Below are 144,179 nucleotides of genomic sequence, written 5' to 3' on the forward strand. Positions count from 1 at the left end.
GATGGAGCTAAGTGAAATGTAGCTACCCCTTATTAAGGATTCCCTGAATAAAAGTGGGACCCAAGGTGAGCACAATTGGCCATACTTCAGAGTGCGTTTTAGCACTGTATGTCAGCAAATGGCTCCATTTGCATATTTTTTACAAAGTTTTGGGCCAATGCCTAAAAATTGTGCCATTTAGGATTAAGAAACAAAACAAAACAACAACAAAAAACCTCTCAACAACTCTGGGAATCTCTTGCCCCACAGATTTATGGAAACATAAATCAAGACCACACATCTCTACGTATTGTAGGGCCACAATATAAGGTCTCATAGGACACTCCTTATCCCCTTGGAGTTTCAGACATTGCTAATAGTAACCAAGGCACACATGTCACTTCTCTGAATATATAATGCTGTGCTCTTTAAAAGGCATCCGATGGAATGTTCATCTCCCTAGTAGGTCCCAGGCAGCCAGTTAAATTGGGACACGTAAAGATTTCCTCAAGCAATTCCTATTTAAACTGCAGTCTGACAAAGGGATTCCTAAATGGCTCTCTTTCTTGCCCAAGGCCTTAATTTCTATTAATTCAAGACCCTTTGGCTGATTTACACCTCACACCAACTATAAAAATACATTCTCTTAGCCTTTTCCTCTATTTAAAAGGGGGATATGTCTCACTGCCATGTGTATAGAGACTAATTATTTATGAGGTTCTTTAATAACATCTGTCACTGTATTTATGGATTTTTCTTCCTGCTTACATTCCACATGGGGCTGGAGGTTAAATCAAAGGTGCATTCTCTCCTGGGACCTGTTACCCATTAGACTGTCCATCTAGTATGAAACCCATGTGAACCTAAGCTTCAACCACCTAAAAAACCTCCTCAGTACTCAGATTATAAGGAGTGGCTAATTAATCCATACCCTCCCTCAAATCCCCTATAGGAAATTAAAGTGAGTTCTCTAGACCCATTCCCACAGACAGTGTAATCTATCAAAAGGGAAGATTAAAAAACCCTGGTTCATAAATAAAAATCACATTCAGAAATAATAAAGTCAATGCCATATCCCATAATTATAAAACCAGAAAACCCTTCCCTGGTAATAATATGTGCTAAAGAAAGATCAACATCAGACAACAAAAGCCTATCAAGTGCATACACACCATTCTGTTTAGTGTTGGTCTTGTTACTTCTGGTATGGGTGCTTTCATTGGTTTGGGATCCAGAGGTCCAAACCCTTCAAGTAAGCCATTATTTCAACCAAAATGGCAAATGCTAAGGCCCACATGCCATGAAGTTTTGTTAATACAAGTTCTGTGGACCCAAGGCTTTGCTAACTTGCCTATCAGTCACCAAACTGACAAATGAGGCTTAGAGACCACAGTAATTGGTTCAGGTGGAGGGTCTACCTACAGAAAGGATCAGAGATCTACTAATGCTTTCTTTGACTGTAGCCTTGTGGGACCCTAAGCAGAGTACCTAGATGAACCACTTCCTACTTAGAGCTATAAACTGTAAGATAATACATTTGTGATGTTTTTGGATGCTAGGTTCAGGGTGAATTGTTATGAGAGCAGTAGGTAATTGAAATTATACATATAAATATGTATAGGTACACACATATATGTGTATGTATATGTGTTTATATATAGTTTATATATATTGAAGAGATGAAATGGAGAGAGAAGAATGATATTCAGAGATGGACACCATATTTTAAAAATATTTATAGACACATATTTTATTTAATAAACACTCCCATTAGTTAAGGTTCTCAGTTACCTACAACAGGATTCACTCTGGCTAGATAAAGCAGGATAGAAACTTTTTAAATACTTAAAAATAATGAAAAAGATATTGGGAATTTCAGAGTCTCCAAGAAGTCTAGATAGAAAGCAGTAGTCATTATATGGGAAACAGTCCAAATACACATAGGGCTTTGTAACAAAAACAACAATTAAACAACAAAAAAAAGGATACTCAAACTAATACTTCCTATATTCTTAGACCAGGAGTTACTGTTAAATGTCACAAATACATTTTTGGTGAAATGCTTTTTATAAAATTAAGCTTAATTACATTAAATAAGTCTTTTTCCCTTATTTCCAGCATCAAAGAACTCCACCGTCTTTATAATAAGACATTTCAGAATATTCTAACCTAAATAGAATTAGTGGAAATATACAAGATAACATTTGTGTAAAAATACTTTGCAACCAGTAAAATCTAGATGATATATATTATGGGATTTTCAGAATGGTCCTAAATTACAGATGCAGAAATTAGCTTTATATACATTATAGTAACTAATAATTATAATATTAAACAACACTATAAATTTATGGAATTCAGACTCTCAGTTTACATGTTTGGAGAGCTAAATACAACTAGCTGTATGTTTTGGATCTCAGTACAGGAAAAAAAAATCAATTCCAAACCTGTAAGACATTAGTTTGAAATGATTTTTCTTTCTTTAAGATTCTTAGTGCATCTCCTTTTTGTAACAAGAATTGAGTTACGATCTTTTTCACATTTTGCATCATAGCACAATTCAGTGCATGGTTTTCAGAACCATAATTCCTAACCATGTATTTTGCCTACAGATTCACTTGAGAAATCCCATTCTTTTCATATATCCTGCATTGAAACAGGCAGTTTGCTCATACGTACAAATAATGTATTAATAATAATAATGAAAACATCTAAAAAGGAAAGCATTCCAAAGTAATATTTCTTGGGAAATGAATTAAGTTATCAGAAGGTTGTTAATAAGGACTAAAGTTCTTCATCCTTTACCCTTTCTGGGGAATAAGGCAGTGATACCATGTCTTCTGTGGTTTAAGGATAAAGCCGTATTTTTTTTTTTTTTTAAAGAGTATCAAATGAGTCTTACTCTGAGTGATTCTTTGAACTTGCAGGATGGTTTGACTTGTAAAGAGGTGGGATAAAGTCTGTAAAAATAAAGCAGAGAAAACCTTCTTCAGGTATCTCAAGGAAAAATTTGAGTTGTCTGGATAAACTGGTAACTATCTTTGCACCTGGTGAGTAGCAAAAACAAATTTACACTGCAAATGAAATAAGGCAGCAGGGTGTGTGTGTAAACTTTTGTAGTACATAACCTCATGAAAATGACATGAGTAAGGAATGTAAGTGGTATCACAAATAACCAAATTGTCTCGATTGAGGTACTTGATAAGTGCAAAATCACCAATCTGTGTATAGTTATACCGTACAACATTCAAATGTAACATACCAAACTTCCCTTGGGCATCACCATCCTATGCTAAATATGGGCCCATGTGCAGTACAATAATGTAGCTCATGATCTTACTTAGGTTTGACAAAGCTGAGGCAGTGCCTATTATAGTTTCAAATGATTACCCTGTGAAAAAATTTTTTTAAAGATTTATTTATTTATTTTAGAGAGAGAGTGAAAGAGTGCGAGCAGGGGGGAGGGCAAAGGTAGAGGGAGAGAATCTTCAAACAGACTCCCCTTTGAGCACAGAGCCCAACACAGGTTTTGATTCCAGGACCCAGAGATCATGACCTGAGCCAAAATCAAGATTAGGGTGCTTAACCGACTGAGCTGCCTAGGTACCCGCCCCCCCCTTTTTTTAAGTAGGCTCCACTGCCAGCATGGAGGCCAATGCAGGGCTTGAACTTAGCTCCATGAGATCAAGACCTGAGCCGAGGGGTGCCTGGGTGGCTCAGTCGGTTAAGCACCCAACTCTTGGTTTTGGCTCAGGTCATGATCTCATGGGTCCTGGGATGGAGCCCAGAATCAAGCTCTGTCCTCAGCAGGGAGTCTACTTGAAGATTCTTTCCCTCTGCCCCTCCCCCACACACTCTCTCTCTCCCTGTCTCTCTAATAAATAAATAAATCTTAAAAAAAAAAAAGTCCTGAACCAAGATCAAGAGTTGGACACATAACCGACTGAGCCACCCAGGCGCCCCAAAAATATTTTTATTTAAAAAGTTTATTCAAAGAAACAGTAAGCTTAGAGCAACATTTCCTTTATAAGATTCAAGTTTATAAGTTTTATAGCTCTAGGAGCTTGTTGATAACATCCAGTCCCAGGACTTATCTTATAGTTTGAGTTAAATGTTGAGATAGACAAAATTCTAAGATAGTTTCCTATGACCCACACTTATATAATCCCTTCCCCATTAGTGGTGGGCAGAACTGTGAATATTATGGAGTATCACTTCTATGATTAGGTTAGTAATCAGCTAACTTTTTGTTAGTCAAGTAGAAGATTAATCATGTGACATCTTAAACTAAGGTGAAGTATCAAGAGAGTCTCCTGTTAAACTTGAGGTAGGAAACAAGTGGCCAGGTGATCAGCTGCACACAGAACTGCACACATAGGGCCTTTGTCCCACAGCCACAAGGAAATGATTTCTGCCAACACACTGGAAGAGCTTGGAAGAGTACTGAGCCTCAGATGAGACAGCAGCCCCAATTGGTGCCTTAATTTTCACCTAGTGAGAACCTGAACTGAGGAGTCTGCTAACTCATGCCTGGACTCCTGATCCATGGAAACTATGAGATCATTTTATTTTCTCAGTTACTAAATGTGTGGTAATTTGTCATATAGCAGTAGAAAAATAACACAGCAGTGTCTTACAAAACAATAACTGGTGTTCTAAAAATAATCGGTAATAGCAAGAACTAAATTTCTCTCTCAGAGTATGAATGAAAAATTTGAATTTCTGTAGTTCTTAGCTAAGTAACGTAACTGAGTAAAGAGAGCAGACTATAGAAGACAATAGGGAATTGTAGAATGTGTGCTGAATTGAAGGATCAACTCCACTTCAGCAAGTGGCAATGATGTTAAATGTGACCAAACATTACATTTTTTAAAACAAACCAAAGAAATCTAGGTTTTTGTTTGTTTCTTTGTTTATAATGTGAAATCAGTTTGCAACATGCCCCACCCCCAGGGGGGGATAAATCTGTGTGGACCAAACAGAAGAAGTCAACAGGACAGCATTTTGTAAACTGTGGTATAAAGTTTAAGAGTAAATATATCGGCTTAAGTTCTCCTTTTTAAAATCATCTTTGTGAATGTTTGTCCATATGTAAACCCTTCTACTTTCTGTCTCATTCAATTATTTTTTTCCCTCTACATTCATTCATTGAAATAATCATTGAGTGTCTGCTATGCGACAGAGGCTATTTAATACATAATGTAAAAGAATAAAAAAAAAATCCCAGCCTACATGAGGTTTATTTCTAGCAACATTTTACATGGAAAAAATAATTAAAATGTATACAATGTAAATGTTAATAAGACCTATAAGGGGAAAAAAAACAGTGAAGAAATTATGGAGAGATGGGTGGTGGGGTGGAGGAAGACTGTTTCATGTGCATGTACTTTATTCCAGGGAGTTTCCTATGTGCTAGACCAACAAGACTAAGGAGGATATAATGTTTACTCTCAGAGAGCTTATTTATAGTTGACATACAGGTAATCAGACTGTATTCTAGTAAGTATTTGTGATGCATAACAGCATACAGTATAGGGTATTAAGCAAACATGCAAGAATGCCAGGAGACTCTGAAAGTTCCTAAAATGTGTGCAAGCTTTCAGATATTTGCTAGGCATTTTAATTAAATAACCTGTAAGTGCCCTTTTACCCTGCTGAGCTCCTATGATTTAAATTGAAGATCCCCTGTGGTCTCAAAAGGAAAATCTTTTCAAATTCTGTATGAGAATTCAACCTATAAAACTTGAGATCTCCACAACATTCCATGAATCCTTTGGAAAGTAATTGTCCCCATGAACTTTCATATGAAGTCATGCCTAGAAAGACTTTTGATGTGTGTAAAACATGGAGACTGTTTGGTTCTGAGTTTTGCAACTTTTCTAGAAGTACAAGAGTTCTAAAAATCTCCATTTTCAGAATCACTAGCAAAGGTGACCTTAGATGCTTCAAATATGTTCTCCTGAAGTTGGAGCCGCCCATAAAGTCAGCAGCCTTCAAGCTGTGGTAGGGAATGAGGAGATAGAAAGGATCTAGTCGTGGTGGAGTCAACAGTCACCCCAGGAAGGAAAGGATCACACCCAGAAAGGAACCTGTTATATCAAGGATGACGACAATGGAACAGGGTTTAAGTACTAGTGAAATTCAATAAAGAAGGCACAGAGTTTACCAGACTGACCTAAACATGTCAGTTTTCAGAAAGCTCTACTAAAAGTTGACAAAAATAAATTCAATGTTTTTCTGCTTAGAAATCAAGGGCTGTGTCTCTTGGTGGTGATGGTGGCCCATGAAGTAGTCTGAGAAGGAAAAAAGGAAGCTCAGGAGCTGCACCAGCTCCCCTGCCCCAGGCTGGCTTCTTTGTGTCAGAGTTGCTACACCAAGATCGGAGCTGTAAAGAAACATTCTCTACTGGAGCAGTAGAAGAGGAAGCCATAGAGGGGCAAAACTTGAAAGCTTTCTTTCCTACTCCACCCCTTCCTGAGGAACCTCTTGAAATAGTTCAAGCAAATTCAATTAATTAAAATTTGAGTAAAAAAAATGGGGTGTACCTTCAATAAAGATAGAGTTATATGGACAAAAATTTGATGAGGAAAAAATACAAAATGTGAATTTGTTTTTGTCCCCTATACACTGCTTTCAAACTTTGAAGGATTTTCTTTCAAGTCTTTCAAACCGGAGGGGGTATTTTCAACCACAGTGCTTAGCAGTAAATGAATTGCAAGTTAAGTGACTGGTAATCACAAAATTCTCTTTTTTAGAGATATTTTATAGTAAATTGTGACCATGTTAAAAGTTATCATGTGTTTGTCTCTCAATTTAACAGTGTTGTTTATACTTTCTAAAACATTTTCTGTATCTTCTACAAATATCTGATGTTTTCTGACCCCAAAAGCAAAGAGGAAATTATTGGTCTGTTGAAAGAAAAAAACAGAAGGCTGAATTAAATTGCTTTTCTAAAGGACAACACAAAGTAATTACATAGTAAGGGGTTAAGATCTGGAACAAATTTAGCAGGATATAATGGTTAAATGTTGCCCTCTAAAACCTACAATATTGGGGATTAAGATAAAAGTAAGCCACTCATTATCTGTAACTGGTCATTTTTCAGAAAATAAATTAATGCTTTTTTAAAGCTATTACTTGGGTACAACTGTTAAATTTTCTTTCCCTGTTAAAAAAAAATGAATGCCAAAGATGGTGCATAGAAATAGGCTATCTCTTTCTTCTCTTTATGTAATTTTACATGGTGAAACTTTAAATACTGTTTCAACTCTCTTTTACCTGGAGTTCAGTATGCACATAATGAAATAGTACATTTGGACTGATTTCACCAGTTAACTTGGTGAAATTGCCAGTTGATCTTTGTCTTTGAATTCAGACTGATTTGTCAGCTGTGTCTTACAAGTTGAAACTTTACTGTGAAGAGATCAGAACTGTCTTTCCTTCATGTTATTTCAGTTCTTATTAGTAAAATACATTCAGTTCATATGCCATCTTCTTATCAGAGGTATGTCTCCCTTTCTCATCTTTCCTCCCAGGGACAGTATCCTCATGATGGTAGAGGTAAAAACTGTGGTCCAAAACTGTGTCTTTGTTGAATTTGCTGCACAGTGGATGGTCAGAACTGCATCCTTGTGATTTTGCAGTGAGGAGTCTCGTAGTGTGACCATTATTACCAGTTCTTTTGGATATCATGTTAATACTCACTGCAGAAGTCCAGGTGCTTGCTGTTTTCCTTCAAACGTGAGGTTTCTGTATTTTGTGGCTTCCATGACCTCATGTTATCGAGCAGCCACTAATTCTCTCTGCACAGTTGTGTCCTTTGTGTGGCACACCTGTCTCTTGCACACCAAATAGAGCCTATGGGAGATCAAACTACTAGTTGATACTTATTAATTAGTCTCCATCTTAAACTCTTGCTTTTCTGTTACTCCAACACTGCTGGATGCAGTGGGGACATGGAGTCCCAGCTTATACGTTTTCCTGTGTTTTTTCCTCACCTAACTGGGTGTCTTTGAGTACTATAGTCATCTTACTTGTTTTATTTCCAAACTCTCTCCATCCTGCTATACATTTCCTCTTTTGCTTTGCTTTTGGAAATGTCCTGTACATTAGAGTTTCCCTTTTCTGTTTAGTGCCACATTGAGATCAACTAACTCAGACGTAATGGTGAAATGACTGCAAAGAAAAGAAGAATCAACTGATTATAGTAATTTTCTAACACATCAAATTTCACTATTTCAACAAGATTCCCCAAGTAAACTTCAAATTTTCACTTGAAATTACCTCACCTCAAGATTATTAGGCTCTGATAATCCATTCTTTCTTATTGCAGTACGTTGCGGTGCCCAATTCCTGAATTGAATGGTAAGGGATTGAAATGGAGCAGAAACACACAAAATAGAAGAAAAATATGAATGTCATTATAATACATTATGTAGTCAGGGAATAATAGTTATTAGCCATGTGTTCTCTTAAATTTAATTTACTTTTCTTGAGTCATTCATCTTAATCAACCCAGTTTAAATAATTATCAGATAACATCTGAGCAGGCTCAATAACTCAGGATTTAGAAAGGCAATACAGAATTTGTTAAGAATGACAATTATGATTAGGTAATAAATGATATACAATTTACTAATGACTAACAAAGACCCAAATTAATAAATGTCAAATTAAAATTTTATACATGTGGCTCTGCTAATACCATCAAATCCTTAAGCCCTAGAGAATTGCTAAAACTCTTTGGTAAGGGTGGATATAAAAATTGGTTTAATCGGGATCCTCTCCTTTTGTTGTTCTGAGTTGCAGTATTTATTGATCTTTTGAACCACTTGTATTCACATCTCATCTGTTGATTCATATCTGCTATTTCTTTGTGTTAACACTTTGAATAACAATTATATAGCATACTAATCTGTCCTTATTTACATGAAGTGCATACTCTAAATATACTATGTTCAGTTGCTAATTTTCTAGAATGAAAAATGTTCTTTTCCTTCTAGTGAATATGCAGTTCTTTTCATTCAATGCAGAATAAAAGGAGATCAGGTTACTTTAAATCAGTCCAAAACCTGAAAACTACTAACTGCAGCTGCCTCTTACTAGGAAGTTATGCTTCCATCTTGCCCACATACAATTGTTCGAATAAACCACAGTGACTTACTGGCCTGGCCTGGATCTCTGTCTTTTTATGTCTCTCTGATCTGTTTTTTTATTTAAAAGGAATCCCATTGCAGACAGTCTTTTTGCCCTAACATGCTTGCAGTAAAAGCAGTATTTAATATTCCCTCTGGCTCCAGAAGCTGAGTTAGATTGTTCAGGTTGCTTGCCTACATTCTGACATTAAATGCCTATTGTAATTTGGCAAATATATAACATTTGGCATACTGTCATTTTTATACTTGTTTGTCTAGAGAAGTATATTTGAGCTTATATGGCAGTGATACTGTTAATAATTGAAGCTTTCAATTAGTCAAATATATATTGCATACTAGATGGAAACATACTTTAGGTTTATATATTTGCTTTTTTCATTCAACTCTTTTGATGTCATATACAGTGCATGGAATGGAATTCAAATATTTTCTGTGAATTTATATTTAAACTCACAAACAACATAGTGCATAGTTACCATTTTCAGAAAAAATTGACAAGTTTGTGTTTGAAATTATCTTTTTTCCTGTTTGAAGTTCTAAAACTTTCTTTTTATTTCAATTGTTTCAGTGTTTTCCAAATGAAAGAGGACATAGCAAATGTAAAACAAAGAAGCAGTAATAATTGAAATATATCACTCATATATCAATTCCTAAAATTAAATTTTGATAGTGTCACATCTAAAACTGTGACCTGGCAGTTTCTGGAATACTTATTTAAATTAGTAGTTGTCTGAAAAATATTCTGTGCTAGTAAGTAAGTGTTCCACAAATAAAAATAGTGCCAAATCACCTTTTAGTTAGTCATTAATTACCATTAATACATTTATTTAAGGGGACAGGATCATCTAAAAACAGCTAGGAAGTATTCTGAAGCTAGTGACAGCTAGTGATGACTCACAATTAACATCATGCCCTGAAAGTTATTCATTCAATTTATATTTGACTAGAAAAACACTTTTAAAATGTGATTTTTAGGGACACCTGGGTGGCTAAGACAGTTAAACATCTGCCTTCAGCTCGGGTCATGATCCCAGAGTCCTGGGATCGAGTCCCGAATCGGGCTCCCTGCTCAGCGGGGAGCCTGCTTCTCCCTCTGCCTGCCGCTCCCCCCCCGTTCGTGTTCTCTCCCTTTCTCTCTCTGTCTCTGACAAATAAATAAAATCTTTAAAAGAAATAAAATGTGATTTTTTACTTTCTTCATTTAAATTAATCCAAAATGTTTTGGCAGCGGAAATTCCTAAAGAGTTAAAAAATTAGTGGAAGTGCACCTGAAAGTATGAACTGCCTTGAAGACCAGTTTATGTACAAAGGCTATTTCAGAGATTCGTCAGATATCTATCTATCCAAATAAGTTTCACATAATTTCTTGTTATAGAGTTACTTTAAATCAAATCTTTAAACCAAACTGCATAGTCTGTGAGATCCACATACAGTAATTCCAAGAGATTATTTTCTAAATTTTATTATTCTCTGTTATGCAGCAGTTTATTGGTTACTTTGCAGTGACAGAAATTCTGCAGCAAAATGATTCTTGCATGAAATGGAATGCTAAAGCATATTGGGGAATAAAAGAATTCCTATAAATGTTTAAATAAAAATTTTATTGTTACAGAACATTTTGCCCATATTAACATCTGTTCCTGTTCGGGGAGATTTTCTTCTTGGCAAGGTAGGACCTTATCCGTCCAATGGTTCTCAAACAGTCCCAGAATGCGTGGAGAGCCGCTCAAAGAGCTCATTACTCTGCACCTGTTCAGGCCGCACAGCCCAGTTTTGAACTACAGAGTGAAAGCAGAATAATACACACAAGGTGCTGTAATTCTGCAAAAAGGAATCATATTATGTGTCCCTTGTTGACAAAATTCATGAATACCCCACATAACCTGATAGTAAAAAGAAAAATCATTGGACTTATCATTGCAGTCTTTAAATATTTAGGACCATATAGTGCTGTTAGAATTTTCTAAAGTCAACTTGCAAGTATAATTAATTATTAACCCAAGTTAAATCCTTCAGATACCATATTTTCTACTTACTCAGATCAGTCATCTTATGACAGACTGCCTCATCTATCTGCTAGGGAATGCTGGTTGCAGTTCCCAGCAACTTCTTATAAGTCATTTAACTGTAGGTTCCTGATTAATTTTGTTTCCCTCTTTAATACTGTGGCCTGCTGTAATCAAGGACAGAATGTGAGTCAGAATTCAGGAATCCAAAGGGACCTTATTTATTAGTATTTCTGTCCTGGGAGATGGCACATAAGAGGCTAATTGGGCTCCAAGTCTGAGGAAACAAAGTTCCACTCTTATAAAGTGCAGATTAACGCAATTCATGGATTCTCAAAGTATACCTTGGACCTACAAAAGGCTCTGTACCTAAAACATTCTCCTTTTCCCACATCACTCTGCTTATTCACATAGTATGAGAAAACCACTGTTTTATTTATTTTCTTAAAATATTTTATCTTAAAAAAGTATAAAAATTCAGGAGAAAACAAAGTTTGGTTTATTCGAGAAGGAATTTGGCTCCTACAACCCTATTTAAACTGCCAATCTTTGGGAACTACACAATGGTTAGCAAATAATACAGTGAATTCAGATATTCACAAACAGGGCCAATAAAATACAAATTTAAAAAATGAAATCACTCATTAGGTTTCCCTAGCTTCCAAAAAAATCTTAGAATTTATCTTTAATTCTATTCAAGCAGAAAAGTGAGGTAACCAGTAGGAACAGCCAGCAAGAGTTACAGAAATCTGAATATTGCTGCTGCCAAGATTTACTTTTAATAAAATTTGCTGAAGGCTGAGTTTTATAAAATTCCCATTATACAACCTTGAAACTTGGAAATCCATCTGGATGTTGGTTTTGAGCCCATGTGTCTCTCAGAAATGAAGTGATTTGTTACTTAGGATAGCTAATTTCCTGCCAATAAAAGCAGTACCTGTGTTGGTGATGGGGGTCTAGGAGGTACCACTAAAAAAATATATCACTGGGAAATCACGTATTTCAGTAGATGGAAAATATAAATCTTGTGTGGAGAGAAGCTTGATAGTTATTGTACCCAGCCCAAAGCATTGTGCCTGTGCATTTTCCTGTCTAATCGATACTTTTAGCTGTTTTGTATTGTCATTATTATTATTGGATAAATGAATTGATGCTAGAAAACACTTATATCTTAACAAACATATAGTAATAAAAAATAATGGTGTAAAAAGTATGTTTAATTATAATTGAATGTTTTTTTACAAATCAAATATTTATATTTCTTATATTACTGTTGGGTGAAGGAGTTGGTTTAATCTATAATGATAAAAGTATTTCTGGAGACCTCCATGCCCTTGGTCTCTAGCATTCACTCAAATCCTGTTGACATCACACTGTGGAGCTGACAGCAATTTTGTGCAAATATGAAACTAGAATTAATAATCATTCTTTACTGAAAAAGAAAAAAAAATAATCACTTTGCCAGCATACCCAAAATTCTTCAATAGATCATTATTGGAAAAAGACCTCCAATTTGAATTATAGTGCTATTTTAGTATCTTGAAGCAAAAATATCTACCAGTGTAGCACTCTGTGATTTAAAAAGCATTTTCAGATGAATTATTGTATTTTTTTCATAATTATATAAGAAGCAAGCAGTATAAGAATTATATAATCATTTAAATAAAAATCAATAATTGAGGACACCAAGGCTCACAATTACTAATTATATGAACCACATCAGTATTCCTTTTTTGTTTTTAGACATTTTATTTTTAAATAAATTATTTTTAAATTATTATTTTTAAATAATCTCTGCACCCAATGTGGGTCTTGAACTCACAGCCCCAAGGTCGAGAGTCACATGCTCTACTGACTGAGCCAGCCAAACACCCCGACATCAATATTCCTTAATGCAAGATTTAGGAGAGTGTTCTTACCATTCTATCAGTTCTAGACTAAATCATGTTACTTTCCAGTGATGGAAAATAGCTATAACTATGGAGATATATAAATTGTTAACAATAAAAAACATAGTTTATGTTGCATAAAACAATAAAAATTTTCATTTTTATGTGCACTAATGGCGTGATGTATTTATTCAGCATAATCTTCATTTACAGGTGAGTAGGTGAGGACAGTCTCTTTCCATATGCCTCCTTTATTTTCTGCAACATTCACTTTATGGTCTGCTACCTTTAAAAACATATGGCTGTTCTGGGCACTTTCATCACTACTTCCCTTTTGGAAAGCTATCAACTGTAATTTTTGAAGACTGTATGGTCTTCCTGTTACTCTGTATCATGTTAGTGCATATCATGATTCCCTGCTATTAGACAAATTCGTAAAATCCTAGGGTATTGCTGAGGTCAAATGGTTCTCTAGCATATATTTTTATCCAGTAATTTAGAAGCATCATTCCATTTATTGTATAGCTTGCTTTATGTAATTATAAATTACATAAATTTATACATTATGTAAATTATGTAAATTATAATTTAAATAATACTAATTAATAATTATAAAATAGAGTGAATTTTAATTTTGCTGAGGCATTTTGAAAGCATATATTGGCAACAAAATCTGCTCACATTTATTGATTTGTGTGTGTGTGTGTGTTTTGTACAATGGCTGTTTTATAGGATTATTTTTCTTAAGTTAACTTAAGGTTTTAATTTTATTAAATACATGTTGCAAGAATATTTTGTTCTTTATGTAACTGACACAAGCATCCCACATGAATCACTCATGTGTCCACATGTCTGACAAGTTTTCTAATGAGTACTTAAGGAATCAGTTTATGTGGGAATTTGTTGGAAGAAGAATAAGATAAATTTTTGGTCCATTAGGTTAAAATGGGATTGAGTAGTAAACAAGTCATCTGTCTTAGATTGTAGACATGGATGAAACTGTCCTTCTCATAATTTTAAGGGTGTTCCATTTCCCTGAGAAAATTTATAGGACACAAGATTCCAAGCAGCACTCTTTCATGCGTAAAAAGAGACACATTGCACACTGTGTCATAGAGCACCAAATGGGCTGGCAGAAGAACAAAGAAAGTCAGCAAGGATATCCAGGAAAGGTGATAACAATCACCAAACTTGCACAGTGGCAAAAGATGGAACGGGGGTGTTAAATAGCATTAGAGGAAAGATACCAAGTCAGAAAACCAGGTAGCTGAGTAGACTTTTTATAAGGTAGGACTAAATCAGGTTTTGATCCAGAATTTTACAATGCAGGTAGAATTCTGCTTCCTTTTCAGTTCTTTGTTTCTCTGAGTTTTGGGTTTAGTTTGAGGCTGGTACCCCTTATGATAGCAAAAATGGCTCTGTGAATTTTAGTCCTTAAAACACCGTATCAATCTCTCCCTAGAACAACTCCTACTTCTCAGAAAATGATTGAAACTTACTATGATTCAACTAGATAAGGTCAGATGCATACCCCATAAAAATGCAGTGTTGTCAGGTAAGGGGACAATTCTCATTAACTTAACCTAGGTAAAGGACTTCACACCTTCAACTAGGAGTGGAGTAGCTTTTCTGGAAGATGTTTAGTTCCTAAAGTAGATTGGGGAGGGCGGGCACCAAGAAGACAAAGAGGCTCATTGTTGCTAAGAGGGCAACCATCAGTTATCTACTATATAATCTCATAAGGTTGTAAAAATTAAATGAGATAATAATGCACGTAGAGTCATTTACACAATGTGTGGTCATTATTAAGCAATTCTTTTTCAGTGGTGGTGATGTGATATTCTTAGGATGTGAATTTACAATATAGAAATGCATTTGGGAAGCTAAACCAACTTCTAGGTAACTTGGGACTTAAGTATTGGTATCTAATTCTGGCTTCCTTCCTAACTTAATATAGAAAACACTGATTTTATATGAAAATAAGGGATATAACACATCTCTGTGCTGGAAGTACATGTTGGAAAATGTTAGTGCAGTCATCAACAATTTAGAAAACTATTTGCCAAGGAAGACTGTCTGAAAGAAGAGCTAATCTGATCTGCAATTATTCCCAAATACCTTCTAAGAAGTGCATAGAAGATATGAGATACTACACTAACCCTTTTCTAAAGCGAGTGAGTAGTAGTAAAAGCCATGGGACAGCTCTTCAGTGATGGGGTACACATGGGCAGTGCACTGATATCAGGGCCATACCAAGCAAGGATATTGTGTCTCATCTTTATCACACGAAGGGGATCAAAAAAAAAAAAAAAAAAAAGTACCAGTTAGCTGTTAACAGGTATGCAAAACTTTAGTTTTTCATCATAAAAATAACTGTTATGCCTTAAACATCCCTGGAAAGAGTTCTCTACTTATTCCTCTTAGCTAGTTCTCTGAATTGGCAAAATTAAATTACCCTGTATTTTAACATTTTCTTTATTCTTTACCTAGTCCTGAATGATTTGTTCAGTAATTAGATCACTAACAAACTTCATCTCAATTTTAAATACTGATCAAGCAGAGCATTTCCTTTGAAAGGATAAATAAATAAAAGAATCAGATGCATGAAAATATTGTTTCAAAATAAAAATCTCTGAGGAAGTAGATTAATAGTTGAATTAATGCAAAACTTAGGGTGTTTAGGAAAGTTTTATAATTTTTGTCATAAAAAATTTAAAGGAACTTCTCATAAAAAGAAAAAAAATAAAATCAGAGAATAATAGTATGAGAATCAGAAATATGACCAGTACATTAAATACACTTTGGACATGGTGAATAATTAGTGTAATAATGAAACAAATCAAAGTAGTGAAGTTACAAATATTGTTAATTTTTTTTTCTGAAAGGAGAGGTATTTTAAATAAAGCAAAATAAGAAGAGGAAGAATGATACAGCAAAGCTGAAATTTGTATAATAGTACTTTAGAAGGAAGTAGATTACAAGAATCAAAATAACTTTTTAAAAAGTATTTTTTTAAAAATAAAAAGCATTTATGATGTGGAAGCAAATAAAACAAACTAAACTTGTGTTTCAGATTAAAAAAAAACCTCAAAAAAAGCAGGGGAATATGAATGAAATGTGACTCCAAAATTTTGTAAATCTGGTTGTAATGTTTAAATTTCAAAGACAAAGAAAAATTCATTTGCATATAGAAGAGGAAATGGCTTATAAAAAGGAAGGGGGTGCCTGGGGCCTGGGTGGCTTAGTTGGTTAAGCCTCAGACTCTTGATGTCAGCTCAGGTACTGATCTCAGGTTGTGAGATTGAGCCCCTTGGTGGTGGGGGTGGGTGTCTGTGCTCAGCGGGGAGTCTGCTTCTCTAGCTCTCTCCCTCTCCCTTTGCCCTTACCCCTGTGTGGGCATGCATCTTTTCTCTCTTTCTCTCAAATAAATCTTAAAATAAAAAGGGAGAAAAATATAAGGATGTGAGCAAACACAGAGGATCGGATTGTCAAATCAGATTCATACAAATCAGTTATAACCCAGGATTACACTTTACCAATAACATGAAAGGCAGATAAAGAGGCTCAGATACAGCTGGGAGTTCTGGAGGCGTCCTGCATATCTCCTGCTCTTGCATTGGGCATACTTTCTTTGTCGCAGAGAGAAAGAAGTTTGAGACTTGTCTGTCCCCTCATACAAGGACCATTTATTTAGGTTATTGAACATCTTCATTTTATACCAAGATTGCTGGAGATTTTATATAATATTTTCAGGGAATCATGCATGCCTAAATCCCTGGATTTTAGCTGTGTTTGCTATAAGGAATCCTAAGCCAAGGATATTTGGCTAAGAGTTTTAATAAATAAGGACTCTCCTTCCTTCTAGACAATATTAATAATCTCCTTAGGAGGACTTTCAGTTAACATCAGGTCATCTGCCTCTTTCCCCAAAACATTCCTCCAGTATTCAGGACAGGGATGAATCACAGTCTAGCTGCTTTAAATCTTTCCTCCCATTTGTATTCCTCTCAGTTTAATATCCCCTTGCTATATATATATATTTCAGTTTTCTTTTTATATTTATCATACAAAATTTTCTCCAAAATTTTTTTACAGAATGATAAGCCAATTAACAATCAAAAGACCACTGAGATTTGACTCTTTCAATGGGAAATAATAACTTCGCCTACAAACAGGGTAATTTTGACTGTATACCTTCTACCTTCTCCCTAATTCAGACTTTCTAGCTCAGCAGATTGTACAAGTTGCTATAAAACTAATAATAACAGTACATTCACTAGAAATTGCTCTTGGCCCCTACTCCCAGGCATATAACATGGGTTTTTGACAAATAAAGAATCATAGAACTGTCTCTGCTGCTTGGTAATGGAGGTGATTCACAATTAGCCTTAATGAGGCTAGATGCGGTAAATTTATGACCCAACCTAAAATATCTCTGGAATACACACTGTCAAGAATAAAGTTATGGATATGATGTTTCAGGGCATCAGCCTACTTGGAATGCTTATTTAATCTCAGGCCTGCGAACACTAGACTAGGAAAACAAAAAAAAATTGTGTTGAGGAGGCAAAGTTACAGAGGTATGCAATTGCATCCTCCAACAACCAGATTTTAAAAACCTTCCTTTCATAATTCAGTTTTAAGGCACATTAACTAAAATAGCTAAACTTTTTACAAATTTTTATATATGTATATATGTGTGTAAATATGATATATATATATATTACTGAAGTATAGTTGACACACAATGCTACATTAGTTTCAAACGTACAACATAGTGATTCAGTAAGTCTGTACATTATGCTATGCTCACAAGTGTAGTTACCACCCATCACCATGCAACTCTATTACAATACTGTTGACTATGTTCCCTATGCTGTACCTTTCATCCCTGTGACTTAATTCATTCCATAACTAGAAAACTGTATCTCCCACTTCCCTTCACCCATTTTGCCCATCCCCTACCCCCTCCCCTCTGGCTACCATCAGTTTTTTCTTTGTATTTATGGGTTTGTTTCTACTTTTTCTTTAAGTAGCAGGCTATTTGCATTTTTTATTCTATTTTCAATGAGGTCACTGTTCTAGAGGCAGTAAGGTTTATGGATATTCCATGTAATACTATCTTTTTTGTGCATTTATATAAATTGATAGTTGTGAATTATTCACCTTGATGTATTTTGATCAAAAGAAATTCATCCGGGGCACCTGGATGTCTCAGTCAGTTGCACTCCTGACTCTTGGCTTTTCCTCAGGTCATGATCTCAGGGCTGTGAGATGGAGCCCCATGTCAGGGTCTGTGCTCAGTGGGGAGTCTGCTTGAAAATTCTCTCCCTCTGCCCCCCCCCAATAAATAAATAAATCTTGAAAAAAAATTCATCCAGGTAGGCCAAATTGATAGTTTGCTATTGAAGACCTTAAATTGCATTCTTCAAGGCTGGTTCTGTTATAGCGTAAGGCTAGGGTTGAATAAGCATCATTCTGGTTACGTGAGGCTAGAAGAGAAGTCTAATGCAATCCATTTGACATTTGTGCCTGACTCTTGTTGTTGGAGAGTTTTGTTTACAGTTGCTTTTTTTTTTCCTTTCTAGAGTTGGGGAGAGAGAGAGAGTGAGCACCGGGGGGAGGGGCAGAGGGAGAGGGAGAGAGAGAGTCTCAAGCAGACTCCAAGCCCAGCAGAGCCCATCACAGGGATTGATCTCATGACTCTGAAATCATGACCTGAGCCAAAACCAAGAGTTGGACGCTCAACTGACTGAGCCACCTAGGCTCCCCAGCTTATACTGTTTTCAAGTGACACCTTTCCTGTATACATGGGCACAGTTCTTTGGCACAGTGACCTCTTAGTCTGATTCGTGTCATCTCTTAGTCCATCAGATGCAAAGTCTTAATTACTGACACAACTAGAACCAGGTAGCTACCTTTTAGGATATGACCAAGCATTGGATTTAGCCTTACAATCCTTTCTAAGTCTGCAACTATGTTTTGTTTTTTGTTTTTTGTTTTTTTGTTTTTTTGTGGGTTTTTTGGTGGTCATCTACATTATCCACTTTACTTCTTCAAATTCCCATAAAGATTTCCATTCATCTTGGGCCTGTTTGCCTAATTATATATAAGTGCTATTGGCTATATCTTAAGATTCTGTGCATACGATAATAATGCATTCAGAGTGGGACCCTAGTGCTCTTTCTGCTGCTATCTCTATATATATTTTTTTACTTTGACCACTAAAAAAATGTGGAGTTGCCCTCCTCCCCCAAGATTGTTCCATCTTCAAGGTGTATTGTTACTGATTTCCAAACATCGAAGTGTCCCTTAATCCAGAAAGTCTCATCACTGAGTCAGGTGGCCAGCTTTGCCTTGGCTGGGATAGAATCTGGGGCTCTGATCAAACAGTGATGGGAGCAAAAGCTCTTTGAAAGTTTCTCTCCTTTACTGTTTGGGCAGTGAACCAACCTCCTCCTGAAGGCAGTAAACTCCCCTTGAATTCTGCTCCCTTTAATGTGTTCTTTAACATAATCCATTTTATGAGTGGGCTTTGCTCCATTGCTCCCTCTCTTGTTTATTACTGGAAGGCCGTTTCCCCCAAACTATTGAATGTAGTCTGTTATTCTACTTTCATTTCACTCTCAGTAGGAACCAAGATGTTAGCTTTTCATTCAGGCTTTTTCAGATTCTATGGCTTTAATTGAAGCAATAACTTTAGCACGTTATTTGAGAATTATCTGTTATAAATCATGATCCTCAGATTCATAATTGGATTTGAGTTCTTTTGGACTAGGATATAAAGAGTGAATTTGCTAAGGTGTTTGAGGAGCTTGGAGTGGGACTGGAGCTGCTCCCTTCACCAATCGCACTTTGATAATAAGCTGTCAAACTTTTAATAGAAAAATTCCATATATTTACTTTTTTTCACTCCATTTTTAAAAGCTAAATACACAAAACCAACCAGCTGATCAGGTTCTCATTTCCTCACAGGCCTTTTCAAGTCCCCTCTTCAGGCTCCCTTTCTTTTGTAAGGGTGGATTTTTTTCCCTAGTTATGCAGTTCTTGTACACAGTAACTGAGCCAATTAAAACCTACGAGGCACCCAAGATCAAGAAGCCCACCCTATCACTGCATCTATCAACAGCTTTGTCAATGGCATTAGTTAAGTTTGTCTCTATGGTCATCATAAAGACAGTATAAAGTCACTTATATTGTTAACATTTCACCCACTTAGGGAGGATTCCATTTCTGTGTTGGGAAGGGTAGGGTAGTTACCCTTCTCAGGGCAGATGTGCCCAATAGCATTTATCTACTGGTACAGATTAGTGGGCATATGCCCGGAAACTCCTATCTATAAAAGTTTGCCCTCTGTTGATTATCTGTATCAATTCAAATAGTCCATTTTATTCAGTGGAATAAAAAATTAGTGATACGCCTTCTGAATATTAATTCTAAGAATGTATGCCTGTATGACCAGGTTTCTGCTGATACTGTTTTATAAAACAATCCAGGTATTTAAAAGAATACTCTCCTTTGCCTCCAGATATCTGTATATTCTTACAGATAATGGAAGACCTTAATTGAGTAAGTTTGTAAGTGAGTATCACATCTCACCACAGCCATAAGGCTATTTAAGCCCAAGTCTTAAGAAGGCTTTCCAGAGATAGGAAAAACTAGTCTTACATACAGATTTTTCTCTCAGTTTCATTTCTTCTTCTTTTTATTTTTTAGCCTGGACCACGACTGTTAGCAACAACTAAGGAGTAGAAATTTTGCTACCTTCTTTCAGTCTCATACTGCCCAACAATTATTCAGCTGGTTCCACTGGATCTCTTTTCTCCAAATTCCACTGATAAGATTGCCCACCATTTCCCTCATACAGAGGATGGGTAGGTAGTAATTCTGTCATCAAAGTCTCATTACATTTTTCTCATCCTTACCCTTTTCTTCTAAAAAGTACCCTAGCCATTATGATTTATGAGTCTGTAAAGCAATCCTGTTCACAATGCCAGTGAAAGCTAACACAAAAATTCAGTTGTCAGATTTGACTCACACAAATCAGAGACATTACCCAGCATTAAAATTTACTAATAATATGAAACACACAATCATGCAAGAAGCAAAGGCAAACGTGGGAGAAATCTGCACATTCTGCATAGTTCCTTGGTACTTGTCTCACATTGGACATACTTCTCTGGCCCAGTGGGATAGATGAGGTCACTAAGTGTAATTTGTGGGTCACTTCACCTGAAAGGGAGAGCTTAGGTTATGAAGCATCTTTGTTTTATACCCAGATGATTGTACGGCTCCTGTGACATTTTCTGGCGAGTCATGGTTCATAAATCTATAGATTCAAGGTTGTTTACCATAAGCAATCCTAAAGCAAGATAATTCCATTAAGACTAATCCATAGACATTACTCTCCTAGTAAATATCAGAAGTTTATTTATCAGAATATCAAAATACATTTACAAGGTGATAAAACCAAGCCACTGACCAACCTTCTTTTCCCAGGACAACTTTCCCCAGTAACCTTCCCTTATAATTTGGGGAGACAGGGGCACCTGGGTGGCTCAGTCGGTTAAGTGTCTGCCTTCGGCTCAGGTTGTGATCCCAATGTCCTGGGATCGAGCCCCACCTCAGACTCTGCTCAGCGGGGAGCCTGCTTCTCCCTCTCCCCCCTGCTTGTGATCTCTCTCTCTCTCAAAGAAATAAAATCTTAAAAAAATAATTTGGGGAGATGTGGATTCCAGAGCAGCTGCTTAACTTCTCTACAACCCAGAATGGGTTTGCCCTATTCTATAACTCTAAAATCTAAAAGTTAACAGGTAACAATGTCAGAAACTTGATGGAAAATGAGTTTGATCTAAGATTCCTAAATCCAACAATATGTGTTAAACATACAAGAAAAATAATATATATGTAAGTATAGCTAATTAAAAAAATGCTTCACATAAAATTCTTATTTTTTATAAAAATATTCACAGATTTTTTTTTCACCCAGATTTTTCTAAACCAATATGCATAAACTAATATCTCCATTTTCTACTTAAACTCTTACATAATTTTTTTTTTAAACATTTGATTCCATTTGAGTTTATTCTGGTTTACGCTGGTGGTATGGATCCAATTTTAACCTTTTCCAAATGACTTCCTGCTTCCCCAGTATCTTTTACAAAGTCATCTTAACTCCATTGATTTCAGATATTCTTTTTAATATATAAAAAGTCTCCATAGTAGGTTGATTCTATTTCTGGATTTCTAGTCTGGTTCATTGGTTTTAATATTCATCATGAACCAATACAAAATATTCTTTTTATTTTGGGGTGTATTCATCTCTTGGGGCTGCAGTAACATAATATCACAAGCTGGATGGCTTAAGTAACAAATAAATTTCTCACACTTTTGAGGCTGAGAAGTTCAAGATCAAGTTGCTCCTGGCTGATTCATTTCCTGCTGAGAGCTCTCTCCATGGCTTATAGATAGCCACCTTCTTGCTATGTTCTCACGAAGTCCTTTCTCTGTGCATGTAGGTGATACAGAGACAGACAGACCTGCAGACAGATAGGGAACATACGGGAGAAAGGGAGCTTTCTGGTGTCTCTTTTTATAAGGACACTAATTCCATCAGTTAAAGGCCTTATCCTTATGATCTCATTTAAACTTAATTACTTCCATAAAGTCTATATCTAATATAGTCACATTGGAAGTTAGAGCTCCAAGGTACGATTTTGTGGGAATACAAACATTTAGTCCATCACATGGAGTTTTATCACATACATATATTTTATTATCTAGTAGCATTTCTCCCAACCCCTCAACTATAGTACATCATTTTTAGGGTTGCTCTTGCTATTTATTCTTATTTCTTTTCCTATATGAATACTATAATCGATTTCTCTCATTCACATACACAAACACAAAACTACTTAATATGAAGTAAGTTTACCATAATGAGTAAGGTATTTCACGTATATGTATATATTTACATTTTTATGTATACATGTTTGTATTCCTATAATGAAGAAAACAACTTGTTTTCCAGGAAACTTGAACATTTACAAAAACTGTATTAATCTATATTAAATCATTTGTTAAAGAGTCACAATATACCATAAAGTAAATATAATAAAATGCAGTATATGATAAAAATCCCACCCAAAAAGGAGATATTTATTTAGAAGAATAATGGAATCCCCACTTAAACACTTTGGGTCAAAGACAAAATAGAAGTAGATGGAAAATAATTTTTTAAAATGTTAATGAATATAATAAATACTAGAATTTAAGAGACATAGTAAAGTTAGAGAGTGAAAGAGGATTTCAGTTACCTCCATCTTGACCTCAGTCTTGTACTTTCCAATTGATTAAGTTCTTTTCAGCTTATCTCTTAGCTGAAGCAAAAGACACGGCCAGCAAAGCATCCCCTGGTGGGAACTGAAACTACCCTTCAGACCAATAAAGACCGCCCTGATTCAGCAAGGCCCCATGTGATTGACCCCAAGACAGTGATGGGCCTGACCTTTACTGCCCGTTTGTCCTACATTTTCCTTATATAAACCTAGGAGTATTTTCAGCACTTTGGAGACAGTCTTTGAGACTAGTCTGCTGTCTTCCTGGTGTTGGCCTCAATGAAATAAATTCCTTTCTTGTTTCACCACCATTTATTTCTCTGCCTTTGGATTCTGACAGTGGTGAGTGGCTGAATCTGGTCTGTTTGGGACCCCCAAGCCAGGTGCTCTCGACCCCCTGCACCCTGGCTACAAAAGTAGTGTTAAATATTCATATAAACAAACCATAGGCCCAAAGTGGTGTTACCTAAGGCTCTAAATCAGTAAACCAAGACTTAAACCTAACCTGTTTCAACCCCTTAAGAAATGGATCCTTTAACTGGATAATATTGGAATTTCCTGGTCAGCACTATGTAATTTATTGATAGACCCTTTCTATTTCCCCTAAGAGGTTGACCTTGACTACAACAATAGATTCTTTGCTAATAGTTTCCTTTATTTCTACTCCCTCTTTATCTTTAAAAATCTTTCATTTTCTGCAATACTTTGGAGTTCCCCTCTACTTGCTAGACAGGATGCTGCCCAATTCATAGATCAATTAATAAAGCCATTTAGATCTTTAAAATTTATTTGGTTGAATTTTTGTTAACTTATAAACACAATGAAAGAATAAAAAATAAAGAGTTAAGAAACAATTTCAAAAATATATAAAACTTCGACAAAGCAAACCAAAAGAAAGCAGAAATAGGGAATAATATAAAAATAAAAAATTAACTATCTAAAACATCCATAAAATGGAGCTGTTAAATGAAGAAAGATAACAAATATGCCCCAAAATAACATTCACAAACCATTCATTAACCTAAAGAAGAAAAAATAAGAATAAATATAAGAAATTATACCACAGTGCTATAAAACTAGGTATCAACCACAAGAAAAAAATCTGGACAGAGCAAAGTACATGGAGGTCAAATAACATGCTACTAAACAATGAATGGGTCAACCAAGAAATCAAAGAGGAAATCAAAAAAACACATGGAAACAAATGAAAATGAAAACACAATGGTTTAAAATCTTTGAGAAGCAGCAAAAGTTGTTCTGAGAGGGAAGTTTATAGCAATACGGGCCTACCTCAAGAAGCAAGACAAATCTTAAACAGCCTAACCTTACACCTAAAGGAGCTGGGAAAAGATAGATAAAACTCCAAACCAGTAGAAGGAAGGAAATAAAGATTTGCACAGAGATAAATAAGATAGAAACTAAAAAAACAATATAATGGATCTATGAAACCAGGAGCTGTTTCTTTGAAAAGATCAACAAAACTGATAAACCTTTATATAGACTCATCAAAAAAAAAAAGAGAGAGAGAGGGGACTCAACCAAACAAAATCAGAAGTGAAATAGAGGGGTGCCTGTGTGTGTGGCTCAGTCAGTTAAGCATCCGACTTCAGCTCAAGTCATGACCTTAGGGTCTTAGGATCAAGCCCCACATGTAGCACCATGCTCAGTGGGGAGTTCGCTTGTCCCTCTGTCCCTCGTCCCATCCATGCCCACTCTCTCTCTCAAAATCTTAAAAAAAAAAAGAAATGAAATAGAAAAATAACAAGCAACACGACAGATACAAAGGATTATAAGAGAATATTTTGAAAAGCTACATGCCAACAAATCAGACAATGTAGAAGAAATGGATAAATTCCAAGAACTATATAACCTCCCAAAACTGAGTTAGGAAGAAATAGAAAATTTGAACAGACTGATTACCAGCAATGAAGCTGAATCAGTAATCAAAAAACTCCCAACAAACAAAAGTCTAGGACTAGATGGCTTCACAGGTTAATTCTACCAAACGTGTAAAGAAGAATTAATACCTCTTCTCAAACTACTCCAAAAAATAGGAAAGGAAAGAAAATTTTCCAAATTCATTCTATGAGGCCAGCATCTCCCTGATACCAAAACCAAATAAAGAACTGCAAGCCAATATCCTTAATGAACATAGATGCAAAAATCTTCAGCAGAATACTAGCAAACCAAATCCAACAATACATCAAAAGAACCATTCACCATGATCAAGTGGGATTTATTCCTGGGATGCAAGGGTGGTTCAATATTTGCAAATCAACATTGGTTGATCATATGATCATTTCAGTAGATGGAGAAAAAGCATTTAACTAAGTACAACATCCATTCATGATAAAAAACCTTAACAAAGTAGGGTGAAAGGGAACATACCTCAACATAATAAAAGCCATAAAGGAAAATCCCACAGCTAACATCACATTCAATGGTGAAAAAATGAGAGCTTTTCCCTTAAGGTCAGGAACAAGACAGGATGTCCACTCTTACCACTTTTATTCAGTATAATACTAGAAGTCCTAGTAGCCACAGCAATCAAACAAGAGAAGGGAATAAAAAGCACCCAGATTGGTAAGGGAGAAGTACAACTTCCAATATTTGCTGATTACATGATTGTATAGAAAACCCTAACAACTCCACCAAAAAACTACTAGAACTGATAAATGAATTCAGTAAGGGTGCAGGATACAAAATCAATGTACAGAAATCTGTTGCATTCCTATACATTAGTAATGAAGCAGCAGAAAGAGAAATTAAGAAAGCAATCCCATTTACAATTGCACCAAAAATAATAAAATACCTAGGAATAAACTTAACCATAGAGGTGAAAGACCTGCACTCTGAAAACTATAAAACATTGATGAAATAAATTGAAGACGACACAAACAAATGGAAAGCAAAAATAAACTATTGGAACTACATAAAAATAAAAAGCTTCTGCACAACAAAAGAAATACTCAACAAAACTAAAACTATTGAATAGAAAAAGATATCCAATAAATGCATATCCAATAAAGGGTTAGTACCCAAAATATATAAAGAAATTATACAACCCAACTGCAAAAAACACAAATAATCCAATTTAAAAAATGGGGAGAAAACATGAATAGACGTTTCTCCAAAGAGGACATACAGATGGCCAACAAACACATGAAAAGTTGTTCAGCATTATTCATCATCAGGGAAGTGAAAATCAAAAAGCCTGATGAGATATCACCTCATACCTTTCAGAATGGCTAAAATCAAACACAAGGAACACATTTTGCAGGGATGTGGATAAAAAGGAACTTGTACACTGTTGGTGGAAATGTAAACTGGTGCAGCCACTGTGGAAAACAGTATGGAAGATCTTCAAAAAATTAGAACTAGAACTACCATGTGATGCAGTAATTCCATTTCCCAAAGAATATGAAAACACTAATTTGGAAAGATATATGCACCCTAAGTTTATTGCAGCATTATTTACAATAGCTAAAATATGGAAGCAGTCCAAGTATCCATGGATAGATGAATGGATAAAGTGTGTGTGTGTGTGTGTGTGTGTGTGTGTGTGTGTGTGTGTGTAGGAATATTACTCAGCCATAAAAAAAGAATGAAATCTTGCCATTTGCAAAAACATGGCTGGATCTAGACAGCATTATGCTAAGCAAAATAAATCAGTCAGAAAAAGACAAATACCATATGATTTCACTCCTATGTGGAATTTAAGAAACAAAACAAATGAACAAAGGAAAAAAAAGGAGACACACCAAAAACAAACACTTAACTATAGAGAACAAACTGATGGTTATCAGAGAGGAGGTAGGTGGGAGGGTGGGTTAAATAGGTAAAGGGGATTAAGAATACACTTATCTTGATGAGCACTGAGTAGTATATGGAATTTTTGAATCACTGTATTGTACACCTGAAATTAATACAACGCTGTATGTTAACTATACTGTATTTAGTATTTTTAAAAAATTCCAGATGGAAACAAAATAAATATAAGAAATTACAAAGGAGAAATGATTATTGGAATGAGAATAATTTAATATATTTATAAAATACATATTTCTAAAACTTCACCGTTTTTCAAAATACTTTATATGTATCGTTTCATAGAAAAAATAATTGCTAAAATTGCCCCCAAAGATAATTTTTAAAGACAAAATTTGTAGTTTTATTTTTTTAAAGATTTATTTATTTGAGAGAGCAAGCAGGGGGAGGGGCAAAGGGTGAGGGAGAGAGAGAATCTCAAGCAGACTCCCCACTGAGCACGGAGCCCGATTCAGGGCTCCATCTCAGGACCCCGAGATCATGATCTGAGCCAAAATCAAGAATCAGACGCTTAACCAACTGAGCCACCCAGGTGTCCCAAAGATAAAATTTTTAAACAGATCAATTTCCAAGGGAGGAATAGAGAAATTTTTTAAGGAACCAACCCACAAAAATGCAACTTGTCAAGCTGGCTTCACAGGAATTATACCAAACATTCAGAAGCCTCAACTGTGTGTTCTTTAGTTATCGTAAGACAATATAACTACTATGCTTAGTTTGTTCTAAGTTCCTTGTGGAAAAGAATCTAAAATGAAACAAAATTGGCAAACTATAATATGCCCAGATATGCTGTTTAGGATATGATTTGATGTTTGAAACTAATTCTTTACATTTAGAAATAGCCACATAGAGAGAAAATGGACTTTCTACCAATGCCTCTAGTTACCTCAGTGTAAATTCCCCAAGGGAGTTTTAGATGTTCTTTGCAAACTTTGGGAGAGTATTTATTTGGGAACACTTGTTTATCTGAGCACAGGGTGATTTGATGATCCCTCCTAAAGAGGACTTAGATGGTAACTAAGATTCTGTTATATAGATAGCTTTGCTTCCATAATGCAACTTCTTGGAAACAAATGAGCCTCGCTGTGCTTGCCGTTGGAGAACAGCAGGAATATGTAGGAAGCAACCTGTTTAATTGGAACCATTTGTAAGTTGTTTGACATATTTGTATTTTTTTCCTGAGAATGTGCTCATGGAAAGCTATGACCACTCTATCCAGAGAAATATATATATCACAAACAGAATGTTTGACTGCATGAATGTGATGATTAATTTTATTTGTCCGCTTGAATGGGATGTCCAGATATTTGGTCAAACATTATTTCGGTTGTGTCTGTGAGAGTGCTTTGGATGAGATTAACATTGGAATTCGTAGACTGAGTAAAGCAGTTGCCCTTCCTAATATGGATGGCCTTGAATTCTGCAAGAGGGGCTAAAGAGCTGTTTTACTACAAATGGGTGCTATTCTTCAGGGAAAGGGGGACTGACCCGAAAGGGGGAATGACCCAGAAGGTGATTCAGAGATCATTAAAGCCACTACTCCCACCACAGCCCCAGGGGCAAGGTTGTTTCTCTCCCTAGTAACAGAAGGTGGGGCTGCCTCTCTGATTTCAGGGGGCCGGGATGATGCTGCCCAGTCCCACAAAGTTGGGACTACCCTTGCAAGAGTTGGAGAGGCAGCCACCCACAGAGCCGTGGGGATGATTCTTCTACTGCATTGGGCCTGCAGGGCAGAGCACTGAACTAAAGAGGATTATCCTCAAGCCATAAACTCTCCTGGAATTTGCCTTGCTAGGAATTGGACTTGCTTGATATCCATCATCCCTTCCTCCTTGAATGGAAAGATCTATCTTATGCCTGTCCACTATTGTATTTTGGAAGGACATAACCTGTCTGGTTTTGTAACCAAACTAATGTGAGTTTGCTCCTTGGTTGGTCACAGATAAGAATTACACCAGATGGAGTTGTCATGAAAAGGAAACTTTATTTGCAGCAAGTAACTTCCAAAGCTGTGACTCCTTGAACAGGGCTGGATGGGCTTCTTTCATTTAGGGTTAGGATTAATGCTTAGATAAGGGAGCCTTGTCATCATATGTAGAGGTAGACATAAGGGCTCACCTTAAGGATACATGCCTATACATACATTATATATTATGTAAATAAGGCTTATGCTTCTCCCTTGGCTGGAGATTTTAGCATTATAATGAGGTAAAGGTACCTGTTGGTCACCCCGTGGGTCACTCCATGGTCCATCTGTGCAAGTGTGAGTCAGGGGTTAAGTTCAGACTGGCCTGGCTGGTGTGGGCCAGTGAAACTCTTTGTCAGGGCAGTTGTTACTCCTTGAGGGTAGAGGACACCAGAACCCTCTCCTGTGCATACACCTAGGAAAGGCTTTGTGAGGACACAGTGAGAAGGAGGCCATCCGCCAGTCAGGAGGAGAGCTCTCACTAGAAACCAGATTGACTGGCTCCTTGACCTTGGACTTCCTAGTCTCCAGAACTTTGAGAAGTAAGTTTTTTATTGTTCAAGCCACCTATCTGTATTACCTGTTATGGCAGCCTGAGTAGACTAAGACAATAGGTGTCATAGTCACATGAATCTTCTCCCCTGGTATCCAAGAAACCTCTGACTAGGTATATTAAAAACAGCAACGGCGAAGAGTAGAAGAGCTACTCCAAAAGAGCAGTCACCGCAAGGAAATTTGGGGCAGCCCCGAATACTGCTGGCAATTGCTCCTTATATTACTCGCTCACATTAACAGGAGCCGTCACTGTTAGTTTCATAAGCTGCCAGGAGCTTCTGTGTCTAGGAGGGTTTGACAGCTGATGGAGACACTGGTGGTAGGCCTGGCCATTGAGGGTCTGCGTCAGGAAGTGTTTCTGCCAAGAGCCTCTGCTGTCGGGTAAAGCCCTTAGGACAAAGCAGATCCTGTACTTTCACTTTTAGAGAGAGAGTGACTGGATGGTGAAGGTATTAAAAACCTTTTACATGATAAAAAGCTGAAGGACTAGAGAATGTTTAACTTAGAAAAGTTAACATTTTGGCGATGTGATAAGTCCGTTCAAATATCTGAAGCCATCCATCATGGAGTAGGTATTAACTGTGTTCTATAGTTTCTCAAGTGGTAAGATTGGAATGTATGGGTGGAAGCTTCAGGAAGACAAATACTGGCTCAGTATAAAAACTTTTTTTCCTTTACTTTTAGAACTGTCCAAAGATGTAATTGAACTACAGTGACTTTCTTTTTTAACTTGTGAGTTTCAAATAATGGTAGATTTATAGAAGAGTTGCAAAAATATACAGAGTTCCATACATTCTTCACTATTTACATTAACAACATATGAAACCATAATAATCTAAACCAAAACTAAAACTAATAACATCAACAACAATAATAATATCGATAGAATATTTTGAACTAAACTACAGACTTTATTTGGATTTCACCTGCTTTTTCCACTGAAGTCTTTTTTTTTTTCCTGTTTCAGGATCTAATTTACAATTTCACATTACATTTTGTTTTCATGACTCAGTGATTTGTAATATCTGTTGAAACCTTGCTTTATTATTACTGAAGGCATGAATTAAAACTTTATTAATGTTAGCTGCATTTTTTATTATAATTTCATATTAGTTAATTGTGACTATTTTGTAATAAGGCAAGTTCAAATTTATTTGGATAGATGAGTTTGGAATTTTGATTGATGGCATAGTAAAATTATATTGGCAAGAATGTAGAGTTCTCCAAGGTGCTCTGTCTTTGATGAGACTAGCAATTAAAATATGTAGTAATAATAAGAAAGTATTGGGGCGCCTGGGTGGCTCGGTTGGTTGGGTGACTGCCTTCAGCTTGGGTCATGATCCCAGAGTCCTGGGATCGAGCCCCGCATCGGGATCCCTGCTCAGCGGGGAGTCTGCTTCTCCCTCTCCCACTCCCCCTGCTTATGTTCCTTCTCGCGCTGTGTCTCTCTCTCTCTGTCAATTAAATAAATAAATAAAATCTTTAAAAAAATAATAAAGTACTGATGCATAAAATTTTGCAGGAGTCTAAGTACAAACCTCTGATACTGGACTTTAAATATGAATTTCATGTATCTTAATGGTTATAAAATGTGTTACTATTTCTACTTAAACAGCTGGTCAGGCTAACTCTATCTTATTTATGTAATTAAAGGTGATATAGATAAGTGGAGAAAGTTTATAATATAACAAGCTGATAATATATTTAAAAAATTCTTTATCCATTAGTGGTTATTCTGCCTGAGAACTTGCATTGTTTCATGTGTCACTGAGACTGTAGACTCAAACCTCATTGCCTTTTCATCTGTAACCTTGTTAGGTGGATGCAACTATATGGGCAGTCTAACCATATGTATTTTTCAATATTTGGTTGCTTTTTTGGTTTGGCCAAAAATAAATCAGGGCTCTAGAAAGAATATTAAGATAAATCATTATGAGATAGTATGGCAAACACCTAAGAGATATGAAATTTGTACAGTATGCCTCCAAAGTGCTAATGGCTGTTTGAATTGAGAATGTTAGGTTTGGGGTTTGTTGTTTGTTTTGTTTATCTCACTTTCTTCTACCTCAGTGTATGTTGAATGGTTAAGTGCTTTCATAACCAAGGAGCAAATTAGTTATGTAAGATGGAAAATTTGAACAATTCTGAGTAGTAATTTTTTCTTTCTCTCCCAATATTTATATACCTTTTATTCTTCTAGAGTATTTAGGAGAGTCTCATCTCTTTCTTAAATTTATTCTTGTCTTTTTTTAGTTTACATATTCTGGGTCAACATATGTCTGTAGTTATTTCATTGGTGACAATTTCATCAATCAAAGCAAAAGAACCTCAATATGATGCTGAAACTGTGGGAGAGTCATGACTCTCTGAGCCATGGACTCAGCTGTTCCTGTCCATGTAGAGAGCTTTCTTCCAGGGATTATACTTTGATGAGTCTTTGTTTTATCTATTTTTTTTTATGGCTGTTAATGCTTTTAATGGAGTGGGTACAAAATGCATCAGTGCAGAAGAATGTTTTATATACTCATTATGAGTCTTTGTTTTATCTAAATAACTTCTGTTATAAAGGCAGAATAATTGCAGTATTGAAGTAGAATTAGCTAAAAGTTGGTAAGTAAAAAGATACCTGTAATAATATAGTTTTATCTCATTTAGATATGTATAACTTTAAAACACAGTCTGACTGGAAGTATGTTGGGATTACCAAATGAATTTTATTCAAAAGGGAGATATAGTTGAACTAATAATACCACACTCTACTGACTGGGTCTTACATGAATATATTCCTGTGGGAGTTAAGCTTCCAATTTTTTATATAAGAATCTTGGGAGAATTAAAATAAAAATCCATGTTCTGAGATTTCTTTGTCATGCAATAGGACCTTATTACTAGAGAATTTACTTAATTGCTATAAAAAATTGTTCAAATAAGCCTGTTCTCCAGAGGGACATTAAGAAGTAAGATGAACTTTCTGGATCCTTTAGTACACAAACCCCCAATTTTGAGAGTTAAGGCAATTTTCAGGATGGGTAATAGAAACACTTCTTACAACAGATCCATTTACTTACTTTCTCATTACCTATTGCTTCTATGATATAATTTACTCTTTATATGGCATGCTTTACTTCTGAACATAAGATCCTATTTGCTTGTATTTTGTAGGCAGTGGAATTAGAGTTAAGTGCTTTTTCTCTAGAATTGGCCATCTTAAATCATAGCTTAAAATCTTCCACATTCTCCTTTTATATGTCTTCTGTACATATTCTGAGCCTGCTCTTGTCTTCTAATAAGATATCTGGATAATCCTGATTATATAGCTCTCTGTGATGAGTGCTGAAATATAATAAATTTCTCACTTCCTCTCCAGTTTTGATTGTTATCACAGTATTTTTTTTTAGTAAGAAACTGGGAGATGGTCTGTCATTCAGTTCCATGAATGCATCCTTCTTATCCATACCACTTCCCTCGTTCTTCTCTAAACTTCCCATAATTTTTCTCTGCTATTGCAATACTTCTTGTGTTGGAGCTCCACAAAACCACCCCCATTTTGAAGATTTGTTAGGATGACTTGTGAGACTCCATATATAATCACAGTGACATAGTAGGAGTATATAGTTAGATCATAATGGAAAAAGGCATTGTTGAATTCTGGAGGAATTTGTATCCAGGCTATCTTATGCTCTCACCCTCCTATGAGTGGTCACAGAGAAAATTCTTCTTCAAGCAGTGAAAATGCAGCAATATGTGTATGATGTTTCTGCCCAGGAAAGCCTGTTAGAGACTCAGTGTCAAGTTTTATTATTGGGAGCTAGTCACATAGGCACCTTCTACCTAAAATTTATTACAATTCCAGAGTCCCAAATGAAAGCAAGTATTGAGTATAAGTCATTTGCACAAACAGTCTAGGCATGATGAAACATTATCATCATTTAACACTCAAAATCCTGGCTCTGAGATTTTGACCCAAGGACCAACCTTGCAAGCGACCATGTTAACTCTTTTCTGTGTACTCTCTACCCTGTCTTACTCTCTATTATAATTGTTTTTTCCAATCCATTTTCTACATAGCAGAAAAATGATTTCCTAGCCATGAATTAAATTACTGTCTTAAATCCTTGAAGGCATTCCAAAAATCCCTTCCAGATGTAGGAGATCTGTTTGGTAGCATCCTTCTCAGGAAATTATTTTGATGTGTCTATCAAAAATTTACTACTTAAACCATGATCATTTTTCAACCCTCACATCCTCTACCATTATCAGAGGTATTTTACGAATGTGTACATGGCTGTGTGTGTGTGTGTGTGTGTGTTTGTGTATTTTTCCACTTAGTACAGAGTTGACAGACTTCTCTAAAGGGTCAGATAACCAGTATTTTAAGCTTGGCAGGCAATATAGTCTGTCACAACCACTCAACTTCATCATTGTAGCAGGAAATCAACCATAGACAACAGGTAAATGACTGGGAGTGTGTGTTCCAATAAAGATTTATTTGCAAAAACGGCTGATGAGGTAGATTTAGGCCACTGGGGGGGAAGTGAAAGAAAGACTGAGAATGACTACATACATGGTTCTGGAAATATTTATAGAGGAAAATGAATGGATAAATGATGATATTAAAACTGATACACAACAACTGTGTCAATGTTGTGGACTGGTAAACAGTTTACTTGCTTGTATCTAAACGACTTTACTGATAGAATCGGCCACATTAACTGTTTAGTTATTTATACATATTTAAAATAATATCTATAGTAAAGGTACAGTGAAACTAAATGATCATGAAACCAGAATTATATGTTTGCTTCCTGTATCCTAGAATTTGCAATCACTTAGCTAGCACTTAGACTTGCTCTCTTCATTTCAGGACCTCACAGTTTACACGATTGATGCTTTGAGCCCACTTAGAACAATCTCAAGAGGCTTTACCATATCTATTTAGCGTCTAGGTCAGCAATCTAGAAATGTAGGGTCTAACAAGTTTTATTAACATGATATATTCCTGCTGTGTTGATATGCAAATACTGAGAAATTTAATGTTCCTTATACTCATGAAATTGGTTATATATCTCTTCAGTTAAAGGATCTCCCATCTAATAATGCTTATAATTCTTATTACAAAGTAAAGGATAACAGTGTCAAGGTTCTTGCTAAGCTAGAACTTAAGAAGGCAGACAATGACAGGGAAGTAATAATTTAAATAAGTAGATTAAATATATGTAAATCATTCTACTCTGGCATAGACAGCAAGGGGAATAAGAGTCCAGCTGTATTTAAATCATCATTTTGGAAAGGTTTACTCCTAAAGGTATTGCACTTATTCTGCATTTGCCCAACTTGAATGTGGAAAACATTCTACTTTGGATTGCTTACACTGCAGAAAATGGAGAAGAAAATAAAGTTTTTGTCAAGAATTGAATATAGAAAAAAACCCCTGAGGTAAGTAATTGGGGTCCACGTGTCATATAGTTCCTTATAAGGAAATCTTTAAAAAAGAAGAGGGAGGAAGAGGAAGAGAAAGAGGAGACAGACAAGGAAGAGAATGGTTCAAGTTTGTAAATATTTACAGTAAGAACAGGATATCCAGTGTCAATCAGAGGAAAAGAAAGTAGAAACAAAATGGACATTATTCTGATGCTACTTTGAAGGATTCTGGATCTATAATTTAATGGACCAGAATGTCTTGTCTATCAGAAAGTATCAACTCAGCATTCTCTAGAAGGAAGGATAGTAAAGTTATTAATAAGATACTTTTTTGAAAAGAGATAAAACCAGATTATTCTGCTGGCCCTTACTAGATTTATACCTTCTGTTGAAGCTACTTATATAACCATAAAGCCGCAGTTTCCATGCTTGTGAAAGGAGAGCAGCAATTTTTAATTTATTAAATTTTTAATTTATAAACTAGTTGAGACGATTGAATCAGATCATACATATAAAATGCTTTTTAATTGTTTATATCATTTATTGCTGCTTCTCTCATCTTATCCTTCCAGTGTGACTTCTGGTAAAGTCACAGAGGTTCACCATATGGGTATTTCTCAGAACTTATAGTCTCTAAATATAAGCAAAAAGAGAGAATCTTAAGCAGGCTCCACCCCCAGTGTGGAGCCCAACTCGGGTCTTGATCTCACAACCCTGAGATCATGACTCCAGCCGAAATAGGGTTGGACGCTTCACAGACTGAGCCACCCAGGCGCCCCTAAGCAAAAAAGTTTTGAATGTATTTCATCAAAGGAAAATAACTTTCCAAAAACCACTTTAACGGTGTACATTTAAAAATTTTCTTTCTTGGTTGTACTTCCTGATGCAAGTAATTCTTGGAGCATTGCCAAATTAGTGACACTATGTGATATACCAAAATGATTCCATCTCCGTAGGGGAACCTGTTGGTGGTTGGTAAGGTCAGCAGAAGAATCTGTTTTTCACCCTGAGAACAATATGTGGGCTCAACATAATGAGGTGAGATTTTATGAGAATGTTTATTCTGGATGCATTGTGGGGGCTAGAACAAAGGGAGGCAAGTATGAGGGCCTCTTCCCGCACAGCTCCTGTCAGCCCTCCACAGCAACCTCTTCTCTCAAGAACAGATTTACTGCTGACAGGAAGAGCAGATTCCATAATTTCCCCAATTTTAATAGGAGCTAAGCTTTGGAATTATATGGAAATACGATGTTGATTTTTATGGTTACTTGTTGGGAGGGACTAGAAGTTAGGCTATTTTAGAAAAAAATGAATATAATAAATCATTCAATTTATTGTGGCCATTTTCCTTACCTCTCACATTGTGGTTCTGTGCTTTGTGAAACCTGTGTTCAGTTTTGTCTCATTCCCTTGCTTACTTTATTTTTAAACCTTATCTAGAGGATGATATTATGCTCATTGATTCTACATAACATAGAGTTGCAGAGAAGGGAAAAGGAAGTTTCAGTGTTAGGGTTGTTTTAAGTAAGATCACATCTTCACAGTCATTTTGAGTGATATTAAGGATCTCCCGTTTCTTAGAAACCCTTTTACATTGCCTTTAGGATATTAAGGAATAGAAAGGGAGTTAGATTTTCATGGGTATTATTATAGACTGAATGTATGCCCCCTAAAATTCATATGTTGAAGGACTAATTCCCCATATGATGGTGTTAGGAGATGGTGCCTTTGGGTAGTAGTTTGGTTTAGATGAAGTCATGAGGATGAACGCCTCACAATGGAATTAGTAACTTGATAAGAAAAGCTGTGACAGAGCTTTCTCTCTTTCTCTCTCATATGTGCTCACACATGGTGAGGACTACTATCTGCAAGATGAGTGCTCTCACCAGGAACTGCATTGGCTGGCACCTTGATCTTGGACTTCCCAGCCTCCAGAACTGTCAGAAATAAATGTCTGTTGTTTAAGCCAACCAGTCCCTGGTATTTTGTTAGGGTAGTCTGAGCTTACTAAGACAAGTATATAACAATTATGAATCTTTAAAAACAAAAAACAAAAAACAAAAGCCAGCCCTGAATTACAGAAACTTTCTCTATTAGCACATTGAAATATTTAATTTTTAAACAATGTGAAATCTGCTTCTTTCCCACCTCCTTATAATCTTTCTCAGCAATAAACCAAAGGAGAACAAAAGTCAAAACTTCAAATGCCTATAGAGTATTTTTTAAAAAACATTTTATTTATTTTTTATTTTTTGAGAGAGAGTGAGAGCTAGCAAGATCACAGAGGGAGAGGGGGAGGGACAAGCAGACTCAATGCAGGGCTCGATCCCAGGACCCTGAGATCATGACCTGAGCCGAAGGCAGACGCTTAACGAGTGAGCCACCCAGGTGCCCCACCTATAGAGTATTTAAGTAAAATCATCCCATTTGAAATGTTGGTAACAAAATCAAACACAGTATACCTGTGGATAATGTCAGCCCACGGGCTAATCTGACTTTTTGAGCTAGAGTATCATTTGGGTACTTACAGCTTTCATTCCTTACACGTAAAATTCAAGCTTCAAACTTTAAGCATATATAGCTTTCCAATTGAAATATATATTTAAAGAGATGCATATATATGCATATATATATACACAAATATATATTCAATAACCTGGAATATAATAAGGAATATCAAAACTTAGAACTGCTTTAGCTTGAAGTGAATATAGCAAGATATTTAAAAATATCCATACCAATATTTCTGACCCAGAGAAATAAGCAACTGGAAAGATTAAGAAATTTGAAAAAATAAGTAATTACTAAGATTCCAAAGGTAGAATTTTTTTTAGCTAGATTATAAATTAGTAAATAGGTAGAAAAATCCTCTCTTAAAGAGTAATCTTCAGTTATTTTGAGATTTGTTGGAGTGACTGTAACTAGAGAGCAAAAACTCTGGAAAGCTAAGTAGTTTCCTTCAAAGACATTAACTTGAAACGAGTATGAAAGGTTTTATTTCTATAATAATGTAAAGAGCTTTTTGTCAATGCAAAAAGAAAAAAAAGAGACTTTAAATGCAGCTTTAAGCACAGACAAAGATACACTCTAGGCTACTGAGAAAAGTCTACTTAATTTTATTGATTTTTTTCCTTCAGTTTAAATTCTCTAGTCCCCATGGTCTTTTATCATTTTTATTCAGAGGTGAATATGAGGTCAAAATTCAATTTTACTGTGTCTTTCATATTATCATTTGTAATCATATTGTGGATTATTGAATATCATTAGCTACCCATTGAAAGTTTCAACCCAAGAAGCCAGCTTAGAATATTCTCTAGAAGAAATTGAAGTTTCCATTTATTTTACACAGCTTGTATATTTTTAAGCAGATACAATCATTTTGAGAGACAAGTGCAATAGCAGAAGCAGTGTTTACTGTTAAGCTAAGAGTGGGTTTTAAAAAGCATAAATGACTTTTGATTTGCATTTCTTAATAATTACATAACTGTTATAGAATGATGGGCATAACTCTCCCTATGCATACACTGTGCCACATTCCACAAAAGGTTTTATGCTATTTCCAAAAAAATACTCAAAATGTCATGTATTTAAGAGAGGCCACTCCCTTACTACTTGAGTCAGTCCTGTTGAGAACTGGATTTAAGGATTGGCAAAAATCAGCTTTCCAATGTGCACATAAAATATGCACAAAATGAGTTTTACTTTCGTTATTCATAGGTTTCAGCCTGAGGAATATTCATGAACATACATTCCCCTGTTTCCCTACCACGTTCTCTCAGGAGCAGTCACTCTGCCAGCGTGAGGAGAGTGGAGTCCATCATCTCAGGGTAGGACTAAGCTTTTCAGATTTCTTGTAGCCTAGCCATGTTTCCAGGTCATTCCAGTATAATTTTTAAAATATAGATGTTTTCAAAAATACCTTTTTGATGAGCTATTTTACCCACATGGAGCAGCTAGGTCCTGGTTCGAGATCTCTTAGGCAATCAATGCCATATCACTATACTATCCAGTCATGTGATGGTGAACAGCCATCATACACAGCTGGTCACACCACAAGTATATAATGTAAGTTTTAACAATTAGGAAGGATGGAAAATGAGAAAATACAGGGAAAAATAATTTTTGAGTAAAAATCCATTCAGAACACAAGATAGACCAATGGATTTTATCATTGATCAGATTCTACATCACATTCAGTGTAGGATCAAAGAATATCCACAATTATCTCAGAAGTCTTTGGAAAAGATCTTGCTCTTTTCCAACTACATATCTCTGTGGATTTTTTTAAAATACCATTCCACCAAAATAACATGATATACACTGAATGCAGAAGCAGATGTGAAAATCCACCTGTCTTTAATGAAAGGAGACATTAATGTAGTCTCACTTTTTTTTTTTTTTTTTGTATTGGAAATGTGTCTTAAATGAAAATATTTATGTTAACACATACTGGGCTTATTATGGTTATTTTTAAATCAATTAATAAATATAAATATCTCCATTTTAATTTCAAATATGGTAATATTAATGCAAAAATCCCACATCATCAAAAGCTCTTTGGGTTCTCAGTTGTTTTTAGGAGTATAAAATATTTCTGAGAAGAAAAGTTTGGGAACCATTACCTTATAATTAAAACGTTTCTACCTGGAAAACAAAAGGATGGTATCTGTTTTAGTAACATAGGCTGGAATTATACACACTGTTCCTTACTGGGTTTTCTTTTGGAATCTCTTCTTCCATTTGATCTTTTGAGGCTTGTCTTCATTTTTTGGGGGACAATCTGCTTTTCTTTTTTTCTTTTCCTAATTATGCCATTGCAAGTTCCATCTCTGATATCTTATCATCTCTTCTCTGATGTAATGTAGTTTACCTATTAAAAATCTTTGTATAGGATACGGATCAGTATGGTTTTTGTGTAATGATGATGTGTTTGTTCACAATATTAATGCACCCAAATGCAGTATTATTTTTCTCGGTAAGAATACTTCATACTTCACTGTTTTTTAAAGTTTTTTTTTATTTTTAAATTTATATGGTTCATTTTTAAGTTCTTAATATTTACTGAGTTTTTTTTTTTTTTTTTCCTGAACCAACTATTTAAAGAAAGTTTGTGTTGTAGGGAACATAGAGTGATATTATTGACTAGTTAGGAAATTCCTTATTTTAAAAATATGTTTAGTCCTTATTTCTATCCAGTCAATTGACTTTATGAGCTCTTTTTAAACAATGCAGTCTCTCTTTTCTGTTAGTGCCACAATGAGAGACTGTTTTTCTGTAAGTATGAATTGTCTGTGTGATCACTTGTTTCAAAATACTTTTGATTTAAGTGAGTGTCATTTGCTTATAATTTCTGTTTCTATATTCATAAAGAAAGAGATTTAGGATTTGCCATAGGATCCAAAAAGGAAATTCACTGTAATTTTAGAAAAGTTTAATCGATTATGGTGATTTTGAAATGTATAATATTCTTACACATGCCTGTTTTATACCAAAAAAAATGCTATACTTGCACTTGAGGTATGTTTTTCAAAGGTCTTATATATTTCATTCATAGATTTATCTGGAAAAGCCAATATATGAAATACATTTATATATACTTAAAGTATGTATATATATCTCAATTTATTGTTTCATATTTTTTCTATAGAATGAAATATTGTTTTGAAATACACTTTTGATTTCGAAACTGACAAGTGGTTTTGTGTTTATTGAAAGTCTATTTGTGGCATTTGAGCTTATTTTATATGTATCTATTATTTTTTTTCAAATAAATGTATGTCAGATGTTATGAGGCACAATATTTTTCCTGAGATTTGTTTTTAGATTTGAAGTGATTGCAACCTTTTGTACTCCCCTGCTAACAGATATTCTATTTTATATCTAAGTATAGTAACTTATTTATAATAGGGATATATCATATATACAGACAAAACATGTTTTATATGCATATATCTATATATAATATTTCTTATATTTATACATATGCATGTATATATGTGTTGATTTTTACACACAACACTTAGATTTTGTGTATCTACATAAATATATCTTTTTATATATTTATCCTAACATTTCCAATATATTTATTTATATCTTAATTGACTACTGATGATATTTATGCTTTTTACTTGTGTTCAAAATTTTAGAAATCTAAAGAAAATGGAGAAGTATATAATAGAGATTTGTAGACCTAAAAGTTGCTCATTGGGGGGCGCCTGGGTGACTCTGTCAGTTATGTGTTGGACTCTTGATTTCGGCTCAGGTCATGATCTCGGGGTCCTGGGATTGAGACCCACATCGGGCTCCATGCTCAGTGGGGGGGTCTCCTTCTCTCCCTCTGCCCCTCCCCCTGCTCTCTCTCTCTCTCTCTAAAATAAATAAATCTTTAAAAAAAAGGTTGCTCATTGATTTTTATATAAATATTTGAATCATAAAAATAAATATTTCTTAGTTATTTGACATTTTCTTCTTTGTGAACTTGCCAATCATATCTGTGCTTTTGAACAAATATTCCCACTTCTTTATTTTTCTAACATAAAACAGATATCACATCTACTCCTTTTCTTTCATTGAAAATTTTTGTCTTATTTGATACTTCTGCAAAACCGCATCACTCTGCCTTTTTAATCTTTAGATGGCCTTAATGATGGTTCCTTGTGATTTCCTGTCAAATATAAAACATGTTTGGTCAATTCTTAAATAATTATGTTTCAAAGTTGTGCATGTAATGACCACGTCAGATACAAATAACAAAATCCTCCAAATAAGTGGAGTCCCTGACTGCTCAAGAAACCATTAACTTTGTTGAATAACATGTTCTGCCTCCTGCCATTTTGAAGGTCATGCTGATTTTATTGATCTGGTTTGCTATTTTTTCCCATTAACTTTTCTTTTAAAGGCAATTGTACTGAAGAAGAAGCGGTATTCACTGACAGCTTTCAGCTCCATGTCACCCATGGAGATCTTTAGTTCTCTGTGGTGTTTCCGTGGTTTAGGTTGTTAATGAGCTGTCTTCTTCAGGCTGATTGTCAGTTCATAATACTATGCTGATTCGGCAAAGCCACCCTTAATCTCCTTCTGTGTGCACTTGTAAGGAATGGTTATCAGTTTTCTAGAGCTTCTTTGTTACTAATATCTGAGAAGTTGTGATGATGCCCTTGGCTTATTGGACTAGAAAGTTTCCTTAGACAAACTAAGAAATGGGAAATCTGTCATGGCCTTCTGAATGTCTTGTTGCCTTTTTGTACATAACTATATAAAAATGATTGAAATCAATCTTATGCTGCACATTTCTAAACTTTCCTGGTGAAGAAAAACAGTTTGCTCCTGTATTCATACAAACTCAAGGGATGAGTAGCTAACATAACACACAGAAACATACTTTTAAAGGTTAACACCAGGCTCTCCAAAGATCTTTGAGGAAAGTACATACACAGATGTATTGACATTTTATTGCAAATTTGGTATCAAATTTATTGCAAATTTGATTGTATATTTGTGTGAATGTGTGAATTTTGATATACCTTTAAGTAATTTTAAAATGTATTCTGCCATGTAGAGTTAACATTAGGAAATGTATATGTATGACTTTAGCATTAACTTTCTACTATAGACATTTTTGTTTTATAGAAACCTGATTATTTCAGTGAATACATTTTAATCTGAAGTCTATAAAGATCTTCCTATGAAATATCTAATTAATTGATATATGGAAACCCCACCATTGACATAATTAACTTATTTTTTTAACGATTTTATTTATTTGAGAGAGAGAGAGCATAAGCAGGGGGAGTGGCTGAGAGAGTGGGAAAAGCAGGCTCTCTACTGAGCAGGGAGCCCAACATGAACCCTGAACCCAAATCCCAGAACCCTGAGATCATGACCTGAGCCAAAGGCAAATGCTTGAACCGACTGAGCCACTCAGATGCCCCAACAGAATTAACTTATTAAAAACAGATGCATGACTATGGGCATTTCAGGGTAGTGGGTGCTTGAATTGGGAATTGTCTTCCTTAGTCAGATTAGGAGAATGTACTCACCACCACCCCCTTTTTAAGGGTTGTTTTATTTGAGGGAGAGAGAGCACATGCGAATGGGGGTAAGAGCAGAGGGAGAAAGAGAAACTTTAGGAGACTCTGTGCTGAGTGTGGAGCCCACGTGAGGCTTGATCTCACGACCCAAGGATCAGGGCCCTGAGATCAGGACCTCAGCCGAAAACAAGAGTTGGACACTTAACCAACTGCGGCCCCTAGGCGCCCCAGCCCTAGAGAGACTTGTAAATAAGGATAATTTTGATGAACTATAAAAGGCTGCAGAGGATGTTTTCAACTATATATTTCTCCATATATTTCCATATAGCTTACTTTTACTTTCTTGCTCATTATCAGTGACTATTTCTGTCTTAATTATGTCCTGGAAGTTAGAGTTGTTATTTTGTACTTGTTCCTAATTATTAGACATTTTTGTTTTATTTTGTTTTCATCTTGATTTTTCAAAATAGATTGAACAATCTACATGTTGGGAAAACTAGTATTTTTTGGAGATGTATTATCTGTGGAATGCATTAACACAATGTATCGAACAACTAGTTTCATATCAAACAGTGCTGTAGATCACATTTCATATTATTTTGTTTGAGATTTTTGTTTAGTTGATACGTTTTGGTATTGGCTTGATGTCCAATTGTCCCTCATGTGTTGGTAGTCATTGTATATTGAATTTCCACGTGCCTAGTGCAGGTTTAAGCTGCCCAGAACACTTATCTTTGCCACAAATAAGGGAAGAGGCTTTTTCTTCTATGTTCATATCTAAGCTTTTCTTTTAAGTTAGGTTCATATCTTCATCATAGAGCCACCTTAACAATAGTAAGCCCTTTCCCTCTTGGCTGAATTAACGCAAGTTCATGCACTCCAAGAAAGAAGGTATGGCCACTCATAAGGGAATTTATTTGTTTTCTAGGATATATGCTTGTTCATGGCTATCATGAAGTTTTGTGGCTCGTGGCATTTAAAAAAATATTGGCAATCCCAATATATGGGTTGTGTGATCTCTTTGTGGGAAGGAAAATAATTCATATAAATTTACTATTAATAAATCTCAGCATAATTACAATATAAATATGATTGGTAATACTTCATTTATCTCTTGGTATGACTAAGCCAAATAATGAAATAGTATGCACTTTCTTTGTTAAAGACCATTGAATATATTCCCAATAATTCACAAATTATCCAAGATTTTACTAGTTTTATTAGAAAGGGAAGGGCAATATCATACCAGATTAAGAAGTAGGATTATGAAAAAAAAAAAGGAGTAGCATTGCGTTTTCGGTATGGTAAATTAGAAAGGAAATTAAAATCTAAATTGCATGGTATCTTGTATGTCTGTATTACATGTGGCAGAAGTGGTGATAAAATGCTACCTTGACTACACTAGTAATGAAAGGAAAAATCACTTACTGCTGGAAATATATGAATTATATGCATTTGGGAATAAAATTGAAATAACCAGGAGAATGTTTCTACTCAAAAGATTCAGTTGTGGGGGCGCCTGGGTGGCTCAGTTGGTTAAGCGACTGCCTTCGGCTCAGGTCATGATCCTGGAGTCCCTGGATCGAGTCCCGCATCGGGCTCCCTGCTCGGCAGGGAGTCTGCTTCGTCCTCTGACCCTATCCCCTCTCATGTGTTCTCTCTCTCTCATTCTCTCTCTCTCAAATAAATAAATAAAATCTTTAAAAAAAAAAAAAAGATTCAGTTGTGAAGCAAATTCATTCAAAGGAAATAATGGAATATGGATATGGAATTAGAATATCAGACCCAAATACACTGATTCATTCTTGGTTAAAAGGAAAAGAAACAATAGGTCACAAATTTCTTTTGCATTTGAAGGCAAACTTGGGGGGAAGAAATGTTTACATAATACTGTGAACATAAAAAGTGTCAGAGTAATTATTATGCTTGGCTGCACAAGTAAGGGAGAAGGTAAAAGGATGATTACATAAGGGTAACTTGCAAGTGAGACTAATTTTTTGAGTTAAATCTATATATGTTCTGTAATCATGGTCATGAAATCGCCTTTAAGCCATTTATTCCAAGAAAAAAATAATAATAAAAAAAAGCTTTCATGTGATATTCTGCAGTTAGGTACAAAAAAAAAAAAAATTGTGTGGAAAGATCCCATGGAAAGCAGCCATTATCTGTAAAATTGCTTCACTGTTTAATTCCAAATTTCCTGTAGTCACAGTGTTTGCAAGGATGCCTGCTAGAGGAAGTTTAGTTGAATCAAACATAGGGCATCTCTGCTTCTGATGGATAACTTACTAAACATAAACTTACATCTATTACCTTGATAACAATTGTACATTTTCTTATTCTAAACAGAAAACATTTAGACACTGGCTTAAGTGTCTCTTTAAAATTAAAAGAAAATAAATGGATGCTGAGTAGGTATATGCTGTCAATGTGAAGCTTTTTTTTTCCAATATACCCAGTGTCATACTGAGGAATGTCGCTTCTATAGTTAGTTTGCTAAATATAACTTATCATGAGTAGATGATGAATTTTTATCATTAGCATTTTTTGATTCAGCAAAGAGAAGCATATGTTTTATCTCCTTTAGTCTGTTAAAGTGTTCAGTTTTATATGGAATCCCTCTTCCATGGTAAGCTCTCCCTGAGAGTGATGGAAATGTATTTAATGCATTGTTTGTATCATTTGTCCTAATATTTAAAAGAAAAATGTAGAAGAGAATATGTTCATAATTGAGATTGGCTTACCCTTTTCCTTTGCAGTGGCGTTCCTGTCCAGTTTGGTAAAGACATCACATGGGCCTCATATAAGTTGGGTAGATTTTCTGCTCTAGACTCTTGGCCAGATACAAGAAAATACCTGTTTCATGGATGATTGTTAGAACTGGCCTATAAAATTGTTGGATTTAGTGCAGTTTGTGTGGATTTTTTTCCCTCAGGGCATGTAAGGTGGGTTGAATAGTGTATCCCAAAGTTCATGTCCAACCAGGACTTCAGAAGGTGTCCTTGTTTGGAAATAGGGTCTTTTGTGGTTGTAATTAATTAAGATAAGGTCATATAGTAAGTGTGGGTCCTAAATCCAATGTCCTTGATGTCCTTATAATGAATATCACTTTACAAGTATTAGTTTTATAAGACTTTTAGATAACCTACTGTATCCCAATTTGTTTTCATAAATGCTAAAATGAAATTGTATAGTATTCATAAAAATAAGGTCATAAAAATATGTCTTTGCTTTTGCTTAAAATGTTACCTTAGTATAAGAACCCTGATTCTTTATGTTGATTAACATTTGAGACACATGGTTTAGACAAATTTAAAACAAACCAAAAAACTGTATTGATAAATCTGACGTGTTTGGTGGACAAGACCGTATAATATATGGAAGCTAGGTGAGAAAATGTTAAGACTGGTTAGTAGGGAAAAGGTTGTGAAACTGGACAAAAAAGCAAGCTATTTCTAAATAGATTTTTTTCCCCAAAGGTTATCATATCAGTACTTTAAATTTTGATATCTCCTATCCAGCTTCCTGAAACTATGGACTGTACTACTAAAGACATTTTTTTTTTAAAAAAAGTAAAATGGATTAAAATTAAATTTCTCTTGTATTGAATGATGACATCTTTACTAGTGACTTAAATTATCACAATCGTAAAATGAGCCAAAAATCTTTAAACATGTTGTAGACAAACACACAGTTAATTTCATTAATAGGTTTTGATTTATAAAGTTTAATCTAGAGCTAAAACAGTGGAAGATACCAGATGAAACATAATTTTTTTCTAGTTTTTTCAAATATTTTCTAAGAAGTTTTAATAGTTGGTTCAGTGGAAAACATCATGTAAAGGCGTTATTGTGTAAAGTTTTCCTTAACTCAAATTTTAGCCTTATCTTAGATCATATAGATGATCTTCTGTTAAAAGTTAGATTGGGAAAATCAATCCATTTCATATAAACCACCAAGCAGTCATTAAATTGAAACCTGTCTATCTTTCATTTTATTTTGATGTCTTAAAGTGACATTTCTTTGAGCAATTTCTTCTCTTTTAGCAATTTTAGTTAATATTTCCCCCTTGACTACTTTTAGTTTCGGTCTTTGAAACTTTATCATTGTTAGTTTGCAGTTCTTCTTTCTGTCTTTATTTCAACTAAGTTTTAGAATCATTTTGGACTAATATTCCAAATAATGCTTGGAGAAAAAAAAATATAACACTACAACAAAACAAAAATATATCTCAATAAAGATTTCTATGTTCTAGCAATACTATTCATCTTTTCCAAAACAACATCCTATAGAGAACTCATTCTCTTGAGGGAGCAATTCTAAAGAACTTCTGCAACTCACAAGTTCCAGTATTTTATTTTATAGCAAGAAAAATAAGGTTACAAAAAGTCCAAGTCAACTTGTATCAGCAAGTAAACTACTGTGATGTGCAAATGGCAAGGCAGACTTTCTCATCTAAAACTTTTTGTGTAATAATAAAGTAAAACCAGATCTAAGTACCTGAGTATTTTTATCTAAGTACAGAACCAATTGTAGCATTTTGAGGTTGTAAGAATCTTTTGCCTCTTTATTAAGTAAATATTACTTTTTTTTTTTTTTAAGATTTTATTTATTTATTTATCAGAGAGAGAGACAGAGCACAAGCAGGAGAGCGGCAGGCAGAGAGAGAAGCAGGCTCCCCGCTGAGCAGGGAGCCCCATGTGGGACTCGATCCCAGGACCCTGGGATCATGACCTGAGCCGAAGGCAGCCGCTTAACCAACTGAGCCACCCAGGCATCCCAGTAAATATTACTTTTAAAGGAACAAGCTCAGCATTCTTTGTTTTATACTTTTTTAAATAATTTTAAACGAGATATTTGTTCCAAAGTTAGTATTTTCAACTATATATGGATATACATATAGAGGTTTATTATTATAATGGGAAGAGATCATAGAAATCATATAATTCACATCAGACATACATTACACATGAATATGAACACATACATTAATCAAGAAAAAGGCAATTGTTTAAAGTGTCACAGCTGTCTTTGGCTGTACATTCCTGTCTCATTATTGCTCTACTCATTTATCCCTCAAACTCTTGCCCTCTGTCATCCTCTGTCATATAATCCAATATATGTTATAATAAATTTGTTAGGAGTTCATAATTAAACAAGACAGTCTTCCATTCTCATGGAGCATACAACTTAGTGGAAAGGAAAACTATTACTGTTAAAAAAAATAAGTAATATATAGCACAATGATAAGTAAAATTTTAAAAAATTAAAACGTGGTGATGATTAGGGAGGGAGAGAGTTGAGGAACTTTAAAGAGCTGTTTAGGAAGGATTTTCTGAGAGCTGAGACACGAATGGGGACAGGATATGACCATGTAAAATGTGGGGTTAAAGAGAATGAGTGGAGCCAGGAAACTAAGGTGAGAACTGGTTTTCCTTGGTCAGGGGCCACAAAGGAACTAGTGTGGTGTATTCAGAATGAGGAAAGCAGATAGTGTTGAAAGGCAGATTTTGCATTGTAATAGGAGTTCTGGATGGTCTGAGGCAGAAAGGATGAGTTGGTATCAGCTTTTTTTGCCTAATGAAAAAATGGACCATATCAGATCCAGAACGGTATCAAGGTGCAGTTTAACATATTCATGATCAGGTGGCTTTTGGAGTGACAGTTGTGGATATGAAGAGAAATGATCCAATTCAGGCCAAATTTTGGAAGTGTAAAAGAAAGAACTTTTTATAAGTTTAAATACACCAAGTTAGAAAACAAAGAGCCACAAATTCAACCCACTTCATAGACACCTGGGTAGCTTCATCTCCCTCAGTTTCTATAAAGTGCTATGAAGATAGAGCTACTGATATGCAACTCTACTGGGTAGCTGGTTTATCCAGTGTTTAGCTCTTGAGCAGCCGGACCCCCAAGCCCAGAATTCCCCCAATAAATTTGGTGGGTCATTAGAATGCTAACAAAACCACCATATTCACACATCTGTTATGAAAAATGTAGAGTAGCAATGGGATAGGAAGGCTTTAATGAAGAACAATGTGCATCATGCCCATGTGGTAAGAACCTTCTTTCTGCTTCTGTCTCATTAGTCCACTGGAGATAAGATAAAGGAATGAAATAAAAATGTTTTCTGCCTTGATGACTGTTCAAATGCATGGATTACCTGAGACGGGGACACTAGGAGGATTGTGATCTTTGTAGAAAGGGTTCTATAATGAATTTTACTTTTTAAAAATCATTTTAAAGCTCAAAATAACCGTATAGATTATCTAGTCAACTCACTCATGATGAAAGTAAGAAATATGACTCAGAAACATGAAATGATAACTTGTCCAAGGTTGTGTGACAAGTTATTGCAGCAGCTGAGACTAGGATGCAGAATAGCCATCAGTTCCGTTTCTTTCCACTGACAGCACAATGCATTTTAGTTTACCACTTATCTGCCAAGAAAATATATTAGTTAATAAGTGCTTAGAAGCTAACTTCCTGGAAAACATCATGGTATGCCTTTCTTGTGTACACTTATGTTTAATTCAAATCGCAAACTGCCCTTGGAATGTAAATGAGTGTGTTCTTTGCAGGTTAAGTGGTAACATTGTGACAAAGAATAATTTAAAATGTAAGCAGTTTATTAGTTATTATGCACAGTGTAGAACAGAGATACCATCTTGTGGGTATTAACATTTTATCTTTTCTCTAAGTGGAAAAATGCTTTGGCATTCTAGGGATCATATAGCACAATGAAACATACCTAGAGTTGGGAGTCAATTAATTATACCTTGGCTCAGCCTCATCTTGGCTATGAAAATTCACACATGCATTCCACTCCACTGAGCCTCAGTTTCCTTTCTGTGAATTATGAATAGGATAAAAGAGTGTTATTATAAAAATTAAACAAGATAGCTCCTAAGAGACTATCTAGAGCATATATGCATTCATTAAATGTTAGATTTAACCAATATTAGAATATAAGGTGGCATGCATTTTAATTCAAAAACAGTTGCTCCTTGAAGGAACCTTAAAATGCTCCCTGTATCTTTCCAGACATACCTACTCCTATAGCCTCTCTTATGGATATCATTACATACCTTTTCAGAAATGTGATTATTCACATTTGAATCACTGGGAGGAACTATAAAAAATGTAAGAGATGCTAGAGAATACTTTTAATGATTGTTCAGCAGAAGTTTTCCTTGGGAAAAATTTAATCATTAAAATTCCCAGGCATTTTATTATCATCTCATGCAATTCCCTGAATAACTGTATCCCTTGTTAATCCACTAATTTATTCTGTGGCTGGTCCTTCTGACTAATGTCCCCAATGTCTTTTAACTGAGTAGAAATACTGTCAATTATGGAGTTTCTTTTGACCTCTCAACATTTCTCTCCCTGCCCAGTGTTGATTATTAATATTGGGAGGGTATTTATTATGCAGAAAGCATTTTTATCTGAGTGGACCACTAGATAAAAATTAGTGTGGAAGTAACAGTTTCCCCTATCAAACCAATACTGTGTGTGGTTCCATGAAGAAGTAGTAGTTCTGGACAAATCTAGAATAATTATTTTAGTAACTGGGAGATCTAACTACAAATACAGAGCTTTCAGTTTTATGTCCCCCAAATTCCTATAGAGTTGGCATGTGTAGTACTCAGGATTAAATATTGATAAGTAGGAACATCTGACAGATGTGTTTTATTTTCCAAAATACAAAGCCACTTCACACTGTATAATAATATAATGCGAATGCATATGGCATAATAGCATATATGTGTGAGTAATAATAAATTTAGTGAGTACATGGAGCTTACTTTATTCATCCATCTCTTCACTTATTAATTCATTTTACAAATATTTAAGGACACCTTTCACCCATCAGTTTCTTTCTAGACAGTGGGAATACAATGAAAGAAAGAAGAAAAGACATAGTTGCTGACCAAATCTATCATAGAATCTACTAAGGAACAGATATTAATCAAAGAGTCACACAAGTAAATATAAAATTAAAAGTTGTTTATAAAGTGCTAAATAGGCCCTAGATATTACGAACTGCATTATGAAGACTCTGTAGTTAGTTCAGCAAAAGATCATCTAATGAAATAGTGGAGCTAAAATTGAAGACAGAATAGAAATTAACATGGCAAATGGAGGAATGAACGGGAGAGTCCTGGGCTGAGAGAAGAGTATACGCAAAAGGCCTGTGCAAGAGCGAACATGAAGTATACAAGAGAATAAAATGAGTGTAGTGTATCTGGGGCACCAAGATCAAGATGGAAATATGTTTATATGAGGTTAGACAGGTAGGTAGGATCAGAATACCTAGTCTTGTTTTCTATTTTAATATATTTTGCTTTTCATCTAAGGGCAAAGGATACTAAGATATTTTAAGCAGAGGGCAATATAATCAGATCTGAATTTTGATGAGTGGACTCTCCTTGTCAGAGGAAATAGCTTAGTTAGGCCAAGACTTGTATATACTGGGATCGACTGAAGTATCCCACTATGTAGGTGAAGTATTTCACCAAAGATTATGATAGCTGGAAACTGCCAAATAGAAGAGGAAAAAAAAGCTAATAGTGGATATTTAAGTAATAAAATGACCAAGAAATGTTGATAGCCTGGATAAGGGTGGAAGAGACACCCTAGGTTCTCAAGTTCAAATATTTATGACGATGCCATGCATTCAGACAGGGGGCCCTTCTAGGGTACAAAATCATGGACGGCGAGTTCATGAGTTTTATTTCAGACTTGTTAGTTTTAAGGTGAATTGAGACTTCAAAGGAAGGTGTCATAGAGAAATAGAGATACATAGGCATAAAGTTCAAATAACAGAATTGGGCTAGAATTTTGTTAAAGCAAAATAAGTCAGATAAAAAATCAGATAACAGTGACAACTGAATTCACTAACATAGTGTTGTTTATTGTGAAAAAACTGACATAAGGAGAAATAAGATTTGAAAGAACACAAAAAGGTTAAGAAAAAAAAAGGGTGGGGGGCATTAGGTAGAGGTAGTCAGTGACATAGAAAAGAGGGTGAACTCGAAGAAGCCAAGAAAGGTGGTTTCAAGGAGAGAGTGAATACAAACTGCTGTAGGATTCAATGTCCCCTAAGTCACTATTGATCTTAGCAAAATATATTTTGTAGGAGTTAAGAGGAGGCAGTCCCAATTTTAGTGAGGTAATAAGCGAGTGATAAAAAATAGGTATAGCAACTTCAACTCTGAAGAAGTTGGCTACATGGGTGAGTGTAGGGATATGTGATTGCTACCTAAGATATGGGATGGTTAAAATTACATCTGCATGTTTTATTCCCTATGGAAAATGAAAAATCTCGATCATCTAGTAAAATATAATAAAGAGAAGAATAAATACATTAATTTGATTTGAGAAATAGAGGTAGAAAAAAACCAGCAAGGTGCAGCTTTGCTATAAAAATGGGAGCATTGATGTTACGTGAAAAACAAAATGTTCAACAAGAAAGAGTTTTAGTAAATGCAGGTAAACAGGGAGAGCTCTTTCAGTAAAATAGTGAATATGGACATGACTGGATTTCATTAGGAAAATGATAAGGAATAGACATGGGATTTTTTTTTTTTTTTGCTTTCATCAGGTTTACAAGTTAGTGAGTTACATTTACAGTTACAGTTACAGTTTCAACCTGAAAAAGGGGAGGGGGGAGAACTTGGAAGTCTACTCCACGTAGCCAGGTTACTTTGTATTTTTCCTAATGTCAGCAAGGGAGGCACCTCCAGGTCATTTTCCCCATAAATATTTGAAGACAATTCAATTGACTCACTCTCCTTTTTCAAGCCCAAATTATCTCCTCCTGGAGAGAAAAAGTTTTACTCAATGGGTAGTATTTTAAATTGTGATAAGTCTCACTTTTGAAAGAAACACAATTCTGACCTTTACAATTGTAAAAACTTCCAGATTCTCCGGAAGGCAAAGGTTCAGAAGTATGAGTCTATTACTTCTTACTTGATATAGTATAAAACTTTCAAAGCATCACGATGTAATTTCAGTCTATGAAGTAACTATTTTTTTCTTTAATTTTCTACTTCTTCATTTTCATATTTTTCTCATTCTAAATTTTCCTAATCTCATTTCCCCTCTGCTCTAACCTGCTTTCTAAAATCATCTTGTAATTTACACAATATTGGTAAAGTTTTAGGAACTATTTTTATTAGTTACTGATTATTATCCAAACTAATTATTGTTGTAAAAGTAACGCATGATTAAGCTGAGTTAAAAAATCAGGTACAGTACAAGATTATGAGTTGAATATTAAAAAGACTACTTCTCTTCAAATCCCCCTAAGGTGATGAGATGTAACAAGGTGCTCATTTTACTACTTATGTTCTAGGAGAGTACAATCTACACACAAAAAACCATATACATACACATACACATTCACATACATATATATATTTATACATAAATAATAAATACATTTTACATAAAGTGTTCAATTTACAGGCTTACAATTCACAAACAGTACTGTAGTGGATATTTTACTGAATGTTTTACTAAAGTATTACAGATATTCTATTATATTTTATCCTAATAACCTTCCTTGCTTTTAAGGCTTCTCTGCCTGATATTAACATAGCTACTGCTACTTTCTTTTGATTATCAAGAGCATGGTATATCTTCCTTCATGTATTTACTTTTGATCTATATGTGTCTATATTTAAAGTAGGTTTCTTGTAGACAACATAGAATTGGGTCTTATTTTTTGGTTCACTTTGACAATCACTTTTAATTGATATATTTAGACCCTTGACACCAAAAGTGATTATTGATAGTTGGATTAATAACCATTTGGTTACTGTTTTCTATTTGTTGCCATATTCTTTCTTCCTAGTTTTGTCTTTCACTTTTTTCTATATTTTGTGCTTTAAATTGAGCATTTTTATATGATTCTTTATTCTTTCCTTTTTTGCAGTATCAGTTACAAATTTTTAAAAACTTTTTTTAGTGGTTCCCATAGAGTTTCCAATATACATTTGCAGCTAATCCAATTGCACTTGAAAATAACATTATACCACTTCACAAGTAGTATGAGTACCTTATAAAACAAAAAATTATAATTCCTTCCTCCCATCCCTTGAATTACTGCTGTGATTCATTTCATTTATAAATAAGCATATTTATATATGCAAATATAAACACACATAATCAAATATTTTGTTGGTATTATTATTTTTAATAATTTAAAATACCATATACATGCTTTAAAATCTCAAATATGTATCTTCAACCCAGACTTCTCTTGAGAACTAGATGTTATTATTATTTTGAACAAACTGTGATCTGTTAGATCAGTTCAGAATAAGAATAAGAAAATTAAAAGTTTTTATTTTACCTTTACTTATTTTTTGATGCTGTTACTTTCTTTATGTAGATCTTAGTTTCTAATTATTATTTCCTTCTCTCTAAAGAACTTCTAACATTTTTTGTAAGGCAGGTTTACTGGCAAAATTTTCCTCATTTTTTGTTTGTCTAATAAAGTATTTTTCTTTCACTTTTGAAGGACAGTTTTACAAATTCCGTAATCCTAGGTTGGAGTTCTTTTTTTTTCAACACATTAAACGTTTCACTCCACTTTCTTTTTTCTTGTATGGTTTTGGGGAGAAGAAGATACAATTTCTTGTTCCTCTGTAAGGAAGGTGTTTTTTTTTCCCCTCTCTAGTTTCCTTTAGGATTTTTTTTTTTATCTTTGATTATTTTATACTTTGAAAATGATATACCTGGGTGTAGTTTGTTTGTTTTTTTCTTCGTTTGTTTTTGGATTTATCCTGTTTGGTGTTCTCTGAGCTTCGTGGGTCTGTGGTTTGGAGTCTGACATTAATTTGGAGACATTCTCAGTCACTGTTGTTTTGTTTTGTTTTTTTTTCTCAAAATATTTCTTCTATTCCTTTCTCTCTTTTTTCTGTTTCTGTTTCTGGTATTCCCATTATGCATAATTATATTTGTTGTTGTCCCACAGTCCCTGGATACTCTCTTCTGTTTTTAGTTTTCATTCTGTTCTTTTTGCTTTTTGGTTTTTAAGGATTCTATTGATGTGTTCTCCAGGCCAGATGTTCTTTCCACAGCTGTGTTCAGTCTACTTAAAAAACTATCAAAGGCATTCTTTATTTCTGTTGTAATATTTTTGATCTCTAGTATTTCTTTGTGGTTCTTTTTTGGGGGGGATTTCCATCTCTCTGCTTATATTGTCCATCTGTTCTTTCAGTGCTGTCCATTATAGCCCTTAGCACATAAATTGTAGCTGTTTTAAACAGCCAGTCTAATAATCTAACATCCTTGCTATGTTTGGTTCTGATGTTTGCTCTGTTTGTTCAAATTGTATTTTTCACCTCTTAGTGATATTTATATTTTTTTCTTGATAACCAGACATTATGTATCACATAAAATGAACTGCTGTAAAGAAGGCTTTGGGAATGTTGTGATGCATGTTGGGAGGGGAAGCATTCTATAGTCCTATGATTAGGTCTCACATTTTTAGGGAGCTTATGCCTCCGACTGTGAACCTCACAAGTGTTCTTAATTTTTCTCCCCCCTTAGGTTAGACAGGTTGGCTAGTATGGGTTGAAGTTGGGTAGTTCCCTTTTATGTGGAAGGCTAGGGGTGACTGGGTTGATCATTTCCTTTCTCCCAAGATAAATTAGGCTCTGATAATACCCCAGCAAGTTAGGCTTCTGTTTAACTAGTTTCCCTTGAGAGCAGTTTTGTGTAACAAGAACAGAGTGCTCTGGCATACTTCAGAATGGTTAGTAATCAAGAGGGGACATCTCTCTGAATTTTCTCTGGCAATCTGGTTGAGCTCAGGGAAATTAATCTCAGAAAAATATGTGGCTACCTATGACTGGATTCCCCTGGAGTTTTTAACTCTCAGACTTGTCCACCCTGAGACTTTAGCAAGTCGTCAATTACTGTTAAGGTTTTCCTACTCTGTCACTGCTAAACATGAGTTTATACCAACGTCTGCATAATTCATTACCCACCAACTGGATCACTCTAGCATCTCCCCTTGCTTATCTGTAAATTCCCACCATAACAGAGAGAAACCTAGCTCCTCATTATTCACCAGCCATTTAGTTAATTGTTCAGTTTCAGCATACATGTATAGCAGTAGCAGAAATGTTAACCCATATACTCCATGGGAAGCAATTTTATCAACTACAGTGTCATATTGATGGGCAGTTTCTTTTGTCTTTAGTCCTAAAGACTGCATTCATTTCCAAAGTTAGTTACATCAGCACCCTTTTCTTTTTTCATGTTTGTCCTACAGGTAGATTGGCTTGTCAGAGTCTGTTTTTCCTCCTATCTTTCAAGTTCCTAAATGATTTTTTAAAGAAAATTCATGTACATTAAGGTTCCCTCTTTGTGCTGTGTTTGACATATCCATAATGTCATATATGCACCATTACATAGTAGTTCACCACCATCAAAATCCTCTAAGCTTCCTCTGTTGAGACCTTCTTTTTTAACCCCCAAACCACTGCCAACCACGGAACTTTTTACTCTCACTAACTTTGCCTTTTCCAGATGACATTTAATTTCCAACATACAGCCTTTTAACATTGGCTTATTTTATTTAGAGGAAGACAGAATTTGTCCATGTCTTTCTATGGCTTGAGAGCTTATTTCCTTTTATCACTGAAAATATTCTATATATGCTCTATTTTATTTATTCATCAACATATTGAAGGACATCTTGGTTGAGTTGAATGAATCTGCTAGAAACATTTATGTGCAATGTTTTTGTGCAAATAAATTTACAGTTCACTTGGATAAATACCTAGGAGCATAACTGCTGGATTGCATTGTAAAACTGTTTTCCTAAGAAACTGCCAAATTGGGCGCCTGGGTGGCTCAGTTGTTAAGCGTCTGCCTTCAGCTCAGGTCATGATCCCAGAGTCCTGGGATCGAGCCCCGCATCGGGCTCCCTGCTCCGCGGGAAGCCTGCTTCTCCCTCTCCCACTCCGCCTGCTTGTGTTCCCTCTCTCGCTGTGTCTCTCTCTGTCAAATAAATAAAATCTTTAAAAAAAAAAAAAAAAAAAAAAGAAACTGCCAAATTGTCTTCTAAAGTGGCTAAAAATTTTGCAGTTTTGCATTCTCACAGCAGTGAAAGAGTGTTCATGCCATTCATTATCCTTGCCAGCATTTGGTAATGTCAGATTTATTGATTTTTCTTTTTAGTATTACGGATATTCTAATAGATATGCAGCAGCATCGTGTTATTTTATTTTGCAATTCCCTAATGATAAATTATTTTGAGTATGTTTTTATCTGTATATTTTCTTTGGTGAGGTGTCTGTTCAGATCTTTTGCCCATTTTTCAAAAAATTAGTGTTTTATTTTCTTACTCTGATTTAAAAAGTCCTTACATGTTTTGGATACAAGTAATTTATCAGATTTTTTTTTTTCAAAATTTCCCCTATCTGTGGTTTGCTTTTTATTCTCTTAATAGTGTTTTTCACATAGTAAAAGAGTCCAACTTTTCATTTTTTGTTTTTTAAATAAATCATGATTTTGATGTTGTATCTAAGAACTCATTGGCAAACCTAAGAGCAACTAGGTTTTCTCCTATGTTTAGTTCTAGAAGTTTGGTTAATTTTGAATTTTACATTTAGGTCTCTGAACTGTTTTGAGTTAATTTTTGTGAGGTTTGTAAATTTTTTGTCAAGATTTTGTATTTGCATGTCCAGTTTTTTCCAGCACAATTTGATGAATAGACTATTTTTTCTCCATTGAATTGTGTTTGTGACTTACCCAAAAATTGGTAGACTGTAGTTGTATGAATTTATTTCTAGGTTCTCTGTTATTTTCCATTCATCTAGCTGTCTATTTTTTTATGCCAACACTTCATTATTGTTTTGTAGTAAATCTTGAGATCAGATAGTGTCAGTCCTCCAATTTTGTTGTTCTTTTTCATTGTTATGGTGACTATATTGTGTCTTTTGCCTTCCCATATAAGCTTTCTATCATGTTTATAAATACATTTCCATCATGAACCTCAAAACACTTTGAGACTCTACTTATCACCTAGTTCCAGATTACTTCAAAATTTCCAAGTATTTGTTACAGCAGCTCCTCACTCTCATTACCGAAATCTGCATGAGTATTCTAGATCTGCCATTAACAAAACACCACGATCTGAGTGATGTTAAACAGAAACTTATTCTTTCATGGTTTAGGAAGCTCGAGGTCTAAAATAAAAGTTGCCGGAAGGGCCATTCTCTCTCTGAAGGTTGTAGAGGAGTCTTCTTCCCTACCTTTTTCTATCATCCTGTTGTTACGAGAAACCATCCTGGTGTTCCTTGACTTGCAGGTGCGTCACTCCAGTATCTGCCTCCAGTCACATGACATTATCTCCATGTGTGTCTGTGTTCACATTTTCCTCTTCTTATAAAGATACCAGTCATTGGATTGGGGCCCCCCCACTGTAATCCAGTATGACCTCATATTAACTTGATTACACCTGTAAAGACTCTGTTTACAAATGAGGTCATACTCAGGTGCCCGAGTTAGAAATCAACATATCTTTTTGGGGATACATTTCAACTTATGACATTGTGTAATAGGAACTGATGTAAACAATCCCTCATGTGAGATTTTATGTCAATATGGTTAACATTGGGCTGTTTTTAAGATTTACTGTAGCTTTAAGTAGAAGGGACTCACAATTTTCAGGTGTATCTTGTTTTCCCTAAGCCCTCTCTTTTTTCCTTCTATTTAAAGGGTATTTATTTTTTTAATTTATAATTTAAATTCAGTTAGTTAACAGACAGTATAATATTAGTTTCAGGTGTACAACATATATCTATATATCTATATCTATATCTATCTATATATATATATATAAGTCCTCTCAAATAGAGGCTGAGCCTTGTGGCTCTTTGGGCTGTAAGCCTCTGTTAGTATGTGAGCTCTGGGATGCAGTGGTAAGGAGTAGGACAGAGAAACCTGTCTATAATACTATAATTAAGTTTCAGGGTTTTAGTGAGCCTGTGTTTCTGGACTGCAACCTTTACAAATGTTTCTTCATTCTTTCCCTTCCCATAGGTGAGAAAGGAAGGCTAGAAGGAGCTGGAGTGAAGGAAATACCCTTCCACCAAGTGAAATAAGGCTCTTGAAAAGTCTTTTTTACTGCAAGTAGGAATTTGTTAAGGAGCACACTCTCGGCATATTTCAAAATGGTCACTTTCCTCTCTTCCCGCCAGAGGTATGAGGTGATTTTTCTTTTTCTTTTTTTTATATATCTTTATTTTTGAGAAACTAGTGGAATTCTTAGAAGTAAACCCCACAAAAATACGGGGTTCTCCTAAAACCGAAAACTCCATGAGGTTTACATACACTCCCACTCTGTTTCACACATCCGCTAGCAATTTGTCAAAATTACCGTTTTTGTGTTCCTGCCAGTTTATGGCTCCAGCAACTTCTGCTGCAGGTAAGCTTTTTCTGTGATTTTTCTGTATTTGCCAGGCTTTCCAGATTTCAGTGTCAGTTTGGTCTGTGATCTCTTTTCTCCGATGGGTCCAAGAAAATTTATTGAAGAATGTTTTAGAATTTTTCTTGTTGTGAGGATGGGATTGAAAACTTCCAAGCTTTTTCATGTCAGGGTTGAAGCTAGAATCCTGTTGCTTTCAATTTTTGAAAGATAGTTTCGTCATTTAGGAGATTCTTGTTTGGTTCTTTAAGCGCTGTGATTATGTCTTTGCACTGTCTTCTGAACTCCATTGTTTCCACTGAGCAGTCACACATTTGGGTTTCTTTTGTATTTTATGAGTAACTTTACTCTGGCTTTTTTCAAAATTTTGTTGTCTTTGGGTCTCAGCATTTTTACTATTAATGTATCTGGGTGATATGTTGACTTAATATTTTTCTGCTTCTCGCATTGTTACATTGATTGAGTTTTAAATATTATTCTACATAGACATTTCTGTTATGAAAATAACTTAGCTTTGGTTTATCTTTTTACGTATTGATGGATTTGATTTTCAAATCAGAATTTAAAAAAAGGTTGTTTTTTTTTTTGAGAACATCTAAAAAGTATTAATGTTATAGGCAGAGGGAAGCATATCTCTACTTTTTTTTTTTACCCTTGTGCATCTATGTTCAGGAAATAACATTCCCTTCCTGTATTGTCCTCATTAGATTTTGTACTGAGGTTGGTTAGTCTGAACTCATAAAAATATTAGGAAGTGTTTTCACTATTCCTATTAAGAATTAATGTAAATTTGTTATTCATTAAATGTTTCAAATATTTTGCCAATGAAGCTATAAGTTTGTGAAGGTTATTTTGGGGATGGGATGATTATTAATAATAGATTAATATACTTAATATGAATCAGACCAAATCTATAGCCTTATTCATTCAGTCTTATTAAATTGTGCTTTGACAATTTTTTTACTTAAATCCAATTTTTATATGTATTGGGGTAAAGCTGTTCTTAAATCAAGTTATTTTCTTTTTAATGCCTCTGTGTTCTCTAGAATATAACATTTTATCCCTCTATGTGATATGGTATTTTCTTACTTATTTCTTTATTAATCTTACTGTGGTGTTATCATTAAAAAATTTTTCCTTTGTTGATTTTCTCCATTGTAATGATACCAGTCCATTGATTTTCTGTTACCTTTAGTATTTAGTTCCTAATAGTTTCTTTTAGTTTGATTTGGTTTTCCCCTAAATTCTTGATATGAAGAATATATCACATAATTTCTGACATCACTTTTCTTGTGTAGAGATTTAACTATAAACTTCCCTCTGAGTTTTTAGGCTCAGATACATGTTTTGAAATCTTCTACTCTATTACCATTGTCTTTTTTTCTTGTTTATTTTGTGGATTTTCTTGATTCATATATTATTTAGAATTCTATGTTTTTAGTTACAAGTGTTGTGGAAGGGGTAGTTTCAGACTTGGCTCTTCCTGAAATAATGGCTAGAACTCTACAGGTCACAGAACCAGTGTGAGTGTTTTGCCTGCTGCTATTTCTATCTCAATTAGGCAGTTCAGTGCGAGAAATAACCAACAGCTATATGTATAAAATCAGGTTGTTTTGCACTTGAGCTGGAATGTCATTATTTCTCCTAGCCTAATTATAGCTAGATTCCATTCAGATGCCACTGCTTCCACATATATTCATGTTCCATGTTGTCTCTCATGAGAAAATACCAATAATTGCAATACTCCTATAGTCCGAAGGTTTTATCACCTCACATACTAGCATCAGTAGAGTCCTTATCACCACTTTAAGAGAGATAGAGGTCATATTCTAAAATCCCATTCTGAAGATCTTTCTAGGGCCACCCCTGGTACCAATTGCATTAGTTTTGGTTTCTCCAAGAAAGTAGAGCTTGACGTAAGACTTGAGTGCATATATTTTAATGTGAAAAATTATCTGAGGAAGAAGACACTTGGGGAAGAGTAAAATAGAAAAGGAAAACTAATACAGAATTATTATTGACGTCATTACTTCTTTGGTTAGCTGGGGCATGATTCTGCTGAGATCATTTGAGGAGTTTTATGAGAACACCTAAAAAGGTTGGGTTTTTTTTTTTTTTTTTTTTGAGAACATCTAAAAAGTATTAATGTTACAGGCAGAGGGAAGCATAGCTCTACTGGTTCATTGTCCTCCTTGGTCAAGGGTCTTAGCATGGAGTAGAATTTCCACATGATGTTGGGTTTTTAAATGTTCAAGGACCCAGGGTGTTGCTGTAAGATTCAGACACCACAATGTTACAGAAGGTGTGGGATAGAAATATAGAACGACATGGTGGCATTGAAGCAGGGTGCTGCCAATGCTTACCAGCAGTGCTGGTTACCAAAGTATGGTTAAGCTCAAGTATGGGCTAAGAGAATTTGAGGTGATATACAAGATGGGTCTGATAAAGTGTAGTGTATTCTAACTCTTAAAGTTGTGAATCTCGAAAGAATGTTTCAAAAATAGAAAAAAGAGGCAAGTGTGCTAAGCAGATAAACTCTCTAGTTTATATATAATATTAATACATTTTTTAGAAAGAAATACTAAAATGTAATGGTTATGATCACCTTTTGTGTCATTATCACTAGGCTATAGTGTCTCATTTTTCAAACAAACACAAATCTGTGTTTGGTTGTATAATGTGTTACGGTAGTTTGTAGATGTGATTAAACCATATTTAGCTCACTTAAAGGGGCACTTATCCTGATAATGTGGACCTGCATCTAGCAGTTGAGAGGCCTTATTAGCAGAGCTGAGACTTCTCTGAAGAAGAACAAATTCTTCCTCTTGATAGCAGCTTTAATTCATACCTGAGAATTCTAGCTAGCCTTTCCATATGCTTTGCCCTAGGGATTTCAGACTTGTGTAGCTAGACCACACAGTTGTGTTAGTCAGGCATTTATAGTATTTTTTGTAATGTATATCTCCTGCTGGTTCTCTTTCTCTGATTGAACACTTTCTGATACTGATTTTGTTACCAAAAGTGGTTCTAGAGAAAAGAATTTTAAGAGTGTGATTTCTGAATTGGTTCTGTATCTTCTAAAATTTGTTCTCTAGTCAGATTAGATATAAAGCCACTAAAGACTATTTTCAGGAGTAAAGAGAGCACTGGTATTTCATGACATGATATGGAAATGTTCATGAGAAAAATATTTTCATTGTATATTCTTTTTTATTTTTTATTTTTTTAATATATATTTTTTAAGATTTTATTTATTTATTTGAGAGAGAATGAGAGACAGAGAGCATGAGAGGGAGGAGGGTCAGAGGGAGAAGCAGACTCCCTGCCGAGCAGGGAGCCCGATGCGGGACTCGATCCCAGGACTCCAGGATCATGACCTGAGCCGAAGGCAGTCGCTTAACCAACTGAGCCACCCAGGCGCCCTTTTCATTGTATATTCTTAATAAAATATCTATAGTTGAGGTTCTGTTGACTAAGTATATCACACATAGAACATTTTAGTCAAACTAAAGACTATGATGGGGTTGGCTCATAACTGAGCTGGAAAAACTGAAGAAAGAAAGAGGCAGTCTCATGGCTTCAAATGACCAGTTTAACGTGACCTGCAGTGTTCTATGTCCGTGTCCAAATAAACCCTATGTCCTGGAGCCTCAGGGCCAAGCTTTCTGAAAGTCAAATTCTGTGAGCAGTTAAATTACAACACAAATTGAGTTTCCTACTTAGTGAAACTTCTGTTAAAATTAGGGCATTTATGGGCAGGGGGAGGAAATGGCGTTCTGAAATGGAATGGGAGCATGTGGATAGATCTTGATGAATCTAGGGACATTGACACCTAGATTCTACCGAATCTTCTTTGCCTGTAGAAATAGCTCTTCCACCCCTGGTTATGGAGTTTGGCACTTCTTTGCCCAAAGAAGTGGTCTCCACTGAGTTAGTTGCCATACATGGAACTGCTAGTCCTCATTAAGACCTACCCCCATCACCCTTCTTATTTCCAGACCTAATGCCACAAAGGGTAAGAAACAAAATGTGACCTACAGAGAGTTCTGCTATACACCAAAAAAAATTACATGTTTTTTTTTTTCCGATTTATCCTAACAGAAATCTGAGGAATATGTATAGAAAATTGTCATAAGGATGTAGGATCATGGTAGAAGGAATATAAATTTGGATCAAGACAAACTTGTTGATTTGTGCCCACTAAACTGATTCCAGATTCAATGTTTTAGATTAAAGATTTAGAAAAAGCTGTAATAGTTTGCAGGGTTTGCTGAAGTGTGAACCCAAAATAAATAAGTTGAAATATCAGAAATTTCCTAGTCTATAGAGAAAAACGTCAAAGCTCAGGGAAGTTGGAATATTAGAGTGGATTTAGCTTATAAGAATTGTTCACCCTTGGGGCGCCTGGGTGGCTCAGTTGGTTAAGCGGCTGCCTTCGGCTCAGGTCATGATCCCAGGGTCCTGGGATCGAGCCCCACATCGGCTCCCTGCTCGGCGGAGAGCCTGCTTCTCCCTCTCCCTCTGTCTGCCACTCTGCCTACTTGTGCTCTCTATCTCTGTTAAATAAATAAAAATCTTTAAAAAAAAAAAAAAAGAGAAAAAAAAAAAAAAGAATTGTTCACCCACTCTAATGAGATCCAGAGGACACACATTTCACCAGAACTGTGAGGGAAGCCCCACCATCCTTGAGGAGCTCTATGCTGTCATCTTTTCTGTATGTCAGAAGTTACAGTGGGAATTGCTGCCCCTGAAATGGAATCCCTAAATTCACTGGGGGTAATTGGATTCTGGGATGAAAAGGCAAACTGGTGGCATTTAATCACCAAAGACAAGGAGGGTGTGGTTACCGTAATGGACAGTTGGGTCAAAGCAGTTTACTAGTTGATCATAGCATCCTTAGAAAAGAAATAGGACAGTTCATTAAATATTTATTTGATCTGTATAAGCAAAAGAGTTCAGGATAGAATGAGCAGAATTCTAACTTTATCTAAACAGTCATGGCTCTTACATCAATTCTCAAACTGGAGGCAGTTAACTGGTATAGAACCCTTTGAAGGAAAGGGAATCTGGGTCCACCTGAAAAAGGACCCTGCTAAACTGTCAATTTGTATTGCTAATCTATCTCTCTTAGATTTTTCCAAAGGCACTATAGAAAGTTATTACTGTGATGTGCATTAGGGGAAGAGAAATAATCATACTTTTCTGAAATTACTAGACGCTGACTCTGAACTGGTAATAATTCCTGGAAATCTCCACATTGGTTCCCTGACCTGTGGACTGTGGACTCTTATGTTACAAAAGACCAAATAGAAGGCACTAGAACTGCCTCTCCTGACAGAAATAGTAAACCAAAGGCAGTGTCACATTCCTGGAGTGATTGCAGAGGTTAGTGCCACCACTAAGAACTTGAAAGTTGCAGGAGTTGGGACTCCCTCCTCATCTCATTTAATTTGCTAGTGAAGAAAATAGATGTGAACAATGACCATAGTCCTAAAATTAATTGGTTGGTGACTCCATTTGCAACTGCTATTTCAGATGAAGTTAATATTGCTTTATCACATCAACAGATATCCTGGTACTGGGTATGTAGCTATAATCAGTCAAATGTTTTTGTTGGTGTACCTCAGGGGAATTTCTAGTGGTCCAGTGGTATGGGGCATGCCAAGATATCATTTCTAAGGTAAAGAATAAATGGCCACATCTGGCTTCTTCTATATCTGAAAAAGTGGCACAATGTCTAGTGGACATCTTTGAATTTCAGAAGCAACGTATTTCTCATTTGGGTGTTAATGTGGTCCAAGAAGCCCCAAAGCTTCTACTTTAAAAGATTGATTGATTGATTTAAAAGAGAGAGAGCGAGCGCGAGAGAGGGAGCATGAGTAGGGAGGAGGGGTGGAGGGAGAGGGAGAAGCAGACTCTCCACTGAGCAGGCAGCCTGATGCAGGACTTGATCCCAGGACCCTGGGATCACAACCTGAGCCAAGGCAGACGCTTAACCAACAGAACCACCCAGGCACCCAGCCAAAGCTTCTACTTTTAAGTAGGACTCAAGAGAAGGCTGCACAACAGGTTTAGAGGTGCGATGCTTTTCCACTTAAGTTGCGTGATCTAGCAGATCCAATGATACTTGAACTACCAGTGGGAGAGTCATACTGTTTGCAGCCCTAGGAAAGACGCTGTAGGTGAATCACGGTTCTGACTCTTAGGATCAACCTCTACTAACCTATATGGATAACTACTCTTCTTTTGAGAAACAGCTTGGGCTTGCTGCTGGAACTTAGTAGGGACTGAAGTCTTAGCTATGGGCCAGCACTCACCAAACAACCTGAGCTGCTCATTATCAACTGGGTGTCATTTGACCCACCAAGTCATAATGCTGAGTGTTCCCAGCAGCACTCCATTATCAAATAAAAGTGGTATATGTGAGATCAACCTCATGCTTTCAGGGTCACCTTAAGAATAAGACAGGGACACAAATTTCCATGGCCCTCACTCCTATATTACTTTCTCTCTCCTTATCTGTGTGTATGAACTCATGGGGAGTCCCTTACAACTAGTTGATGGCAAAAGGGAAACCTCTGGCCTGGCTTATAAATATTTCCACACAACATACAGGCACCACCTGATATAACACAACTAGAGCACTATAAGCCCTTTCTAGGATAGCTCTGAAGGACAGTGATAAAAACCTGTCAGTTGGGGCCCTGGTGGCTCAGTCGGTTAAGCGTCTGCCTTTGGCTCAGGTCATAATCCCTGGGTTTGAGCCCTGCATCGGGCTCCCTGCTCTGCGGGAAGCCTGCTTCTTCCTCCTCCCTGCTCATGCTCTCTCTCGCTCTCTCTCTCTCTCTCTCTCTCTCTCTCAAATAAATAAAATCTAAACAAACAAACAAAAACCAAACCAAACAAACAAACAAAAAAACCTCTTAGTAGGCAAAACTTCATATGGTAAAGCTGGCTGTTCATTTATCCTGCAAGGATAAGTGCCTAGAGTAGTAGTGTATATGGGCGGTGACCAGTAGTTTGGCTGGATGGCCAGGGACTGGGAAGACCCATCAGTGGGATATTGGTATCAAGTAGATCTGGGGAAGGTGTATTTGGATAGCTCTTTCTGAATAGGAAACAATGTGAAGATAAGTGTGTACCATCTGAATCGTCACCAAAGTGTGACCTTAGCAAGGGAAAATTTTAGTGAGTGTTTAAGATGACTCATTCTGAACAAGTCCAATCATGCTCTAGCCACTGCTGAATGACTACCAGCAGCAAAGAACAACATTAAGTCTCCAATATGACCCTCATTCCCAGGGGTGGTCAGCCAGCTACCTGGTGGCTAGTTAATTACATTGGACTGTTTTTATCATAGAAGGGGTAGCTCTTTGTAGTTTTGGGAATAGTTACTCTGGATATGTGTTTTCCTTCCCTGAATGTAAAATTTCTGCCAAGACACACATTTGTAGATTTATACAATGCCTAATCTACCTTCATGGTATTCCACACAGCATTTCTCATGGTCAAATAAGTCATTTTGCAGCAAATGAAGTATGACAGTGGGCTCATGCTAATGGAATTCATTGGTCTTATCATGTTTCCCATGATTCTGAAGCACTTGTCTAGATAGAAGGGTGGAATGGCCCTTTGGTGACTCAGTCACAGCACCAACTGGTGGCACTCCCTTGTGAGATTTCCAGGAGGCTGTATATGCTCCCAGTTAGTCTCCAGATCTATCTAGTCTCCAGTATCTAGTTATTCCCATTGCCAAGAATTGCAGGTCCAGGAAGCAGTGTGTGGAATCTTATTAGTGATCCACTAGTAAAATATTTACTTCTCATTCCCACATTAGGCTCTGTTGGTGTAGAAGTGTGTCAGAAGGAGAAATGTTTCTATCATGAGAGATAGTAATGATTCCATTAAAGTTGAAGTTTATTTGTCATTTGGCCATTTTGGGTTCCTCATGCCTCTAAATCAACAGTCAAAAGAAGTTATTGTACTGAATAGGATGACTTTTTTCATGATTATCAAAGGGAAATTGTGTTATTACTATAAAACAGAGATGAGGAAAGGTATACCTGGAGTATAGAAAAGTCCTTACATCCTGGGATTAAAGTCAATGAAAAACTTCAGCAATCTAATTGATGCATGACTGCTAATGATCCATACTTTCGGGGTTAAGGTTTAGTTTACCACCACCACCATCCCTCCCTGCCACCAAGGCAATGATCCAAAACCAACTAAAATGTTTGCTGAGGGCAAAGAGAATATGAAATGGTAGTGAAAGAAGTTAGTTATAAATACCAGCTAAAACCACATGACCAGTTGCTGAAATGAGGACTGTAATAGTTATTTGTTCTTAGTTTTGTTATAATGTTTTATATTAATAAAATATTTTTATTTTCTTTTATTATCATCCAACATAAGATATATTAATGATTTAATTTTGTTGTAATATTTAAGTTATAGGATGTCAAAAGAGCAGGGTAAACATAGCCAAAGACTTTGCATCCTTTTCTGAGGAAAGATCATTTTTTTTAGTTGTACGTAGGATAGTTTGTATCTTATTAAGTGCAAACATCATATTGTTGGTATCCTTATTTGGAGATTAATTATGGATCGAGGAGATGAGTATGAATGCCAATTTGAGAAGAGGTAGACTGCGATGCCCAATTTTATGTGTCAGCTTGGCAAGGCCAAAGTCCCCAGTTCTTTAATCAAAGACTAATCTAGGTGGTGCTGTGAAGGTATTTCATAAAGGTGGATAAAGTCTAAGTGAATTAACTTTAAGTTATATTATTTTAGATAATATGGAGAGGTCTGATTTCAGCATTGAAAGGCTTTAAGAATTGAACTAAGGCTTCCGTGAAAAAGAAAAAATTGTGCTCGTGGACTGCAGCTTTACCTGATACATTACATTCCCTACAAATTTCTGACATGCGTAGCCAGCCCCAATGTTCACATATGACAATCCTTTGCAATAAATCTTAGTATATATTTCCTAATGGTTATGTTCCCCTGGTTGATCCCTGAATGATCTATATTTTGGTACCAGGACTGATACAGTATTGAAGTAATATGCAGAAGGAAAATAATCAACTTTATTCTGTCTTAGCACACAGACTGATTAAAAACACAAACTGACAATTTTAGAGCATGATTTCCCTTCACACACTGAAATTTAAAACAACACATTGAAGTGGCTTCCTTAAAGATATTGCACAGAACATGATCTAAGCAAAAGGAGTAGAAAATGAAATATATTTGATTCTTTTTAATGTATTTACTCTCATTAAAAGATTTAAGCTGATATTTCTGGTTTCAAAGCAAGTTTTCCCTTTGGTGTTCAGGTATGTATTAATCCCTTAAACAAATTAGCAAGATCTGTATAAATTTTTGCCTGTATTTTCTAATAGACTCCATTTTAAAGAAAGTTTGACCTATTTGCACATTAAAATTTAAATGATATAAAATTCATGGAAGAAATTTAGAAGCAGGCTTTTATCATGTTAGATATGTTGGAACTGATGGGAACTATTTATAATAGTTTAATAAATTGTTATGCATTCATGTCACTGTCTTTAGTTATATTTGGTTATAGAATTGATAATGATAATGAACAATAATCTCTGGTAGGAAAATTTTTAAATGTTTAATTATATGCTATGCTATTTAATATTAAAATAATCTCCTCCTCTCAAGTAAAAGAAGAAATCTGTCAATGTTCTTTTGTATAATAAATTCAGTGATTAAATATTTAATACAAATATACATATATTCAGTATGACTTTGCTTCTAAAATGAGCTCTTTATCTTTTCTGCTAAAAAAATGTTGGAAGATAGACTAATTTCATTGATTACTAAGGAAACATTGTAAAAGGGTATATATGGGAAATATTTAGTTTATAACCCGTTTATCACCATATATAGATGACATTTTCTGTATCCATCTTGTAGTTCATATTAAGATTCATCTTTTTGCAGTATAATGTGAACCACACTTTCCTTTGATTCACACAATAAAAAAGAAACAAAGGGTGAACATTCTCTTTTGCAATGATCTATACTAATGGTTTACAGATTCTTTTTAGTCTACTGTTTTGTACTGTATTCTCACATAAATCTCAAGTGCCAACTACATTTTGATTCTATTAGTTTGGTCCCAAATTTGCCTAGATAAACTTTTTTCTTTTTTTTTTTTTTTTACAATGCATTTCATTAGAAAGTTGACACATTGACTTTCTAGAAATGAAATGGCTCTTGACCATGGAGTTTAGAATCTTTAATATTCAATCTAGTGTCATCTTATCATACTCAGACTTCTAGATATGTTATTGAAGGACCCAGTGGCAAAGGTAAAACTTAAAAAAAATATTTTATCTCTTAATTGAAGCTATCAAATGAAACAAGTAGCTTTTCTGTAATGTACTGCTATGTTTCTTCAATATACATATTAATGTATAAAATGTATTAAATACAATTAACTTTTCATGGAGATTGCTTTTTAAAACATTTTTTATGACTCTAGGAATTTAAATTTATATTTTTACATCAATATGGAGGAAAATTATCTTAATTTTTGAATGATACAGTTTTAAAGCGATTTCCAGTCAATATCAAAAGTAAAACTCTTCTTAGTTTTATGTATTTAGTACTCTGCTAAATCCTTTAGAAATATTTATAAAAGTTATACCAGGTTAACATTAGAAATAGAATTTGTAGATTATGGAATTCAGGTTTAGAGAACATGTTTTACTTTCATAAGGCCTCAAAGCTAATAAATGGTAGAAACAGAATTTATATATTTTTTCTTGACACCATGGAATACATTCTTATATATATTATTGGATTTCTTTTCAGTATAAACATAAAAAAATAGTTTACAAACTGATTTCTCAAATATTAAACATTTAAACAGTAACTGTTGATGGGGAATGAGTAAGGGAAAGGAAAGGAAAGAATCCAGCTCCCCCCAGCTTCCCTGACTCAATGGCGTTATGAAAACTGAATATCCACATGAAAAGTAATGAAGTTTGGAGCACCTGGGTGGTGCAGTTGGTTAGGTCTTTGACTCTTGGTTTTGGCTCAGGTCTGATCTCAGGGTCTTGAAATTGAGCCCTACTTTGGGCTCTGCACTAGAGGCGGAGTCTGCTTGAGTTTCTCTCTCTTCCTCTGCCCCTCCCTCCTCTCTAAAATAAATAAAACTTTAAGGAAAAAAAGAATGAAGTTTGACCCTTATACCCTGCCCGCCCACCCGCCAACACACACACTCAAAATCAAGGACCTAAATGTGAGATCCAAACTCTTAGAAGAAAACATAAGGGAAAATCCTGATGAAGTTGGACTTGACAGTGATTCCTTGAACATGACATCAGAAGCAGAGGTAAGAAGAGTAGATCTGTTGGAGTATATCAAAATTAAAAACTTTAGTGCCTCAGAAGATACTGTTAACAGAGTAAAAGGGAAAAAAGTTTGCAAGTCTTATATCTGATTGAGGGGTTAATATCTAGAACATGCAGAAAACTCTGACAACAGCAGCAAAAAGAAAAACCTAATTAAAAAATGGTCAAAAGACTTGAATGAACATTTCTCCAAGGGTGGTATGCAAATGGACAGTAGCATATGAAAAGATACTTAGCATTACTTATTATAAATGCAAATTTCTCTAAACCATAACGACCTGCCACTTCATGCTCATTAGGGAAGTTAAGGGGAGGGAGAGTGAGAGAGGGGGAAGAATGAATAGTAAAATGCTATTTTCTATCTCTATAGCTGTTGTTCTAGAACATTATTTAGTTGGAATCAAGCAGGATGCAGCCTTTTTAAATTGGGTTATTTTACTTAATAGTATGCATTTAAGGCTCCTTCATGTCTTTCCATGACTTGAATGTTCATTTCTTTTTAGCACTGAATAATATTTCGTAGTCTAGATGTAATACAGTTTATCCATTAATCTACTAATGGACATCTTGGTTCCTTCCAAATTTTGGCAGTTATGAATAAAGCTGCTGTAAATATTTGTGTTTAGGTTTTTGTGTAGACCTAAATTTTCAACACATTTGGGCGAATACCAAGGAGCAAAATTGCTGGATCAATATAGTAAGAGTATGTCTAGTTTTGTAAGAAACCGTCTTCTAAGGTGATTGTACCATTATGCATTCTCATTAATGAATGTGTTCCAGTTGCTACGCATGAGCCATAGCTAATTTTCAATTGTCTCCTTGTTTTATAGTGTTCCCTTGAAGAACTGAAGTTATATGTAGAAGCATCAAATTAGTAGCTAAGCATAGTTCATATTCCCTTCTTTTCATTTTCTGGGGCAGTGAAAAGAAGTATCTTGCTCCTTCATATTATGTATTAATCCATGAAACACTGTGTTTCAATAAGAAATGCAAAAGTAGGAAGAATGTTAGAATATTATTCAGTTAAAAGTAAATGAATAGAAGCATAAATAAATGTAAATAAAACACCTGAACGTTATAATCTGATAGTGTTAAGTGACATATTTATCTCTTTCTTCTTAACTTAGAAATGTTGTCTTTGCAAAAGGGCTATTGTAAGAAATAACCTGACCAATGGCCCAATGACCATTTTTGTGTTTTATAAATGTCACAATTATTATGTACTGTTTTTAAAAATAAATTTAAATTAATTTTGCAAGATAGGTATAATTCTGTTTAGAGATAAAGAATCTGAGGCTTAGGCAAGTCAGTGTTTTCCCAAGGTTTCATTACTAGAAAATAACAAAAATTGATTTTTTTCCCCTGGAGAAACCAGAGGTAGTACAGCATTCTGTGAGTTTTCAGAAGTGTTAAAATTTAAAAAGGAAACTATTCTGATGGTAGAGGTGGGTGCATGATATAAATTCAAATACCTGCTCTATCCAATCATAAATCTTTATAATACTGTACTATAAAGCTATATTGTTAGATATTAATTATTAATGTACTTGTCCATCTGCCCACTAAATTTTGAGCACCTACAGGTTTAAAACAAAGTATACTTCAGTTACTTGTTAAATCTTAAAGTCCTTAGCATGGAGCTCAATTTACAGTGTTCAATATATATTTTTTTTATTAAGAGAGTCAGTGAAGGGGCTTATAAATTCGCAGTACTATAGAATAGTAACAAAAGGTAATATGTTAAGTGAATATTGGGCATTTAACTTGTTCAGTTGGAGAAAAGTGTCTGCTTCAGTATATTCATTGTCATGATGAATTACATATATAAATGAACATATGATATATAATGTATATCATATACCACACGTGTGTGTGTATATATATATGTATATACATTATATGTGTGTAAAATGTAGAATGAAAACTGCTATATGGAGACAAGAAAGAAATGTTTGTAGCAATTGACTCTCTTACAGAGCTTCTATCTCATGATCCTGCTGAGTCCATAGTTCTAAAAGGTTGTCTTTCCCTGAGAGCAGGGCTTGGCACATGCATGACTGAGCTTTTTGAAAAAGCGTAGCATCCTATAGCAGTGAGTCATGGAGGTGCTGAGAGGCCTCGATCTTCATTGATTCAAGCTGCATACGTGGGAAAATTGCTTCAGTTTATTACTTTACCATTATGTGTTTAAAGATTTTATTTATTTATTTGACAGAGACACAGAAAGAGAGGGAACGCAAGTGGGGGAGAGGGAGAAGGAGGCTTCCCACTGAGCAGGGAGCCCGATGCGGGGCTCGATCCCAGGACCCCAGAATCATGACCTGAGCCGAAGGCAGACACTTAATGGCTGAGCCACCCAGGCACCCCTACTTTATCATTATTTATCCAGTCCCAGATTATCCTATGAGTACATGTCACTAAAAACAAATAAATAAAAATTATTATTGTCTTAAAAGTAGGAACATTTTATATATACTTGAGGCAATAGTCTCAGTGATTATTCTTAGAAGAAAAAAAGCTAAAAATAGTTTTTCTTGTTTTTCAGACTTTTGCAGATTTTGAGAAGGCAATTCTCATGTGCTTTATTTTTTTACAGCAATTTTTATGGTGAGATACAATAAGATAAATGCATTGCTTAGATTTTTTTTTCTTGGAGAGAGAAAAATATGAAGGTAATGATAGATTGATGGTGGGTTTTAGAAGTATTTTTTATGATTGATTCCTCTGTAAAGGAATTGGTATGAGTTTGTCATGCATTTATTGGTTCTTAATAGAGAAGGATATTTTTTACTGACAAAAATTATGAACAGACTTTTCAGTTGATTTCTAGGCCAGGACATTTAGAAGTGTTGACTGACTTAATTGAATATTTACTTATTTTTCTTTGCTGATATCAATAATTTTGTAATAAGAATTTAATTATAGAAGAATGTGAATGGTATGATCATTTAACAAATATAATTACATGTCTATTTTTCCCAATTGCTGCATAAAGAATTAGTGATTAATATGATGCATCTGAAAGATTTAGTGGGCATTTAGGGTTCACTTAGTTCCTCCATAGTGAATGTCTTTAAAGTTCCAGTGTGCTCTTTTCTTAATACTTAGTAACCTGGCTTCTGTTTTTAACCTACCCTGTAGCATCATCTGTGCTATTTTCTTCAAGTCAAATATAATTATTTATATAATATAAATATAAATTATTTCCTCAGGTTTTACCCCCTTTAACTTTTCTTCGATATTTGATGCTCATTAGTTATCTCAGCTAATCCCATGTCACCTTCTGTATTAATACGGTCTTTAATTTCTCTATTTATATCTCACTGTCACTTTCTGTGTTTCCTTTAATTGTATCTTTATTTTGCATTCACTGATACCTGAGACATTTCTCTCTTGCAACAAAGAGCTTACATTTCTCTAAATGAATTTTCATTTTAAATTTGATTCCACGTTTCTAGCTAATATAACTCATGCCTTCTTTGATGCCACACAACTGCCTCAAATACAATGTATGTAAAATTAAATTTATTTCACAGCCCCATCTCTACAACCAGAATAGGTCCCTTTCTGTGTTTTACCTCTTTTGAAAATCCACAGAAAAATCTCCTTTGCCTTGTTTCTCTAGAAACCTTCTGAATGAGATATATGTTAATTTATAGTGTATGAAATAATTTTACATATATTTTCCCAGCTGATATTCCTACCAAAAGTAACCTGTATTTTATGGTAAGATTAAATGACTTTACTAAAAATGAGTATAATTATAAGGATCTCATTACCCATTTATTCAATCTTTACTTTCTGAGAAGGCAAAGTACAATTGGCTTTCATTTAGATAAGAAATAGTTTGGATTACCAAATATTTCTCATCCACAGGAAAAATAAATGACACAACAGAGAAAGTTGAGATAAGTTAAAAAATCTTATCTTGTTTGATTGAGATAGAGAGACTGGGAAACTACAAAGTGGAGTTGAGGAAAAACAAGAAAGGCAGAATGCCTATAAGCTTCAGTGTGGGCAAATAAAAGAGAGAGGATTGAGGGATAGTTCTCTGCTTTTTAGTCTTGTATATATAGGTAGAAGGGGGACAGTGTTTGTTCTTTAATCTTGGGGAATTGATGTAAAGACCCTAGCAAGTGTGGGAACTCTTTCTTGGCAGTCTTTGGAAATGTATGTTTTTTTCTGAATCTCATATTCTGAGGCAAACTGGTTAGGAATATGGGAAAATATAATTCTCTTCTGAGATTTAGATTTTTAATAATCAACAGAGATGTTACTGTTTCAAAGGTATCTGCTAATATCAAATCAAAAGCAAGTTCAGGACCGTTGATCATTTCTGAGACCCAGGGAGGACCACATAGGAAAGAAGAGGTTAGGGTCTAATCAATAAGTCCTGTTTGTAGTTGTTGCCATGTTATGAGTGTGTTTGTGACCCCAGCTATTGTAAAAGGTGAACCACTTTTCAAATAAAACAAATATTAATATATTTATATACATGGTACACATTATACAAATCTTAGGAGTGATGTTCCAAAGAATAACATGTTTTTGGAGCAAATTGTGCCTTCACTTCAGCAGTTGACAAGGACATTTGAAGGTTATGTTTATCTGAATACTACCCAAGAATATTTGCTGGCATTTCTCAGTGCATCCATATTCATTATGGTCTGCTGTCCATTATATGCAGTACTAAACTTAATATTTCTTACTCTCTAATTAATGTGTAGGTATCTGTAATAATGAGTAAGAAGTATGAAACGGATTAGAAATATTTCAAGAATAACTCATGGTTCTAGAATTCCAGAGAATTCTGATTTCTCAATTCTGAATCCCAAAGATTAATATCTGTTGGTAAATGAGAAATATTATGAGTAGATTATAATGTTAGGGGTTCTACACTGAGATTGACTCTATTTCTATAGATTTATTTCTGTAGTTTTGGAAACCCCAGCAAAGTCTGGAATCAAGCACAGAAAGTTTAATAATTCCAGAATTTCTATTTTTGTTAAACGTAATGTAATAATACTCTTCTACCCATTCTTCTTTCCAAGTGCTTTAGAACTTTTCTATTATACATCTGATGAAGACCTCATCATTGCTACCGCATGGTAACTTGCTTCATTTTTGCAAGTTTCCACTTTCTTTAGTCACTAAAATACCTCTTAGGCTGTCTTCCTAAATGAACTTTGTTCTATATCCCTCCCCCTTTTAAATGATAATTTTAGTTCTATGGTTTAAAAAAAAAAATGCAGGTAATTCCCATGGCCTTTGAAAAATGACTATTTCCCTTACTTTTGTCTTTTAAATCTCATAAAATATCTCTTATGGCCCACAATAATTTGGAACAATGCAAAAAAGAGAGTGTCGAGAAATGGAGTTCTGGCTTAATTAGGTTGATGCTATACAAAACTCTCCACAACCAAATATCAATTTGGTATCCATGCATACTTCTTTCAGTGAAATTATATATATAATGCACATAAATATATTCACAAAATCATGCTTCTTCCTAACAAAATAGCTATTCTTAGAGTTGAGAACAAAGTAACCCTCTCTCCAAATGGGATGAAGAGCACTTTTTTTCCCATCTTCAGTGAGTTTTTTTCCCTCTTCTACTTGAGTGGAATTCCTCCTTTATTATCTTATAACTTAATAATGAAATATATGGTTAATCACTCTTAAGAAGAATTAAGAATGTGATAGGAAAGGAGGCGAGAAAAAGGATTAATATATAGACAAATTATTTACTTCAAAACAAGTAGGATATACTCATACCTGTTACAGTCCTTAATTCAAAATTGGGTCACATAGTTGTAACTAGTTGTAAATCTCTATTGAGTGAGCTCGTATTAATAAACTCCATGTGATGCAGCTTATATTCTTCCCTATCTGATGACCCCCCCAGTCTTAAAATACATCCCCACGTTTCCTAGGTTTCTTTTGATATCATTTGGCAAAATCATGAAATTACATCTTTGTGTATCACATCTTCTAATGAGGTTATACTTTGTCACTCATCCTCAAAGTTCTTTTTGACTGGAGTATGGGCTTCTTTTTGACTGGATAGATATGGGATCAATGAGAAGTGAAGGAGTGTAGTAAGGCAAAGTGTAATAAGCCAAATTACTACCCTAGGATGTTTGTGTCCTAATCCCCAGGACCTGTGAATGTGTTGGCAAAAGGGACCTTATAAATATTATTGTAGTTAAGGGCGTCGAGATGGAACTTTATCCTGCATTTTGTGGACTGGGCCTCAGAAAAAAATAGAAAGACTAAAATCAGATAAGGAGATATGATGAAAACAGAGTCCGAGACTGAAAGATATTACATCGCTGTCTCTGAAAATGGAGAAAGGGTCCTGGAATGTGAGCACCCTCTAGAAGGTGGAAAAGATAAGGGAACAAATTCTCCCCTAGAACAAATTCTCCCCTAGAAGGAATGTAGACCTGTCAACGTTTGTTGTAATTTGTGTGCAGAAACAATAGGAAAGTAATATCAGGGGATACATCTTGGAGAGGATCATCAGTATTTTGCAAAGCAGTTATTTCAAATGAAGTTATAGTTCTTTTCAGGCAAGGAAAGATTGATCTCATCGGGGGTATAAAGAAATGCTTCTACTAGCAAAGGAGGATCAGAACAATGTAGAATTTATGTTCACAAGCAAGATTAGATTCGGGGCTTTGTTTTCAGAAATCTTAACTTTACAGCTATAAGAGTTTTAGAGCATTCATAGGAGCAAGACCTCAGCCCAAGTCATGAGCTCATCTTTTCACTCTAAGTTCTCTAGTGTATTTGGAAGCAATTGCCTAACTCTATTATATCCTTTATTTCCACTATATTTTTTTATGGCAGCAAATAATTTGTCACCTAATTCTCTTCATAGACACTTGATTACAGGTGTCCACAGGTGATACTTAAGTCATTGTTTTGTCATTTTTCATGACTTTCCACATTTCATGAACTACTAACACTGTCTTTACCACTGGAAATACTGTCATTAATGCCTTGAAATATAGTCACATAAGAGAAATCATTACAGATGCAGTGTACCCAATTCAGATAATCTATTCTTAAGGTTTTATTCCACTAGAAACACTTCTTGTACAAAATTGTATTATCAGAAAATTAGAGAACTCACTAGAGAATATGGATAAAGGCATTTATTATAGACATCAGAGGGGATAGTTAAAAAGTCAAGATGAGACGGATGCTCCTATATCTGGAACTAGATACTAAAGTCAGTAGGGCCATCAGCAGGAAAGATAAACAGGAAGTAAGAAAGGCAAGGAAAACCTTGAACCAGTGTGGGTGTGCTGGTGCTTACAAGGAAAACCTGGGACCCTCCTCAGTCTCTAATTACCTGGATGTCTTCACCTTCAGGGATAGTGTTCCACAGGAGAGGATGATGCCATTTATCATGAAGCAAAACATACATCTGGTCCAGGAGTTGGACAGTCTTAAGGAAGAAATCCATTGGGAACTAGAGATGCTTTGGGCCTGCTTGCTGCCTTATATCAGCAGCAGATGAGACAATTATATGATAAGAAACAATCTCTCACACCCTGCACCGACTTTTTGAGTATAAAAAGAATGTGCCTGCTGCCTCACTTCCATCTTCAACATCGCAAACAAAATATCTGTGTTTCACAATAACATGGGACTAAGTAGTGAAGACAGTTCTGGGAAACATAGTTCCAACCTAGCTGAGTTGTCCCAACACAAATCCACAATAGTATACAAAAGCTTTAAAACCAGTGCACTAGTGTTGGCTATTCACTGTAGATAAAAATCTTAGAGTTGAAGTCGTGTCCTGGAGACTACCTGTTTTACCTGGATTTGAACCTTTCATTGTGAGGAGTTTGGAGCCCTGGGGTGTTGAAGAATACTCATGGAAGGGTTGGGACAGGGGCTATTAACCTATGAATAAGTATTTCAAATTTTAATCACTTGCGTGACTGTACTGTTAGCACATGTAAGAGTTCAACCAGTATTTGAAGTATGAATGAACATTCATATGGTCCTGGTGTTTAGTGTCCTTGTATCTTACAACTTCCTTTCTCATTTTAAACTCTTAGCTTAATGTGCTATTTCTAACTCATTTAACATTTATTTTAAATTAATTTACATATGGTTATAGTGAATGTACATTTCAAAGATTCTTCAGGTTACAAATTTGATGAGAACTTAATTATTTGAACATATTAGTTTACTTAATATGTATTTCAAATACAGGCATTGATTTAAACTATCAGGAAGATGATAAAAGGAATCCGAAAATATGTAGTGTCTTAATTTATATATATATACATATGAAATAAACTAATATGTTAAAGTTTTTTTCATTTTTTGCTAATTACTGTTTGCACAGTTATTTTGTGAAAACTTAAAAAATAAGTATTCTTTGTTATATGTTAGAATAAATTATTCCGCATTCTCAAACTGTATATTAGGATTAAAAGTTATAATTTCATCATTTATATATGAATATTTTACATTTATAATTTCACAAAATATTCACATAATTCAGTATATTTCCCTTATTCAAAAATACTCTAATCCAGTATTTATATAATTTAATGTTTTGTAACAGTAGCTTACATATTGTTTTTCTCTAAATTCTGAGTTTGATATTTACACTATATAAAATTGAAAGATATCAAACTTTCTCAGGAGGAAACTAAAGACTATTTGACCCTTAAATCTCATTTTCTTCCTAAAACTCTAGAGAACCAGTTCATTATTTCTTCAATTCTAGTACTAATAGTATTTTTCTGAGTGTATAAAATCTCCATTAATACATAACTTGATTTCCATTTTTATAATATATTTTGGCTTTAGCCAATCTGCTGTTAATATATGCAGTAAACCTAAATGACAGAAAAAAAATTTAAATGTCATCCATTGTGTTATTTATAATTAGTATTCTTTGATCATTATAATAGATTATATTTTAAATAATTCAGTATTTTTAAAAATAAAATTGATTTATTTGTAAGTATTTTTAGGTAATACCAAAAGTGTGTGTGTGTGTGTGTTGGGTGAGGGCTATGTATGGAAACCCACCTAGGAACCCAATGACTCTGTCGTTTGAAGTGAGCAAAATTGGGGTTGATATGTTTGGTTTTTGTCCTAATATATGTCACTTTTCTATGTTCACTGATAATGCTGATGTAACAGAAGTAATAGAATGCTTAATATTTCCCAATTTCTATGGATTTTACATACTTGCATATTTACTCATTTTTATTGTGGGCCTTGGGTACTTTCATCCATTCATTCACTGAACAGTGGCTGCATGATGGTGAATAATCTCCCAGGCAAGATAGCTCTTATTTGGGGTTATTTATTTTGGAAAAGAGAGAAATTCTGCAATTATGTACCATCAGCAGCCAATACTCGCATTAGTTCTAGGATAAGTGCCCCAGCCCCGTAAAGGGATCTGGGCATGACCACTCTAGCATTCATCCTTGGCATTACTCATATTCACTCACTCTTCACATTAAGTTTATTCCATTTGGGCAGAGCTTTAATGGGGTTATTTTCAGTCATAACTTGCAGAACAAACTTATGAGAGGTGGGTTAGTGAGGCAGTCTGGTCTGCTCTGCCACAGTGGAACTTGAGGTCAAAATGGTAGTCATCATATCATTTCTGTATCATTCATTCAAGATCACCCCATTCTCTCAGTTATAATTCTCTGGTTGAAGAGACTTGCTTGGAGGAGTGATCCAGGATCTTTTCCTGTTGGTTCCTATGCCTATTTCTTTTAAAAACTGTAAATAGAAGTACCAGGAGATACACAAGTTTATCCACCTGAATCCCAAATCTATTTATGACTGTCTCTTTTAATTTACAACCACTCCCCTTTTTCATGATGATCAGATTCAGTTACTCTTGGTAATATGGGAACCTTTTCTGTGCCTTTTGCTAGACTGACATTAGAAATCAACCTGACAAGGCAAAGCCACACCGTTAAATTTAGTTGTACTCTTAAAATGTACCTTGGTGGAAATGAGCCCATCTGGAACACAGACTCTTTGGAGAAGTCTACATTTGTAGAAATTGGGAATCAAAAATTTTCAAATGTGTCACTGGCAATAATGGAGAATAGTGCCTACTCCCACCCCTCAGTTCCAAGAGTCATGCATTTAACCTACCAAGGCCAGAATACATATACTGACCCTTAGTTAAAAGTGTATTCTTGGGGTACCTGGGTAGCTTAGTGGGTTAAGCATCTGACTCCTGATTTCAGTTCAGATCATGATCTTGGGGTCTTGGGATTGAGCCCCATGTCAGACTCCGTGCTCAGCAGGGAGTCTATTTAAGGATTCTCTCCTTCTCCCTCTGCCCCTCACCCCCCACACTTGTATTCTGTCTTTCTCTCTCTTTCAAATAAAAATAAATCTTCTTTAAAAAAGTATATTCTTCATTGTGAAATAAGTTGAGTCACTGGTGTCAACATCAAAATGGCACCTAAACTATATCTCAGGGCTTTCCAGTGTTCCAGTGGGTTGGCACTTCCTACAGATGGAGTAAGTGTGAGAACTCTTGCATCTCCTGGTCATATGTTTATTGCCATACTATTCTAAGATGCGGGTCTGTTAGAAGGTATGCTACCAGGGATTTTTTATCAGTAGATCAGATACTCTGTGATCCCTTGGGAAGTAGTGCTCACTGAAGTACTCTATGCAGAAAAGGCAAACCAATATCTGCAATATGTGTCTATTCTAATCAAAGTGAAGTATTGCCTGATGTTATCAACTTATGGCTGAGTGGCTAACTTTCTTCTCAAGGGATGGCCATATTCTTGTATCTCTGAAATTATTTGATTTGTTATTTTTTCTGAGAGGTGGTTAGGTTTTTTGATGTATTATCTTGGTGGAGGGGGAACAATTTTCAGTACTTCAGTTTGGACTTTTGTACTATGATAAATCTTTACAGATCAAAGAATCAATGTAATGTTTCTGCCAACTGCTAAGCATGTTCATTTCATTTATATATTTAGTTATTTGGAGAATAACCAGTTGAGCTGAAGAGCATCACCCAGACCAAGGAATTGTCTACTTCCCAGGGCACTCATACGTTATGACAGAACAATGTAGGGCTATAATGGCTGTTATGGACAGAATTATGTACCCTCAAAATTCATGTCAAAGCCCTAATACCCAATGTGACCATTTGGAGATAAAGCCTATAAAGAGCTTATGAAGGTTAAATGAGATCATTGGTAGGGGGTTGCTAATCCAATAGGACTGGTGTTTTTATAAGAGTGATATCAAGGATGCGAGTGCACAGAGAAAGGACCATGTAAAGATACAGGAGGTAGCCCTCTGCAAGAAAGAGAGGCCTCAGAAACCTTCCAACATCTTGATTTCAGACTGAAAGCCTCCAGAAATTTGAGAAAATAGGTTTCTGTTATTAAACCGTTCAGTGTGTGGTATTTTGTTATGGTAGCCCTAGCTGAGAAATACAATAGCTCAGTACTCTTGCTCTAACTTTGGATCACTTTGAAGGGTCATCTCCGCTTCAGAGTTCCCTACAGGGTCAGTTGAGGCCTTGTTCCTGCATTACTACCTGAGTCCTTCTGTACTAGGTAAATACCTAGTAGTGCAATTGTTGGATTTTAAAGTAGTTCTATTTTGGGGGCACCTGGGTGGGTCAGTCTTGGTTAAGCGTCAGAGTCTTGGTTTCAGCTCAGGTCTGATCTCAGGGTCTTGGGATCCAGCCCCACATCAGGCTCTGCACTCAGTGGGAGTCTCCTTGGGATACTCTCTCTCCCTCTCCCTCTGTCTCCCTCAGCCCACTTGGGCCCTCTCACTTGCGCTCTCTCCCTTTCTCTCTCAAATAAATAAATAAATAAATCTTTTTTAAAAAAAGTAGTTCTGGGGCGCCTGGGTGGCTCAGTCGTTAAGCGTCTGCCTTCGGCTCAGGTCATGGTCCCAGGGTCCTGGGATCGAGCCCCGCATCGGGCTCCCTGCTCGGCGGGAAGCCTGCTTCTCCCTCTCCCACTCCCCTTGCTTGTGTTCCCTCTCTCGCTGTCTCTCTCTCTGTCAAATAAATAAATAAAATCTTTAAAAAAAAAACAAAAAACAAAAACAAACAAACAAAAAAAAAGTAGTTCTATTTTTAATGATTGAGGAACCTCCATAAGGAACATAAATTCTTTATATACTTTGGATACTAACCCTTTATCAGATATGTCATTTGCATATACCTATTCCCATTCTATAGGTTGCCTTTTTTTTGCTGATTGTTTCCATCACTGTGCAGAAGCTTTTTATTTTGATAAAGTCCCAATAATTTATTATTGCTTTTGTTTCCCTTGCCTCAGGAGACATATCTAATAGGAAGTAGTTACAGCCGATGTCAGAAGGTCACTGCCTGTGTTATTCTCTAGGATTTTAATGTTTTCCTGTCTCATATGTAGGTCTTTCATCCATTTTGAATTTATTTTTGTGTATGGTGTAAGAAGTGGTCTAGTTTCATTCTTTTGTATGTTGCTGTCCAATTTTCCCAGCACCATTTTTTGAAGAAACTATCCTTTTTCCATTGGACATTCTTTCTTGTTCTGTTCTTTTGATCTGTTTGTCTGTTTTGTGCCAGTACCATACTGTCTTGATCACTATAGCTTTGTAATATAACTTGAAGTCCAGAATTGTGATGTCTCCAGCTTTGCTTTTCTTTTTCAAGGTTCCTTTGGTTATTCAGTCTTTTGTGGTTCTATACAAATTTTAGGATTGTTTGTTCTAGCTCTGTGAAAAATGCTGGTGGTATTTTGATAGGGATTGCATTAAATGTGTAGATTGCTTTGGGTAGTATAGACATTTTAATAATATTTGTTCTTCCAATCCATAAGCATAGAATGTTTTTACACTTCTTTGTGTCCTCTTCAATTTCTTTCACCAGTTTCTTACAGTTTTCAGAATACAGATCTTTTACCTCTTTGCTTAGGTTTATTCCTAGGTATCTTATGGTTTTTGGTACAATTGTAAAAAGAATCAATTCCTTGATTTCTCTTTCTGCTGCTTAACTTTTGGTGTATAAAAATGCAACAGATTTCTGTATATTGATTTTGTATCCTGTGACTTTACTGAATTCGTGTATCAGTTCTAGCAGTTTTTTTGGTGGAGTCTTTTGGGTTTTCTACATAGAGTATCATGTCATCTGCAAATAGTGAAAGTTTGACTTCTTCCTTGCTGATTTGGATGCCTTTTATTTCTTTTTGTTCTCTGATTGCTGTGGCTCGGACTTCCAGTACTATGTTAACTAACAGTGGTGAGAGTGGACATCCCTGTCTTGTTTCTGACCATAGAGGTAAAGCTCTCAGTTTTTCCCCATTGAGTATTGTATTAGTGGTGGGTCTTTCATATTTGGCCTTTATTATGTTGAGGTATTTTCCCTCTATCCCTACTTTGTTGAGGGTTTTTATCATGAATGGATGTTGTACTTTGTCAAGTGTTTTATCTGCATCTGTTGAAATGATCCTATGGTTCTTATCCTTTCTTTTATTAATATGGTGTATCACGTTGATTGATTTGCAATATTGATCCACCCTTCCAGCCCAGGAATAAATCCAACTTGATCATGGTGAATGATTCTTTTAATGTACTGTTAGATTTGGTTTGCTAGTATTTTATTGAGAATTTTTGCATCCATGTTCTTAAGGGATATTGGCCTGTAGTTCTCTTTTTTTTAGTGGAGTCTTTATCTGGTTTTGGTATCAGGGTAATGCTGGACTCATAGAATGAATTTGGAAGTTTTCCTTCCTTTTCTGTTTTTTGGACTAGTTTGAGAAGAATAGGTGTTAACTCTTCTTTAAATATTTGGTAGAATTCGCCTGTGATTCCATCTGGCCCTGGACTTTTGTTTGTTGGGAGCTTTCTGATTACTGATTGAGTTTCTGATTACTGATTGCTAGTTATTGGTCTGTTCAATTTTTATGTTTCTTCCTTTTTCAGTTTTGGTAGTTTATATATTTGTAGGAGTTTATCCATTTCTTCCAGGTTGTCCAGTTTGTTGGCATATAGTTTTTCGTAATATTCTTTTATACTTGTTTGTATTTCTGTGGTGTTGGTTGTTATTTCTTCTCTCTCATTTGTGATTTTATTTGTGTTCTTTCTATTTTCTTTTTGATAACTCTGGCTAGGGGTTTATCAATTTTATTATTTTTTCCAAAGAAACAGCTCCTGGCTCATTGATCTCTTCTATTTATTTATTTAGTTAGTTTCTATATCATTTATTTGTGCTCTAATCTTCATTATTTCCTTCCTTCTGCTGGCTTTAGGCTTTGTTTGTTTTATTTTCTAGCTCCCTTATGTCTAAGGTTAGGTTGTTTATTTGAAATTTTTCTTGCTTCTTGAGATAGGCCTGTGTTACTATATATTTTCCTTTTAGGACTGCTTTTGCTGCATTCTAAAGATTTTGGATCATTGTGTTTTCATTTTCATTTGTTTCCATGTATGTTTTAAATTTCCACTTTGGTTTCTTGGTTGACTTATTGCTTAGTGATGTGTTGTTTAACCTCCATGCATTTGTGGTCTTTTCAAAGTTTTTATTGTGGTTGACTTCAAGTTTCATAGTGTTGGGGTCAGAAAATATGCATGGTATGATCTCAGTCTCTTTGTACTCGTTGAGGCCTGATTCATGACATAATATGTGATCTGTTCTGGAGGATGTCCCATGAGCACAGAAATAATTCTTTTTTTTTTTTTTTTTAAGATTTTATTTACTTGACAGAGAGAGACACAGAGAGAGAGGGAACACAATCAGGGGCAGTGGGAGAGGGAGAAGCAGGCTTCCCGCTGAGCAGAGAGCCCAATGTGGGGCTCGATCCCAGGATCCTGGGATCCTGACCTGAGCCGAAGGCAGACGCTTAACGACTGAGCCACCCAGGTGCCCCAGAAATAATTCTTAATTAAAAAAAAAATTAAATGATTTTGTGCTATGATCTACATTATTCACTGTGTGTGTACACACACACATACACACACACACACACTCACACTCAGGATATCTTCCTCTTTGCAGAACTCAATGTCAGATGCCCATGTGAGCACCGAGTCTTTAATGACACTGTCATTTGACTGACAGTTTTTTTTTCCAGAGAGATCTTGACATCCTGACTTCTCTTCCATTTCTCCTTTTCTATGACCAGGAGGTCTTACTCTAGATATATTCTCATTTTCTAACTGCATTTAATGTTTGTTCATTAAATGTCTTCCTTAAGGTCATATCCTTGGCTCCCTTCTCTCAGATTCTCTGACTGTGTCAAGAATAGATGTCTCTCATATCTGTGGCCTCATAGAATTCTAAACAGAACTGTGTTGCAGTTACTACTTTTATCATAACAATTTCCATGTCTGTTCTCACTCCTAGGTATATCATTTACTAAATCACTACCCTAAACTTCTGCTTATTGGTTCCTCTGATCCCAGTCCTTCATTTTCAGTATCACACATACAGAGTAACTGGAATCATTAAGTGTCTTGAGAAATGCAAGTGGAAATATAAATTAGGCAGCTATGTGGATGTAAGTGGCAAAATAAAGCTTGGTTGCAGGAACTGTCTATTCATATCCTAGAATCCATGTTGCTACAGAAACTATGTTGTGGGGGCACAGTTCCTAAAATCCTGTAAAATAGACTGGTCCTATTTACCTTTAAATTATCTCCAGATTCTCATATCCAAAAGACCACTGCTACTGCACGTTGTATAGGGGCACAGGTTACAAAATACATCATGTTTATTTTTTTCCTTCCAGAATTGGACTGTATATCTTTTTGAAGTTATACCTAATCTTTATTATTCGGGTTATACTGGGGTTAGAATGAACCATGTGAAACTATTTAGAAGTCTCAACACAAAGTAAAATCTCCTTGTCTGTAGTGTAACAAATGCTGTACCACATTCTAATTTCTTTTTCAAATTGACATAAATCTGTATAACTGGGTTTCTTAGTATAAAATATGTACAGTATTTGTCTTCCCTCTACATTGACTATTTCTAGTTGGGAGGACATGTAATATAAGCTTTTTATTTCTTAGCTACAAAGTAAAAGTACCCTGCATATAATTAAAATGATAATTTATTATTGTAAATCTTGACCTAGCCAATTTAATGACCTGATATTTTATACAGTTTCCAAATGAAATCAGTTGCTTTGACTAATCAAAAGTTAGCATATCAAAATGGTATTTGTATAAACGATGTGTAAAACCGCTTACCTAAAATTGCCAAGTAGGTACTTTCAAGTATATCTGAGTACATTATCTCAAGAAACTCATATATCTGACACTTTCACAAATGACAGTACACAACTCCTATACTGTGTGCTAATTTTAAAAGATGCAGATGAAAGGAAAAGGAGTCGCTATACTTTTTTTTTTTTTTTAATATTTTATTTATTTGACAGAGAGACACAGCGAGAAAGGGAATACAAGCAGGGGGAGTGGGAGAGGGAGAAGCAGACTCCCCGCGGAGCAGGGGGCCCGATGTGGGGCTCGATCCCAGGACTCCGGGATCATGACCTGAGCTGAAGACAGACGCTTAACGACTGAGCCACTCAGGTGCCCCATGGAGTCGCTAAACTAATGAACTGTTCATTCTTTCATAGCCTTATTGTGACAACCTCTCCTCTTATTAGATCCATTGTAGTCTTCAAGAGAAATATTGGTAACATCTACTCAATAGTAATTCATAGGAGACCATGAATCCATGGAAATTAAGATCTTCTGCAGTTAAATATGTAGTTTTACCAAAAGAAAAGGTGAACTTTACAGGTACATTCTAGATGCTGTGAAGATAGTAATTTGAAGAGTAATTACTCCTTTAGGATACAGTTGTAAACGTGTTTTCTGTTGGAAATATTTAGAAGCAGATGTAGAAAACTTAAATTCATAACAATTTGAAAGTCTGCTCAGGAATTAAATATCCACTTGTTTCTTCCCAATAACAATACTATATAGTGTTTATATATTACTACAGCACAATATTTTATTATATATTGTACCTTAGGGATGCACTAAAATGTGAGCCAAAAAAAAAAAAAGTACTACTAAAGGCATCTTAAATCATTTGAAAATGATTTTTAGAAGTTGGAGTTCTGAGAAATTATCTAATGGTGGGAACCTTCCCCAAATTAGTTTTTTTCCCAAAATATTTGAGAACACTTACCAGAATAGTTTATAGAATATAAAAATTATATCTTTGATGTATTTTTTTAAAGGTATTTTTCAAGTGTACAAGGTAAGGGTATTCACACAAAGACACTGTGATGATATAGCTTTACCAATATCAGAAATAAAGTGCTGTGCATACTTTCTCATTATTTATGGTTATATGGAAAACCCAGTAGTGGAGATGAGTCCAGTGATGAGTAATGAAGATAGGTATGTTAAGAAGGAAAATATTGGGCTATTGATTTTATTCTTTTAAACATGGTCAGTGTTCTAAAATACATTTTTGCCCTCATTTATTGGTTTCAGTATTAGAAAATGATTTTATTCTTGCAAGTGCATTTACTGCTTGTATCTTTTTGACAAGCAGAAGTTGTAACTTGGAGCCAAGTGCCTCAGCTAAACTCCCACAGAGAGTAGATTACAGGTTGCCATTCTCTTTGATATTCATATTCCAAGACCCTCAAGAAAGATAACCCCTGGAATGCAAAACTGGCAAGAGCCTCATTTATCATTTTTTTAAAAATACACACATCTCAAAGATATAGAAAAATCATTTACAAATATAAGCTTGCTTTCTTTCTTTCTTTCTTTCTTTCTTTCTTTCTGGAAAAGGCTAAAAGAAAAGAGGAGATTATCTTTCTCTTTTGGCACTAGGGCAATCTGAAATTTATTATTTTTAGATTAGTATTTACCTTTCTCATGTCTCCCGTTTGTTCCTATTTGATAGTAACACTGCACTTCTTGTCATTATCATCATTATGAGTTGTACCTTTCTCTGGGCAATTAAAGAAAAGCCTGGTTATCTAAATATCTAGTAAGTTTCTAATAGAGTGCAAAGCAATACAGTTATTGGAATTACAACAGTATGAATTTTAAAAATTAAATACAACATTTGCCTTGGGGGAATTACCTTTAAATATATTAATAATGAATGGTTAAAGCAGATTCTTGATTAGCAATGTGATAAAATTTTTATTTATCATACATTAATTACACAAACTGACATGATATCTTTATTGCTTGACTCTGGAGCTTGATAATGTAAATTTTTATCTAAGGGTTTTTCTTGTAAAGCCCAATGCATTTCTCTTGAGTTTTTGTTACATTGCATTTACATACCAATCTAGGTGCTTCAGTACTTATTCTGTCTTCTCAAATAATTTTTCCCAGATGTGAAACACAAAGACACTCATGGCATTATTCACTTTCAGAGTCTTATGAGGCATTCATTGAAGTGTAGACTGAAATTCCAGTGTTCAATATACATAGCTTTGTTTTAAGTCATTAGAACAAACACAACCTGTGGTCCATTTAAAAATCATTGGTCAAATCAATACCTATATTGATGTCAGTTCTCCATAAATTACAGATATCTACCTTTGTTTATCTACCTATACTCTTCCTGGAGAGAATCTCTATCTCATTATTATTCGAGTGACATTGGATATGCCCTTTGCAGCTTCTGTCTGTAAATGTTAAATTTCTATTTGTCTACTAATTAAAATTTTTCTTTTCTACAACCTCTTTCTGTATTTCTTGGTGTAGTACAGGCTTAGTACCTAGGTGTTCCCTTTTATAAGTATAGGAATCATTACTGGGACTATAGAGAGAAAAAGTAGTGCAATGGGGTTAAATGTTCATCTTCTAGTAAAAATATCCTTAAAGTAATCTAAGTAACCATCACTGTGAATAGGAAAGGAAAATATGAGAATAGTAGTAAGTTTTCTAGAATATCTCCTCTCAGCTGAGTTCAATACCAGTGTCAGTTAGTCTGGAAAACTTAGTTTTCAAATGCTTGTGGAAGCCACAGTTCAGTCCTCCTAACATGCTCACTTCTCATGGGAAGCATTATTCTGGCTGAGTATTCATGTTACTTTATAGCTTTCTGAATGGTCAGCAGCACTTGAAAGGGTCCCTCTCAGCGTGGGGACAGCCCATCTTTCCTCTGGAATACTTTTATATAGATAAAATTTCCCAGTAGATAAAGGTGACAGATTTCTTCAGGTGGGTCCATTCGGGTCCTTTTGACTTTGTCTCTGGTGTCTTGGGAAGAGAGATAACTCTTTTTAAATATGAAAATGATTATGAGAAGTTTCATTTAAATTGGTCACAGGACACAGTCTCAGACCTGCGTTTATAGACCTGTCAAACAGAAGTCCAAAAGAAGAGGAGGGTATGTGCTATGGTGAGCACTGTGAATTGTATAAGACTGTTGAATCACAGACCTGTACCTCTGAAACAAATAATACATTATATGTTAAAAAAAAAAGAAGATAGCAGGAAGGAAAGAATGAAAGGGGGGAAATCGAAGGGGGAGACGAACCATGAGAGACTATGGACTCTGAGAAACAAACTGAGGGTTCTAGAGGGGAGGGGGTAGGGGGATGGGTTAGCCTGGTGATGGGTATTAAAGAGGGCACATACTGCATGGAGCACTGGGTGTTATACGCAAACAATGAACCATGGAACACTACATCAAAAGCTAATGATGTAATGTATGGTGATTAACATAACATGGTAATAAAAAAAATAATAAAAAAAAAAGAAGAGGTACCATTCTTGTTTGCAGGATTACTTAGTTCTTAACAAAGCTAATAGTAAACCTCTAGGTCATTTTGTTGAATCGATTTTTTTTTTCAATCGTAGTTGTTTTGAATTTGGTTCCTCCATTCCATTTGTCCAAAAAACTGAAGATCAGGAAGTATGAAAATAACAGGACTCTACAAATATTTTAAAAATTTCTAGATTATAGTAGAAATAATTTCATTTGATTCAATATGCTTTGATATCCCAAAAGTAGGAATTTTGTGTATTTAAAGAGAGCTATTACCACTGTCTGATAATCAGCTTTTGAAGAGGGAAAGACTTCAGATCATCTGAACATCATACATTTCATAATTAAACCAAATCTCTTACCTTCTACAGGCATTGATTCTATGAAACCCAACTGCCACCAGGTCCCTTGTAAGGTAGGTGGGGAACTTCTGCCCATACCTTAGGAGTGGATTACAAAAAATTCTGCTGACAAATAGCATGTTTCTTTAATATGTTTTGAATATTTTTTTTTTAATCTTTTTGATGGGTATAGGAAGAGTTAGGTACTCAGATGGTTTTATTAGTGACACAGCAATTTTAACCAAGTGAATAAAGATGTGGTATAAGAATTATTTCATCAGATTATTCCCATTACTCATTGAATTATTTTTATCTTCTTTCTAAATCCATTTGTTCATTTCCTTTTGTGACATATTTTTTTTTACATAAATGAAAATTTATTATTTTGTTAAAAGTGGGTCTTCTAAGTTTGGAGTCTGCCATATTTTAATATATTTTTAAAGTTGTCAGTAAAATTCTTGCCTTTAGATATATTATTCTGCCCTATGTGAGCTCTACAATGGATTGCTGATATCTAAGCAGGCAGTTAGTTGTAAAGCCTCTCACAAATCAGCTGTGAATTTTCTGTGAGACATTTTAGTTCCCATCAAAGTCAACAATCCCTTATTTTTTTCCCAAATGTTCTCTGTTTCATGACAGACACCAAACACTCAAACACACAAACTCACTGTGTGTGTGTTTAGTAATCTTTGAATCTTAAACCAACAGTTTTAGTTCCTGTAACTGCCATAAATTCCGCTGCTTATACCTACTTTTAATTTCAGGCAAAAAATAAGCTTTCCAAATTTCAAGAGAAATAACCACAACATTGGAAAACTTAAGTTGGTCAATTTTATCCCAAGGATGTGACTCATAATACTTCCATATTTGTCATATATGTATTTGGAACAGGAATATCAGATATATCCAGTGAGAGACTGGTGCCTTCTGTTAGCATGGTACAGTCATGATCATCTGTTTGATCAGGATCTGGTTAAAGAACAAAACAACAACAGCAAAAAATGCAGCAATGTTTAGGGAACTGTATCTACTACGTACATATCAGTATTAGAAAATAATGCTCATTCATAGCTAGTCTGACAATGGACTGACAAATCCTGGGTCCTGTGCACTTGTAAGGTAGCTGTCCAGTAACTCAAGGTAGGGCTTAAGCTTTTTCAAAAGTGTGGATTGTTGGCCTGCTTGGAGCATCCAGGCATTCCCAGTGTTGCTACTACTTGCAGAAGAATGAAGAAAGATACTATTGATCTCTAGTCTACATCCAACTTTTGAGTTAAAATTTTCTAGCATTACCTTTATTTTCATGACAAGACAAATGGAAAGATTTTTCAGAATCTGGAATTTCCAAGCTGAGAGAGACTATAGCCAATTTCAGTTGTTCACAATCTCTTTAGTTCCTAGGAACTATCCCAGGGATCTAAAGAATTACCATGCAGTTGCTCCATCAGTGGTTTCACTGCTTCTGCAAAAGCTGGGATCCACTGTCTACAATAACCTCTTAGTCCTCAAATTGTCTATTTGGTTTTTTGTTTGTTTGCTTGCCTTTTTGTTTGTTTTTTAGTAGGCCATCACATTTGCAGGCTTATAGATTGTAACACTGACTGTGTTAATTAGCTGATTCCTTGATTGTAACACTTGCTGCCTTCAACAGATGCCCTAAATATTTTACTACACTTTAGCAATATTGTAATGTGTCTAGTGAGGCCTTATGTCCCTGTGAAGCAAAGAATTGTAGCCAAGTTGAAGTATCAATTTGCATTACTCTTTCCTTTCTCAGGGTACCCACAAATCATCTACATGGTAAATAATTCATGGATCCCTCTGGTGGGACAAATTTCTCCAAGTTTTCCTATAAATGACTAAATAAAATAAGAAGGGTCCTGAAACCTTGTGGAATCCTTTGCCATAAATACCGAACTCCTTCTTAAACAAAAACCAGTAAAACTTTGACTCATCCACTAGAGGAATAGGGGAAAATAGAAAGCTGAGTATAGATCAACTACAGAGAAAAAGTTTGCAGACGATGGTACCAAAATCAGAATAATTACAAGGCTAGGAACTATAGTAGTTATTAGAACAACACATTTATTTACTTTACTAAGATCTTGAATAAATCTATATAATGGTCAAGTGGTGACCATCTTGATCAAATTTATCTCCCTTCTGTACTGGAATTACAGAATAACTTCCCCTTTTACTTCTGATTTTCTAATTCTTTTATAACTGCTTTACTCCTTCTAATTGAACACTCGAGAATGGGCATTTTTCTATACATGACCATGGCGTATTATTTTAGTTATCTATTTTTAGTAGTTTTATATATCAAATTAAACCAGTATCAGTATTCTCCAGGGCCCAAAGTAATACTGATCTCTTTTCATTCAGGACATTTTCCCCAAACATAGTGTGAGATTGACACTCTCTGTCATACCCCTCTTCTTTCAGAAAAGACAAATTAACCAAATTACATGCCTTCCTCCCTAACCCCCAGGGAACTCCATAAGCATTCCATCTGGAGTAGTGAATATTGATGGGGGTCTTTACTTTGCATAGCAAATGTTTTCCCAATCGGTTTATAAGTAAATCAGGAGAAAGAAAGCATGTTCCTCAGTTAGTGGAAACTATTTCTATGAAAACCACAGAAAAAAAGGAAAATAAAAAAAAAAAGTAAAGTCTGACTCAAAATACCAACCATTATTGATTTATCATTATACCAAAGGCAAAAAATTTTATGAAACAAATAACACCAATATTTACCAGAAAAGGCAAGGATAGGGTAGCATAAAAAATTATTGGCACGTCTTTCACCAGTTCCTACCCCTGAGATTCCCTCAGTCCATCAACCTAAGCCATCTGACAATTATTTTTTAGCTGAGAGTTTTATCCTTCTGGGATTTCCTGAATTCCTTGTTCTTGCCATCTCTGCATTTTCCAGAGTCTCTTTCTACAATCCATCTTCCAGTGTCCTGACCTCTTGCAATAATGATATACAGTGTTTGTTTCTTCTTTTTCTGCCTTCAGATGATGCCAGACTAAGGGTTATATTGAGTAAATTGTTCTAACTCAGCAGCTAACACTCTATTTTTATTTGTTTTTATTATTTTCTTGTCTCTGTTGTCCTTAAACTGAGTAGCTGCTGCTAATATTTGAGTCATAGTCTGTCTTTGCCATCCTACCACCTTTTCACTAACTAGAGTGTCAATAGTTGGCATGAGAGGGCAAGGGGAAGAAAAAAAAAAAAAACTTGAGTAATATCAGCAGGTGAGGAAGGCAGGTGAATTACCTGGGAAGTCTAGGGAGCCTGTCAGTGGCATCAGCTCCACAGGCAATTGGAATAGGAAGTGCTGATTTCCTTCCTATTGAGATGAGAACAATGTAGAATTTATGGTGCTTTGTTTTTTTTCTCTGTTAGTATTTTTGCACCTAATAGTTCTCTTTACCTTTTTCCAAGTATCTGGTATAACTACTGTCCAACCGATTGCCTTCATGTGGGGACACAGTATTTTATCCAAGTTCTCAATTTTTCTCTGATCATATCTCTTTCATTTCTGCTTCATCATGATGTGATGCATTGATGATACAAAGGATTCTTGTAGGTGAAATTGGGTTAATATATAAGTGGACTCAGAGCTAGGGCATGAGATTCATAAACTCATAAACCAAGTGAGTCATTACCAGCTGTAGATATTGTGGAGCCATCCCCCTTTTCAGGGAAATCTGCAAATGGAAAAAACCCACTCATCTAAAAGATCATTCTTCCTTCTTCCTAGGAGTTGATCTGAGGAATGGACAGAACTAACAGATGCAGCAGGATGAGAGAGTGGGGACAGTAGGGAAAGGAAGAGGTTCTGTAAAAGAAAAATTAAGTATATCTCTCACATTTCTATTTTTCTGAAGATTTTCTTCTGGCTATCTAATTTTTAACTTTGCTCTTAGAATGATATACATCACACAAATACCTGCCTTCTGTTTACTTGAGACAAATTCCTTCTAAGAACTAACATAAATACCTCTTTTCACCCAAATCAGAGGCACCATCCTTAGGTTACTGCAAGACTGGGTTTATGTGTGTTTACCTATTCCATATGTGACAGAGATATATGCCAATTTATGAGAAAGACCTGCAGGATACATTTCTGGCTTACCATATTTTTATACCATCAAAACTAATGGTGGTCTAGGGGCGCCTGGGTGGCTCAGTCGTTGGGCGTCTGCCTTCGGCTCGGGTCGTGATCCCAGGGTCCTGGGATCGAGCCCCACATCGGGCTCCCTGCTCCGCGGGAAGCCTGCTTCTCCCTCTCCCATTCCCCCTGCTTGTGTTCCCTCTCTCGCTGTGTCTCTCTCTCTGTCAAATAAATAAAATCTTTAAAAAAAAAACAAAAACTAATGGTGGTCTTGACTAGATTTAGGACCCCGTATTACCAATTCTTACTTGACCATAAAATCTTGAATTTGGAGAGAGCATTTTGTCTGGCTATGATTCCAAAAAGCAGAGTGCTGGAAGGGAGATTTTTTTATAATTTGAGGTCTCTTACCTGATTGTTATATTGCCAAAAGACCCTCAGCTGGTGCACTCAAGTCAGGAACTGCCAGACCAATTCCAGCCTCATTGTCAAATTTTTGAAGAGATATAATTAAAAATAAAATATCCTGCCAATCCAATAAACTTATCCACAAAATAAAAAAACAAAGCAATTTTATCACTGAATAAGCATTAAACCAGACTGCAATGTGCATCGCAGGTCATCTGCTGAAGAGATTACAAAGACCAAAAGATATAGCCAGACAGATACAACCTATTACATACATGCTGTTTTTTATTCAAAGGAACTATAAAACTTCTTGTGTCTTTTCAACACGCAGAAGATACTACTTGGAACCAAGTGCCCAGGCTAAACTTCCATCAGAGTACCACCCTCATTGATGGTCACATTTCAAATAGATTTCTTCAAGATCCCCTAAGAAAGACACCCTTAGAATTCACAACTGACAGAAGACTCATTTATCTTTTAAAAGTATTTAAATATATCTCAGAGAGACAAAGAAATAGTTTAAAAATACTCTTTCTCTAAGGAAATGCTGAAAGAAAAGTATATGGAGGATATCCTTCTCTTTGGGCACCAGGAAAAAATTCAAAGCTTTATGGTTTGCATTTAACACTGCAATACACATTTTTGAACATAGCCACAACTAGCGAAACATTTTTTTGCATAAATATGTGCAATATATGATTAGCTTAGTGACGTCAGTAGTGGAAAAAATAATTATTTCTCTGTGATTTCTGATGATTTTATGGTTCTGTCCTTAAAATATGAGTGAACTAAAATAGTACATCATCTTCCATTAATTTTATTATTTATATAAAAATTAAAATTAATACAGGTTAATAGTACTTGTGAAATTCTGATATATATTTATTATTTCATTTACTCTTTTTTTTTTTTTTTTTTTTAAAGATTTTGTTTATTTATTTGACAGAGAGAGATACACAGCGCGAGAGAGAACACAAGCAGGGGGAGTGGGAGAGGGAGAAGCAGGCTTCCCGCAGAGCAGGGAGCCCGATGCGGGGCTCGATCCCAGGACTCCGGGATCATGACCTGAGCCGAAGGCAGACGCTTAACGACTGAGCCACCCAGGCGCCACCATATTATTTCATTTACTCTTATAGTAACCCTATCATCTTTTAAATTTTATAGATAAGGAAATTTGGATTATTAAAATTAAATAGAGAATACATTAGAACATTCTTTCAGGGGTAGGTAATTGATATTAAAGGTAAGAGTGACACATATGCAATCTATTATAATTTCTTAATGTCCACATACATCCTTCACTAACTGGTCGTCACTATCATGATTTATTACTGAGAGTAGTTGGATTGTTTAAAAAAAAGTACTGAGTCACTACCATTTTGTGGCTAATCTTGAATAGATAGGAAGTGTATAATAAATCAAGTGAATCAGTTCCAGTTCTTTTCCTGGTTCTCCTATTCTATTACTTTAGAAAATTTATTTAAATTACCCTAGATTAATTTGTTTTGACTGCAGATAGGTTAAACAATGTCTACATCTCAGAATACATTTGATATATAGTAAAATATGTTAATGTTCCTGAAACATTTTAGGTGATCAATAAATGTCAGATTTCCTCACACTTAATATTTTATTGATACACGTACCCCCATACCCAGAGAGTCGCATTGCAAGGTAATCAGCAAATTATACTTTGAAGTCAAGTACCATTCTATCCATAAGGTTATTTCTCTTCTATTCAAAATACAGCAGTAATAGTACCTTTTTGGGGCCTGCAGATGTTCTTTGTTTTCATATAGAAGGCAGGTCCAAGGACACATTGTCTCAGTGATTCATCCAGAAGTACAATATCTTTGATATTTTTGCCAGGTATAACTAATACACATCTAAACTTTTTTTCTTTACTCTTTCCAATGCAGAATTTTCTAAGTTATTTTCTGTGTTATTATAGTTGAACAATCCTGTGCAAATGAATAAACTAGGGATTTCTTTAGTTGTCCAAGGAAGAAGCTGAGTTAACCAAGCCCCCTCTTTTTTCCTGCAACACCTCTTTAGTTATCAGTCCATAACTGATGTAATGCCTTGTGTTTCATGATATTCTCATGGTCTTCATGGTAAAGGAATCAAACTTTTTCCATTAAATGCTTCATTATGAAGTTATAGACCCTTAACTTTATGATACAACATTGCAGTTAAAATTTAATTTCAGCCATTTCCTCTGTCTTTTTGGTAAAAAAAAAAAAAAAAAAAAAAAAATTTGGAAGGAACTAACACATGTCAAAGGGTGCAAACTGGGTTATCTCTAAGGAGGTTTTCTGGCATCAACTACGTGCCACTTCTGCTTACACATATTTGGCCAAAATTTAGACACATGTACGTGCCTCAGGGAAAGGAAATGAGATGTAAATCCTATTCAGAGAAGAAATACACCCTGTAAGGAGTTCTATGGAGAAAGGCAGAACCGAAATCTGGTGACAACTCAGCATATCTGTCACAAAATGTGGTATTACCAATTTCTTCTTGAAATGTCCTTCCTTCCAGTACTTTTTATGACCACATCTTTATTATTCATATCTTAATTTATGTATGACTTTGTTAAGGAGATAACTCTCCCATATCAAACCAGTCTACCTTTATCATTTACCTCTTATCATATTACCCTATATCAATTATTTTCAGAATATGAATCACAGACTCATATTTTCCAAATGGGTATTTGATCATTCATTCATTTTGTTTTTTGTTTTATATATATTTTTATTATAAATATATATATTTTGTTTTTTATATATATATATATATATATATATATATATATTTATTTTGTCCCTTCTCAGAAGAATGCAGGCTTTCTGGGAAGAGAAAACTGTCGGTCTTTTTCAGAGATGCATTTCAAGATCTTCAAGTAGTGCTTGGCATATAATAAGCACCAAATAAATACAAGTAGGTTGGATACATGCACATGAAGTCAATTATTTCTAAATATTTTTAAACAACTTGAAAAAACTCCATGTAAATTAACACCTACCTATTTTGTCCCTCTAACCACTTCAAGTATTTTGGGAATACATTCCATTAGAAATTATAAATATATTTCCATTATATGAGGACAGATTTAATGGTTTTACACACTCCCATGTTTGAAATGAGACTATAAGTGGAAACAATATAGAACAAAAAAAAAATTATATAATTGCTATAAATGGAAATTTATTGTCAGAGTATTAATTCATACACAAGAGAAAATGGTACTTTGCGGATACTTAGTGCATTTTTTACATCAAGCTGAAAAATTGTTGCATTTCAGCATAACAACAACAGAGGCTTAAATTTGGTTATAGCTAATAGATTATTTTGTACAACATTAAGCCTGCAAATGCTTTTAAGAATTTTTGATTCTGTAGTATTTTTAAACAACTGTGATGCAGTTAATTTCTGTGTACAGGGACAGCTAAAAACCATTGAGGCAGCATTCAGACAGTTAGAAAACATAGAAATGGTCAACAAAGTAATTTAGAATTGGAAGAAATTTGGGGTAAAGGGAAATCATTCTGGTTTGCATGCTTCCACAATGCAACTTCTCTTGATTCATTTCCAAACTGATATAAGTAGAGGGAAAATGTTGTCTAAGACCTACAAACCAGTCTTTTTTCAGATTCCAATGGTTATAACCAACCCAGCATCGTATCTGTAGATATATTTGTCTTGAAATTTGGTGGTCTTTATGATTCTGTGGCCAACTTTGGAGATAATTGTACTGTGTAAATTACCTCCTTGATGTAGAATGTGTTCTTTCTTTAAGCCTGCATTTTTCTTGTTTCAGTTGTCGTACATAATTTTTTCTTACATTCAAGATGAGAGGGACAACGTCCCTTCCATTTTCTTCAACTTTGGTAATTCCTTTGTAGATTACCGATTTACTACCCAATTCCCATCGGTATCTCACTTGTCTTTTGAAGTAATGCTAGCCCCTGGTCCATGCTGCCTACTTTAACTTTTGAATCTTCATCTGAAATGCGTCTTGCCGAACTGTTTGATTTTTATTTTCCCTAATTAGGTTTGGATGTCTTGAAATGATCAAGGATGTATTTTCATATATTTTGGAATAAACCGCTTCATGTTTAAAGGGTTCAGAACTTGAGAAAATGTGAATTCACTAGTTCAGTTGTCAGCACCTTTTTCCATTACATAATTTTTAAAAATATGATATATAATAGTAACTCTGACTGAATTAGGGATTCTTTGTGCCATTTTAAAGTGGGTGATTTCTTATAAATGATGAAGCCCAGTGGGAAACCTTTCAAACTATGGAAAGCAGCTTCTCTGGTATGTTTTGTTACAGGGCATTTCGGATCATTTGCCTGGCTCTATCTCTTTGGTCACTTCCTCTAAACAAATTGGATTTCCTCGAGGAACTTGGCCTGTGTGCAGCCGATAAGTAGTGTGCCAGGCTATACTCATATTTGGTATTCCTCCTGGAACTTTGACTTCTTTCTTTTCATCCAATTTTCTGGTTGTTATAGTTTGTACTGATGTTTTTCCTCTTCTGCCTCTCCTTTCCCTTTCACTCAAATACAATTTCTTGTCCCTTTCAGTGCTTAAATAATAAGTTACTTTGTCAAGCAATACTAATATGCCGTCTCTAGTCACAGTCCTTGGAGTGACTCATCTTGTACAAAGGCATTTTGTACTGCCTGCCTCCCAAAATACAGATAAATAACTGTAAAATCTTCAGGAATGTGGATTAGAATTTAGCATAAAATGCAAGGAAAAAAAGCCACATTAACTCCATAAGATGGTGTTTTTTGTTTTTTGTTTTTTTAATTTCTGCATTAAGTAACTTAAACTGTATTTGAGGTTTGAAAAATCATAAGATTTATAGATCCATGAATTGGTGAGTATTAATCAGGAGGAGCCACATGCAACTGAAATAAACAACAACCAAAATACCCTCCAAATAAAAGTGTATAAAAGTAAATATGATAGCAGATCTTACCTATTGCTTATTCTTTATATTAATGAAGTCCCTAGAATGAAGAAAGTAGAATGTCAGGAATTGGCAATTCTGGTTATTATCAAACATATTTATTTGAATTAATGAGCATAGAAACATAATTTCCATCAAAGAATTTAAAATAGTAATTATAAATATTGCACTATTCAGCATAATGCTGGGATTGATGAGGCTAAGTAAAGGTGACATGTAAACCTTTCACAATGTTTAGAATCAACTCCACAGGTCAAATAAATTTGCATTGAAATGTGTTATAAATAATTTAATACCAAAATATAATCAAAACAATAAAAAGGCCAAATGGATAGTTTCTCCTTTGTATGTGTGAATCAATCTACTGCAACAGTGGGAAAGTGACTAAGTCACTTCTATGTAAAATACTTTCAATCCAGAACAGAGTTAACTTAAAAATCACATTAATGTGCATTTAAAATAACAAAAATATACACAGCAGTGAATCACAGGAGAAAAATATATTTTCTGTTGGTTTTAAGTGTTTATTTTAGATCATCTAATGACAAGTGACATATACTAGCAAAAATTGTTTAAATAGTTGAATCAACCATAACCAAAATATCTTACTTTTAAACTAGGCAGTTTTCTAAAGACTATAATGCCAATGAAATATTACTATGTCAACTCTACTTTTTCCTACAGGGTAACATTTTAGTAAGCCTGATAAATTGTATCATTAAAGAAATTGACCTAGATAATTATTTTCTGGCTCTTTTTTATGCTACTTTCTCTGCTATGGTACATAGATGGCAAAACTTAAAATTTAGTTAACCTCAGATAATATTTAAAAAGAAAATACGAATTTAATTCAATTTGTTCTTTCTAAGCTTTTTTTTTTATTACATACTCACTGTAATTTTTTGCACCAGTATTAGAGAGCAGTCTAGAATAAAACATACTGATGCTTGTTCAAATGCTTTTCAGGCTTTGAGAATTGAATTTTATCATTCTGAGTGTTGAAATACCCACTAAGAGATTCTAAAAAACAAAAATACAAAAGGACCAAACAAAAACATCAGAGAAAACCCTGATTTTAAAAAAAATTGAGATATAATTGACACATAACATTATATAAATTTAAGGTATACAGCATGTTGGTTTGATACATTTATGTATCTCAGTATGATTACCACTGTGCCATGAGCTAGCACAGTTATCACTGCACGTCATTTCATTTTTGTGGTCAGAACAATTAAGATCTAGTCTCTTAGCAATTTTGAAGTTTATAATGTAGTATTGTTACCTGTAATCACTGTGCTGTGCATTAGATCCTTAGAACTTATTGATCTACTGTTTATAAGTTTGTATCCTTAAACAACATCTCCCCAGTTCCCCCACTGCCCAGCCCCTGATAACCACCGTTCTCCTCTCTGTGTCTATGAGTTCCACTCTTTTTTAGCTTCTGCATATAAGTGAGATTATACAATACTTGTCTTTCTCTGTCTCACTTATCTCACTTAACATAATGCCCTCATGGTCCATCCATGTTGTCATAAACGGCAGGATTCCTTTTTTTCTCCTGGATGAATAATATTCTATTGTGTGCATATGTATGTGTTTATACCACATCTTTATCCAGTAATCCATTGATGGACACTTAAGGTTGTTTCCATATCTTAGCTGTTGTGAATAATGCTACTCCATGCTAAACATGGGAGTGCATGTATCTTTTGATATTGTGAGAGAACTCTGATTTTTAACAGGTTCTTCTCAATGCTTAGGTAGTTGGAAAATACCGTATTCTTAAGGGAGCAAATAAACTAAATATTTGCTTAAACTACATCAAAAATTAAACTATTTTTGTACAATCTACTTATAAAAATGTGGCATTAGCTTTTACTTTTTGAGTCTACAAATTCAGATTTTCACCCCAAATATGTAACACAGCTATACATAACAAAGCACCGAGGCTACTTAAATTTATTTTCAGTCACCAAAATGTATTAAGTACCTATTTTATGTCACATGCTAGACTAGCCATTAATGATAAAGCAGTGTGCACGACATTTTCCCTAACACATTTAGTTTTCTACTTAATGCTGGGGACAAAACATATTTTTTTTTCAAAAATGAAGTTAAAGCAACAATAAAGAAAATGATAACCTATGGAAGCACTGAAAAAGTGGAACTAGGCTCATTTGAAATAATAAGTGATACTAAATCTGAGGCCTGAGAGGTGAAGGAAAGGGGGGTGATCATTCACAATATAGAGAAAGGATGTGCAAAGTCCCTGCAGCAATAAAGGCCATCAGAAAAAGAGATCAAAGCAGCTAGAGATTACTGAATGAGGCAGAGTTCCATGAAATTAAGTCGAGATGAAGCAAGAGACGCTGTCTGCTAGGTGTGTTGAAATTCATTCTAAATTTAATAGGAATAGAGTGAGAGGTATTAAGTGAGAGAGCAACAGGAATAAATTTGCCTTTTAAAACAACAACAAAATAACACTCTTGCTATCGTTTGGAAAAGAGAGCAGAGGTGACAAGTTTAATGGCAGTGAGGGGATCACTTAAGAGTTTTGTCAAATGGTCCAAACGAGAGAAGATGGTGTTGTGTCGGAAAGCAGAAAAAATCTGCCAAAAGGGCAGATTCAATATTTTTATATTATATAATTTATACAATCCACATATTGCACATTAATCATGTCTTTTTAAAATAGTATGTCCTATTGTTTTCTGTTATACTTAATGTGTAGAACACTTTGTACAAATAGATTGTTATAACCAGCTTTAGCATAAACATATCTTGAAAATTGAATATTTTCATTTTTTTGAAAATTGAATTATATTTTATATAAACCAGAAGTGAAGGAAGAATATATACTTAAAAATATTTTATTTACCAAATTGTTTTTAGTCTATCAATTTAAGTCATATGTATAGATTATATATATATCATACTTTCTCATACATATTTTGTGTAATTTTATATAACATATGCATTTTAATAAGGTTTTTATAAGATAGATACATCTGTATGAAAAAGTTAGAGCCAGATTTGGGCCCAACTAACATTTATTGACTTAAGCATACATAGATGCTAGGACTTGCTGTTATTAGAAACATAGATGCTAGGAATAGATTTCTCTATTAATTTCCAAATAAAATCTTGCTGTTATTAGAAGAATATTACCGAGGTATGAGAGTATTCTGATTCCCAAACCTAAGTAAGAGAGTTTTCCACTTACCACATCTAGAGATTTTTTTTTTTTTTTTGATAGAGGAGATTCTTGCATTCAGTAATCAACAATGATCCATTAACCTGTTTTTCAAAAATCAAAAACTAAAGCTAAAATACTATACTTTAAAACATGTTATCACTGTCAAAGAACTATGAATTCTCAATTATTCAATATATTCTTTTAAATAAAATGATATTTTTGTACATAGTGAAATCACTATTGGATTTGAATATAAGTTCTTCAACAAGTAGTTGACAATTAAAAAAAGAAATTATCAAGTGTGCCTAATAGAAGAGCCACGTTTTTGGTTGTAGGAGGAGATAAACAGTATGCAATGAAATAGATTCCTTTGCCTGTGAGTCCTCAAAAATATTATCAAACAACTTTAATTCTTTTTTCCCCTTTTTAAAATGGGAACAATAATACTTGCTTTGAAAAACTGGCAAAAAGCTTTAAAATATACTTTATTATATTTATAAAGATATAATGGGCTTATATAAAGTTAAATAAATTACCTCTATAACTAATATAGTAAGTTCCAGATTTTAATTTATTTTCTTAATTTTATCTTTTTCATAAAAATATTATATATAAGGACCTACAATATTATTTCCCAAAATATTTTTAGTATTTGTTCATCTGCTCACTGTTTAAAACAAATTCGACCATTGGTTTTAGCATGCATCATCATTTTAATATATTCATTATAATATATTCATTTGGTTTCCTGTAGTTTTTTTTCTCAGTGTGCCGATGAAAGTGTTCTTACCAAGGGCACCAGCACCTTTTATCCTACAAAATATGAATCCCATGTTTTCATCTTAATTTTCCTCTCAGCAGGATTTGACTGAAAACAACCTTCAATTTCTTGAAAAACCTCCATTCCCACGCATCAGTGACAAGAGAATATCCTGATAATTTGTTCTACTCCTCAGCCACTGCCGAGGCTTTCCTTCTAGGCCTCAAAATACCAGACTGCGTTAGGGCTTCAGCGTGGGCTTTTTTCTTCTTTTATTGCATCATGTCATCTGGCCTTAGGGCTTCGAAATAACCTGTAGATGATTGCCAGATTGATAGCAATAGTCTTGATATTTCCTATGAGTTCAAGACTCATACGTCCATGTATCCAACAAACTACTCAGACTCTTCTTTTGGAAATGTGATAGGTATCTATATTTTACATGTATGAAATAAGGTACTTGAACTGCTCCCTTTCCACTCCCTTTCATCAGTTCACAATTGATCCATTTTCTGTTATGGAATCAGCATTCTGGTACAGCATAAATTACCCTGGATATATCTATTCATGTACTGCTGTCAAAATTCATTCTCTTTGTTCTACCTCCAAAATATTTCCCAAATGAGCTTATTTCCTCTCTCTACTAATTCTATTTATTATACATCCATTATCTCCTACTTAGATTAATACAAGAGCCTAACAATTAGTTGGATTTGGATTGCTGTTTTAAATAGATTCAATCTTGTCAACCACGTGATTAAAATCACCTAAAGGCTTTCTACTGGAATTTGAACAAATCCAACCTTCCTGTCATGATTTAAAAATCTGATCCCTACCTCTTCCTGCAATGAGACCTCTGCAAACTTCCTCACTATGTTGTAGCTACATTAGCATTCTTCTTACTTCTCAGTTAATGTCTGGTTTATTCTCATCTCTTGGTCTTTGTTTCTGCTGTTTCCTCTGCATGGGAATGAATTTTTATACGATGTGTATGTGACTGGTTCTTCTTCATCATTAAGCCCTTAGTTCAGATGTTACTTCATTGCCCTGACCATTCTATTTAAGGTAACTTCCCAATCACTAGTTTTCTCATGCTAATTTATCACCATATTGATCACTCTCTGTAATATCATATATATTTACCTTGTGTGTAATTAATTTTCTGTATCCCTGCCTCTCAGACACATACTGGAAAAAAGAAGCTCCATGGTGGGCAAAGACTTCTTTGTCTTGCTCAGTTGTATATCTCCAGTGCTTACTACAATGATTGACACATTAGAAAATTATTGGTAAATATTTTCCTGAGTAAATATTGATGAAATGTCAGCTAATTAAGCAAAATAACAGATGAACAATGAAAGCATTATTCTTAGAAATAAGAGTAAGTTGCAACTTTATAAAATGGCATTTCATTACTTGAGCTTTTTAAAAATTATGTGCTTATTAGTTTAATGACTTTCTTGTGTCAGACATTAGTGATAAGGTTTACCTCAGTTGACCGTGGCATTGACTTTGTAAGGAAGATGATATCATCTTTATTTAATGTCTCAAGGAGTAGTTACAGAGAATTTAATTCATTTGTGGATATACTACTGTTAATTATGGATCAGGTCATTTAGTGTTTCTACTGCACTTTAGTTGTCTTTCAATATAGAATGTTTGGTAATTGAAAAGCTCACAGATTTACACACATGGTTTTCAAAAATGTTATCTTATGTCAACATCTTCATTAAATATACTCGCTATTTAATTTCTGGGTAAGTCTTATGTGGTGGCAGGCTTATGGATTTCCCACATCATAAAAATATGACACATTATAAGGAAAACAAAATACATTTTTAAAATGATAAAATGTGAAATAGTATTCAGCATCTGTGTCTTTATTTTTATAACAGTCACTATTCAAGAATCTATTATAGATGCTATCAAGCTCATACTTCATTTTGACATGTTAACATTATAAGTATTGACATAGAAATGAATAGGTCACAAAAACAATAAGCAAAATTCTAAAGAACTATACATTTAACCTATTTTTCTAAAAACAGAAGAAACTCATCATAAAATAGCCAATTACTATTCAGGTCAGGAAGGGATCATACCCCTCAACAAAATCAGTATCATTAAAACTTGAAGAAAATATATTAGCCAAGAGCATAGGCATTTATATAATTTAATTCTGTTAATTATTTAATTCTAAGTTACTTAACAAATAATTCTAAAACAATTTACATTGGGAATTTAAAAATATACATTTTTTGAGTTTAAAATTTTCATCATTATCCATTCTAGAAAAAGAATACTCTCATCACTATCACACTTTGCATTATGTGCATATTACTAAGTTATATTTGAGATTAAAATTATAAATAAATAATTATAAGAGAAAAAAATGCAAAACGTAAGCAGGCATGATGTTCTAAGGAAAGAAATTTGTGTACAAGCTTGTGCCCATGAACGTAAGAATAAAAATGCACATTTAAAATATTTATTTAATTAGGGAATTCAAATATTGTTATAATACTATGGTTCTCAAATGCATGCAGAGTCCCCCCTCCCCCCCCCCCGCCCCAAGCCACAGTGAACTTAAAAGATGCCCAGGGTATTTTAAATTTTCAAAGGAAACAGACATTTGTCAAACATCATCTAAAATAATATAATAAGTGGTTTAGGTTTAACTATTTATTAAGTTGAGTAAACCAGGGTGCCTGGGTTAAGTATCTGCCTTCAGCTCAGGTCATGATCTCAGGGTCCTGGGATCGAGCCCCGAGTCATGTTCCCTGCTTAGTGGGGAGTCTGCTTGCTTGTCTCTCTCCCTCTCCCTTTGCCCCTCCCCACTGCTGGTGTGCTCTCTCTCTCTCAAATAAATAAATAAAATAAAAATAAATAAATAAATAAATAAAATTGAGTAAACCATATACTTAATCAAAACAGAGCATTTAATTTTTGTTTTGTTTTGTTTTTTAATGCTAGAGATGGCCTGAAAATCTTACACACTAAGATGGCATGAACTTAAAACATTTAGGAAACTCTAACTTACTTGCCTTTAGAGACAGTTTTCAAGATCTGTTATTATGGCATAAAATTATGTAAGTAATAGTGTAGTCTCATTTTCAGGAATTCAGATAATATTAAAACATAAAAGAAGTGAAGTATGCCACCATGCTTTTCCCAATGCATTGCTTTATGCAAAGGTAAGCACTGTGGATATAGTTAGCCCATGACTCATTAATCAGTAACAAATACTTATCAAATGCTTAACCTTAACAAGGCACTGTTGCTGGAAAAGAAAGCATACAAAACAGATACAGCAGCAGCTTTTATGAAGCCTATATTTTGGCTCATCAGGTAGAAGTTTGATGTTTATCCTATCATTCATTTTCTTTTTAAAGCATTTGAATAAGTATATAGCTACAGGAATTTTTTTTCCATATAAATAGGGTTTATTTTTTCTTTTTTTAAATTTATTTTTTATTTTTTTAATTTTTTTAAATATATTTTTTTCTATTTTTTCTCTTTAAGTGTCTCTTTCTTTCTCTATTTTACCTGGGAGATAATCTCCCAATGTGAATTACATAGGCTGGGAACAGGCTGCTTTGATTTGTTTTCAGGTTCCACCATTCACTAGTCCTGTAATCTGAAGCATGACCCAAAGAGATCTCTCAGTGACTCAGTTTTCTCATCTATAGTAAGAGCATTGCAATTTTATCTACACTGCATAGTCATTGTGAGAATATAAGTGTAATACATTTGAGGTGTATATAATCATATTGCACATGGAGAAAGAACCCAATAAATATTAGCTGTGATAGTAATATTACTATGAACTTCCACCTCTTAAATCCTATGCCTTTTTGAGTCTTCCTTGCCAGGAATATTTCCATATAAAGTTACTTCATATGAAACTTTTTTAACAGCTTGGTAGTATTTCATAGAATAATGTTCCATGCTTGCTTGTTTCAAGTTTGTATTTAAATTCCAGTGAGTTAACATATAGCGTAGTATTAGTTTCCGGGGTGGTATTACTCTACTGTAAGGTTGTTTTGACTGCTGTGGAGCAAAAACTATAAAAAGTTTCTCTTGGACACACAGGGTCTCGAGTGCCTTCAGCTCAAAATAGTCCACATGCCAAAGTGGCATATTCTGGGGATAAGGGACTGTCCTGAACCCCTTTGTGATGTTTGGTATAAAAAGCAATGCAATGTTGAACATCTTCATACATTTTTCTACAAATGTGCAAGAGCTGTTGGAACTAGTGCAATGTGCAGTGTAGGAGGTTTGATAAACAATGATGTAATTAATTCCAAACAAACAATTTAACAATTTATATTCTTAGTGGCAAAATGTTTCCCCTGCATCCTATTTTTTTTTCTTTACCTTTTATTAAAGTTCCGAGGTTGTAGTATTTTTGTAGCTTTGTATTTCTTTTTCCTTAGAGAATAGTTACAAATTTTAATTTTTAAATTCTGTCTTAGAGACTTTCTATATTGACATATTTCTCCACCCTTTTACTTTCCATTCCTGCTGCTTATCTGGCCCAGTGTCTGTCCATAAGGGTTTAGCTGATTAATTTAACACAAACATGTATTTCACAATTTAAAGAGCTCATATTGGCTTCATTTCTTACCTTTACTGGAGGCAATTATAATTTAATATTGGGTAATGTTTATAAATTTATTTGTAAATTTGTAAAATTTTGTATTTATAAAGTGTAAATTAAGAGTGGAAGATGATTTATAATCTTATTTATAAGTACGGAAAGCTTAGTGTTGTGGGGGTTAAGGAAGAACATTTTTGGGGAAACTGCTTTCAGTTCTCTCTTTCGGGAGAGCATCTTCAATCACAGAACAGAAAATTTCTTAAATTTCTGTCGCAGGGATCTTGAGAAAATCATCTGGAGTAATATGTGAAAGGGTTAATGTATATTATGAAATTCAGTTTAGTTAAGCACTTACTCTTAGCCAAATCAGGATACAGACATGTAAATGTAAAGTATAATTATGCATATTTGAAACACTTCATTATTTTTCAAATCATTTTGCCTTTTAACATAGGAACATCTATATTATAAATTGTGACTTCTTTTTTATTTTCCCCTTGTGCTATACAAATTATTGCAACGACAGTACTCACCAAATATTTTTTTTCCCTACCATATTTTCTTGTCCTCCTTGTACTTAGGTAAAGTCATATTTCTTATTCTGGCCAGTGAGCTCTGAATGATAATGATGCAGGTCACTTGAAGAGGACACAGGGAAAAGTAAACATTCAGTTCTCCCTTTGTCTTTCCCTGTTCCAGCAACTGAGGTAGCCCACATGGTCCAAATGTTGTTATGACAAGGTGGTAGAATTGCTGTCAACCCGGATCCCAGGGTGTCTTTAAGAACAGAACCCCCTGCTATAGAGGTTTACATTGCTTGTCACTATAGCATGTCCTTTTCTACCCTAATACATAGTCCACACTTTTAAAACATGAAATCTTAACTTTTTAGAGACAGGTTAAATTGTAAAGGTTCTTCTTCCTCAGAAAAGGTCAATTCCATTGTTAAACTATTCATCATCCTAAGATGAGAGAACCTTGCTTGTATTGAGTGCTGTACAAAGAATTACGAATAACTTAATACAATAGAGATATTTGGTTGGAGTTTCTTTTTAAGATAATAACACATTATATTTATTTAATTATATAATGAAACTCAAAAGTACCAAGTTTGGCTCTAATCAACATTTATGGCTTTAAGTTCTAAGTACTAATGCCTGCTGATTAGTGTATGCAGAATTTTACACTTGCAAAATCTGTTGTAGTTTTATGCAAATAAGAGCTTGGACAATCTGCAGAATAAAGGAAATTTCCTTAAAAGCTGGCTTTTTAAAGTATAATAAAATCTTAATCAGAATCTCTGGTTATACTATTCTAGTTGAATTAAATGTGTATTAGCTACATTCTTTCCTCAGAAAGCATAGTATATAAATGACATTTGATCTCTCTTTTTGGTTTTTTTTAACCATGGGAAAAGAAAGATTAGTTCAAGACTGCTGTTCACTCTACAGGGTCTGTTTTGTTTATTCAAACCAACCATAATTATTTAGTCAGAGGGGTGCAAGGATGGGGTCAAAGAAAGGATTGGTAAAACAATCACAATAAAATTGTGGTTGTGATCTTTGTGAACATGGGTTGATGGAATTTAGCTGCATATTCTACATGTTTAAACATAATTATAATCTACACTACTGTAACAAATTAAGGAATACTAAACTTATGTGTTAGACATCTACAGAGAGATGATTCTATGAAATATAGTGGAAAAGCTAAGATGTGAGCCTAAGAGATAGAAGTTATAGGAATATATTGAAAAATTGTCATAGAATATAAGTTTATCATGAAATAATTTTGATTGTATATATTTTTTTTGGTTTTTGTTTTGTTTTGTTTTTACTATTTTGATTTTTAATAAACCCCAAGGACAGGCCTCAAAGTAATGCTCCTTTGCATTCACTAGTCTTAGAATATACACAGGGTATCCTCCTGCAATAGCAATTAATGTATTTTGATATCTGTATTTTATCATGGCTCTTCTATTATCATATAAATTCATATCCAAAGACATACTATCTGTTAGAACAACTCCATGTCTGTTATATTTGCTTATATTATTTTGTGGCAACCTAGGTGATTTACACTTACATATAAATGTTATTATTGGTAAGAAATTTTTAATCTAGTTCATTGGAAAGTTTGGTGAATTGAGTAAATATTTATAAGGTTTGTAAAATAAAAATAAAAATAAATAGCCTGTTAAATTAACCATTGTTATTACTATGCCAGAACTAGATTCAGTCATTATAACCTTGTACAAAAGCACCTTCTCATAATCAAGCTGAAGAAAATATACATTTTTTTGTATTTATAAAGCTAGAAAACTTTAGGTTTTTTAATACATTATTTAGGATTTCTAGAAATTTTAAAATACCTATAAATTATACCTTATTGGTGGAAAAAGGAGAAAAAGCAAACTCTTTGATTAGTTGCTTGGAAGAAATTGAATTTTCCTTTTCTTATATGCTAACTTACTCTTCATTTTATATATGTATTTGAGGAATATTGACTGGGCCTTTGGCAAAATATAGAAGAGAAGTAACAGAAAATGATCTGTATTTTCCTTCTTATATCCTTTCTATAGAAAATATTTCAAGAGTATTATGGTTGAGGGGCACTTGGGTGGCACAGTCAGTTAAGTGTCTGACTCTTGTATCTTGGTTTCAGCTCAGGTCATGATCTTAGTGTCATGAGATTGAGCCCCCCATTTGGTTCCATGCTGGCTGTGGAGCCTGGTTAAGATTGATTCTCTCTCTACCTCTCCCTCTCCCCCTCCTCCCCGCATTCTCTATTTCTCTAAAATAAATAAATCTTAAAAAAAAAAAAAAGGCTATTATGCTTGATAGACTTTATTTGGATTATGTTAATCATAATTCCAGATCATAAAACATACATAAAAGTCACCTTCTAGGTGAGTCTGGTAAATTATTGATGGAAAAATGGCATTAGTTATAGTTAAAATATAGGTTTCCTTTGTGAAAGGATATGGAAGCACATTTGTTTGTATTGAGATACATAAAGCAAAAAACAGTATAAAATGCTCCCAGATGGAGATAGAACTTTCTCAGCCCCCCACATTTCCATGAATGCACCATCACCATTGATACCATATGTGTGGAGTGGGGAGAACTTTACATCTTCCCTTTATCAGGTGTCTCTATAGCTTCCTAACTCCCTCTGGCTGTTTGGGATATTCTGGCTTTGGGTCCACTTACTCACCATGTCACAGGAACTTAAACAAAATAATCCAGCACTCATCTCGTGAGATTGAGTGACTCACAGGTCAATTTCCTTCTGTATAATTCTCTGAGATGAAACTTTAGTCCTCCTTAAAACAATTTATAAGTTTAAAATAAAATAAAATACCAAATCTATACTTTATATAAACAATATGATTACAATGTAGTTCAATTAGAAGGTATTAATTGTGAGATTTGGCATGTTGCTATCCTTCTTATCTGCATGTGTGTTTGTACACACACAAGCATGAATTCTGTCAGAGAATTCTGAACATACATGCATGTTAATTACACATAAAAATTGTTTCATTTAAAGAGGATACTGTCCACAGAATCATTCACTTTTTCACGAATATCAAAGCATGAAATCACCTCCACAAATTTCAGATTACTAAATTTTGATTTAAAATAATTAAAAATTTTAAAGATTTTATTTATTAGAGAGACAAAATACAAACAGGTGGAGGACCAGAGGGAGAGGGAGAAGCAGACACCCCATTAAACAGGGAGCCCGATGCAGGGCTCTACCCCAGGACTCCAGGATCATGACCTGAGCTGAGGGCAGATGCTTAACCAACTGAGCCACCCAGGCACCCCATGATTTAAAATAATATTAGAATATCCCATGTGTAGTTCAAGTACTATGCATTATTTAATATTTTACACAGTTACAATGTTGAGAAGTAAAAACAGTTGTGTCCCATTTGAAATTGAAGAAAAATCATCATTCACCCTCTTTTTTGTAGTTATTTTAACAATATCAAGTCCAAAATGATAAAATAGCTTGCAAATGAATCGGAAAATGACATAGAATTCAAAAGGAGTAAGATAATAAAAATCTAGAATATTCTTCCTATTCTTATAGAAATTGTCCATTTTCTTCCATCATATCATATATTTTGACTGGATTTGTATTGAAAAACCCTTATATTTTGATGTTAAAAATTTAACCAAAGGATAATTTTTGTTAAATATTAAAATAATATAGAGAACCTGTGCAAAGTTTCTTTCACATAATCATGTAATATACTTATCAATAGATTATCATAAAGAAAATTATTATGTAGAAACTAGACTAAAATTAGGTTATTAAAGTTTTATTTTTGTTTTCTGAAGAATAACTCAGTGCTAGGTAAGCATTATAGGAGACACAAAAGCTTTATTTTCTTTTCCTAATTTCAAGGTAGATGTTATCCTAATAGTTTTTCACTGATAATGGAATATGATAGGTTTTGGATACAGTGCTTGAAATACCAATACATGTCCAAAGAAATAAGGATAAAAGCATTATTATCGTAGTCTTTCAAAGATAACAAAATTCACTGAGCTTTACAAAGCTTCCTTAAACAAACATATGACACAACTGTAACTACCTCTCCATCCGTGGGAACCATGACCTGCTGCCATTTATCCAATTAGATACATCTCAGAGATAATGGTATTCTTGAATCATTTTATTAGCTTTCAAGCAGTACTCATGAGAAGAATAATATGGAATCAAGAAGAACTGAAAAATGCCTCTTTTCTTCTTCAACCATTCATCTCTGTGGGCAGGCGTCAATATCTATTCCATTATCAGTGTGAATGCTTGCCACAGATACAGGAGGATGCCTGATTTCCATTTTTCCCTCAACTTTCCTCAAAGTTCATCATCTCCAGAGAAGTACAGTTCCTTCCCGCTGAGGACTCTTTCAGTCCCTCATCTGACTGGGATTTCTGCCATAAAAGCATCGTCATTATTCAATGAATTAAGGCATGCCTGTGAGCAACCCATTCTCATTCTGACTAGTAGATTTTCATTTTAAGGGGAAGATAAGCAATGCCTTTTGATTCTCACTCCATGAAATTTCTTCTCACCATGGGTGATTATGATCGAGTGGCCATTACATATCTCTGATCACATTTGTATTCATCTATGTTATTTTGTCTTCTATAAAAAAATAATCCAAATATAAGATACTGAAAAACTCTAAACAGAAAATAATTTTGGAGATAAAAGTTACTTTCCTTGATATTGAACTGTAAGCATAATATATTAAAATTTTTAATGAAAATAGCTATATTTGTGCAATGCACAACTTTCTCATATTTGATAATATTCTTTCTAAATTATTTGTGATAATAAGATCGTTAATACAATCATAATTATCTCTTGCTAAATTACAAAAATTAAGGATAAGACTAATGACTTGGATTATTTTATGCTCTCCTTTTCTTGCTCTTGTTATAATTGAAGAGATTTTATTTTCAAAGAATTCTAATCCATCATCTATTGCTCAACTGAAAATTTAAAATCACTCTAGGGCGCCTGGGTGGCTCAGTTGGTTAAGCGACTGCCTTCGGCTCAGGTCATGATCCTGGAGTCCTGGGATCAAGTCCCGCATCGGGCTCCCTGCTCAGCAGGGAGTCTGCTTCTCCCTCTGACCCTCCCCCCTCTCATGCTCCCTCTATCTCATTCTCTCTCTCAAATAAATAAATAAAATCTTTAAAAAAAAAATAAAAAATAAAAAAAAATAAAAAAAAAAAAATAAAATCACTCTAAAACTGTTTGAACATATCTGTTTCATGACTCCCCAGCTACTTATAAAGCAACATATGTTAGATTCATCCTTTTTTAAATTTATAATCATTCTATAAATGTTTTATTTATCTTTTAGGTAAACAAAAGGACAAGCTAAATTATGCATCAGTAAAACTATGTCAAATAATCGGCACTTGATTAGTGAAATTCTGTCTGTATTGAAAGCAAGGAAGTGGTCCAGGCACATAGTAGGTGCTTACTATGTAATTGGTACATTTGTATTATCCATATTATATTTATTTCACACAAATGACAATCATTAGGTATATAACAATATTGTAAAGCCATGGCTGCTTTTTTTTTTTTTTTACACAGAAACAAACATATTTCTACTCAATGAATTTATATATTCCCAACTTGAATCCTTTCTTTAGTTAGTATCCCTACTGAAAGGCTGATTATTTTTTCTCTGTTTCTCTAAAGCAACACTGGCATTCTACCAGAGAGTAAGATCAGAGAACTTGTTAGAGAGTGAATCCTGGGTTTAGAGATAGAGAAAAAAAGGTAAGAGATTAAAAAAAAAAAAAAAATCCACTTGTTATTTATAAGTAATTTATGGGACAGGTGCATATTGCAATCTTTCTTTTAGAAACTACAGACAACACTGCATATGTAATGTTGGAAGTGTTCAAACATATGTGAAGATGTTGCAGAGTTGGAGTGATTGTATTTCATGCTCTGTACATTGGCTGGGCGGGAGGGGGGTTCCTCCTAGATCTTTTCTTCCAGTGGTTTAGATTCTCTTATTAGCTCTTTTCAATTCCAATTATGGTTTTCCAGTCGTAGGTTATTTGAGTCTTCTGTGTCCAGATGAATCCCTATTGAATTCTAACTCTATTGTGGTGACTTAATCCACAGGCTATTCAGTGCCCTTTACTATTCTACCTCTGAAATCTGACTAAACATACTATCTGTGGATCTAGGAATCTTGCCTGCAGAACTCAAGTTGAGTCTCACCAAGAAGCTGAAGTAGCATCTATTATGTCAGAAAAAGTATTGCTCTGAATATAGAACACTTTGCAGAGTGTAATCCCCAATGACTGAACAGGTATTTGTTTATACTGTCAGTAAAAATTCCAGTTCTTTTAGCTTTTCTTACATCTTTCATTCATTTAACTTTTATTCATTCATTCATCTGTGTATTAAAAAAATAGTTACTAAGCCTTCCATTATATCATGAAAACATCTATAACCTTATGCCTACATTCATGTAGTTATGGTGTCAGTCTCCATAGTTTTATAATTTAGAGTGACACACAGATAACAGACACTAAGCATGAGTACACTGGCTTTTAGAAAATGTATGCTCTCATTTTCAAGTGTCCTGTACTATTTGGGTCATAAAGAAAATGATTTTAACATTTGCAGGGGGAAGTAAACCTACACTCATAGTTTGGATTTCTGACAACTGGAATTCCCTAGCTAGTGCAATGAGATTATTCCGCCTCCTATTTTGAATCACTAAATAATCTAAAATACTAGTATGCTTATCTATTAAACACACTGCTGCATTGATACTTAATTCAACAAACATCACATTTCTACTTTAGGCCAGGCACTATTTTAAGTGTTGGTGGTAAAATGTGAATACAAAAGATCCCATAACCCTCATCTTCATGGAGTTTAAAACCCTTAAAAAGCCATGTGAAACTTACTTTAAACCACATTTTATTAAATAGACTATATTAATTAGGTAAATTTCTCAGCAAACCTAAATGACAGAATTAGTGTTAGGGCTTCTGAGATTCTCTTGGAAGTCAGACTAAAATTGAACATTTGTCATCCCAGTGAAACACTTTTCTAGATACAGATTCTTTTTTCTATATAAAATGGTAATTTTCTCAGTACACATATTTCTAAACAGACTTGCTGAATGTTAGATACCTGAGTTGATGGTTTCAAAATATTTATTCATGGGAATCTTTCTGCAAAATCACAACACAAAGGAGACCAACAGTTCTGCCTATTTAAGTAGCTGAAACAGTTCTTTAGAGTCATATAACAAGAATGAATCTTTGCTGGAGAGGAAGTCTTGCCTTCAAACAGACTTTTGGGATAATGAGTTGGATGCTAGAATACACTGAGTAGCTTTAAAAGTCATCTGTAGTCATTTCATAGACTTTTATGCCTTTTAGATTTGCCTCAATTTTATTTTTTTATGTTTTAGACTTATTTCTTCAACTAAAATAACAAAAGTGCAGTTAACTGGTTATAAAGAAGGCTTTCAGATACTTTTAATTGACATTTTTGTAATGCCTGAAACATTCCTATATGGGAAATTCAATGCTTAGGAGAAAAAATGAAGTCCATTTTTTCTTTCTTCCCTAATACTCATTCTCCCATTATTCTCCATTTAAAGCACCTTGTTAAAATTTGCTAGGCATACAACCACTGAAAATTAAAAAAGAAAATACAAAAAACAAAAAACTCGATTTCCTACCCTCCTTTGCCACAGTTTGTCCTTATGGTGATCTCAGTCCAAAGGTGATCTAAACTATTGAAAGGTGTCTTTAAATGGAAGGGAATTCTTTCTGCTTTCTCATGCATCTTCTGAAAGTTTGTAAAGCAGACTCAACAATCTTTGATTGCAATGTCTAAGTCTTCTTTAGAACAAGATAGAAAATAGAGAATTTATCAGTGATGGTCAAAAAAAAAAAAAAAAAAATATCGTGCTAATCCCAAGTTGCCCATACATATGGGAGAGAGAAACTTTGATCTTTTTGAATCCACTGTTATTTTGAGTTTGCTGTCCCCCTCAGCCTGACCTAATTACCACTAATATACTCCCCATACTAGAAATCACAGCACACATTTATCACTCAATCCGTATTGAATTAATGTGCTTGAGCTTTGGGAGAAGTAAAGTAAAAATGTAATATCGTTGTTGTAAGTTGGGTTCCCCAGAAAAACCTTAGATGAGGATTCTTGTGCAAAGGTTTATGAAGAATTTCCTGCCAGAAAAGAACATGGAAGGGAGTAAGAGAAGCAGGTCAAGAGAGAAAGACACCAAGAACACATGTGATGTTAGGCAAAGTCCCAGCTTCAGTGTGATCATGAGCAGAACGCTGCAGTGCAGTTTATGCCTCAGAATTTGGTCCAACGCCAGACAAGTGAGGTGGGCTTTCCTGCTCTGGCAGCAGTCAGTCATTGGAGACTGAGTGTAGACTAAACTCTCAGGTACTTTGGAACCTTTGTCCTTGTGAGCAAATGATTCTAGTAGTCCCAGGGCAATTGTACAAGAGAGTCTAGGTGCCAGACTCTAGAAGTGAGTACATCAGAGCTCGAAAGATGGTTACTCAGAAGTACCCAGAGACTAGAGAAACATAGTGCTACAGTTAACATAAGAGAAACATAGTCCAGAAATCATTTCACTAAACATAGTTGCCATACTTCTTGGTTTGACTATGATCTAATTAAGAAAAAAATAACAAAATCCATTCATAGGGAACAATACAAATGCAAAAGCAAGACCTAAATAAAATTTTAAATTACAAAGGTATACCTCAATTCTTCATATTTTGAAGGGCTACATTTGGCATTGTACTTAGATCAAATAGGCAACTACTTTCATGGATTTATTGTAAGAATGGCAAGATAAGTCAAACATCTAGGTTGTAACCTATTGTTGGTTCTGCATTTTGACTTAAATTTGCCATTTGCCATTCCAACATTACCCATTTCTTTCAGAAAAGTCAAAGGCAGCTTTACAAACATAAGGTTTCATTTTTTTTAATTAAGCTATTTAACTGAATTTATTGACTTAGCAATACCTAATGCATCCCTTTAGCTAATGAATTGCCCAAAATGTACCAAGCAAATAGGCAAACACGTAAGGATTTGTGAATAATCTTGAGATTGTAGAATACAGGTAGTGACTTAAAAATTCTGAAATAGGGGGCATCTGAGCCTTTGGCTCAGGTCATGATCCCAGGGTCCTGGGGTGGAGCCCCATATCGGGCTCCCTGATCAGCGAGGAGCCTGCTTCTCCCTCTCCCTCTGCCTGCCATTCCCCCTGCGTGTGCTCTCTTTCTCTCTGTCAAATAAATGAATAAAATCTTTAAAAAAAATTTAAAAAATTCTGAAATAGTCTTGATGCATCTAGGAATGTATCACTAAGGGAAGTTACAAAATGAAAAATCAGTCTAGAATGGTAACATGGAGAGAAGATAAATATATACAAATTCAAAATGTTTTTTTTATGTCTGAATCCTATATAAATCAATGTATAAAATTTTTGCAGGAAGAAATAAAACACTTTTACTCCTATTCTACATTTTTTTCTTTCAAGGAGTAAAAAAATTCTAAGACAAGGACTCTAAGAACCTAGAGTACAGTTGCCATCTTGTTAGCAACACAAACTTAATATCTGTTTCATCTATGGTTTTATGAATCGATATTAAAATTAGCTACAACTGCATGGATTTCTTTGAATTTATTGACATTAAATTCTAGAAAATAGGGCGCCTGGGTGGCTCAGTCGGTTAAGTGGCTGCCTTCGGCTCAGGTCATGATCCCAGGGTCCTGGGATCGAGCCCCACATCGGGCTCCCTGCTCGGCAGGGAGTCTGCTCCCCTCCCCACTCCCCCTGCTTGTGTTCCTGCTCTCACTATCTCTGTTTCTGTCAAATAAATAAATAAAAAAAATCTTAAAAAAAAAAAATTCTAGAAAATATCAGAATATGAGGGAATATACCAAAAGTAGAACACACAACTCAGAATTATTTTCTACTTTATCTAGAACTAGTACTGTAATAGCTAATATTAGTATGAAATATTTCTTCGGAGTTTTGTTTCCATAGATATTTGGACTCAGCTTCACGAAAAAGTTAACACATAACAGCTCTTCTGGAATGATTCATATATTTGTCTACATTTTAAATGATAGATTTTCCTTAAATCAGATGGATGATTATTGATAGATCTTGATTAAATCAAAAGGATGATTATTGATTCAAGCCCGATTTCTCCATAAAAATCATAAATCTGAAATAGTGATGTTCATTGTACTTTAGAAGAGAAGCCTCAAAGCAGAAGGAATCCGCTTAATGTTTTAAAGATCTATAAAGAAAATTGAGATCATTTTCATCTTTATTAATTTTTTAATGTTCCAAGATATCTTTCACTTTGAAGTGTCAAGTGAAGTCAATATAAGGGTCAAATCCAGCACTATCCACCTGGGGCAAGGGCTTTACTCCCCTGAGCATTAGTTACCTTGTTTGTATAAAAAAAAAAAAAAAAATCAAGTGCTTCTGAAGGTTATATGAGATAATGAATATAATGACCTGTAAAAAAGGTGGTAGAAGGTGGTAGAAGTCTTTAAAAAGTGTATAACAGATTGTAATATTTGGACATTTGCCTACTCTTGCTATTTATGGCTGGCTTAGGATTTAAATGTTTTATTCAAACAAGGCAAAAGCCAACAGTTCTCAAATAAATGGCTTCTTTGTCTTGTATTTGGAATATTGCCAAATACTAACACTTCAAAACCTTCACTTCTTGATAATTAACATTTAAAATTTTATGATAGGGAATGAATTAGTTGATGGCAAGATTAGGTCATCAGAGTCACAGAATTATCTCCCATCATCTTTATTTAAACTTTGTATCTGGATGAGATTTTGATTCAATGCATGATTATAATGCAAAATATCTAGATTTAAGAGAAATATATCTTTAATTCATTTCAAATTCTGTTGATCTCTGTTCTTTTATCAACAAAGAGAATTGAATTATCAAATGAAAGGTAAGATTATAAAAACTGGAAAGAAGGTAATCTTGGGATAATAGCTCCAAGTTTTTGTTGAGCCTATTTTTCCTTTGAATTGAACCATATTCTAAGAAAGAAGTTGAGAGGAAGAAAGGGAACGTATTCATAAGAAATCCAAAGTGTCTATGCAGTCTTTGAGGTCTTTTTGTTGGAAAAGGCCCATCTTAAGCACCCACTTTACAGAGGATCTATGTTTATAAAAATAGTTTATAACAAGCATTCTGATTTAGGAATATGTTTTTCTATGTGGCACAAATTCAATTTTCATTTATAAATTCTTTTATTTTTTTTTCTTTAGTTGATACTCCTTTTGTTCTACGAATATTACAAAAGCTATGTTTTGTTTTTTCTTTTTAATTTGTTGAAGTCTTCTTTGGCATTATATTTCCTTGAATAAAACTCTTCAGGTATTTGTTATAAGGTATATTTGAAGGAAGTTTATTATGTCCATATTAGGTGTTTCTTACCCATGAAAGGCAAGTAAATACATATGCATCATCCAGATATGTCGTTTCAAATGCCTCCAACCTTGCACCCAGTGTGGAGTTTTATATTATGTAATACATGTGATATCATGAGACAGACAATATATAATCAACTTTTTAAATAAACATGATTTGTTCATTTTTTCAAAGCATCTTAATTCATCTTGTATTTACGTATGCCAAAGCTAAATTCATCAGACTTCATGCAAATATTTTTAAATTGTCTTATTTAAAGTTTTATTTAATAATTTAAATATCTAGCTGCTATTTCAGAGTATGCTTTTCTAATTCATATTTTTTACCCATTCATTTCATATAAATAAGCCAAGTTTTCCTGCTCAAACCTCATTATTCTCGTATTTCACCTGCCACGTTACCTCAGGGAATTTTCTCTATTTCAAATATATTCTCTATCCAATGCTACTTTTCACCTGAATGAGGATTTTTTATGTTAACAGAAACGGTGCCTTCCTGATTCTAACTTTTCTGTAAAACTAAGTAAATCCCTGATTTTGTTGTAACTGGACTTACAGCTTCTGTTGTCTGAGGACTTGATCATTGTATCTCATGAACATACAGATGATTCTGAGTGGGATGTTACAGAAAATGTGGCTTATTACCATGAAAACAGTGACTTTGCTTTAAGGACTAATGGCTAGTTTAAGGATATTGTAGTCCAGACAAACCCATTCATGAGTGTTACGTATCACTGATACAAGAGCATTAGTTCAGGGCCATTTACCTCTAGTTGACTTTGCAATTTTCACAAGTTCTAAATTTTCAAATAAAACAAAAGGAGAAAAATGGGCCTGTTTCCAGAAGACTTGACTCAAACAGTGAATAATTTTAAACAGTCTAGACTACTTAAACTTATAATGAATGCTGGGTTTATGTGAGTAGGGGGAATGTAGAGAGAGATTTTAAAGCAGTCCCTCTCCAACTGTATTTACTAACATCTGCACTTCAAATTCTGTGCCTCGTGTCACGGAAGAAAAAAAAATAATCAGCTTTCCTTCCCAGACCTTGTAGAGAAACAGGCAAGCAATTACAAGATACTGAAAATAAAGGACTTAGATTGGAGAAGCACAGTGTACTAACTCCAGTAAATGTATGGTTTCTAATCCAGATTTAGGAGAGTGGGTTATTAAAAAAATTAACTTGGTATCTGGGGTATGTACGTAAGTACATGCACCTAAGTCTACTGTATTATATGGGGCTATTCTAGCCATCACCATTTAATGGACCATGATTCTATGACTCGGATTTTTCTCTAATGGAGGAGCCAACTACTACCAACTACTATATATACCAACTACTATATAAATAGCTGGTTTAAATATGTTTGGTGGTTGCCCCAAAGTAGCTAGCTCACTGTCTAGCCACAGAACTTGAACATTCTCTCTCACATGTTTCAGTGGGTCAAATAACACCTGCCTCTAACTGAAAGGGTTGTCATGGCTAAGATGTGCAGTTGAAAAAGATAGCTAGGAAATCCCTCTTAGAGTCACACATTAACTGGAAGAAGGACTGATCAGCTGTCCAATAGCTGTGAATATGTGACCATGAATTTGTTTATGTATTAATATAATGAATAAACATGCCATTAAAAGGAAAGCATAGTCACACTGAATATTCTATCAGCTAAAGCAGTATTTTGTGAGAAGATAATGGGGCATGGAAAGTGGAATAAGGTTGAGAGGTGGAAAGAGGACCCTGGGCCCCTAAAATGGGAGTGTCAAAGATGGGGAAATAAGAGTCAACATTTGGGGGAGTGAGTAACTGCTGTAAACAAACTTTATCTGGTCCTTTTTAAAACTAGTGCATGATTTACTTGAAATGTAGATGAGGTGAAAAGAAATGCATAGATCAGAAATTTTAGTTCTATATTTATCTAAATTCCCATTGACTATTTGTGGAATGACAAAAATGGCTTTAATATATTATTTGCAGTAAATGAAAAAGAATGTCTCCTACTAGAAATCTTCAGGTGTGTTTGTGACATTCCAGAGTAATGCAGTCAATAAGCTTGCTTAAGATCTCTCCTGAAATGTAAGTCTGAATCGCAAATGGCAAAAGCTATCACCTTACCTTAAAATAGAAAAGCTACAAAAGGAAACAATAAATACATTCATTTAAAATCCAGATTCTTCTTTGTCACTGGAATGTTTGTGCTGATATTTATAGCCCGAATCATTCTGCATATATTTCTCAAAATGTTAAATTTATAAAACACTGTGTGTGTGTGTGTGTGTGTGTATGTATATATATGTATATAAGTATGTCACAGAATGTGCTGCCAGAGCTCATGAATTTTCTCTAAAGAACTGTTCTGAGAATATCTGTCTATATTATTTACACTTTGCATGTTTTTGTCAGTATTGCAATTTTGGGGCTTTTTCACCACAGTGAGAGCTAATCCCAATTCATGTCAGCTGAAACATGGATGTGCAGGAAGCATAAGGGCCTGGTGACCATTCTCTACATTACTGCAGCACCAAGACAGATCACTTGTTTTATCAAGTTGGCTTACTTACTCCAAAAGCAGCTTCACAGAATACAGTGTGTTTTGCTTTTAGTTCTGTAGATGATTGATGTAAAATGAGTTTTTTAAATTCTGCATTTAAAAACGTTCTCAAAGACACTCCCAGTTTATTTGCTATGTATAATCTTGGGACTCAGTTTCATCATTTGGAAAGATAAGACTAGTAATAATGGTTTTATAGGAATTAAATGAGTTATAGTATATGATTGCCTTAGAAAAAGAATGTTATGTTAAGCACTCAGTATACTTTAGCCATTATTAATATCATTGTGATATATATTTTCTTGATTATTTTAAATGTGGCTTTTGTTACATAGTTAATTCATTTTTTGTGTTCAATGGGTCATGTGAATAGATCTTATTATTTTTAAATATTAAATACAATCAAATTGAGTTCTTTTAAGATTGCCCTCCTATCTTTAATATATTGGGTATGAATTCGCACATTCTTGGGAGTGACTGTTTTTTATGATTTTTCAACTTTCTCCACTGTGTGCGTGTGTGTGTGCATATTATTTTTCCCAGGAGGTACGGACACATCCCTTGGTAGCAGTTGTTTATATTTAGTCTGTGTGTGTGTGTATGTGTGTGTGGTGTGTGTGGTGTGTGTGTGTGTGTGTGTGTGTGTTAATTTGTACTGATCTTAAAGTATTCTCCTGCCTTGAAGCAGTTATTCCATTGGATCAGCATGGTGAGGAATGGATGATTTTTTTTTTTTTTTTTTTTTTGCAAACATGGCTAAGGTTGAAAGAGTTAGCTTGGTTCCCATTTGTGCATAATCCTTCTTTGATTTGCAACAGGAAGCCCAGAGTGGGCTCTCTATAGAACTCTGGGGCATTGGCCCTAGCTCCTATCTAACAATGGCTTTCAAACCACAAATCCTAAAATCTGCTTTGAGGTCTGCACAGCATCCGTTTTGCGGTTTTGTTTCTCCTACATTCAGTGTTAACACATTTTCTCTTTAGTCTAGTTCTGGAGATTTCTCTTTGTTGCCTTTGTAATTGGGAATATATTTTGAAGAATTTTTTTCATTTCAGTAACACCGACCATGTTAAAGTGTTTTGAGCAGTAAGTAGGTATATGTTCATATGTGCTCAATGTTCTACCTTGACCTTGAACTTGACAGCTACGGTACTTTTTTTTTTTTTTTTTTTTTTTTAAACAGGGATATCAAGGATTGCCATGGCCTATGACTGGCAAATTAGAAGCACAATTAAGATGGTAATTTAAGGAATTGTAAAATCTGCCTTAAATTTATTGGCTGCTTTGAGTGTTAGTTTAATGTCAAGAAATGGACAAAACTGAAGTTAAAGGAACCAAGCAATGTAATTGTTTTCTAGTGCTCTGTGGCCAATCAATTTATTATGTACTATGTGCTGATAAGAGGGTAATAAAAACGCTAATATTGGTAATAAAAACACCTAACACTTAAGAGCACTGCTTAGGTGATAAATACTCTTCTGATTGCTTCAGATTTATCTACTTGAATTCTCACAGCCATTATTTGAAGGGTTACTTCTATTATTTCCATTCTACAGATGAAGGAATTGAGTGAAGAAAGTTAAGCAATCTGCCTGAGGTCACATACTCATATGTTGAGTATCTGGGATTTAAACCCAGGCAGCTTGTCTTCAAAATTGATGATTTTATCCTCTATGCTATAAATTGTTAATATTAAATCATGTTAATAATAATGCTGATTCATTGCATACATTGACAAAAGTAAACCAGACTCCTGCTTCTGAGACTCAGAAGACATGGCTGTGTTTTTCACAACTTTGAGTTTCATTGTCATGTGCTCTGTTGAAAGCTGTGAGAATGAAACTGGTACTATTTTTAAATTAAGATGATTGATAGGCTATGTGGATTATTTAATTTTTGTTGAACTTTCTAAATACAAAAAACATACAAATAGCATTGATCTCTTGGAAAAGAATATTTTCATTGAACAATAAACCAGATAATAGAAATATTAGTGGGAAGAGGTACTGTTTATCAGAGTCCGTTTAGGGCAATTTTTAGCCTTTTCTATAGATAAATGACATTAAACACACCCAGTTGTCAGATTGCCATTCTGTGGTGAATATTCTGACTGTGAGAATTTTCAAAGCATAAGACCAACCACAGTAGCATTTAGATGGGGGCGTTACTGTCCACCAGAGGAGGTTAGCATCCTTTTTGTTTGCTTGACATAAATCTTTGTACAACAACAAATGAGCTTCTATTCCTGCTGTTTTTCAAATTCAAGCTTTGTTCCTTTTTTCTATTTCTGAGGCAGATGTATCACAAGAGGGGGTGGGAAGAGAGAGGGTGAGAACTTAGAAAACATTCTTAGAGTGAATATTGCTCACCCAGAGAAAAACACCACAACGATATTGGATCAGTAACTCAAATATTCTTGACTTTTTAATTAGATTCATAAGTCAAGAAAATGGGGCATAGTGCTAAAATATAGCTTAAAACATCACTCTAATTAAATATCATTTTAATGGAATTCTTTTTGAATATTAATAGTGAAATGGAACTTTTCTTGTATTAAATATTTTACCTGACACATATATACTAACATATATACATATGATTATAAATAAGTAGAATCCTTTATGTGGCAGAAAAACGGAGCTGTGTTCTATACATTAATTTTATACTTGACTACTTGACTGTATTCTCTTGTTTATAGTAATTTCAGTTGATTCTGAAAATCATTCCATTATACAGTCATATCAGTGGTGAATAGCAACAGTTTTACCTGTTCTTCCCAATTGTTACATTTGTAATTTCTTCCTTTGTCTAGTGTAAGCCGATATTTCCAATAGGATGATAAATAACAGGCACAATAGTTAGCTCCTATTGTTGTATTGGTCCTGGCTTTAGAGATTGTGTCTCAAGTGTTTCATTGTTTCCCTATTGTGTGTGATGTTGGCTTTTGGGCTGAGATGTGTGTCAGCTCATTAAGGTAGTTCCTGTTGATGAGTGAATCTTTATTTAGCACACGTAGTGAATTTTGTCAAATGCATTTTCATCATTTCAAAAGAGGATATGTTTTTCATTAGGTTTATTAATATGTTGAGTGATTGTTATTTATTTTCCATCATTGAACTCTTTTTGCATTTCTGGGACAAGCTAATGTGGTCATGTTTTACCAGTCTGCTAAATTCTGTTTGCTAATAGTTTAAGAATTGTGCATTTGTATCAATAATTGAGGCTGGTATGCCATTACTTATTTTAGGGGCAATCTTTGTTAAATTTTAATGAAAGCGTTACACATGATTCAAAACTAGGGGCACTGGGGCACCTGGGTGCCTCAGTCTGTTAAGTGTCTGCCTTTGGTTCCGGTCATGATCCCAGGGTGCTGGGATCGAGCCCTGCATTGGGCTCCCTGCTCAGCGGGGAGTCTGCTTCTCCCTCTGCTTCTGTCTCTCCCCCGCTCATGTTCTCTCTCTCTCTCTCAAATAAATAAATTAAAACAAACAAACAAACAAACTAGGGGCACTTGGGTGGCTCAGTCAGTTAAGCCTCTGATTTCGGCTGGGGTCATGATCTCAGGGCCATGAGATCTATCCTCATGTTGGGCTGGGTCTGGAGCTTGCATAAGATTCTCTCCCTCTCCTTCTGCCCCTTTCATCCCCCACCCTGCACATATGCACAAGCCCTTTCTCTCTCTCTCTCTCAAAAAAAAAAAAATATATATATATATATATGTATATATATACACACACACATTCTTGTATTAAATATTAAAAATATCAAATATTTTTGATATTTGTATCATATATTAAAAATATCAAAACTAGTTTTAAAGTTTTCCTTCTTTCTCTATTTTGGAAGTATTAATACATTATAAGAATTGTCATATCTTTAAATGCTTATTTGAATTTACCAGGGAGAAAGTGTCTAAACTTGGGGCCTTAGGAAGGTTAGTTCTCTGAAAAATTCTGTCATTGTAAATAAGTCTGTTATAAGTTGTTTTTGGCAATACATACATATTTTTCTAGAAAATTAACCATTTTTTACAATTTAAAAATACATTTGCATAAAATTAAGTAAACTGTCATGATTTTGTCTTTTTTACTAGTTATTTGGTGATTATTTTTATCTTTAATAAGATTTTTATTCAATCATCAGATTATCCATCAATTTATCTGCAAATTTTTAAAATAATTAACTTTAAATTTTTGTTAGTGCTATTTTCTTTTTTTAAGTAAATTTTGTTTTAGAATAATTTTAGGTTTACAAAAGTTACAAATAAATTATAGAAAATTCCCTTATAACCTATCAAGTTCCCATCATTACTGTCTCACATTACCATGGTCCATTTGTCAAAACCAAGAAAACGGACACTGTTACATTACTACTAACTAAATTGTGGATTTTATTTGGATTTCATCATTTTTTCTATTTGTTTTCTCTTTCAGTTCTGGAACACAGTCCAGGGTACCACACTACATTTAGTAGTGGCTTTTTATTTTTTATTGATTTATAATTTTTTATTTCAATGTAGTTGACATACAGTGTTACATTAGTATTAGGTATACAACATAGTGATTCAGCTTCTCCATGTTATACAATGCTCACCATGTCTAATTACTGTTCTGTAACCATACAATGCTATTATAATATTTTTGGCCATATTCCCTATGGTGTGCCTTTTATTCCCATGACCCTCTAGGTTGCTGCAAATGGCCAAGATCTCATTCTTTTTTCATGGCTGCATAATATTAGTTCTAATTTTCTTGTTTTTAAATATTATACAAAAAGGGATATATTTCTTCCTTATAATTAATTTAAAACCTGTATATAATTGAGTGACAGTTATTTTGATTTCTGGTTTATAGTAATTTTACGTTTTCTTTCTATAAACAGTCACCTAAATATATAAAGCAATGTACAGCCTTTCTATATAATATAGTATCTATACTATGCTAAATACTATATATTATAGTAGAGCATATACTACACTATAGAGTACAGCTGCCACATATAGTTATATATGGTCATGTGTAGTTACATATGTATGTATGTGTATAGGTATATAATGAAACATATATATGTATATATATATATGTAGATATCTGTAGATATATATTTACAATAAAGGATTAATTCTGTGGGAACTTGGGGTGCTCAAAAACTGCACATCCAAAAAAAGGACATACTCTTGACATACTTCTGGGAGATACTCTATAAAACATTGGAATATTCTGCCTCATAAGAATATCTTTGAAGTGTATCTCTATACTTATGTATGTAGGATGTTTGGCTATTTCCAAACAATTTGCAGTAATGATGTGATTAATGATGAATGTTTGTTTTTGTTCACCTGTGGTCTTGGCTATGCTCTATCAGTTAGACGTCTGGGCACAGGAGAGGGAGAGAGCTGAACACTGAGTAGTTAAGGTCAGTCATGTGGGAGCCCCATGCCCACATGACTGACTCCCAATAAAAACCCTGGCCACCAAGCCTCAGGTGAGCATCCGGTTGGCAATGCTGTGTCATTGCTGGGAGAATTAAGTGCTATCTCATGATTCCATGGGGAAAGGACAACTGAATGCTCACAACTGATTTCTCCTGAAGCCCTATGCACCTTTTGCCTTTGCTGATTTTAATTTGTATCCTTTCACTGTAATAAACTATAATCATGAAAGTAACAACTTTTCTGAGCTCTGGTGGTCTTTCTACCAAATCGTTGAACCTGAGTCTGAACATGAGAACCTCTGACACAATATGTGTATTTATATAATATATAACTGACCTATTATATTAACATGTTTTCTTTTCTAATAGAAACTTTTTTCTTTGTTCTCTCCCATTGTCTATCTTTCACCACTCAGCTTTAATCAAAACTATTACTTTAAAAAAAAAAACAAAAAAAACAAAAAACTATTACTTTACTTTGTGTTTATCTTCCTACTTCTAGATATAACCTACTTTATTTGCCATATTTACATGATCATTGATGGCTTCTGACTTGTAAAAGAAGAAATAAGCAAGCTTACTTTATGGTCTCCCTTCTATTTCTCTTCTTCTTTTTTTTTTTTTTTTTTTGCATCATTTTGATATTGGCTGAAACACACACACATACACATTCTATTTTGTCACTCCTACACCACATTGGTTTTCATCTTAGTTCTGCAATTAAATGTATCAACACTTAACCTCTGGTCTCTTGCTGCAACTTCTCAAGTTACGTTTATTGGGAGATATTTGATCTTACAAATGTTTACCTCAAGAAGGATCATGGGAACAATATTTCTTGGTATGGTTTTTATATTTATTTATATTTATTTTTATTGTTTTTGTTTCTTTTTTCAAGTTTTTAAAAATTCTAGTTAACACTGTAATATTAGTTTCAGGTGTAGCAATTAGTGATTCATCACTTCCATACAACACCCAGTGCTCCTCACAGCAGGTGCCCTCCTTAATTCCCATCATGGTATGTTTTTTTTTAATTATTGAATTTATATTTGAATATAGCTTGTCTTGATAAAATTCTCATTTTCCACTTTTTTTCACTGAATATTCTGTAGATATTGCTAAGTTTTCATAGAAAATTGGATAGCCTAGATTTTTTTTTTTTGTCACTTAAAACAAAGTAGAAAACTTCACCTGACTCTCCAAAGGATTTTTTTAGATTTAATTTCCATAAATTTAAATTAATTAGGATATGCTTAATGCGGACACTTGTTTTGGCTCATGGTGATCTCATTGAATGTATATGTCTCCTATGCTTAAAATTGGCATCCCCAGAGGAAAAAAAAATTAAACAGAAAAAAATGGGAAGTATAATTTGAAGAAACTTTTCTGACACTATTAAGGAAGTCAGACTATTCTAAATCTGTACTATTTATGTTAGATTTCTTAGGTATATCCTGGAAAGTTGGCATTTCATGCTAATTTTACTTTTTTCTTTTAAATGTGTTTCCTTTTTCATCTTCTTTCTACTGCCACCTCTTCTTCTAAAACGAACACATCTTGTTCATCTTCTTTTTCTATTTCCTCGTATTGTAACATAAATTTTAAAAAATTTCCTTAGATGATATTTGGCTATATTATGCAAGGGAAAAACAATGAAGCATTTATTATTGTTTGTGTTGAGACAGAGCTATTTTCTTTTGGCTCAAAGTTTAAACAGAGGTATACTGGTTTTCTGAGGTAGCATGTACTTTTGACAGTGGGAATGAAAACTACAGACTCTTTAAGGGATGTTTTTAAATAGATGAAACATAAACCTCTTTACAATAGTTGCCAGTATTACTAATAACAATGAAACAAATTTCATTGAGATTAAGAAATTGAAACTATGACAATTTTATCATTTTTATTAATGTTTTTGAAACTATGACAATTTTTAAAAAGTCATTATCAGTAGAATAATTTACCTATATTTATATGTAAAAATATGTTACTCAAATTGAGTTTTTCAAATCACTTTTGAGAAATGGTTAAATAAAAATGATTAAATGAAAAATGTTTAAATGTTTAAGTAGTGTTTAAATAATTATCAAAGACTTATTATAAAGCTTCTAATTGTTTTCTTCCACACAATTTGATGTATTTGTATACATGCTTACCTGCTACTCATGTCTTGACACTAGCATTAACTGAAATTGTCCTCTGCTAATACTGAATTCTGCTGTGTCTTTACCCTGATAAACCTGACTAAAAACTGTTTGCATTTTACTCCTATAAAGTGTATTATTGAAATTTGTTTTGACACAAAGAAAACAAAAATGTGAAGAAGTAATATACTTTCACTGAAATAAGATTACTTAATATGCAAATGATGCATCCATGCTAAGTGATTACATGATGCCAGGTGCTAGGAACAGAGGTTTTATGGTGTTCCAAATAGGAAAAGGCAGTGAAAGATTATGCTCATTGCACAGTAGACATTCAAATAAAAATGAGCTGAGTGTACCATCTTTACAAAGTCAACAGACTTACTGTACTAATTCCCTGTTTGCTCATACCCACTTGTAATATTATATTCACATAAGAGTCTTGATAAATATTTTCTCTTTGGTACTATTTATATGGCTTCTGATAGAAAACCAGTTCTCAGTAACTTAAGCAAAACTGGAAGCTTGGTTCATGAATCTAAAAGTTCCAGAGATAGCTCTGACGGCAAACATGATGGATTATAGACATAGTAAATGTCATCAAGACATTGTGGTTTATATCCTTTAGCTTTGTTTTCAGGTGTGTTGGCTTCAGTATTGGGGTAAACTAAGCCCACATTGTAGAAAAGATTGCTACTTGTTTTGCCAGAAAAATGCAAATAGTATGATGCCAGTATTTCTATTCAAAATCAGCAGTCTGATTCCAGTTTGGCCAAGTTGATTTACCAGATCATGCCTAACCCATGATCGTTGTTCCCAGGTGGAAGAATTCATTTAATGGGCAAACCTAGATATTATGCCCAATGCTGGGATAAAATTATAGAATCAGATCAACTTGAATCAGCTGAACCAGGAATGAAAAAATATTTTACCAAAATTAAAGATACTGTAAGAAGAATAGGAGGCACATGCCCAAAGCCAAAATAATATATTCATTACAATATTCCATGAAGAAATGCTCATGGAAAAATATTTGTTTCTTTAGTAAAACATTCTGGATATTAAATAGATTGTGTCTTCAAAACTTAGGAAATAATTGGTTATATCAACTTATTTTAAAAATGATTTTTATTGAAGTACAGTTGACATATGTTATATTAGCTTCAGGTGTGCAATATAGTAATTCAAGAATTCTATATATTACTGATGCTCACCATAATTAAGTGTAGTCACCATCTGTCACCATACAGCATTATTACGATATTACTGACTTACATATTCTTCATGCTGTATTTTTCATCCCAGTGACTTATTTATTTTAAAACTGGAAGTTTCTACCTCTTAATTCCCTTCACCTGTTTCATGCATCCCCCCAACCCTCTCCCCTCTGGCAGCCACCACTTTGTTCTCTGTATTTATGATTCTGTTTCTGATTTGATCATTTGTTTTGTTTTTTAGATTCCACATATAAGTGAAATCATGTGGTATTTGTCTTTATCTCACTTATTTCACTTAGCATAATACACTCTAGGTCCATTCATGTTGTTGCAGATGGCAAGATCTCTATTTGTTATTCTTGTGTCTGTGAACTCACACACAGACACACACACACACACACACACACACACACACACACACACACACACACACACACACACCCTGACCCTGTTATTCATTCATCTGTCCATCTATTGATGGACACTTAGGTTGCTTCCATACCTTGGCTATTGTAAATAACACTTCAATAAACATAGGGATGCATATGTCTTTTCAAATTGGTGATTTTGTTTTGTTTTGGAAAATACCCAGTAGTGAAATTACTGTATTGTATGGTATTTCTATTTGTAATTTTTTAAGGAAATTCCATACTGTTTTCAACCATGTGTTTGCATGAATTTACATTCCCATCAACAATGCATGAGGGTGCCATTTTCTCTACATCCTCACCAACATTTGTTGTTTCTTATTTAGTTGTAACCATTCTAACAGGTGTTAGTTGGTTTTGAGTTGCGTTTCCCTGATGATTAGTGATGAAGAGCATCTTTTCATGTATCTGTTGACCATTTGTATGTCTTCATTAAAAAATGTCTATTTAGGTCCTCTGCCCATTTTTAATCAGATTATTTGGTTTTTGGGGGGGCGCCTGGGTGGCTCAGTCGTTAAGCGTCTGCCTTCAGCTCAGATTATTTGGTTTTTGTATATGTTGAGTTATATAAATTCTTTATATATTTTGGCTATTAACCCTTTATCAGATATCATTTACGAATATCTTTTTCTATTTACTAGGTTGCCTTTTTCATTTGTTGATGGTTTCCATCACTGGGCAAAAGCTTTTTATTTTGGCATAGTTCCAATAGTTAAGTTTTGCTTTTCTTTTCATTGCCTCAGGAGACATATCTAGAAAAATGTTGCTTAGGCCAATGTCAAAGAGATTATTGCCTATGTTTTCTTTAAGGGGATTTATGGTTTCAGGTCTCACATGTAGGTCTTTAATCCAGTTTGATTTTATCTTTGTGCCTGGAATAAGAAAGTGGCTCAGTTTCATTCTTTTACATGTAGCTGACCACTTTGCCCAACACCATGTATTGAAGACTGTCTTTTCCCCATTTTATATTCTTGCCTCCTTTGTCATAGATTGACTGTGTAAATGTGGGTTTATTTCTGGGCTCTCTATCCTATTCCCTTGATCTATGTATCTGTTTTTGTGCCAGTACCATACTGTTTTGATTACTATAGCTTTGCAGTACATCTTGAAATCTTGGATTGTGATATCTACAGCTCTGTTCTTTTTCAGATTGGTTGGCTATTTGGGGTCTTTTGTGGTTCCATGCAAATTTTAGAATTATTTTTTCTAGTTCTGTTGAAAAATACTACTTATATTTTGATAGGGATTGCATTGAATCTGTAGATTGCTTTGTGTAGTATGAACAGTTTGACAGTATTCTTTCTTCTAATTTATGAGCATGGTATGGCTTTCAATAATGGACCCATTTATTATTCTGCAGTGATAATGTTGATTAATGTTATGGTTCATCACCCTCAAAATAAAATCCAAACAACAAGTAAATATAGAAAAATACAAATGCATATTTTTTCTATTACACCCAGATTAGAGAATTGAGCCAGAAAGAAAATATGATTTATAATATTAAAATATATTGAATTAGATTTAATAAGTTTTTTTATATAATTAATAAATTGATATTTGAATGAAAATTAATATAGGATTTTAAGAACAGGTTATGTTAGTGGATGTGTAATTTAATGATTTAAAAAATCATGTCAACATGGGTACATAAGAGTTTTATTTCCTATTAAAATGTATCCTAATATCATTAAAGTTTGAGATACATTATGTGGTACATTACACAAATGTCCACAAATTCATCCTACCCTTCTATGTATACCCTTTGAAATATGACTTTGATGTTCTTACTATCTATAAATAGGATTTATTTCTCTACTACCTTGAATTGTAGCTTACCTTATGACTGCTCTTATTAGCAGAATGCCATAGGATTGATGTCATGGGACTTTAGAAAATTGTCCTTAAAAGATCTTGCCTCTTTGGCTCTCATCCACTTGTTCCATAGCCCCTGAGAAGGCTATGAAAATGAGTCCCGTGTAGTCTTTGTGAGGATGAAAGACCACGTGCAGCAAGAAGCTCAGTAATAAAGTGCATATATTTATAATAGACTGGTGTTCAGTTATGAGAAATAAAGTAATCCTTCCATTAGTGACAGCATAGATGCACTTAAAGGCATTATGCTAAGTGAGATGTCAGCCAGAGGGAGACAGATATTATATGATATCACTTATATGTGGAATTGAAAAAAGCCAAACTGGTAGAAACAGAGAATAGAATGATGGTTACCAGGAACTGGGACAGGGTGGGGATGAGGAGATGTTGATTAAAGAGTACAGACTTCCAGTTAGAAGATGAATAAGTTCTGGAGGTCTAATGCACGGCATTGTGATTATAGCTGACAGTTATGTATTATATACTTGAAAGTTGTTAAGAGAGTTAATCTTAAATGTTCTCACCGCAAAAAAAGAAATGGTAATTATATGATGTGAGGGAGTGTTGCTAACTCAATGTGTTAATCATTTTGTAATACGTAAGTGTATCAAATCAACATGTTGTACACCTTAAACTTACACAGTGTTTTATGTTGGTTATATGGCAACAGAGCCAGAAGAGAAAAAGTCACCACTAAACACTAGACCTATGAATGAGGCTATCTTATATGATACACCACAAGAAGAAGGCAACTTCACTGAGTATCAGGCCAAGACAAACAGAAGTATCTGAGTTGAGCAGAGTAGCCAACATACCTGACTCAAGGACTGTGAACAAATTAAGTACTGTTTTCAATTTGGGGGTGGTGAGATACACAACAATAGGTAACATTCTGTTCTAGAGTGAGTGAGATTTTTGGAAACTTTGTATCTCAGATCCTTTACACCTTTCATTATTTATTCATGTTAAAGTAATGAAAGGTGTAAAGGATTTGAGATACAAAGTTTCTTTTTTAAAGTTTAGAATTAGACATGAGGTTTTATAAAGCTCCTTGTAAATTGTTATGATTTGCAAACAACTGCATATGTATTTGGTGTGTTAGGCTAAATTGATACACTATTTTTATGCCTTATCATTATCTGTTTAATATACTATAATAAAATATTTAAATAGATTTTCCTCTCATCCATTCTTTCATTCATACATAATTATCAGTATATTTTCAACGATCAAGTAGAATACAAGTTCACTGAGTAATGACTGGCAGAGCCTAAAATAAAACACTGGAGGAAAAAGAATGACAACTTTAAATAGAAAAGAAGTGTGCAAATTAATTCCACAGATTGATGAACTTCATTAACATGTAGTTTCCTTTAAGTAGATATGCAAAAAGAAAGTTTATTGATAGGGTGGAGAATGTATAAGCAAATCTCTAAGATTCATTTGGCTTTAAGAATTAATTTGTGATTAAAATTTTCTAACTAATAAAAGTGATAGTTTCTAAGTTCTCACCAAATCAAACTATTTTTTAAAAGTGTGGTCTGAGCCACAAATGTTGGTATTAAATAGAAAAATTTTAGCTGATAATGCAGCTGATTATTTAGTACACTGGGAATCAATATATCTTTGTAATGTTCTATGAACATAGCAAAAAAAGAACCCAGTTTTTTTCTTAATATAAGCAAATATTTGCATATTTCAAACAATACTTCTCAAACCATGGATCAGGAAATCACACTGATGGCACAACCAGATGTTAAAAAAATAAATAAAATAGAACAAAATAGAATAGGCAGATTTTCATCAAACTCTTGCTCTACATTTACTGCATATGCGTGTGTGTGTGTGTGTGTGTGTGTGTGTGTGTGTGTATGCTGGTGCTTTTGCAAAAGATTTTAATATAAAATGTCTTTCTTATTGTGGATTGCAATCAAAAGTTGAAAGTCCACTGATTTCGGTGCATGTTTCCTCATGCCTATGAAACCAACACAAAAATGATTTTTATATTTGGGCAAATAGAAAATTACAATGGACTTTGTAATAGAACTTGTACAAGCTATGTTTTCTGAAAATGAGATTGGAAAGTAATAATAAAAATATAAAACCAACCTTGTATTTATCCACAAATGAATGCTTTTACAAACTAATCCAATGATTTCTAAATTTGAAAACTAATCTCTCAAAAGTGAATAAGAGAAAAATAACCATAAGTTTACAAAATTGAAATTCCAACCTATTAAAATATGTAGGATATTGCTAAAGTGTAGATCAGACAAAATAAATAGCATACAGTATTTAAGTGTCATAAAATATAAAAAAATGAAAAATTAAGTGAAGTATTTAACTCAAATGGTTAAAATATAGCAACTCAAGGAAAATGTGTGAAGTAGTTAATGAAGCTAAAAATGGATATTTAAATGCAAAAAAATGGAAGAACTGATTCATTATGGAAAAAAGAAACTTTAAAAATCTCCTAAAATCAATCAACCAATGGGTATCTCAAGAAATCACTAGGCATCCCAAGTAGTGCTTCTGATCGTTTAAAATAAGAATAATGAAAATGATTCACTACACTTGTGCAAAAATTGAACATAGACACATTATCTGATTTCATTCTCAAAATGACATTTTAGGAAGGCTAATCAAGCATTCCCATCCCCAATTTAGAATGAAGAAAGCAGGAAGGTAGTCTTCAGAGATATTAGGTGATATCAAGGAGTCTATTAAAGTTCTTATAATCACTAGCAACATGAAGAAAAATCATATTTAGTTTTAAATATATTCCTTCTAAAATTCCATACAATGAAATAATCATCACAATCATAATAATCTTGTCTGCCACTTTTAAATTCTTAGTTCATCCCTTCTGTTTATAGTAAAAGTATTAATTATTTGGAACAGCTTCAAGATGTTATGTTTATAAAACAAATATAAAATCGGTCATGTAGCATCGTATGAGTCTTTTGGCTATCATTTTAGTGTGTCATTTTTTATTGTAATTTAAAAGCTTTTATGAATAAACATATTAAAATATCATTGAAAGCACTTCATTTTTAGATGAGGAATGAGACCTTTTCGTATATATAAATACAAACTTATGCACAGAACCTTCATAAGTTACAAAGGCACTTACCAATATTATCACTTTTATTCCCCTGTATGACTTCTGTGAGAGTGATGTTTTCATTTTAAAGTTATAAATACTCAGAAAAATTAACTTTTTTACAAGATCATGAAGCTACAAAACTTCTAGGCTCAGGACTCAAAACACGAGGCCTCTTAAGTCCTATCTCCAAATACAATAGGACATTAATTCTTTACTGCATTAATAAGAACAGGAATCCTGTTGTATTTTTTTATACCTAATATCCTTGAAAGTATCTGAAAATATATATACATATATATAATTGCAGCATGATAACTTTCAAGTAACTGAGCCTGGAATGATTATTTAGAAATAAAATGTCAAAATTTTCTGAACTTCTTGGTATGTTTGAACTTTCCTTATTTAAAAAGGAGTTGATGAGAATGGTGTTTTATCTGTAGATTTGTTACTTGTGCTACAAAAAGCTTTAGTTCAAATCCATTTTAGGATTACTCATAAATGAAATAATAATCACTGTTGGATAGATATTTAAATTCATCAGTACTAAAGACACAAAGCCGAATTTCCTGATTTGCTTGAATGTTAAGTTCCTATATTAGAAGAAAAGTAAAATTTTAGTATTGTTACACTCATAGTAAACTACTAAATAGTTATATTTTTAATATTTTATTTTTCTTCAATGTTATGCAATTTTAATTGCATTCTTGATGTCTTGATAACATAATAATTGTGCCTGCTGGGAAAATAAACTGAAATCTAAAATATATTGAATATTTTCTCATGAAAATGAATGGCCTATAATTTCTTCCTTCTGGAAACTAGTTCCCTTTAACCTAAAATAAATCAGTAATTTCTGGACTTTCTAAAATGAAGAACTCTTGGGGCACCTGGGTGGTTCAGTCGGTTAAGCATCTGCCTTCGGCTCAGGACATAATCCCAGGGTCCTGGGATAGAGCCCCACATATGGGGCTCCCTGCTCAGCAGGGAGTCTGCTTCTTCTTCTCCCTCTGCTCCTGCTTGTGCTCTCTCATGCTCTCTCTCTCTCAAATAAGTAAATAAATAAATAAAATCTTTGAAAAAAAATAAAATGAAGATCTCTTATTATTACTGCAGAAAACTCAGAATTGAATTTTCATATGTATTACGAAAGATTTGATTTTCTGTATTTTATTAGTTAAAATACATATATTTTCTAATTAAGTTTTAGAGCAGATCAGTATCTGATATATAAAGGTATTATATATTCAGTCAAAATCAAATTTATTTAACATTTGTTTTCCTGGTGGAACATTATCTTAGATAAGAGTATGATTTTCATAAAATTATATATTTCCCTCCTCCAGTATAACTTTATAAGACAGAAATTCTCAACTTTCAAAATTAAGTAGCTCTATGATAGGACTGATCTGAATATATAACAAATTTCCAGATCCAGGGAAGACTTTATGTAGCTAGGTTCTAAGTTTCAACTGTTGAACACCAAAACAAAACAAAACAAAAACAAACAAAAAACTATTGATAAACAGTTCCCTCTCTAAGTTAGTTTGCTAGTAGCTAGAAAACAATGGAACAGAGTTTTAAGTATTTGAAATACTTATACTAATGGACACAACTATATGATCATCTCAATGAAAAACCTGCAAAGATATGGTAGAGTTATTTCTCTTTCCACAGATCAGGTTCTTAGTTGTCAGAATGGACCCATATAAGAAGACAAGTAAGTGCAAAATACTCAACAAGAATCTCAAAAGTCAAAATATTTTAAGAAAAATTCAAATATAACAAAGCTAAAATTTGTTGGATCTCCAGATGTTTTCTTTCAGGTAAAGAAAAATTTATTTCACATTGAAGAGTGTTACTGTAAACCTTGTGAAATCAATCCTTCTTTGTTGAAAATCACGTTAAATGCATTACTTTTCTTTGGAGCACAGTTGCATAGTCAATGTTCCTTGCCTTAGAGTTTTCAACAATCAATTATATTCTGTTTTCTATAGCTTTTATTTTTCAGAGGAAAGCATTTAAGGGTGTATGTATATATTTGTATTTGTATGTGTGCATATATATATAATATGTAATAATGGTTACAGTCATATATTTCTGATTTGTTTTTCTTAACCAAAAGCTTCAGTGTTCACCAGACATCCTGAACAGTCTCAGTTATCTAGGAATAGCCATGCAATAATATTGTATATATACTCTTCAATTGTTAAGTCTGGATTAATTTAATAATAACATTTTAATTACTGTAAAATATGTTTGATGAAAATAAGTGTAATATAGTATGAGTTAATAGACTTCCATAGGAGTGAAAATTATGCTTCTAACAAATAAAATGCTTTTTAACTTTCAACATTTAAATAAAATGTTGGGGCTAATTCATAATATTTACCAAAAGAATCCTTTTATCTTTTCTGAACAATGTGAGATAGTGATAGTGCTCATATGTCAACTACTCTATGGAAACTCAAATGCTGTAGCGGCAAAGTTATGGATATCCAAATAATAAAACATTTAACAACTAAGGTATCCACTAATTTCCTTAAAATATCTTCATATTTTGTATAAAATAATCTTCCAGTAAAAAGCTCAAATGGATTTAATACCAGATGGTTAAATTAACACAGCCTTACACAAATGTGTTTGTTCACCCTATTGATTTAATCATAATAAGTTCCTCTCAATATTTGATCAACAGGATGGCTTGGCAGAACAGAGGCAAACATCTCTGACTCCTCTTCATTCTTTTCATGTCTATTATTATAACTGGACATTCTGAACTTCTTGTTGTTTAGCTCTTTACAAAAGTTAGTGGGTAAAATGCGCCACTGCATGAAAGTCCTGTAAACTAACAAATAATGTTCCTGGAATATAGCCTGTAAAGGAGAAAGAAATCAGCATCCTGTGTCTCCTCTCTCGGTGTGTACTAAAGCTAATGGAGGGTGAAATTTGTTTCTTTAGATAATTTTCAGTGAGCTGATTACCATCATCAATTTTATCTTCATGATTCTAATTTTTATTTCCTGTTCTTTCTTTTTACCCTTCCATTTGTCACTGCAGTGTCTCAGTCACATAATACTCCAAATCAAAGGGAATTGGAAAATGGAACTGAAATTATGGATATCTTAAAGTAATGCAAAACTGCTGATTTTTTTCCATTTTTAAGTGGTTCAAAGATAAACTACACATAATTTTGAAAGCCACAATTATTTATAGTTTACTCTTACAAAAAAAAAGTGACAATTAACTAAAACCTAAATGAATCATATTTAATAGTGTTTTTTAAAAAAAACTTGAAGCATATTTGTAGCAAGTTCCCTGAAGTTATCCTTCTTACAGAATATTCGTCATTATTAATTTTAATAGTAGGAGATCTCTTTGGGAGTATTGACTTATAAACCTATTGAAGGGAGACAGAGAGGAGGAGTGCCAGTCTGTGGCTTGGGTAAGTGCTTCAAGATGGAAAGAAACTATTTAGCAGATACAAAGCATAAAGAACTTAATGGCACAAAATACTAACAATAATGTTTGAATGCAATTTTGCTGCTTAATAATGCTCATCTGGATTTCTCTCTTACTTCTAACAGTGAAAATACTTCTAAGTCTTTATTCAATTTTTCCCCATCAATACCAATTTCCATGACATAGATTGCCACATAGCTGTCGCTTCAGCAGATGTCTTGAAAGAATAAGTGAAAGTAAATGAAGAATGGGAAGAAAAAAATTAAAAGCTTATTTAGTGCCCACTCATTAATGTGCCAGATATTGTTCTAAATATATATAATCTTATATATATTTTCTCATTTAATCTTCATGAAGTTTTCCAATGAGTTTTGTGCTTATGATTATTCTCATATTGCTATTGAGGATAATGTAGATGGAGAACTTAACTCCCTTGGAATCACAGAGGAAGTAAGCAGCAGAGTCTAAGTTCACAATTCTAACAATGATTCAGTAATGCATTACTTCAATTTTTTTAAAATTCCAGTATAGTTAACATACAGTGTTATATTAGTTTCAGGTATACAATATAGAGATTCAACACTTCCATACTCAATAATGCATTATTAAAATGAAGGACTTTGGAAATTCAGATTGGAATTGGAAATATGTCAATCTTTTACTTATTCCTGACAAGCCAATCTAAAAAGACATTTTATCAAAACATTTAAGAATTCTATTTCACATATTCACACAGTGGAAAATATAAACATTTTCTTCTTCACATTAGATTAGGATGGCATGATTTGCTCTCATATTCCAAGAACGGGGTTATCAATTATAGCTACTAGATGCTAGAGAATATTTTACTACCCTAAAAGAAGATTACTTTAAGGGCGCCTGGGTGGCTCAGTCATTAAACGTCTGCCTTCGACTCAGGTCATGATCCCAGTGTCCTGGGATTGAGCCCTGCATCAGGCTCCTTGCCCAGCAGGAAGCCTGCTTCTCCCTCTCCCACTCCCCCTGTTTGTTTTCCCTCTCTCTCGCTGTGTCTCTCTCTGTCAAATAAATAAATAAAATCTTTAAAAAAAAAAAAAAAAGGGCGCCTGGGTGGCTCAGTCGTTAAGCGTCTGCCTTCGGCTCAGGTCATGATCCCAGGGTCCTGGGATCGAGTCCCACATCGGGCTCCCTGCTCGGCAGGAAGCCTGCTTCTCCCTCTCCCACTCCCCCTGCTTGTGTTCCTGCTCTCGCTATCTCTCTCTCTCTGTCAAATAAATAAATAAAATCTTTAAAAAAAAAAAAAAAAAAAAAGATTACTTTGGTTCTGACCATAGTACAAAATAATATAATTGAGACCCTTTAGTAATATTTGCCTATAGTAGTATTTCAGAAATTATCTAATACATTAATATTAAAAGTATTAAAATGTGGCTAGGCAGGTTTGTTTTCTCAGGAGAAAAAAATCCTCTCTTTCAAAAAAAGTAAAAAAATACAGTACATGAGTTTTATGTCATATTTTAAAACACACTTAGTAAATAATAAAAATTGCGCTGGGGATATTTTGTTGTTAACCTAGAGTTGCACTTTCTGTGAAGTACATTTCTGAAATGCAAAATGAGCATTCCACAAGCTAGAATGGATTTCCCCAAACATTGAAAATTTATTTTAGTTTCAGTAATACTAAAGAATAAATGGCTTATATCACTTATTCATGAAGCTTATGGAATTGTGATGCACCGAGTTACTATATATAGAGAAATGTGAAATTTAGAATAGGTACCATTAATAATTCATGAAATGTACTGATCACCTCAAATTAATTCCAAAACCACCTGTATTTTTATGGATTCTATTAAAGTCCAAAGACTTTGAAAACAAAATATTTTAATAGATCTTCTGCAATCAATACATTTATTCAAATGTTTATTCAATATAATTTTTTTGATTTACCACTGGTAATAGTGTGCTAGTAAATTATATACTCTCTCACAAGGAAACAAAAACAAAAACTGATCTTTACCAGTTTACGTGATTTAAATACTCCCATCATGGATTTCAAACTATTATCATTGACATCACTGAAAGTGGAGTCATGAAGAGATGCACAGAATCACCTCTCTCTTAGCCCTGTTTGGGCCATCTCAAGCACACCACTCTTAATCCCCATGCAATTGTATGAGACACAATGGGAGACATGAAAACCATCATGGACTCTACTCCCAGAGAGACTGAAAAAGGCTCTATTTTTCTGAACCAGGAATTGTGGGTAACTACTACCTAACATATTGATAAATAATCCTTATGTAAGTTATCATGATGATTTAATTGGTGATTATTTCCATCTAATTATTCACAAACACACACAAAAATTCTCCATGTGGTCCATATTTCAAGACATAAATACTTTCATATCATCTGCTTAATTATATTTTTAAATTGAAATGTGTTCAATATATAACACTGTATAAATTTAACATGTACATGTTAATTTCTTACATTTATATACTATAATATGATTGCCATTGTAGCAATAATTAACACCTTTATTACATTTAATAACTATCATTTTTTTAGTGGTTGGGATAATTAAGTTCTAGTCTCTTAGCAAGTTTGTTGATTATAATATAATATTGTTGTCTGTATTCACTATACTATTCAATAGATCTCTAAGCCTTATTTACTACTTATTGTAAATTTTTACCCTTAAAGATATCTGCCCCATCCCCTAGCCCCCCATTCCCTCATAACCACCATTTTACTGTTTCTATGTCTTGGGCTTTTTAGGTTTCACA

Source organism: Halichoerus grypus, chromosome 2 (assembly GCF_964656455.1).
Source record: "Halichoerus grypus chromosome 2, mHalGry1.hap1.1, whole genome shotgun sequence".
Lineage (NCBI taxonomy): Eukaryota > Metazoa > Chordata > Mammalia > Carnivora > Phocidae > Halichoerus > Halichoerus grypus.